At 44.8% G+C, this 144,179-nt stretch overlaps 1 protein-coding gene across 4 annotated transcripts; it reads left to right on the top strand.

Moving 5' to 3' along the window:
- The first annotated feature begins 57,550 nt into the window (after positions 1–57,550).
- On the top strand, positions 57,551–143,913 carry RABGEF1 (RAB guanine nucleotide exchange factor 1). 4 transcript variants are annotated; one of them, XM_068270173.1, is made up of 10 exons: positions 57,551–57,636; positions 85,348–85,530; positions 88,716–88,885; positions 103,599–103,721; positions 114,344–114,510; positions 116,660–116,741; positions 125,834–125,966; positions 126,487–126,578; positions 137,394–137,650; positions 143,190–143,913. In XM_068270173.1, the coding sequence occupies exons 2-10, from the start codon at positions 85,349–85,351 to the stop codon at positions 143,586–143,588; spliced, it is 1,605 nt and encodes a 534-aa protein (XP_068126274.1). In that variant the 5' UTR covers positions 57,551–57,636; position 85,348; the 3' UTR covers positions 143,589–143,913. The 4 variants fall into 4 exon arrangements, with proteins under 4 accessions (XP_068126274.1, XP_068126273.1, XP_068126275.1 ...); XM_068270172.1 differs by having other exon boundaries at positions 57,560–57,636; positions 85,345–85,530; XM_068270174.1 differs by lacking the exon at positions 103,599–103,721 and having other exon boundaries at positions 57,560–57,636; positions 85,345–85,530.
- Positions 143,914–144,179: the final 266 nt, after the last annotated feature.

Below are 144,179 nucleotides of genomic sequence, written 5' to 3'. Positions count from 1 at the left end.
TTCTCAAAAAAAGGAGACAGGAAGGTATAATGATGTTCCTAAATTAATAAACAACAACCGCAAGTAGTTTATTTCTCGTTCTTCGGTCTACTGTAGTGTTTCTCATCCTCATGTCCCTGAATAAGAACTATTTCTGCCAGCCCTCTAGATGACTAGATAAGATCACAGACATTCACAGTGCATAACTCTTAAGGTAGCCATACACTGGTCGATTTGCCATCAGATTCGACCAACAGACAGATCTCTATCTGATCGAATCGGATCAGAGAGGGATCGTATAGGTACCTTTACTGCAAACAGATTGTGAACCGATTTCAGCCTGAAACCGATCACAATCTGTTGTGGTGGTGCTGCCGCTGCTCCCCCCGCCCGCATACATTACCTGCTCCGCTGGTGCGACTGCCCCCGGTCACCGCTCTTCTTCTCCGTCTCCACTCTGGTCTGCTCTGGTCTCCGGCATGCTTCCCTTCTTCCTGTCTGGGGGAAGTTTAAACAGTAGAGCGCCCTCTACTGTTTAAACTTCCTGCCGGGACAGGAAGAAGGGAAGCATGCCTGAGACCAGACCAGAGCGGAGACGGAGAAGAGCGGAGACCCGGGAGTCGTGCCGGCGGAGCTAGTAATGTATGCGGCTCTATTGCGTCGGTCGTCGGGCACTCGAACGCCGCTAGCGATGCGCTCTTTACCCGCGGGCGATCGACGGTTATTTTCCGCATGGCGCGATCGACGGGATCGGACGGAATATATCGAAATTCGGCGTGTAGCGTGAACGATTGGCAGCAGATTCGATCCCAGTGATCGAATCTGCTGTCGAAACGGGCGCAAATCGGGCCAGTGTATGGCCACCTTTAACTGTCCCTCTTTTGCAAAGACAGTCGCTCTTTAGGAACCAAATCCTCCTGTCCCTCATTTGTCTCCCTCTCAGGACTGATGTACAGATTTCTGTGAATACATGTATTTTTCTACTGAAAAATGTGTTTATTGACTATAAACTTTATTCCCATCATTTAAATTGATATATTTATCATTTTAAAATCAAGGAAAACTACTGATGATAGAAAGGACCGGTGAGGTCTGAATGATAAAACTGCATCATATGCTTCTGAATACTTTGTGATATGCACAATGTGGGTTGTGGTGGGGGCGTGGTTAGAGTGTGGTAGGGGCATGTCTTAAAATGTCCCTCTTTCTTATCTCTAAATGTTAGTAGGTATGACAACATAATAGGGATTATTATGATTAAAAGGATTAATAATTTATCCACTTTACCTAAGTGCTATTTTCCTTAAAAAAACAGGGCAATTTTCACATTTTAGAGCTGCGGACATTTTAATTCGGCAATAACTTATCACTACATATCACACCATTGTTTTCTTCGGCACAAATTAGGCTTTCTTTGGGTGATACTTTTTGCTAAGAATTATTTTATTTTATGTGCATTTTAAAGGGAATCAGAAGGCAAATAATTTTACAAAATTAATTTTTTCTCAATTTTCAGCTGATATATTTTTAAAATAAAACATGCTACTGTAAACAGAACCCACACACTTTATTTGCCCATTTGTCCCAGTTATTACAATGTTTAACCACTTAAGTCTGAAGGGTTGTTTATTTTTTGCATCTGAGCAACTTTCACCTCCCATTCATTTTCCAATAACTTTATCACTTCTCATCACAATGAATTGGTCTGTATCTTGTTTTTTTTCCGCCACCAATTAAGCTTTCTTTGGGTGATACATTTTGCTAAGAATTATTTTATTCTAAATCCATTTTAACACCTAGCTACCGTAATGAAAACCCAGGTGTAACGATCGGTGTCAGCACTCAGAGAGAATCTGATTATTGGCGATCTGCAGTATCACCAAGAATACAGATATATACCCGATTATTGATGATCTGCAGAATCACCGATAATACAGATATATTACTAACCTCTGGACACCTATATAGTGTGAGTGTTTGGTGCAACAGTAATAACTTTGAGTAAGGACCACCCGAGGAGCAAGTGGTCCTTAGCAGAATGAGAAATACCTCCCTTTGGGAGTGCAGAGATCTTGCGGCAGCCTGAGACCTCCAAGGGGCGGAGTCCCAGGCTGAATAGCAAGAAGACCCGGTGGCTAGTGACCCCTGGTAGATGGGCATCACAAGCAGGTCTGAAGAATGACACAAATGATAATACAGTTCCCTAGTCTTGGGTGCGAGGTCCGTGGTCTCAGCACCCTGGAACTAGTCTGGAGTATAACACAAATGATAATACAGTTCCCTATTCTTGGATGCGAGGTCTGTGGTCTCAGCACCCTGGAACTAGTCTGGAGTATAACACAAATGATAATACAGTTCCCTAGTCTTGGGTGCGAGGTCCGTGGTCTCAGCACCCTGGAACTAGTCTGGAGTATAACACAAATGATAATACAGTTCCCTAGTCTTGGGTGCGAGGTCCGTGGTCTCAGCACCCTGGAACTAGTTTGGAGTATAACACAAATGATAATACAGTTCCCTAGTCTTGGGTGCGAGGTCCGTGGTCTCAGCACCCTGGAACTAGTCTGGAGTATAACACAAATGATAATACAGTAATAGCACAAGTAATCTGGCTCAGTGTGAATTCCCAGGTCCTCCTGGTTCAAACACACTGTTGGATCTGACTATGGTCTGAATGCTTTCACGTAAGTGTTCGCAATGGCAGACAACCAGCAACTGGCAAGCAAGCTGTATATATAGTTGCAGGACTCTGCCACCCCGCCCGAGCCACTCAGCCAATCAGGAGTCCAGCAGGAATCAGCTGATCGTCCTGATCAGCTGATCCATCTCCAGCTGGTATAAAGGTCCTGACTTCTGGCGGGCGGGCGGACTTCTGGCACGCGCGTAGTTCTCCATCCAGGTGCACCAACAGAGCCAGCCACACCAGACACATACTGCTGCGTGCAAATTGCCGCGTTGGATGCAGAAACAGCCGCCTTGCTGCCAGTACATGCGGCGGCTTTTCCACGATCCATCATAGTGCCAGACGCATGCTGCTGCATACAAACCGCCGCGCTAGACGCGGAGCCAGCCACCTTGTTGTCAGTACAGGTGGCGGCTTTTCCACGTTTTCTCACACCATGTATTTTACTTGCCCATTTGTCCTGCTTATTACACAATTTAAATGATGTCCCTATCACAATGTATGGCGCCGATATTTTATTTGGAAATAAAGGTGCATTTTTTCAATTTGCATCCATCACTATTTACAAGCCAATAATTTAAAAAATTATATTAATATACTCCTTTGACATGCATATTTAAAAAGTTCAGACCCTTAGGTAACTATTTATGTTTTTGTAACGATCGGTGTCAACACACAGAGAGAATCTGATTATTGGTGATCTGCAGTATCACCAAGAATACAGATGTATACCTGATTATTGATGATCTGCAGAATCACCAATAATACAAGTATGACTAACCTCTGGACACCTAGTAATGTGTTAGTGTTTTGGTGCAACAGTAGGCTATCTCCGGTGGAGCGGGAGAAGCAGAAACTATGAGCATGGATCACCTGAGGAGCAGGTGGCCCTTGGCTGTGTGGGAACTATCTCCTAGGAGAGGGGATATAGATAACCTGGGAGCCAATGATTCCCTGCTATACTGGGAATCAGACTATACTGCAGCCAGAGGACTCCTAAGGGGTAGAGCCCTTGGCTGTACTGCAGAGAGGACTCTCTGAGGAGCAGGAAGTCCCTGCAGCTAATTGACACTTGGTAGAATAGTGTCACAGGTAGTACAGAGAGACTGGACACTCCAGGAATGAGTGACAGTCAGAAGGGTCGGCCAGGCCAGGTCGGCAACACACAAGCAGATACGGTACAGAGACAGAAGGCTGATTCGGTAACCAGGTACAGGCAGGGTTTGGCAACAGGTAGACAGATATGCAGAGGTACTGAATCAGAAAGCGAGAGAGAGGTCGACAGAGCAAAGGGTCATAACAGATATAGAACAAGATTCTAATCTAGGGGGTGAAGTCCGTGGTCTCAACACCCAGAAACTGGTCTAAAGAATAACACAGCAATGACACAGTATTCCTAAGCTTGGGTGTGAGGTCCTTGGTCACAACACCCCGGAACTGGTCTAAAGTATAACACAGCAATGACACAGTATTCCTAAGCTTGGGTGTGAGGTCCTTGGTCACAACACCCCGGAACTGGTCTAAAGTATAACACAGCAATAACACAGTATTCCTAAGCTTGGGTGTGAGGTCCTTGGTCACAACACCCCGGAACTGGTCTAAAGCATAACACAGCAATGACACAGTATTCCTAAGCTTGGTTGTGAGGTCCTTGGTCACGACACCCCGGAACTGGTCTAAAGTATAACACAAGCGTAATCTGGCTAAGTGTGAATTCCCAGGTCCACCTGGTTCTAACACACTGTAGGATCTGACTATGGTCTGAGTGCTCACAAGTATGTATTCGCAACGGCAGACACCCCTAGACTGCCCAGCGAGATCTATATATAGTGCAGCGCTCCTCAGCGCCACCCAGCGCCACTCAGCCAATGACAGTCTGCGCTGGGATCAGCTGACCAACCTGATCAGCTGATCCCTCTCCTCCTGGCATAAAGGTCCTGTCTCCCAGCGCGCGCGCGCGTAGCTCTCCATCTGTGTGCACTAGAAGGCTCAGACAAACCAGACGCATGCTGCTGTGCGGAAACCGCCGGTCTGAACGCGGAGACAGCCGCCCCGCCGCCAGACCGCGCGGCAGCATCTCCGCAATCCCTTACAGTTTTGTTTTTTTTATTTGTATTAAAAATTGTATGTGGGTAATTTTTGGTGTGGGAGGTAAACAGCTAATTTTAAATGTAAAAAAATGTATTCATTTATTAAAAAAATGGATGTGTGTGTAGTTTTACTATTTGGTCACAGTGAAAAAGTCCTGGAAGCGTGATCGTACGCTTCCAGGAAGAAGAATGAAGACGGGGAACTTTTTGTAACTCAGAAAAACCCTTTCACTAATCGCTGGGCTAACGACAGGGGGCGGAGCGCGCACGGGAGCCCCCGCGGGAGCGCGCGCGGCCCAACTGGATGAGAATGTTCGTCCAGTTGGGCTTAAGTGGTTAAATTATGTCCCTAGTACAATGTATGGCAACAATATTTTATTTGGAAATAAAGGTGTATTTCTTTAAATTTAAATTTTATTTGTTGAGAAAATACAATAACATTTTTTAAAAAAGAGATTGCTGTTAATTGTTTGTTTAGTGTACCCAAACAATCGTTTTTTCTGGCATGCGACCCATACATTTGAAGACAAAGAACCCGAGTGGGGACGGGATTTCCTCACTTGTTTTTATACTGTGGTTCCTGGTCTTGAAGCCCACCTTTATGAGTACTTCATCACTTTGTATTTATCCAGAATTTCACATTAATATACTACACCATGTGTATCGTGTGGTCTCTCTCTGTGTTTTTCCTGTATCCGCAGGAAGTCTTGGGACTCCTCTGGACTATACACATCCTCACATGTGTACCAATGAATACAGGAGACAAATGTTTTTCTGGCTTACTTTGCTAAGAATGAATTGGGAGGGTTGTGTCACTCCAGCGTGAGGAAGGCAGGCTTAAATTGTGTGAAAAGAAAACACTGTCATAAACTGTGAATTGAAGTAATGTTTCACAACAGAGGTGCTACAACTGTTACTAACCACGTTGAACAGTAGTATTGCTGTATCTGTTCAGGGTAATGTCCAATGCAGATTTGTATTTTTAAAATATAGACCCAATCGTCTGTAATGTAACAACTGTTTTTGGGCCAAGTATGCGCCAATGTCATACCGTAACTATAGACAGTGCAGAGCAGAATGAGAAACATATCTCCTCATGAAGTCTGTTCACCATTTTTTTTTTTTTGTGGCATCCTAGTAGTCAATTAAGAGTTGACCAACCAAGGGCCTACAAATTTCAGCCATTATACAGACACCAGGCATAGTATAGACAGATACAGTATACTACATATAGTAAAAAAATAATGAGACACATTCAAGAAACAATGCTAAAAGGGCTGGCTCTGCCTGTTCAGTAAGCCAGTAATTCAGTAAGGAGTTCATTGGGCGAGACTCCCTAACACTGCTACTGCCTACTGAGTGCGCTCTTGTGGCTGCCTCGCAAGCGCTTTGAGTCCGACAGGAGAAAGGCGCTATACAAATACTGCCATTATTATTATTAAAATTGGAGAGTGCAGAAAGTGCACAGAATATAGACGTTACTTCCGTCAGTCCTGTAGCTCACATTGCACAAATAGGGAAACGCACATTGCTGGAGGGACTCGGACCGATGTCATGGGCACAAGAAGCCCCAGGTAAGTTAAACTAATTTTTTTTTATTATACTTAAAGGATACCTTAGCCCATAAAAGAAATTAAAAATGGGGGGAGCAGGCATGTTTGGTGCCTGCTCCCTCATGCCCACTGCTCCCCCTGTTACCTGACGTTTTAGTGCGCTGACCCTCTTAAGCTACTTCCTGGTCGGAAGGGGTTGGTGAAGACTGTGCAGGCGCTGCCCAGTGACACGCCTCCTCGATCGTGTGCTCGTGGCCCAAGAGCGCTCTGCGCATGCACACTATGCAGTTGTGACGTAGTGCACATGTGCAGAGCGCTTTTGGCTGCGGCCCGATCAAGGACAGGAGCGCCTGCACCAACCCTCCCAAAAACGAAGTAGCTTAGGAGGGTCGGTGCTCAAAAACGGAGGGTGATGGAGGAGAACAGGCAGAGCGGTGGGCCTGAGGAGAGCCCACCACACATGCCTGCTTCCCGTTTTTAATTTCTCTTATTGGCTAAGGTATTCTTTAAGATTTCCTGGCATAAGAAAAGTGCTATGCAAATGTCAGAATTATTATTATCTTTCATAAAAATGCCAAAATTTCTGCTTAGTGGACAGTTGCCGGTACATTTTTAATGGGGAATGTTGGACAAATTATAATACTTAGACACAGAAAACTAAAATGGTTTAGCAGAGGTTTTTAGCGGGCTCTTTGTGACATTTTTAATTTAACAGTTTAAAAAAACACTTCAGGTTCACAAATGTCATTCAAAAAGCCTCTCTAATGATGCTCTAATCGTTGGAACTTGACCTGATGCACTGAATTCTAATTTTAGGCATTTGAGGTAGTGATAAATATAAGTTAGTACTGACCTTTCTACATGCCAAATTATTAAAGTGGAACTATCGTCAAACTATTATAATTAATAAAATTGCTTTTTTTTTTTTTTTACAATATCCATTCATAAATTAATTAGCCAGTGTTGTAAAATTTGTCCTCTCCCCAATTACTTTCTGAAATGTTTCAAGTGGCCACATCTTTAGTATTGGCAGGTGATCTCTGTAGAATGGTTGTATACTGATAGTTCTAAAGCCAGTAGAAAACATCTCAGGTCTCCCAGAATGCCCGGGGGGAGGGGGGTAGAATTCTACATAATAAATAGCCTAGGCTAAGCCTAAGTGGGAGGGGCGGGAAAGACACCAATATACAGAAATATACAGCTAAAGGAAGTGTTCCTGATGCTGGAACCAGGATATTTAAACAACACAAAATGAAAAAAAGAGCCCCTGGGGGGTACTTAGCTTGGAAGGTGGAAACCTCTGGATCATAATGAGGCTCCCCCTGTCCTCTCCTACAGCCCTGATCCTCTCCTGCAGCCTCGATCTGGGGCTTCAGGATCATAACAATCTTACAAGACCATTGCGGCTCAGGTGGAAATAGCCAAGCCTGATTGGATCCGCTTTTCTGCACAGATCCGATCAGGCATGACTATTTCCACCTGAGCCAGAACAAAAGCCGCAAGTGTGCCTGCGCAAAGATCTTGCAGGACTGTTATGATCCTGAAGCCCACACTGCTGTTGGTCGGCTGCCCACACTGGATCAGGGCTGCAGGAGAGGATGGGGGAAGCTTAATTAGGATCCAGAGGCTTCCCACTTCCAAGGTAAGTACCCCCCAGGGGCAGTTTTTTTTTCATTACAGGTATTCTTTAACATAATGGTGGGTATCCTGAATAATGTACTGCATTCTGTTACAGTATATGCCGTTACAGGTCCTCTTTAATATTACATTACACGGTGGACTATAAAATGTAAATTGTGCATAATATGTGTTATATTATACAGCCTTTATCTATTAAAATTATTGAAATCAAATCCAATTATCCATATGCTCATTGCAAAAATCCAAACTCTTTTTGGGATGTTCTTCTTATTTTTCACATGACAATGTAACTCTGGGTAATTTTCCTCAATAAACAGACTAGCATGTGCTGCGTTTATTCAGTCACAGTCAGACGACCGTTGTATTTGCAGTGGTGGATTGTCTGAACCAGAAAGCTTTTTCAGTGAGATCATTAAATAATCTTTAATGGAATTTGATTTCTTCTCGAGTTTCTCATCAATAATACAGTAGATAAAATGACTGTGGCTCTAATGGTAAACATTAACATTATGCAAACAATGACATTTGCCATCAATAACAGAGAAGTGATCGGCCAGATGAGAAACTAGACAGAAATCACTCATTTGGTTTTCCAGGGAGATTATTGTTCAAAGCTTTTTAAACATCAGTCTGATTCAGTCGCAGCTGTGGCTAGCATTAAGGCTAGCAATATTCTGAAACATGGAAATGTTTATCCACAAGATTCAGCTGGAAAAATAGTGCCATGCAAACGTTACCCTGCTTGCTGAAACCAAATCACATGTACCAAATGCCCAATGTTTTGTTTTTTTTGTTTTTTTACTCAGTTAATACTTTTAGATGTAGGAGACAGAAATTAGGGAAAAGTCTTTTTCCTGCTCTGCCTACATAAAAATACATTTCTGTTCATCTCAGAATAGAGTTTTTTGTTAATTGAGTTGATCCTGTTTTTTTGTCTTTATGAACATCTTTTTTATGTATTTAGATTTTTAAAAATCAGTATTCCCCCCACCCCAGCCTTTATATCCCCTTACCCCTCATGTACGTACGAGAGAAATCGGCGCAGGAGACTTGGGCGCAGGATACAGCCTGTATGGCTTATCCTGCTCCTGCACAAATTCCCATTGATTTTAACCACTGCTGGACCACCAGTAGTATAAAAACTGCTTTTTATACTGTTTTTATACTGTTTTTCCCTGCTAATGAACCAATGGACGTTTTAAAATGTCCAGTATTTAAAATCGGTTTTCTCAAAAACTATAAAGTCTTTATAAAAAAATGTTTTTGCCCCTTGTTCTCACTATTCTACTTAATATATCCTGAAATGTTGGTGTTTATATTATGTAAGGGGCCTTTGCTATTAACCGCTAAAATCTGTGGGTTTTGGCGATTTTTAATCACGAATACTTTTATCATTTGAGAAGTTAAAATCAATTTTCTGAAAAACTATAAGGTCTTTTTGAAAAAAAAATCTGCCCTTTGTTCTCATTGTTCTACTTAACATATTCAGAAAATTTGGTGTTTATATCATGTAAGGGGGCTTTGCTATTAACTGCTAAAGTCGGCAGTTTTTGGCGATTTTTAATCACAAATACTTTTATCATTTGAGACTTTAAAATCGATTTTCTGAAAAACTATAAGGTCTTTTTGAAAAAAAAATTGACCCTTGTTCTCATTGTTGTACTTAACATATCCTGAAAATGTGATGTTTATATCATGTAAGGGGGCTTTGCTATTAACCGGTAAAATCTGCGGTTTTTAATCACACTTTTATCATTTGAGATTTTAAAATCAATTTTCTCAAAAACTATAAAGTCTTTTTGAAAAACTTTTTTTGCCCCTTGTTCTCACTGTTCTCCTTAATATATCGTGAAAATTTAGTGTTTATATCATATAAGGGGGCTTTGCTATTAACCGCTAAAATCAGCATTTTTTGGCAGTTTTTAATCAGGAATACTTTTATCATTTGAAATTTTAAAATTGATTTTCTCAAACAATATTAGGTCTTTTTGAAAACATTTTTTTGAACTTGTAGCCACTGATCACCTTTATAATCCATACACTTTTGGTGATTGTAGCATGTATGGGGGCTTTGCTATTAATGTTAAAGTCAAATCCGTAATCGCGGTTTCTACATGTAATCACAGCTAAAATCCAAGTTGAATCCAGTGCTCCGATTCAAAACCGGATAATGATCATGGCATATCCGTATTTCGATCCTGCTGTGACCGGATTTACTTGATTGGCGAGCGACACTGCCCGCGCAAACTAATATGCACTTTAAAAGTGACAACCTGAGGTTTCTTTCAGCCTATCTGTCCCTTGCCGCAGCTCTAGCGTCCCGGGTTTCCCTCAGTTGCAGATGCCGACCTTGCCAGGTCAGCATCTTCTGTGCCTGCACGAGCGATTGGCCACACTGCTTGCGATCGCGCTCACTCACATGGCCTGGAGCGTTCTCCACAGGCGCAGTACTCCTGTGCCTGGGGAATATGTTCTAGGCCACGTTACCATGATCACGAGCGTCACAGCCAAGCGTTCACAGCCAAACGTTTAAAGGAATCCCGACCTCAACGGTCGGCATCTGCAACGGAGGCAGAACTGCGGCGATGGACAGATATGTTGCCAGGGGTTAGAGGAAGCCCAAGGTAGATAGATCTTTTTTTCACCTCGCACCTGTTCTTTAACCACTTAACGACCGCCCACTGCACAGGGGCGGCCAGAAAGTGGATCCCGCAAGGACCAGCTCATGCCCAGAGGCGGCGGTCCTTGTAGGGGCATGGGCGGCGCGATCGCGTCATTCGTGACGCGATCGGCCGCCGAGGGCTGGCTTCGCCCACCTCGCGCTGTAACCCGCCAGCCGTTCGGAAGCGCCGGCGGGTTACTAGCACCCGGATCGCCGCATACAAAGTGTATAATACACTTTGTAATATATACAAAGTGTATTATACAGGCTGCCTCCTGCCCTGGTGGTCCCAGTGTCCGAGGGACCACCAGGGCAGGCTGCAGCCACCCTAGTCTGCACCCAAGCACACTGATTTCCCCCCCTGCCCCCTGATCGCCCACAGCACCCCTCAGACCCCCCCCCCCCCCCGCCCACCCCCCAGACCACTGTTTGCACCCAATCACCCCCCTAATCACCCATCAATCACTCCCTGTCACTATCTGTCAACGCTATTTTTTTTATTCCCTAAACTGCCCTCTGCTCCCTCCTGATCACCCCCAACCCCCCCCCCCTGTGTACTGTATGCATCTATCCCCCTGATCACCTGTCAATCACCTATCAATCACCTGTCAATCACCCATCAATCACCGCCTGTCACTGCCACCCATCAATCAGCCCCTAACCTGCCCCTTGCGGGCAATCTGATCACCCACCCACACCAATAGATCGCCCCTCAGATCCGACGTCAGATCACCTCCCAAGTGCAGTGTTTACATCTGTTCTCTACCCTAAACACCCACTAATTACCCATCAATCACCCATCAATCACCCCCTATCACCACCTGTCACTGTTACCCATCAGATCAGACCCTAATCTGCCCCTTGCGGGCACCCAATCACCCGCCTACACGCTCAGATTGCCCTCAGACCCCCCCTTATCAATTCGCCAGTGCAATATTTACATCTGTTCTTCCCTGTAATAACCCACTGATCACCTGTCAATCACCTGTCAATCACCCATCAATCACCCCCTGTCACTGCCACCCATCAATCACCCCCTGTCACTGCCACCCATCAATCAGCCCCTAACCTGCCCCTTGCGGGCAATCTGATCACCCACCCACACCAATAGATCGCCCGCAGATCCGACGTCAGATCACCTCCCAAGTGCAGTGTTTACATCTGTTCTCTACCCTAAACACCCACTAATTACCCATCAATCACCCCCTGTCACTGCTACCTATCAGATTAGACCCCGATCTGCCCCTAGGGCACTCAATCACCCGCCCACAATCTCAGAACGCCCTCAGACCCCAGCCCTGATCAGCTCGCCAGTGCATTGCTTGCATCTATTTCCCCCTCTAATCACACCTTGAGACACCCATCAATCACCTCCTGTCACCCCCTAGCACACCTACCTATCAGATCAGGCCCTAATTTGCCCGTGTGGGCTCCTGATCACTCGGCCAAACCCTCAGATCCCCCTCAGACCCCCTTCCGATCACCTCCCCAGTGCATTGATTGCATCTATTTTCCCCTCTAACCACCCCCTGAGACACCCATCAATCACCTCCTGCCACCCCCCTAGCACTCCTATCCATCAGATCAGGCCCAATACAACCTGTCATCTAAAAGGCCACCCTGCTTATGACCGGTTCCACAAAATTCGCCCCCTCATAGACCACCTGTCATCAAAATTTGCAGATGCTTATACCCCTGAACAGTCATTTTGAGACATTTGGTTTCCAGACTACTCACGGTTTTGGGCCCGTAAAATGCCAGGGCGGTATAGGAACCCCACAAGTGACCCCATTTTAGAAAAAAAGACACCCCAAGGTATTCTGTTAGGTGTATGACAAGTTCATAGAAGATTTTATTGATTTTTATTGTTTTTTTTTCACAAAGTGTCATTTTTCACTAACTTGTGACAAAAAATAAAATCTTCTATGAACTCGCCATACACCTAACGGAATACCTTGGGGTGTCTTCTTTCTAAAATGGGGTCACTTGTGGGGTTCCTATACTGCCCTGGCATTTTAGCGGCCCTAAGCCGTGAGGAGTAGTCTAGAAAACAAATGCCTCAAAATGACCCGTGAAAAGGACGTTGGGCCCCTTAGCGCACCTAGGCTGCAAAAAAGTGTCACACATGTGGTACCGCCGTACTCAGGAAAAGTAGTATAATGTGTTTTGGGGTGTATTTTTACACATACCCATGCTGGGTGGGAGAAATCTCTCTGTAAATGGACAATTGTGTTGAAAAAAAATCAAACAATTGTCATTTACAGAGATATTTCTCCCACCCAGCATGGGTATGTGTAAAAATACACCCCAAAACACATTATACTACTTCTCCTGAGTACGGCGGTACCACATGTGTGGCACTTTTTTACATCCTAAGTACGCTAAGGGGCCCAAAGTCCAATGAGTACCTTTAGGATTTCAAAGGTCATTTTGCGACATTTGGTTTCAAGACTACTCCTCACGGTTTAGGGCCCCTAAAATGCCAGGGCAGTATAGGAACCCCACAAATGACCCCATTCTAGAAAGAAGACACCCAAAGGTATTCCGTTAGGAGTATGGTGAGTTCATAGAAGATTTTATTTTTTGTCACAAATTAGCAGAAAATGACACTTTGTGAAAAAAAAACCAATTAAAATCAATTTCCGCTAACTTGCGACAAAAAATAAAATCTTCTATGAACTCGCCATACTCCTAACGGAATACCTTGGTGTGTCTTCTTTCTAAAATGGGGTCATTAGTGGGGTTCCTATACTGCCCTGGCATTTTAGGGGCCCTAAACCGTGAGGAGTAGTCTTGAAACAAAAATGACCTGTGAAATCCTAAAGGTACTCATTGGACTTTGGGCCCCTTAGCGCAGTTAGGGTGCAAAAAAGTGCCACACATGTGGTACCGCCGTACTCAGGAGAAGTAGTATAATGTGTTTTGGGGTGTATTTTTACACATACCCATGCTGAGTGGGAGAAATATCTCTGTAAATGGACAATTGTGTGTAAAAAAAAATCAAACAATTGTCATTTACAGAGATATTTCTCCCACCCAGCATGGGTATGTGTAAAAATACACCCCAAAACACATTATACTACTTCTCCTGAGTACGGCAATACCACATGTGTGGCACTTTTTTGCAGCCTAACTGCGCTAAGAAGCCCAAAGTCCAATGAGCACCTTTAGGCTTTACAGGGGTGCTTACAATTTAGCACTCCCCAAAATGTCAGGACAGTAAACACACCCCACAAATGACCCCATTTTGGAAAGTACACACTTCAAGGTATTCAGAGAGGGGCATGGTGAGTCCGTGGCAGATTTCATTTTTTTTGTCGCAAGTTAGAAGAAATGGAAACTTTTTTGTCACAAAGTGTCATTTTCCGCTTACTTGTGACAAAAATAATATCTTCCATTAACTCACTATGCCTCTCAGTGAATACTTTGGGATGTCTTCTTTCCAAAATGGGGTCATTTGGGGGATATTTATACTATCCTGGAATTCTAGCCCCTCATGAAACATGTCAGGTGCTCAGAAAAGTCAGAAATGCTGGAAAATGGGAAAATTCACTTTTTGCACCATAGTTTGTAAACGCTATAACTTTTACCCAAACCAATAAATATAGGCTGAATGGGGTTTTTTTTATCAAAAACATGTTTGTCCACATTTTTCGTGCTGCATGTATACAGAAATTTTACTTTATTTGAAAAATGCCAGCACAGAAAGTTAAAAAAAAATCATTTTTTTGACAAAATTCATGTCTTTTTTGATGAATATAATAAAAAGTAAAAATCGCAGCAGCAATCAAATAGCACCAAAAGAAAGCTTTATTAGTGACAAGAAAAGCAGCCAAAATTCATTTAGGTGGTAGGTTGTATGAGCGAGCAATAAACCGTGAAAGCTGCAGTGGTCTGAATGGAAAAAAAGTGCCTGGTCCTTAAGGGGGGTAAAGCCCACGGTCCTCACTGTTTTCCCCTGTGATTCTCGGGTCTCTGTCGGCTTTTGCATTCACGCCTTTGTGTTTGTGCTTAACGTGTATGTTTTTTCCGGGAACGTTTCCACATTTCTGAAGCATGTACATAGTGTGAATGTGCACGTCGTGCGGCAAAAAGCAGAAAGTTGTGCAATTTAACAATGCGTGGAAAAATGCAAAATGTGAACAAACAGTTGCGACACACGTTTCCCACACAAGGCTATTGACTTCCATAGCTTGTAGAATCGTGTGTGTTTTGCCGTCCGTGGGAAAATGCGCACAAATGCATCTAGTGTGTTCCCTACCTAAAGGGAAAGTTAACTTCTGCGCATTTTTAAATCACACAGCTTTCTGCTTTTTTCCACACTATACACATGTTCGCATACAGTACATGCCACAGCAAATGCAGAAATGTGGAAAACATTTATGGATAAACCTTTGCATTAAACACCACCGAAAAAGTCAGCAAAGACCCGGGAATCACAAGGGAAAACAGCCCTGCAAGTGTGTTCCCTCCCTTAAAGTGCATGTGTGGGTGCATGTGCACATGTGAATGCATGTGTGTGTGCATTGTAGAATTGTGCACGTTTTGCTGTCCGTGGCAAAGCATGCACAAATGCGTCTAGTGTGGTACCTGCCTAAAGGGAACCTTAACCTGCGCGTGTTTTTTAAATTGCACATCTTTCTGCTTTTTTCTGCATGATGCACACATTTGCAAAAAGTACATGACGCCGTAAATGCGTACGGGAAAACGTTTGTGTTAAACATTAATGAGTCGCAGGGGCAAACGGCCCTTCAAGTATATTACCTGCCTTAAAGAGCACATGCGGGAGTGTACATGTGCTGAAGCAGGTGCTGAGTGCACTGTAGAAACGTGCGCGTTTTGCCGTCCGTGGCAAAACGTGCACAGATGCATCTAGTGTGTTCCCTACCTAAAGGGAACCTTAACTAAACATTACAAAAAGAGTTTCAGTTACCTGGGGCTTCTACCAGCCCCCTGCAGCTGCCTTGTACCCGCAAAGTCCTGGAACAATCCTCTGGTCCATGTAGTGGCTTACTTTCAATTCTGGCGACAAAGCCACTCGCCGGCGACTGTGCCTGCATGGGATAGGAATAAGCTTTTCCCCCTCGGTTGTCAAACTCCTGAACTCCCCCCTCCCTTTCCCCAGTGTCCCCTTTCTCCCCCCTTAGGTTTGCTTTGCTGTTAGCCTATGTCCAGTCTCCATTGCAGTTCCCACTCATTATAAAGTGTGTGTTATGCAACTGACCACTGTGAACCTAGCCTGAAGGAGTATAAACACCCATTTTATCATATCATATGACAGCAACTTATCAGCCCCGACTGTACAATACCCTGAGTACCAGTACTGCTGCAGGCTTTGTTTCTAGGCAAGCGCTATGAAAAGAGTCAAATTTTATTGCTCAAAAACAGTGTCTGCCACTCCCTGCCTCTGCTAGCTTCCTCCAATCGGAAGCCAAGCCACGACCCAGGAGTACCTCCGAATAGAGGAAGCTAACACAGGCCGGGAGCGGCGGGGGGAGCCTGTCATGGAGGCGGCAATACGGAGGAGGCTGATTGACAAGCCTCAGGTAAACAGAAGGCTAGCGACAAGCAGATTGTTGCTAGCCTAGCAATATTTTCAGGGGGGCACAGCTGACATGGGGGGGGGGAGACTAGCGGCAGCAATAGAGAGACACAGAGGCATGTCATTATGCACATGACATGCCTCTGGGTTCTATTAAGATTTCAATATTCCGCCTCGTGTTCTCTTTAATGGGGAATTTTTCTTACAAAAGTATGGGTCATCAATGGTGAGCCTGGTTCTCACCCTCCCTAGAGTACTTGTATCTTGGGTTTTGGGAGGAAACTAAACTTTTTCAGATGCAAATGTTTTTGGTTATTTGGTTATGATTTTGGTGAATTGTTTGGTGATTTGATGCATTGTTTGGTGATCTGGAAGGGTCCTTCACATCACTTCAAAGAAATTGTCTGTTACCTAAACACTAACAATATTCATCTTCATTTTACTTCTTCCCTTCACCCCACATCAATAGTCTTTTTAGATTTACAGCTGGAGGGCTCCTCGAGCACAGGTCTAGTAGTTACCACCACAACTTACCGCAAATCCTGCAGTGGCAATTCCACCCTGTTAGCCAGTAGCTGCCATCCATATCACACAATTCGTAGTACCTCCATTGGGGAAATCACCGGGATAGTTAGAATTTGCTCAGATCATGACCATTTGTTAGATAAAATCAGCAAAATGGAGGAGAGTCTATGTCAATGAGGATATTCCCATCATTGTATTGATAAATCCAAAGTGCCGTTTTGTTAGTAAACGAGCACCCACATTGGGAGACGTCTTGTCCCTAGCCTCTATGAAGATTATCATGGATCAACATGGCTAAGATATTATCAGGGATCAAGTTCATCAGGGTTCAGCATTGCTGAGATATCAGGGCTCGTATAAGTATGGTTTGAGGACATGCAGGTACTGCAAGGTACACTCCACTGGTAACACTGTTGTTTCATTTAGTAATGGTAGCGTGTATAATCAGATTCTATAGCAAGTATAATGTTAAACAATACATCAATTGTGGGACCAAAGGAGTGGTGTATCTCATCAATTGTGGTCTGTGTAAAAAAAAAAACAGTACATTGGCTGCAGCACTAGGTGCCCTAGGGCCAGAATATCTGAACATTATTGTGGTGCTGCCAACGTCAATTGCCTCAGCACATCTAGTTTCAGGTACCCTTTCCATGAGTTGTCTCCTGGCCTCAAAAATATCTGAATAGTGTGATGTTCAGTTTGTACTGCAGCTCAGGCTCGCCTTTCCTTCTGTTTTCCCTTTATGTATAGCTAGCATAGTGACAGACTACAGGGACTTCTAGAGTATAATGTCTTTTACACTTTCTTTGTATATTTGTCTGTTTTATATGTTATAATGTTATAAATGCTTTGATCCACTCTCCCCTTATAATAGGTGATTCTTTAAGTCTTCATCTGCACCTATACAGGTGGGGCAGGAGAGGGAGGGGTTTCCCGGTATATAAAAACCTACTGAGAGTTGCCATTCAAGCTATGACTAAGGACCCAGTAGGGTCTTAAACACGTCAGCATGCACGCTGCCATGCTTTGTGCTGCCATGCTTTGTGCTATGTTTCCATTTTATCTTATGGGAGGAATGTGGAAGTTTTGTGCTTACTGGAATCAGCAGTGGATTGGCTACCCATATTCCAGCACCCTTCAATGCAACACACAGCACTTTATTACCCTATATTCCGGCGTATAAGACAACTGGGCGTATAAGACGACCCCCCCCCCCCCAACTTTTCCAATTAAAATATAGAGTTTGGGATATACTCGTCGTATAAGACTACCCCTCTTCCAACGCACACCAAATTAAAATAAAAAAATCATGTACTGGTGCTGTGTATGAACAGATACTGGTGCTGTACTGTATGTATTACCCAGTATATAACAGTATATAGCCAATTGACTTGTTGCATTGGTCAACTCTGCTCAAAGTGAACCTCCGGACTAAAAATCTACTCAGCAGAACTGAAAAGGCTTGGTGTTTCTTTAACAGTTTCACAGCATCAGAACTTTGCTTTTCTTACCAAAGCATCATTTTTAGCTGCATTTTTAGCTAAGCTCCACCCATCAAAGAAAAATACCTGGGGCTTTTTTCCCTGATGCTGTGCAGAGCATGATGGGATTTCCTACGTTATTCACGTTGCCTAGCAACTGGAAGAGGTGCTCAGGACACAGGACAGTTGGAACTGTGTCTCATGCTCTCTGTCACCTTCTTTCAACCAAAAAGATGGCTGCCATCATGAAATGTGCCTGTTCTTTTAAAACAGTGTGGGTAAGAGATTATATTACCTATCTATTATAATTTACATAACTAATGTAACTTAATGACAGTATGTTTGTTTAGGTTGGAGTTCCTCTTTAAGGAGACTGGTCAGCTCTCCTTGTCTACCTGTTTATCAGAGCAGTATGGAAGAATAGATTGCGCTCCCTCAGCAGGGAGATCTGAGAGGCGGTAACAGGATAGGGCGTATCACCTAGCATCATTGACACCCGGCGTATAAGACGATTCCCAACTTTCCAGAATATTTTCAAGGGTTAAAAAGTAGTCTTATACGCGTGAATATACAGTATATAGTGAGGTTTAGCTGTCATGCTTCTTTTTTGATTCATCTGCTTTATAGGAGAGCCAGGACTGCATTCAACGGGTGCTCATCTACTAATTTGCATAGATAAGTACTGGTTTATTAACCCTTCCAATGAAAAACAGAAAAGAGGCGCATCAGGCAAGTTCTTAGTACGACCAGTACATGTACCGATTTTTATCTCATCATGTCACATGTCAGTTTAGGGAAGATAAATGGGTTTAGAAGGGTCTATCATTCCCTTGCATACAGTATAAGTATAGTCAAAACTGTACACAAGGAACACAACAATTTATACTGTATTGTATGGGGATTCATTGTTTTAATTATATGAATTATGAATTACATGCATGCTCCTGGGATACAACCCTTTAAAGCTTAACCCTTGAGAATTTAGACCTTCTTATCGAGGTCAAGGTCAAAATCTCTGCCAGAACATTTATTTCAGCAGAGCAGGAGCCTCATCTCTGTATCTCATGAGCTGAAAAATAGCGTGGTATGCATGCCGGATCTGCAGTTATCTGGGTCACGTGTAAACATACTTTGTGGTACATTTGGCTGAGCTGTATCTTTCCTTCCTACTTGAATAACATTATACTTGTAGTTCAGGAATCTTTACATCCAAGAGAGGAAGCCAGCAATCAAATGGATTTCCCTATTATTGTGTAAATGTCTTATCTGCTGCGAAGGGAAGGTACTTTCATCACATCTAATGTATTCCATTATCTGCCTTTTTTAGTTTCTCTAGGAAAATCAGCGCCTGCTCTCCATGGCTCTGGCTGCCTGTCCTGATATATTTCTCTTTCGGGCAGACCTTTCTTCTGCTTTTGACTTTTACATCTGGGTCATTTCGGCACACCAACCAAATGCCCTGTTTTGGACGAATGGTGAGGGAAATTGCTGTGGCTAGCTGTTTTCACAGAAAAGTGATTTGCAAAAGCAAATTTTTTTTAATAGAGCGCAGTTTGGGCTTTTAACCCTTTATCACAGCAGCTGCTTTAAAGAGGAACCAACAATTTAACTTCATCCCAATCAGTAGCCTATAGTATACCCTTTCCCACGAGAAATCTTTACCTTTTCTGTAATAGATCAGGGGGGGCCTATATGGCTGATATTGTGGTGAAACCCCTCCCAGAGTGTGATGTCACGAGCAAGGTCCTGACAGTTTGCTGTCTGTGAACCTCATTGTATTGTGGGAAATAATGGCGTTTTCCAACTGCTAAGCAAGCAATATCTCGCTCGGTGCATTGAATTCTCAGTAACGAACATTCCGTACAGATCACCTGGCAGAACTAAAGATGTCACCACCAGTGATAAATTTTAGAATGTAAATCAGGGAGAGGAAAGATTTTACAAACGGGATACACTGACTAAATAATCTATAGATGAATATTGTAAAAAATAAGCAATTTTATTCTTTATGTTATTTTCACTACAGTTACTCTTTAAATCTAAGTGACAGGAAAGTTTGTTTCACAAAACAAGATATTCAATTGATCACTGAAATTAGCCAATTAGGGAGATGGGTGGAGCCTGGAGGGGGAGAAGTTCACATGACTGACAACCACACTGATTGGTCTTGCATCTTTCTCCTGATGCTGATGCTGGCAGCTGCAGTATGCCTCAAAGATAAGTGCTGGTGTAAACACATGCAAGTATAAGATGCAGGGTTAGTAAGTTAACATTCCCGTAGCCAGTGGTGGTGCTGCACTGTGGCCAAGGTGCGATTTCTGTGCCCCCTGTGAGTGCAGAGTCGCCAGCAGAACGTGCCTAAGAAGCAGTGAAGTACCTTGAGAATTTTTCACCCCGTCCTGATTATTTACAGACAACCCTCCCCCTCCCCCCCCAAAAACCAAAAAAACCCAACCATATTTTTGATGGGAGGGTTGACGGATTGGGGCGCCAAGTGTGTTGCTGCAAATTTTAGGATTTTTGGGAAAAGGAGTCTCAAGGGTGTGGACGGAGCTAACTGTTATGAAACTCTGTACTCTATATAGTGGTGCAGAAGATGTCAGTGCTATTTAAATACACAATCATACTATGGTAGGACATTACACTTTGACTAAGGTACAATTAGATTGGAAGCTACTCTGAGGACAGTCAGAAAGTGGGGACATACGAAAGAGTGGGGTGCATAGGAGGAGGGGGGATAAAGAGGTAGAGGCACAAGACAGAGAGACTCGTGGGAGAGGAGAAATGGCAGAAAGACCTCTCACCAGGACTGCAGACATCACCAGTGCTGTTTGGCAGGGACATGCTATTAAAAGAAGCCACTAAAATCTAAAGCAGGGGAAAGGGTCATGAGAAACACAACAGGGTGGGAGGGGGAGCTGGGAAAAGAGATAAGATTACTTGCAATCAAGCTACTCTAAATTGCCTGGAGCCTGCTTCTCTGCTCTCTACAGAAGTCAGTTGTCAACACTTGTATCACTGGTTTCTGCAACAGCAGACTGTGCTGCATTATTGATTTATTACTCTGATCAGGATAAATAATCAATTGTTCAGGGTACGCTGGTATTGCAGCAGCCAGTGCACATGGCTACTAATGACAGGCAACTTCTGAAGCACTAAACACATCCTGCCACCTCTCCCTGCTAATGTCCAAGCTGCAGCACAGCAATCATTCTCTCTACTCACCCTGCTGCTCTGCACATTCACTCACTGCAAGCTGTGTGTAGCGAGCAAGGAGAAACATTGCCCACGGGACAGGAAGGGGTAGGGGGTGCTACATCTAGTGCAGGAAGTAGTACAGTCCCCTGCAATGCCTGCTGCTATTTTTACGAATGTTGCTCAAAATATGAGAAAAGGTCCCAGGTGGAAGAACACAGTGGCTGAGCACCACAATGGCAACCCTAGCCATGGCTACACCTGGTGCTGTGAGCACCTGCAGCCCTATGGTAGGTACACCACTGCTGAGAAGTTATTTACTCAGCTCTGGGCCCCTGAATCTACACGTCCAACATCCCCTGTCTATAACTCCAGCGTATCTATTTGGCCGAGCAATGACCGATAGCTTTGTTCTCCCCACCTGCCACGTGACATCACATCTGCACCATGCCTTCGCCCCTCAGCTCCCCCGCATTGCAAGCTGGGTCTCCTCTACTCCTCCTGGTCTCCAGTCCACTCATTGTGATGGCTGAAGTTATGCTCCCTGTCTCCAAAAAGCTGATATCAGTGCCTTCAAAGACTCACAGTCAGTCAGTCATCAGTTTTTTACACAATACAATAGCTGACTTTAGTCTTGTGAAAGTCAGCAAGACGCTATGACAGCAGCATTCCAGCCAAACATCTTCTGATCCTCATCAAGAGACTGGCATAAATGATGATATAAGGTAGATGTTTCATTCTTGTACTAAGATTACAGCCTCAGCTTACATCATAACAATACAAAAGAGCCACCTTAACTTTGCATGTATGCTGTTACTTCAAAGTAAATCTTTAAATTACACACATAGGGGGATACAGAGTACCCAGATAGCCCATGGTGACCTAGAACCACTAGGACAGTATAAAGGGATAAAAGAGACAGAAAAGCCCCTTTACGAAAAAGCAAGCTGGATATAATTTTGCCTTCTTAAAACAGAAGGTATTTGCGATAATTCAGCGAAAAGAATGTGGAGGCTGCCATATTTATTTCCTTTTAATCAATGCCTGTTACACGCCAGCCGTGCTTATCTATATAGCAGCAGTAGTGCCTGAATCACACCAGAAACAAGTATGTGGCTAATCAGATCTGACAATAATGTTGGAAACACCTGATCTTCTGCATGCTTGTTCAAGGTCTATGGCTGAAAGCATTAGAGGCATATTAATCCATGCCAAGTACTGACGAGGACTAATAAGTCCAAAACAGGCTGTAATGCTTGTTGGACCGATGTGGCTCTGTAAAATTTCTTAGCTATAGGTGGTTCTGGATGTGCAGCCTTGCATTCAGGGGCTTATAGAGAAGATTTGCATATTCGGGAGTGATGCATCCTGGGAAGCCACAGTTGCTCACATGAAAGGTAACTAAAGTGAAAAAAGAGCAGTTTAACTTACCTGGGGCTTTTTCCAGCCCCCTGTAGTCCTTCTGTGCCCTCACCGTCATTCCCTCCAGTCAACCGCAGTGACCCTCTGATAGCTGGCCAGTAGTGACTAGTTGCGGGCAGGGGAGGCGGCCCAGGGCCGCGCATACACATGACAGAAGGGCACTGCAGCTGACCAGAGAATCGCAGAATGACTGCGACGGCACAGAAGGACTGCAGGGGCTGGGAGAAGCCCCAAGTAAGGTTCTTTAAAGAGACTCAGAGATCAATAAATGTAAAGCTCTCATACTTACCCGGGGCTTCCTCCCGACCCATAAACACTTCTCAGTCCCACGCCGTCCTCCTGCGGTCTGCCGTTGAGCCTCTGTGAGCTCCGTTATCAGGCTCAGTGACTCAGTGACGTCAGTCCAGGACTACTGTGTATGCGTGGGAGCTCCTGACTGGCATCGACTGAGTATAACGGAGCTCACTGCGGCTGAACGGCAGACCGCGGGAGGACGGCATGGGACTTAGACGTGTTTATCGGGCGGGAGGAAGCCCAGGGTGAGTATCAGAGCTTTGCATTTATTGATTTATGAGTCTCTTTAAAGCGGAATTATTGCAAATACCTTTTGTTTTAAGCAGGCATTTAGAACACATACAGTGTAGTTCTGACCACCTTGTGTGCGTTTCCTCCAGTGGCAGATCACAGTAACAGAAAGAAAACACACACAACTGCATTCAAAACTGCTTGGAAGTGCCTGAAAAAAGGCACAGGAAGACGCATGGCAACGTGACACGTTTTTCTGACCGCAATCTTGTTTTCTATTAGAGGCCTACCCTCAAGGCAATATGATGCAGCTATATTTACTGCTTCTATTATTCCACTATTCTCATCTGCTCCGCTAATGATCTGCTTTTCTGAATTAACTGTGTAATTCAGCACATCATGAAGATTACTACAACACTGGAAATCTAATTATGGTTCTGTTTGAAACAATAATTGACTCTACTGTGTGTTAATAATCTTCATTGCTATATTTCGGTTATTTTATTATCATCATCATTATCATGTTATCATTTGTTTAACTTTAATTTTGCTCTACAACCTCTGCAACAACCTCCAGACACAACTTGACTTTTAAATATGATACTGTACTGTGCCATTTTAATGGGATTTACAACAGAAAGGTATAGAGAAGTTGTGTCGTATACTGTATATGAACCGCTTTTATTAGTTAATTTAAATGAACTGCATGTGGGAAGTGTACGGGTCTATTTCCACTGCTGAGGGATCTGCAGAATTCCCCCACAAGTGATTAAAGCGGGGAAATGCTTCCTATTCCGTCAATAAACTTTGTGGAGTCATCCTTCTTATCAGAGTTGGATCATCCACAAGGCAACTAAGGCACGTGCATATGGCCTGGTAGGTGTCCTGGGGCCTGGCTGCTTTATTTTCTAATCCCCATCTCTCATCTTACCTTACCAAAGTAGCTAGGTGGCCAGCAGGGAGAGACAACTGTTATCTTGCCTTGGGCCCCATTTCTTGTTAATCCTTTTCTGCTTCTAATGCTGGATACACACCATGAGTTTCCGCGTCGAATGCGTCCGTCGATACGCATCGATTCGATTATTATGGGAAGACAGAAGCAGCTTCATAAAGACTGGGTACAATGGCACAAAGTGCCAACTTCAAGCACACTTTTATTTCTAATAATTTCAGCCAGCTCCATTGAGCCCTTCCCTTTTGCAATCTGAACAGCAGCAGCTCTGCCAACACAATTTGCTCTTAATACTTTCAACTCACCTCCCAAATTTTGGAGCCAGGAATAAAGGACAATTAGACATGCCCAGCCACATCTTTAGCTATGTCTAAATTTTGTCTACAGTTCCCTAGGATTCTCCCTCCCCTATACAGTTCACTGCCATCAGGGGCGTAACTAGAAATCACTAGGCCCCCCTGCAAATCTTTGGATGGGCCCCCCGCACACATGGTGTACAGAAAATGCATACAGAAAACCGACAGACGAGTGTGCTTCCTTCCTCAGCTTATTACACTTCTTCTGTCCATCTCTGATGGAGCAAAACTAGCTCTGCAGACTTCTCCACCATCACTACAGTACAGAGCACTTGGAGAGGGCTAGAGAGGTTGGGGGCTGGGCACTGTACAGAAGACCCTGCTGCACACTGAATAGGGAGTGTCTACAAATATTTGTCTGCAAAACTTTGGATGATCCCTTATCAGTGGTTGAGCAGAGGCAGCCATTAGAAGAATTGTGCAGACAACAGAAAGCTTTTTCTCTCCGTGCCCTTAGTTTTCAGTGTCTCCAGACAGTGAAAAGAAACTTTTTCCCCCATGGGGCCCCCCTGTAGCTTCTGGACCCCCCTGCGGCTGCTTCCCTTGCAGGGTCTATTATTACGGCCCTGACTGGCATCTAGCAGCCCCCCTCCCCCCTTTACTTATACAGTTCCCTGGTATCTAGTGGTCCCCTTTCCATTCCTGAAACACAGTTCCCTGGTGTCTAATGGCCCCCTCTTTCCCCTATACAGTTCCCTGGTGTCTAGTGTCTCTTCTCTCCCCCATACAGTGAGTGCTGGTGTCTAGTGTCTCTTCTCTCCCCCATACAGTGATCCCTGGTGTCTACTGGCCTGTTCCTCCCCCATTTAGTGTACTGAGGAGTCTTTCCTCCCCCATCATCTCAATGCAGAGGTTGGCACAGGAAGCGAGGCTTGGTAAGGCCTTGTTCACATTATGAATCGCCCAGCGCTTTTTCAATCGCTGAGAACTTTTTGCGATATTTAAAATCACTTTTCCCTTAGAAAAGCACGTAGAAAGCGGGGGGTGGGGGGGTGTTCACTTCCTGACATTGACGTCAGCCTGGCTTAATGATCGGTATTGCACTCTACGTACACCATACATAGCAGACCGCGCTGCTATGTAAGGAGTGTGCCTTGCTTAGTTACACGCATTGCAATGCGCGAAGTAATGCGTGTAACGTTAACTGTGGGTGGCCCTGCTTCTGCGAAGTATTGCTACCGCGATACTTCACTCGCGCCCACTACTGTATTAATTTACATTGCTATATAAATGAACACAGTAGCGGCCGTGAGTGAAGTATCGCGGTAGCAATACTTTGCAGAAGCAGGGCCACCCACAGTTAATGTTACGCGCATTGCTTTACACATTGCAATGCGCGTAACTAATGAAGGCACACTCCTTACATGGCAGCGCGCACTGCTATGTATGGTGTGCATAGAGTGCACTATGGATCATTAAAGCAGTGCGGCTTGATGAATCAAGCCCAATATATTTATTCATCAAAGCGCTTGGAGAAATCGCTATACAAAGCGCTTTTTCAAGCGCTTTGCGATTTCCCTATACCTTTCATTACAGGCAAATCACCCTGAAAATGGTACAGGCAGCACTTTGGTGAGTGGATCTGAATCAAACCGCTCATATGTGAACACTCTCATAGAGAATTGTTGCACAAGCGCTTTTAGGGCGATTTCTGAAATCGCCTGCGATCAAAAAACACTTGCAAACGTCCATAGTGTGAACAAGCCCTAAGTTACTTACCTCTCAGCACACTTTCTGTGTCGCTCTTAGCACACACACATATCCAGCTGCCTCTAATGATAGCCTGGATGGTGGGCCATGATCCGAACTTTAGCCACACCACCCGGGCTGTCATTACAGCAAGCTCTGTGTGTGGTTGTGATCCTTATGATGTCGCTCGTTCTGCATCGGGACATTGTGGGGGTTCCCGCAGGACAGTCCCAACGAAACCAGGATGGTGTGGGAGGCATGCTGTACACTAGACACTTCATGGATACATTTTTAAATACACACGATTGGTTCGCACGATGGCCAGGGGCCCCGGACCTCTCTCACTTTTTTTTCAGCTCTAGGACATGGCAGACAGGTGAGCGGTTAGGGAGGGACCCCTGTGGGAGGAATGCCTGCACGGGGCGGTCCTGCTAGCGACGCAATCTTGCGATTTGCGTCCAACTGAAGCCTCCCACCTGAATGCTAATGGCTGCTAGATGTGGTATGGCAGGTAAAGGGTGTATGACAGTGCATCCTGATTGGCTGACGAGCACCTGCTGACGACTTAAATGTAGCTGCATGCATGTATTGCTGTGTTCTATTGCTTGTGTGTGTCGAATACATTTTTAAATGTAATTTTTAAAACAGAGTTGTTCATCATAAGGTAGTTCTTCCCGAAAGAGGGCTTAACTCTTCCCACTATTTTCTAATCTTAAACAAACAGGTATGGCATATACTTGGAATATACGGTGAGTAAATCTAGAGAGGTCTGGAAGAACTAGTAAAGCAGAAACAGCAGTATAGAAAAATGCAAGCATTTCTGGGACAATACGAATGCAGAATAAATGTATGTGTAATGTGCTATTAAACCTACAAAAAAATGTTGGTTTGTGGAGACAGATTATCATCAATACCTTGCAGAATATCATCAATTTTGACATTCCATGTTCATTGCAGACATCAAGCTACATTAAAAATGGCTAAGCAGTGCCATCTAGTGGTTGTTTAATACAAATGTTGAAACATGCCTAAAGTTATACTGTAATAATAAACAATAATAATAATATTTTTATAACGCTTTTCTCCATGGGGACTCAAAGCGCTGTGACCCTGCATTATGCAGTCTCAAAGGCCCTGGAGAAAAGGTGGGTTTTTAACCTTTTCTGAAAGCTGTCCAGAGAAGCTGTCACACTGATTGTGGAAGTAAGTTCCATAGAGTGGAGTCTGCATAGGAAAAGGCCCGAGCACCAAATGTTTTTAAGTGGATCCTAGGAATAACCACATTCATCTGATTGGCAGAGCAGAGGGTGCATGGAGGGGCATATAGTCCCAATAGATCTGCTATGTACTTGGGTACCATGTGGTTTAGAGCCTTGGATGGGAGGATGCAAATGCATGAACTAGCACAGGTAGGTCTCCAGCTGGGATAAGGTGTTTATTTCTTGCTAAATTTCTCAGAAGGAAAAATGAGGACTTGACAACAGCAGATACCTGCTGTCTAAGTGTTAGCTTTCCATCTAGGATCACCCCAAGGTTTTGCACAAAGTCTTTATAGTGTACGGTATCTCCCGCAATTGCTAGTTTGAAGTGGGAACAGTTTTGGACTTTATCCATCATGTGTTGAATGCCTACCACCCACACCTCTGTTTTGTGAGTTCAGCTCCAACCATCCAGCTTTATAATTCCACTAGACAGGCATTAATGGATTGTGAGCCAGGCTTGAAGGGCAGATATAGTTGTGTGTCGCCTGTGTAACAATGGTATCCTAGGCCATAGATCTGGACTGTTTTGCCCACTGGGAGCATGTAGACTGTAAATAAGGTTAGAGAAACCGAGAGCCCAATATAGTGTAGTATGTTCAGCATAAAATTAGTAAAGATAATTAGTGAGAAGAGTATACTCACAAACGTGGGTTACCACAAAGGCAACCACTGTATAGGCAGGTGAGGAGATTAGACCAGTCCTCACTCAGGATTAAGAAGTCACTCTCTGTAGATCAGAAAAGGGGTAGACCACCCCTCCACCAGGGGTGGACAGACACGGTACAGCAAACGGGGAACAAAGGCGCCAGCAGGGTAAAAGTGGATAAAACCTTTAAAATGTGCAATGCGTTTCGCAGGCCACGCCCGCTTCATCAGGCAATAAACGTGGGGACAAACAGAAAACTCCTGCTACTGCTGAAATTCTGTAGGTCCCCACATTTATTGCCTGATGAAGCTGGCGTGGCCTGCGAAACGCATTGCACTTTTGGGGTACTATATAATAAATGTGATTACTATTATACAGACAGTCTTTCGTGTCTGCTTTATGGAGGTAAGTCCACCGCTTCCTCCAAGCAAATTTTAAAGGTTTTATCCACTTTTACCCTGCTGGCTCCTCTGTTCCCCGTTTGATGTAGACTGCAAAGAGTAATGGTGATAGCACAGAACACTGTAGTGGGTGCCCACACACACTTGCTGTGTCCTGCCAGATAGTAAGGACTGAAACCAGCTGAGAACAGCACCCCTTATGCTGGGTACACACTATGAGATTTTATGGTCGATTTACTGTCAGATCGATTATTTCCAACATTTCCGATTTGCTTTCCGATCGATTTCCATTAACTTTAATAGGAAATTGATCTGAAAATGCTCGGAAATCGATCGGAAAGCAAATCAGACATGTTGGAAATAATCGATCTGATAGTAAATCGACCATAAAATCTCATGGTGTGTACCCAGCATTAGGCCGCTTGAGGTATATCTACGTGATGGGTGGTTTTACCATCATCTCATCAGTGCTATCCAAGGCTCTACTCTTTATCAACCAGAAGTTCTGAGCAGTTAAAGAGACTCTGAAGCGAGTATAAATCTCGCTTCAGAGCTCATAGTTAGCAGGGGCATGTGTGCCCCTGCTAAAACGCCGCTATCCCGCGGCTAAATGGGGGTCCCTTAACCCCCAAACCAACCCCCGCAAAACTTGGTCGTAAACTTGGTCGTGAATTTTTTCTTGCTGGAGGCAGGGCTAACGGCTGCAGCCCTGCCTCTAGTCGCGTCTATCAGACGCGCATCGTCGCCTCTCCCCCGCCCCTCTCAGTGAAGGAAGACTGAGAGGGGCGGGGGAGAGGCGGAGATACGCGCTGACAGATGCGTGTGGGGCAGGGCTGCGGCGGTTAGCCTTGCCCCAATGCGGAAGCGCTCCCCGGCTGCACGGAGGGGATTTGGGGGTGAAGGGACCCCCGTTAAGCCGCGGGATAGTGGCGTTTTAGCAGGGGCACACATGCCCCTGCTATCTATGAGGTCTGAAGCGAGATTTATTCTCGCTTCAGACTCTCTTTAAGCACTCATAGTGCAACATTATAAAAAGTCTCCCAAATGTCTTTATTTAGATGTGCTCAACCATGGTCATGTGACTGTTACTGAGCTCCATTTATTATTATTGATTTATATAGCGACAGCGTCTTCTGTGGAGCTGTACAACAAAATCCAGGGTGTAACATTACAAAATAAATGGTACACACCTAACAATACAAGACAATGGTGGATTACAGCTGCTGCAGTAAATTAATCAACTACAGATTTTTACACATGGGTGGAAGGGGACACATAGAAGGGAAAAGAGTGCCCTGGCAAAAACACCCTACAGTAAGAGTTTAATGGATAGGACAGTAGGTGAAGGGAACCTGTGTATGGGATGGTAAAAATGGTGGTCAGTGGTCATAGTGCACTAGGTAGAAGAGTATGATTGCCTGGAGAGGTGAGTTTTCAGGTTGCGCCTAAAAAGGGTAAGTGTGGGTGAGTGGCGGATGTGTTGAGGAAGGGAGTTCCACAGGACGGAAGAGGATCAAGCAAAGTCTTGTAAGGTGGAATGAGAAGCGGTGACCAGAGAAGAAGACAGGACAATATTGTTATTATAGCAGAGTTTGCGTTTAGGATGGTGTAACGATCGGTGTCAGCAAGAACAGATTTTCTGATTATTGGTGATTTGAAGTATCACCAATAATACAGATGTCATACCTGATTATGTGGTGATCTGCAGAATCACCAATAATGCAAGTATAGCAAGACACAGGACACCCAGGTGTAAGATAAGTGTTTGGTGCAGCAGTAAATATAGATAGAGATACCCACTATCCCAGAGGAGCTGGTAGAGGGAGGTATCTCTATAGAACACAGTCTATGTACAACTGAGGGATCAGGCAAAACTCCAACATGTAACTGCGCGGCGGAGGCCGCCGGCTGAGACGCGGATACGGCTGCCATGCCGCTCACCGCCGCGGCGGCCTCTCCGTTGTCTATTACAGATGGTATCTGGAAATAAGTTTATTTAAATAAGAAGGAGCTAGGTTGTAAAGTGCTTTGTAGGCGAGAGTCACAATTTTGAATTGTATACTTTGTGTAACTGACAGCCAGTGAAGAGACTGATAGAGGGGGACAGGGCTGGAGAAGTGGGAGGAGAGGTGAATGAGTCATGCAGCAAAGTTGTGATGGACTGTAGTGGAGTCAAATGGTTAGTGGGTAGACCACAGAGCAGAGAGTTTCAGTAGTCTAGACATGAGATAATTGTTATGGAGCAAAACAAGTGTTGTACGGAAGACCATAGTTTGCGGAAACACTGACACTGAAACAGGAATTGAAGTGTGCAAAATGGTGTTTATTCTGAACCAAATGATGCAAATAAAATGCAACCATATGCAAACAATATATACAGTGAATCTACTGCAAACCAAAACCCTCACTAATTATCTATCTATTTATAAACAGCGTGCAAGATATATGTACAAATATGTACAAGCAAATATTTATACATTAGCACGGTACCGATGAATCAGGCATATAAATGGGGTCAGCAGAGAACGAGGTCACCAACATGCATCAGAAAGGGACAGTACAAGAAATAAGGCAGAAAGCAAGGTCAAGACAGGATACAGGTTCAGCAACAGGAGATCAGAACAGGGAACAAGGTAACAGGTAACTAGAAGCAAGAATCAGGTATCAAGGAGTGACCAGGAACTCAGACCACAAAGAAGGAAGTTCTGGCCATGACTTGAAGGAAGGGGCAGACTTATATAGTACATGAAACAGCTGGAGGTCCTTATCAACAGTCCCATTAGTGGCATCTGCAGGCCAGCCCCAGAACTGCAAGTGTTTAAAACAAGCAGCATACAGCCACCTGCTGGAAGAAGGCAGAACTACAGGGCTGCTACATGTCCAATAAGCCCTCTGCTGGTGGCACAGTGAAAGTTCAAGGTATTCCAGTGAATACTGCCACCAGCAGGCAGGAGAAGGCAATGCAATATTCCTAACAATAAACAGGGCATGCACAATAAGTATGGTAGTGTCCTGTGTGAGAAAAGGGCAGACGTGAGATGTCTTTGGTTGTTGCCCGAAGGGCTGAGTTCTGTACAGATGGAGCAACACATATTGTTACCATGGGAAGGGGAGGGTGGACATTGGCACAACACACACGTGGAAAGCTTTGGGTGGAAGGGAACAATGTGCTTGGGGGGTCACTGTTGTTTGAAGACCCAGTGTTCTAAATCTTTTAACAAACTTGGAGGACACCTGTACACACATTAGATTCTAGGCTAAGGCAGCTATTAGTGTCAGAAAGCACACCAAGCTACATTGATTCTGTCTGGCTGTGAAGCAGGTAACATCTCTCTGCTCTCTCTCCCTTCTGGAGATCAACATCATCTGCAGCACAAACCATCATCTGCAGCACAAGAACCATCATCTGCAGCCCAGACCAAGTACGATGGCGGCGCGCACAGACGCAGCGGCTTCATGCTACCCACATTGGTGCTCTCTTCTGTTAATTTTCTTCCTACTGACCTTCACCGCCTCACAAGCAAAGGCAAGCATCCACTACAATCGCCAGGAGCTTCTACAGATCGGATCAAGCAGCACAGGAGATTACTTTAACACGGAATCAATACCGCAGGAGATTCTTAGATCACCGGGTCTTTCGTTAACCACTGCTATCCTCGGAAATAGACGGGGCAGAAAGCGAAGCAAGAGGAAACAAAAGAGAGGTAAGCGATCAGGACTGCTAACTAGACTGAGAGCTACTCCACATAAAACCCCTCTTCCTAGCGCACTGCTTGCAAATGTGAGATCCCTCGCAAATAAAATGGATGAGCTCCGACTGGATATCTCCACGTATAAAACTATGAGAGACTGTTGCCTTTTGATTTTTTCTGAGACATGGCTGGACCCCTCCATACCAGACGCTGCAGTTGAGCTTGCAGGTCACACGCTTCACCGTGCTGATCGAACGCATGATTCTGGCAAGAAAACAGGTGGAGGACTATGTGTTTATATCAATAATGCTTGGTGCACTAACGTAACCATAATCAACAAGTCTTGTTCACCTGATGTGGAATATCTAATGCTGATATGTCGACCGTTTTACCTACCCAGGGAACATACAGTTATTATAATTATGGCAGTATACATTCCACCTCATGCCAATACTAAGTCAGCAAATGAACAACTGTTTGATGTCATTAGTAAGCAACAAAATTTACACCCTGATGCAATTTTCATCATTGCTGGAGATTTTAACCAAGCAAATCTTAAGAAGGTATTTCCCAGATTTTATCAGCATGTGGACTGTAAAACCAGAGGAGAAAACACCTTGGATCATGTCTATACAAACATAAAAAGTGCCTATAAGATCACCCAACGCCCCCCACTGGGACAGTCTGACCATCTATCTTTGTTTCTTATTCCCGCATACTATTACGATCGCTTCTGCAGCGTTTACTGCTGGCTGCAGTGGTATTGCAACCCAAGCAGTTCTGATGTCATTACATGCATTTGCTTGCATAGTTTGGTTTGCACTTAAACTGGTTGCTGATTCCATCTGCAGCCGCTCTGAAGTTAATGACAGTTTAATATGCTTTTGTGAAAACAAACATTGTCTGCTGCAATGGAGTGGCAATCCCTTTCCTGCAGGCTGCATATCATTGTCTGCCTTTTCCTGCTGTCAGCCTGTGATTAATTACCATTCACTTGTGTGGGAATCTGCATGTCTGCTCCCATTGGATGACCTCAGTATAAAGAACTGCTTCCTGCAATGCTCCATGGGCTACCATAGTCTCAGATTCTGTCTGTTACTCTGCTCGTGCCCCACCTCGTTCCTAGTCCGTGTGGACTGCGCTGACTCCTGCGAAAGGGTTAGCGAGTCCTAGTTCTGCTCTTGTTCTAGAAGTTGTTACTCTGCTTGTCTTGTGTCATATGTTGGTTCATCGCCAAGATATACGCATACTTGCATGTTTTGTTATTTTCCTTGTATTCGTGTTACGTTGATACATCAGTGTCGCTGATATATACGTACACGAACTGTTTATATCCTGTGTTCAGTTAGTCAGCCTTCCAGCACGTTTTGGTAGTTTGCGCGTATCGTGATCACCCGTGCTGAGTTAGTATCCTGCTCCTGGTTCTGTTTGTGGATTGCGTTCATCTCTGCGAAGAGATAGCGAATCCTTTTGAGTCCTGTTCCCTGTATTGCTCCAGTCCTAGTCAGTGTTCCTGCTTATGTCATATATCGGTTCATTGCCGATATATACATATGTTAGTCAGACGTTACAAATAGTTTCATTGATAGCTGTAATTGTAATACGCTAGGAAAACATACTTGTTGTATATTTGTCTGTGTTACGTTCATCTATCTTGATCCTCCTATTTCCTGACTATCCTGTCCTGTCTTTGTGAGGCACGCCATCGCTGCAACGCATTGGCTGCCTCATTCCAGTCTGTCTTGTTGTGGACGCTTGCTGTCACTAAGTAGTGGCTAGTTAAGCAAGCGTTCATTCTGTCAACCTGTCCTGATCTCCTCAGTCCTGGTTTATGCGCTCAGCGCTACTTTGCGCTGAGACGTTATCACGAAAGTATTGTTTGTGGCTGTTCGGATCTGCACCGGCTCTGTGCACCACAATCTCCTATTGGAGTCAGTCCTCTCCTCCACTAAACTGGGGATATCCTGATTCCTTGTGCTGGTGTGTGTACCTCCTTCACGTCAGCTTATGTGTTGCATGCTGACTGTGGAGAATACACCTCCCAGCCTAACATTATGGTAGCCCCATTACCAATCCCCATTGTGGGGGGGGGTTCCAGCAAAAATGACACTGTTTGTTATGGTTCCTGTTCCTTTAAGAAATTTGAGAAACTTAATTCTGAAACAGAAAATGAGTTTTTTTCTGAATGTACCAGGTTCCTGGCCAATCCTGAGCTCCAGGCTACTCCTGTTTCAACGTGGGCCCCCCAGCTAATTTATGTTTTGTTTAAGGGAAATTTGTTCCAGTGGGCGTACGATGTCTTGGATCATACCAATTTGAAAGAGAGACCGCTGGAATTTCTAGCGTTTGTGATCCATAACTGGCTGCGCAAAACTAACTTGCCTTACCCTTTTAATGAGCTCCTGGCAGCTTGTCAATCAGCTGCTCCTTCAATTGCTTGCAAAAATAATCAGCAAGCAGATAATTGTTCTGATAACTTTTCTTCTGCTTTGAATAAATCACCTAAGGCAGCAGGGTCTAAAGCCAAACGTAAACGCTCCAAAAGAAAAGCGTTACAATCAGCGGAGTCGTTGCCCTTAGCGACTGCGCATCAGATCTGTAATGAGACTCCGCCATTAGCAGATAATGAAATTCAGTCACCATTCAGGGGAGTCAAATGGACCTATGAAACTACTAATAAACTTTCATTGCTAGCCAGGGAAAATAAAAGTTCTTGTTTAAATGAATTATCTGAATATGATTATGAAGATATATTACAGAGTATTGAACAGATCAATTTATTCGTGCAGCAAGGGAAATTTGCATACACTACAGTTCAACACTTGCTACAGGTATTGGAGATCCTTAGGAATAAGAAATCGGCCAATCGCCTGCTAAATAACCCAATATATGTTTCTGCCACAAACACATTTGCAAACTGTGATCAGCCTAAATGCTGAGCTGTTAAATATGCATGGGATCCTCCATTTGAGAAAGGAGAGATGGAAGCCCTGGTCTATGAATGGAAGAAAGATTTAAGTTCATTTTGTCAATTTTACAGTGCAAAAAGTGAATTAGTATTGAATGCATGCATTAAGTCGGCTCATAACCTAATAAAGACTGGTGTGTGTGAGTATGACTTTGTGGCTCCATTGATCGATGTGTGGAGAATGATTTCGGACGATTTTTATGCGATTCAATCAGTTGATACCAGGGAAGACACACTGTCAATTGGAGATTGTTCCACTTCCTCAGTTCCTGAGGACTCGCCTGCTACAGCACCTTTGGCTGATTCAGCGAGTGATTCAGAGCTCCTTTTGTGTGAAATGGAAGTTCCTGTAATTCCACCCTGTACCATGGATAACTCAGTGTTACTTCCCAGTAAGACAGAAATTACTAATACTTCCTTAACCTTGCCCTGCACAAATTTCTCAGCAGAGGACCCAGAGGTCCTGCTGACTTCTGAGTCCAGCCTAGCCAGTACTCATGAGTCTTTGTTCAGTAAAACAGACATTAGAAAATCTTTGCCTGCCTCTGCAAACACTTCTGTAGAATTTACCTGTGTTAATAAAGTTCAACTCCTGTCTGATCCAGCAGATGCCAATAGATGCACTACATTAGTTTCTGAGTCCCAGCAATCCTGTCTAGAAACCTCAGAACCCCAGCATCTGAATTTCCCAATTTTACAATTGAATAGTGATTCAGATGCGCAAACATTGTGTCTTGATCTTCCTGTTTCTACACCTCGCTCTAGTTTCGTGAATAGCTCAGAGCATCTGCTATGTGAATCTAAAATCATAGAATTATTACCTTGTTCAGAAAGTGTTCCAGTAAATTTGCCCTGTACCATGAATTGTGCAGTAGATCTTTCCAATGAAGCTCAGGTCACAGAACCATTACGCTGTCCAGCAGGTGCTTCCATGGTTTTGCCCTGCGATATGGCCTGTTCAGTGATCCTGTCCAGTGAAGCTGTGGTCGCAGAGTCTTATGCTTCACCCAGTACTTTGGATACTTCAGATCCTCTAGTAGAGGAGTCTGAGGCACTGCTTACTTCAGTGGGTGTTGCAGTAGTATTCACTTGTTTAGCAGCTGTTTTGGAACTACAGTCTGCTCTAGTAAAACTTGATGAATCTCTGCCCAGTGAAGCAGAAGCTATTGAAACATTGTCTTTGTCAGCAAGCGTTTTTGATACCTTGCCCTGTACACAGTCTGATTTAGCTAAAGATGTTGCATCCCTCTCTGATATCACAGTAGTCAGGGAACTTCAGCCCTGTCCTCTGAATGTTTCAGAAGTATTGCCCTGTAACATGGATAATTCTGACTCGCTGGAAAAAATAATAGAAATCTCAGAATTTCAGTCTGGGTTAATGAGTGTTTCTGAAACCCAGCCCTGTATCCTGGAAAATTCTGGTTTTCTGGCCGGTGTGGCAGTAGTTCCAGAGTCCCCTTCCTGTCCAGTGAGTTCCTCAGTTTTGCTTAGTTCAGTGGGGATTGCTGCAATGCTGACTTAAGTTTTGCAGCCCTTCATGAGCTCTAATCCAGTGTATTTGATGAGTCTCTGTCTAGTCCAGAAGAAGTTATGGGAACCCTGTCTAGTTCGGTGCATACATCAGAAGATTTGTCCTGTCTTGTAAATGCCCCTGAACATGATTTGTTAATAACCTTGCTGGAATCAGAGACATCTAAGTCTGATCCTGCATTTTTTAGTGAGAATCCAGTAACTGTGAAGTCTAGTCATGATGGGTTTTTTTTGCCCAGTCCTGGTTTCGGTCCTATCTTGACTGACTTTGAGGTTCGCAGTTCCTTGACGTGCCCAGAAGTCTCTCTTGTGCCAGTGTGCCCAGATGTGCTTCGTGTGCCAGAATGCCCAAGTGTGTCTGTGTTAGCGTGCTCACATGCTTCCCTAGTGGAGACATGTTCTGATATTGCCGGTTGGCCTGCATGCCCAGAGATGGTTCTGGTCCCTAAAAGCCCTGATCTTGATGTTTGTCCTTGTAACCCTGACTCTGGAGTTGCCCTGGGTTCCATGGGGGTTCTTGATAGTTCTCCATGTGAGCCTAAGGGGCGTTCTAACCTCTGGGGATCTCTTTGGAGCTTCCAAGTGTTCTGGGAGATCTCTGAGGAAACTTGTCCTGGTACCTTGGACTGGTTCAACAGTGGGTTTTGTGTTGGTAAGGACAGTTCCGGTGGGCATTGCAAAGGCTTTGGCGTTTTTGGACAGTCCCTGGAAGGCGGTGGGTATCGCTCAGAGAGTTTCTGGGGTTTTTTTTCTGGAAGTCGTGGTTCTGATGGGTATCACACTGAGGCTTGTAGTACTGATGGGCATGGTTCGGTAGGTTCTGGTTCCAATTGGTCTAGTTTTGGTGAGACTGATTCGGGAATTTGGTTTTGTCGGGCTGTTCCGACCTTCATGAATTATCAGTCAGATCAGTTTGCTGGATTTTCCACTTCTGATTTTTTGGTTTGGGTGGTTCAGGAGAAATATGTCAGTTTTTATAGGCGTCCGGAGGCCGCGTTTAAGGGGGGGGGGGTACTATTACGATCGCTTCTGCAGCGTTTACTGCTGGCTGCAGTGGTATTGCAACCCAAGCAGTTCTGATGTCATTACATGCATTTGCTTGCATAGTTTGGTTTGCACTTAAACTGGTTGCTGATTCCATCTGCAGCCGCTCTGAAGTTAATGACAGTTTAATATGCTTTTGTGAAAACAAACATTGTCTGCTGCAATGGAGTGGCAATCCCTTTCCTGCAGGCTGCATATCATTGTCTGCCTTTTCCTGCTGTCAGCCTGTGATTAATTACCATTCACTTGTGTGGGAATCTGCATGTCTGCTCCCATTGGATGACCTCAGTATAAAGAACTGCTTCCTGCAATGCTCCATGGGCTACCATAGTCTCAGATTCTGTCTGTTACTCTGCTCGTGCCCCACCTCGTTCCTAGTCCGTGTGGACTGCGCTGACTCCTGCGAAGGGGTCAGCGAGTCCTCCTAGTTCTGCTCTTGTTCTAGAAGTTGTTACTCTGCTTGTCTTGTGTCATATGTTGGTTCATCGCCAATATATACGCATACTTGCATGTTTTGTTATTTTCCTTGTATTCGTGTTACGTTGATACATCAGTGTTCCTGCTTATGTCATATATCGGTTCATTGCCGATATATACATATGTTAGTCAGACGTTACAAATAATTTCATTGATAGCTGTAATTGTAATACGCTAGGAAAACATACTTATTGTATATTTGTCTGTGTTACGTTCATCTATCTTGATCCTCCTATTTCCTGACTATCCTGTCCTGTCTTTGTGAGGCACGCCATCGCTGCAACGCATTGGCTGCCTCATTCCAGTCTGTCTTGTTGTGGACGCTTGCTGTCACTAAGTAGTGGCTAGTTAAGCAAGCGTTCATTCTGTCAACCTGTTCTGATCTCCTCAGTCCTGGTTTATGCGCTCAGCGCTACTTTGCGCTGAGACGTTATCACGAAAGTATTGTTTGTGGCTGTTCAGATCTGCACCGGCTCTGTGCACCACAATCTCCTATTGGAGTCAGTCCTCTCCTCCACTAAACTGGGGATATCCTGATTCCTTGTGCTGGTGTGTGTACCTCCTTCACGTCAGTTTATGTGTTGCATGCTGACTGTGGAGAATACACCTCCCAGCCTAACACATACAAAGCCATTATCAACACTGCTAAACCAATTAGCAAGTCTGTTAAAGTCTGGCCTGAGAATGCCGTCTCTCAGCTCCAAGATTGCTTTGAAAATACGGATTGGGATATTTTCTTTCATGAAACAGACCTGGAGACGAGTACTTCCTCTGTATTGTCATATGTTAATTTCTGTGTGGACACCATCACTGTAAACAAAAGAATTACGGTTTACCCAAATCATAAACCATGGATAACAAAAGAACTCAAGGGACTTCTAAAGAATAGAAACAAAGCTTTTAAAATACAGGACAAAGACGCATATTCTTCAGCCAGAGCAAGTCTGAAAAAAGGCATACGAAATGCAAAACTTAAATACAAAGGATTGAGGAAAACTTTGAAAATGACTCAAACCCAAGGAGGATGTGGCAAAGCATTCAACTATTCACAGATTACAAAAAGAAGAATAGCACTCAATATACACTGGACAATAACATCCCCAGCCTAGCAGAGGAACTTAACAACTTCTTTGCTAGATTTGAAAAAGACAACAATCGGCCTCCAGTCAACTTTGGGCCCACTACAGACTCACAACCATTAATCCTTCACTTACATGGAGTGCAGCAAGCACTCACAAATATCAACACCAGGAAAGCTGCAGGTCCTGATGGTGTGCAAGGACGTGTGCTCCAGGCCTGTGCTGGTCAACTAGCGAAAGTTTTTACACAAATATTCAACCTCTCTCTGTTCTTGGGTGTAGTCACATCATGCCTTAAATCTACAACCATTGTGCCAGTCCCAAAAAAATCCTAGGATAACCTGTCTTAATGATTATCGACCAGTTGCTCTAACCCCTGTCATCGCCAAGTGCTTTGAACGACTGGTAGCCACACACATCAAGGCCTCCATTCCAGCAAATCTAGATCAACACCAGTTTGCTTACCGAACAAATAGATCGACTGAGGATGCCATCTGTGTAGCTCTCCATGCTGCCCTCTCACACCTGGAAAAGCCCAACTCCTATGTTAGGATGCTCTTTGTTGACTACAGCTCAGCATTTAAAGGGGAACTGAAGAGAGAGGTATATGGAGGCTGTCATGTTTATTTCCTTTTAGACAATACCAGTTGCCTGGCAGCCCTGCTGATCCTCTGCCTCTAATACTATTAGCCATAGCCCTGAACAAGCATGCAGCAGATCAGGTGTTTCAGTGGTTCAGACTTATAAGTCTGATCTGACAAGACTAGCTGCATGCTTGTTTCTGGTTTTAATCAGATACTACTGCAGAGAAATAGACCAGCAGGGCTGCCAGGCAACTGGTATTGATTAAAAGGAAATAAACATGACAGCCTCCATATACCTCTCTCTTCAGTTCCCCTTTAACACCATTGTACCTAGCCAGCTGACCAACAAACTCCATGCACTAGGTCTTGCTCCCTCCATATGTACTTGGTTATTGGACTTCCTTACTAATCGCCCTCAAACTGTCAGACTAGGCAAACAGACATCCTCCACCCTTACCCTGAGCACTGGCGTGCCACAGGGCTGTGTATTAAGCCCTCTCCTCTATGCACTTTTCACCCATGACTGCCAGCCTATCCATACCTCAAACGTAATTGTTAAGTTTGCAGATGATATGACTGTCATTGGGCTTATATCAGACAATGAGGAAGCTGCATACAGAGAAGAAGTTAGGAACCTGACTGCATGGTGCGACATTAACAACCTGTTATTAAATACAAAGAAGACCAAAGAAATTATTCTGGACTTTAGGACCACCAAAAAGACTACTCACCTACCGCTAATGATCAATGCAGAGGCTGTGGAGAGAGTTTCCAGCTTCAAATTTTTGGGAGTCACCATCGCAGAGAACCTGTCCTGGGCTGACAATGCTTTAGCTCTAACTGGCAAAGCACAACAACACCTCTACTTTCTGAGAAAACTAAGGAGCGCTAACCTCCCACAGAAGCTGCTGGTTAATTTCTACAGATGCACTATAGAAAGCGTTCTGACCAATTGCATGACGGCCTGGTACAACAGCTGCACGAAGGCTACTAGGGAAGCCCTGCAGCGAGTTGTTAAAACAGCAGAAGCCATTATTGGCACTGAACTACCATCACTAGAACTTTTGTATAATACTCGCAGCTTGAGAAGGGCCAAAAACATTATCAAAGACAACACTCACCGTGGAAATGCCTTGTTTGAGCTCCTTCCATCAGGTAAACGTTTTAGATCAACCCGCACACACACAAACAGACTGAAAGACAGCTTTTTCCCATCCGCCAAAAACTTGATAAACTCTGAATCCTCTCTGAAATAATTAATACTGTGTACAAATTGTTTAAACATCTGTAATAACTGGCATACTTGTATAATTTCTTCTCTTCCTTGTTACTATCACAATGTTCCCTATATGCACCGTGGGGTTGTCATGAAAAGTAATTTCGTTGTGTTACACAATGACAATAAAGTGAATTGAATTGAATTGATTTTAAAACTCATGTCAGATCTATAAATAATCTAAAAACATCACAATCTACTTGATGGAGCAGAGTGGTCTGTACATGCAGATAGGCACCCAGTATAACAAGTTATAACTCTTTACTGAAAAAAAAACCATGCAGAGAAATATCATAAACCACCATCAGGTAATGCAGCTTACTTAGAGCAGAGAGGAACACAGAATGTATACAGGGAATAACAATGCCATAGAGATCTTCATCACATTTTACAGACAGTGACATCTTATGGTTGTTTTACTATACTGCAGTTTAGGTATCAATCCTGTTGATACTTCCAACTCTACTAGCTTAGTTATCAGAGTGTTCAGATTCTACTTTTTTGTATGTACTGAGACCTCTGCAGCTAAGGCCCATATTCTACTGCACATCTTACGATGCAATTTCCAGTGCCCATGCAATTTGCAATCGCAGGGACATGTACAATAAACAGTGGTGGCTTCACCTTCAGATTTTTTGGGGGACGTGGCACAATGGTGAGCTAGAGGAGGGGAGTAACATGCAACAGTTAAATGCATGTTACTCATAGTGGGGGGGCACAGTGATTAGCAGAAGGGGCCTGGGACTCCCTAGCCCCAATGTAGTGCGCTGCTGCCACTGGCAATAAAATAGAATGCATAGCAACTGGGTGTTTTTCTTGTGCAATTGCTTTTGTGTAAAGAATATAGGAACACCAAAAAAAATCACAGACAAAAGGCTATGTTCCCACCGTAGCTGATTTGCAGCGATTCCCTGCATGCGAATTTGGATGCAAAATCGCAGCCTATTTAAATCAATAGGCTGCTTCCGATTCACATACAGGGGGAAAAAATATTGCCTGCTGCACTTTTTTGGTTATTGCATCCAGATCCTCATCACTGTGCATTGGGTGCCGCATCCTAGCCCATGGCTTACAAGGGGCTGGAGGAAGTCCCAGGTAAGTATAATTTTTTGTGTTTTTAATCTCAGGTTTCCTTTAAAGAAAACCTGAACTGAAAATTAGAAGTCAAAATAAGCATACACAAGTCATACTTACCTCCCGTGTAGTCTACTCCTCAATCTCTTTCACCCCTCCTGTGTCCCATTTGTCCACTGTGATCAAAGGAATTCTCCGTCCTCCATTTTGAAAATGACCATTACCCCATAACAGCTTTCTGGTCAGCACACTGTTAAACTGTAACATCGTCCACTTGAGCCATAGGAAAACATGGACATTACCGGGCACATCAGTTGTCCATTCAGCTATAACCGACAGCAACTAATATATAACTGACAGCAACTGATATATTTCAGTTCTGACAAAATGTTGTCAGAACTGGAAGGGATCATTGTCCGAAGAAAATGGTGAGCTTCTGTGAGGAACTGATGGCAAGGTAACTATGTAATGTTCATTTGAAGTTACCTCATGTGTTTATTTTAAATAATTTTACTCAGTACAGGTTCCCTTTAAGGCTGCATTTTGCTACTGTTTAAATGGCAATCTATGGCAAACAGGAGAACAGGGCACGGCATAAGGTTTTCACCGCTATCAAAGTGGTGAACTGTAAAATGGCGTTTATCGTAAAAAGTAAAACACACAGGCTCTACGTATGATTATTGTATACTACCCCTACTCTTGTTTCCCCCTATTCCTTCAGATTGTAAATTTGCAAGGGCATGGCTCTTTCCCCCTTTTGTGTCTTGGAAATCATTATACATTTTATTCATCATGTTACTTTTGTCAGTGTCATTACCAATTCTGTATTTTGTATCGATTCAGGATTTTGTCAGCAATTATGTATTTTGTATATTGGTGTACACAATTGTCTGTATTATTATGTACCCCATGCTTGTTTCTTACTTCGTACAGAGCCACGGAATATGTTGGCGCCTTTTAAATCAATAATAATAATAATAAACTAATAAAAAGTGCTAAACTGCCAGTTAAAAAAAAAAAAATTCTAGTGACACTATATAAGTTGCAATCAGGATGAAGAGTGCTAATCTCATTTTTATACAAATGATGAGCTGTAAAACTCCTGTTAGTTTTGCAGTAATAATGGCACTTTACTGGCAATCAGCACTTTGTAAACAGACCCCTAAGACTTACCATATTGTATGATCAGTTTTAACATTTTGCTACTTAAAGGGAACCTTAACTGAGAGGGATATGGATGTTTCCTTTTAAACATTACCAGTTGCCTGGCAGTCCTGCTGATCTCTTTGGCTGCAGTAGTGGCTGAATCACACACTTGAAACAAGCATGTAGCTAATTCAGTCTGACTTCAGTCAGAGCACCTGATCTGCATGCTTGCTCAGGGGCTGTGGCTAAAAGTATTGGAGACACAGGATCAGCAGGACAGTCAGGCAACTGGTATTATTTTAAATGAAAAATCCGTATCCTTCTCAGTTTAGGTTCCCTTTAACCACTTGCCGACCGCCCACTACCTATTGGTGTCGGCAAATTGGCACCCCCAGGACCGCGTAACGGCGATCGGCGGTGGTACCTGGGGGACTGAATAGCCGGGAATTGCGTGCATAGATGTGCGCACATCCGCTGGCATTAGGCTCCGCCCACCAGTGACGTCAACCCACCAATTAGCAGCGCCGGCGGGTTGTTAACCCCCGATCTGCCGCTTACAAAGTGTATAATACAATTTGTTAAAGGGGAGCTTCAGCCTAAACAGACATAATGTCATTAAGTTGCATTAGTTAAGTTAATTAAAATAGATAGGTAATATAATCTCTTACCCACCCTGCTTTAAAAGAACAGGCAAATGTTTGTGATTTCATGGGGGCAGCCATCTTTTTCATGGGGGCAGCCATTTTTTTGGTTGAAAGGAGGTGACAGGGAGCATGAGACACAGTTCCAACTGTCCTGTGTCCTGATCACCCCTCACAGCTGTGCGCTAGTCATTAAATCTCAAATTAAAAAAAAAAAAAAAAGAGCCAAAACAGCAAAAGGAGAACAACATCAGAAATCCCATCATGCTTTGCACAGCATCAGAGGAAAAATGCCCGGGCAGTTTTCTTCTGTGCAGCTAAAAATGAGCCTTGGGTCAGAAAATAAAGTTCTGATGATGTGAAACTATTATAGAAACATCAAGCCTTTTCAGTGCTGCTGTGTAGATTTTTAGTCTGGAGGTTCACTTTAAGCTAACAAATTGTATTATAAAGGCTGCCTCCTGCCCTGGTGGTCCCAGTGATCGAGGGACCACCAGGGCAGGAGGCAGCCCTTCTAGTAAAAGCACACACACACTGATCCTGCCCCCCCTGCCCCCTGATTGCCTACAGCACCCCTCAGACCCCCCCTCGATCACCCCCTCAGACCACTGTTTTCACCCATCAATCACTCCCTGTCACTATCTGTCAACGCTATATTTTAGATTAGGTCCTAATCTAAAATAATCCTGATCACCTCCCCTCCACCCTCAGATCCTCCCCAGCCCCCCCCCCCCCCCCAGCCCCGTGTACTGTATACATCTATTCTCCCCTGTAATCACCCACTGATCACCTGCCAATCACCCATCAATCACTCCCTGTCACTGCCACCCATCAGATCAGACCCTAACCTGCCCCTTGCGGGCACCTGATCACCTGCCCGCACCCTCAGATCGTCCGCAGACACCCCCCCCCCCCTGATCACCTCGCCAGTGCATTGCTTGCATCTATTCTCCCCTCTAATAACACCCTGATTGCCTATGGACAATTGTGTGTAAAAAAAAAAAAATCAAAAAATTGTCATTTACAGAGATATTTCTCCCACCCAGCATGGGTATGTGTAAAAATACACCCCAAAACACATTATACTACTTCTCCTGAGTATGGCGATACCACATCTGAGACACTTTTTTGCAGCCTAGGTGCGCTAAGGGGCCCAACGTCCTATGAGTACCTTTAGGATTTTACAGGTCATTTTGAGGCGTTTCTAGACTACTCCTCACGGTTTAGGGCCCCTAAAATGCCAGGGCAGTATAGGAACCCCACAAGTGACCCCATTTTAGAAAGAAGACACCCCAAGGTATTCCGTTAGGTGTATGGTGAGTTCATAGAAGATTTGAAGTGGGCTCTCCAAGGACATCTTAGTGAGCAAGGCTCTTCACCAGAACACCCCACAAGGAATGATGGTCCATCAGCCCTAATAGGTAGCGGACTACTTTGCTGCCTGGTGGCCACCAGGTCACAACTCTTGAGATTACCCCACTGGTTATAAAAAGAAAAGGAGGCGTGAACCCTGCAACATAGGCAAAAAATACACAGGACTAACTAACAGAACTGGCCTGCATGGCAGGCCGGGTACAGAATGAATGGAACTAGACTGAACCATCAGACTAAGATAGATCAGACAGGACTTGCCGGCCAGGATTGACAGAAGGGACTAGTAGGACAGACACGAGGGACTTTCAGACAAATAAGGTAGCTGCCTGGAAACAATGTTGGCCAGGCATAAACTGTAGTTCTCCTATACTTATGCTACTAGAGTCCATTATTGCAATGCTGTAAGAGTTTGTAGCTCCTTGAATAGCTGGTTGGATGCATATATTGTGTTCCCTTTAATTGAAGGTTAAAGAGATCCTAAAGTCACCCAAAAATAAAAAAATGAGATGAACTCACCTGGAGGCCGCAATAGCAGCATAGGGGGCGATATACAGGCTGGGAACGCGAACAATCACTCGCGTTCCCATGCCTGACGGCCAAACCGGAAGTGTTCGCCGGCGGGTCCTGGGCCATCGAGGCGGGGCTGAGAGGGCACCGATCGTCTGCAGGGGGCTGAGGTAAGCCCCAGGTGAGTTCATCTCATTTTTTTTTGGTGACTTTAGGTTCACTTTAAGAACCCTTGCTGCTCCCATCTTAATTTCAAGTTATATGCATGCATTGTCTGTTTGCATGCTTGTTTCCCTATTACTTTAGAGTGTAAGCTCGCAAGGGCAGGGCTCTCCCTTTTGTGTCTTGGAATTTGTTATACATTTTATTCATATTACTTTTGTCACTGTTTTTACCAATTCTGTACATTCTACTGATTCTGTATTTTGTACCAACTCTGTATTTTATACTGGTATATACCATTGTCTGAATGATTTTTTTCCCCCATGTTTGTTTCTTACTTTGTACAGCGCCACAGAATATATTGGCGCTTTATAAATCAATAATAATAATTGTATGATGGTATGAGTGTACCAATCCTAGGGAGGGAACCTTGATGAGAACCTTACATTTTATTTGGCAGTTTTTATTGCTGTGTGTTTTGCATTGCTGCAAGTGTAAGCTTTGAGTACAGGGGTTACTATTTTAAACTGGTGGAATGGACAGAAGAAACTTTAAGGGTGGACTGGACAGGAGGGACTGGCAGGAAGGGCTGGACAGGAGGGACTGTCAGAGTGGACTGGCAGAAAGGACTGGATAGGAGGGACTGGCAGGGAGGACTGGACAGGAGGGAATTTGCAGGAAGGACTAGACAGAAGGAACTGGCATCGTGGACTACACGGGAGGGACTGGCAGGAAAGACTGGACAGAAGGAACTGGTGGGAAAGACTGGACAGAAGGAACTGTCAGGGCAAACTGGACAGAAGGTACTGGCAGCAAGGACTGGACAGAAGGTACTGGCAGCAAGGACTGGACAGGAGGGATTGGCAGGGGGAACTGGATAGGACAAGCAGATTAGGCTGACATTACTGGGGAGTTTGGGCTGACAGGACTGTTGGGGGCTGACACTACTGGTGCCATGGACTAACAGGATTGGAGGGCAGACTGATAGGACTGGTAGATGGGGCTGAAAGGACTGAGTGGATAGGTGGATAGGTTGACAAGACTGGCAAACAGACTTATAGCCTATGCTGTCTGGAAGGATAGAGCAGGCCTGACAAGATGGGGGGATAAAAGGGGCACGGTAGCCACCCACACTCCACGCCATCAAGGAGAAGTACCAGGTATAGAGCTGGATCTTGCTGTGAGATGAGAGCAGCTTGTTTGTGGATCTCTGCAGGGTGAGTGTGACATTGCCCCTCCCTTAAGAGCAACCTTCAGGTACCCTAGAGGATGAGTAATTCCTGGAAAGTTCAGAAAAAAATTGTATGTAAACAGCAAATCTGACAGAGCACTGAACCCTTTTCCACCCAGTGTGTGCATGAAAATCAAGGACTGCAGATACTAAGGACAACCATGGCACAATCCACTGGAGAAACCAGGAGGGCCAGGTGCTGAATAAGTAGGTTCTTGAAAACACATCCTCTGGGACAGGCTGACAGGACTGGTGGGACGGGCTAACAGGACTGGTGGGAAGGGCTAACAGGACTAGCGCAGAGACTGATGGCCTGGGCTACCTGAAAGGACAGGACAGGCCTGACAAGATAGACTACAGCTGTGGAAGTGAGCAAACAGCACTGAGTGCTGCCTAGCTAGGGTTTAAATAGCCCCAGCATTTGCACCAGTGCAGAAGCTCCCCGTCCACCCCCTGCTGCAAACGCCAAAATGCACGTCATGTATTAGGGCAAAAAAGGAGAGCCAATATCATATACATCGTTCCTGAGAAGCTCCAAGAACAGTGCTGGAGGATGCTATATAACCAAAGAAGCTCATCAGCAGTCAGTTGTGTTGAAATATCATCTACAGAGGGAATGGTCTCTTCCTATGTTTTACTCTCCTCAGACCCTCTGTCTATTCATCTACTCCTGAATATTGGTGCTATTCTCAGAACGTAACTCTTGGCTACAGAAACAATAAGGCATTCTGATCATCTCTTTATCTTACCTTTAAGGACACGGTACATGCACTCTCTTATCCTACATATCTCCAACAGTTATTCATGCTCATGCTTACAGGGTTGTGGACAGTGTCGGACTGGGAGCTGGAAAAGCTGAGGAGATCCACTTGTTAGCCAAGCAGCAGTAATCAGGTGTTGCTGCTCACAATATAGACTTGCTGCAGGTTTCTTTTGGGAGTGATAACACAGGGTTACTGCTGCTTGGCCAGCAGGTGGATTTCCTCAGTTTTTCCACCTTCCAGTCCGACACTGGTTGTGGAGCTATCTCCACAACATGTTACGGCACAATTATCCAGAAGAAGTCTTGTGTCCTCCTGGGCTGGAGTGTCCTCAACCACTATATACAAAGCAGTGAGATGGTATCAGCTGATACATTTAATGATCCCTCAGTTCTGACTTATATTTGAAAAGTCTGTAATTGACTCTTCTTCATGTCTAATACATTTTGTTTTCATTTTTCTGGCATCAAACTCCATGTCTGAGATTGTTACTTCTTATTATTTTTTATGACAATAAAGAACCCTGAAAACAGTAAAATTAATACCCATCAAAAAATGTATTTTCCTAGTAATTTAATGGCAGCATGCATCCCACTTCATTACAGGAGTACTATAGTTGCAAGAATGCCATCAGTATAGCAGCCAGGAAAATGTATAGCTTAAAGGGAACCTGCAGTGAGAAGAATATGGAGGCTGCCATATGCATTTCCTTTTAAACAATACCAGTTACCTGGCAGCCCGGCTGATCTATTTGGCAGAAGTAGTGTCTGAATCACACCAGAAAAAAGCATGCAGCTAATCTTGTCAGATCTGACAATAATGTCAGAGTCACCTGATCTACTGCTTTCTTGTTCAGGGTCTATGGCTAAAAGTATTAGAGGCAGCGGATCAGCAGGATATCCAAGTAACTGGTATTGCTTAAAAGGAAAATAAACATGGCAGCCTCCATATACCTCTCACCACGGGTATACTTTGACCACATGACCACTACAGGTTGTGTTCCCCTTCTGGACCAGAGCAATTTTAACATTTCAGCGCTCCTCCCATTCATTTGCCAGTGACTTTATCACTACTTATCATACCTAAATGATCTATATCTTGTTTTTTTGCCAAAAATGAGACTTTTTATAGGCACATTTTTTTTAAAGTAATTACAATATTTTCTATGCATTTTAAAGGAAAAATAAGGTAAAAAAAAAACCAAAAAAAAACCCCCACACAATTAAAACTATAGTTTGTCCTATTTGTCCTCGTTATCACAACACTGAAATTATGTTCCTAGTATAATGTATGATGAAAATATTTTATTTAGAAATAAAGGTGTAGTTTTTAAATTTTTTGTTTTTGGTTTTCTCATTGTATTATTATTATTTAGTATTTATATAGCGCCGACATATTACGCATATTGTACTCTATAAATAATTACAAGCCCTAATTTGCAATAATAATAATAATATACCCTTATGGTATCTGAAAAAAAGTGAAGTCCCTAGCATAACAATTTATTTATTCTCTTTTAAATACCATCACTTTGGCTCTCTTTTTTCTCTCTTTATTTTGGTAACTATGGGGGGACCAAAGGGATGAATGGGTTATTTATAGGTACTACACTATTTGGCCACTAGATGTCTTTTTCCTGCTTAGAACACTGAATAATAGCATCTGAAGCTAAAAGGAAAGGAACGTTTGTTTATTTTTACAGACTTTCAATGAATGATCACTACTGTTGGTTACAGCTGTGATCAATCATGAATTGGGCACTTTAATTGGCTTTGGGAACTCATGTTCCCATTCACTAATCTGAGCATTAACAGCCAATAGGCAGCATGCATAGCAAGCATAAGACAAGTATCTACGTACCTGGGACGTTAGATGAAGTCTCAGGGGACAAAGATATACAGTACTTCTGCTCGTGCTGATAGTGGTTAAGGGCTCATTCACATCGAGAGCTTTTTTTTAGCATTTTTTCAAGCACAGGCGATTTTCAAAATTGCCCTAAAAATTCTTGTGCAATGATTCCCTATGAGAGAGTTCACATCTGAGCAGTTTGTTTCCGATCCGCTCAGTAAAGCGGCGCCTGTACCCAGGCATGGGCTCACAAGTACTTACGAGTCCCTAAGGACTCAAATTAGATTTAAATGAGGCTTAATTGCCTCAGGTGTACGGCTGGATCTGAAGGGGTTAGTTACCCATAAGTCCGTCATCCTCCCTGTGCGCCAAACTGCTTGCACTCGTCCTATTGGACGTGTTGCAAGCCTCACTATGTGCACTTTCTAAGTGCGCGGTGGTGAGGCTTGCAACGCGTCCAATAGGACACGTTCAAGCTGTTTGGAGAGCAGGGAGGACAATGGACTTATGGGTAACTAACCCCTTCAGATCCAGCCGTACACCTGAGGCAATTAAGCCTCATCTAAATCACAAATTCGAGTCCTTACGGCAGGCCCGGATTTACATCACAAAAGCCTATAGGCATAGATGTCCTGGCTCCTTAGACACTGCCCTCCATGGACCTATGTACCCTCAGTATTAGGTAGCCAGAGGTGCCACTGACTGGAGGGAGATCTCATCAGTGAAATTCCAATAGCCGTGTGAGTATCCTCTCATTTACACTTTGCTCAGGATTCTGTATAGGGAAGGAGGGAAGGAGGCACTTTCCATCATCAGGCGCCTGTAGGCATGTGCCTACAATGCCTTACGGTAAATCCGGCCCTGCCTTAGGGACTCGTAAGTACTCGTGAGCCCATGCCTACCTGTACCATTTTTGAGCAGATTTTGCCTCAATGGAAGGTATAGGAAAAACGCAAAACACTCAAAAAATCGCTTTGTGCAGCGATTATGTTCACGTGTTTAAGAATAAATACATTGTATTTATTATTTTCTGGTTCAAAGAGTTCACCACCTGACTTGCGTCAGGGAGTGAATTAAAAAATCGCTCTGTAAAAGCCCTTAGAAAAGCAGTTTAAAAAAAACCGCAGCGGTCAGGCAAGCCCTGAGAGGCGGTAAAAAAAATTGCGCACAAAATCACAAAAGAATTGCCTTTGCGATTTTAGATGTGAACAGAGCCTCAGAGTACAATGACATTTTGGGGGCAGAGCTGCCATACATACACCAAGATGGTGCCATAGATACAATAAGATGTTGCCATGGAAGCAACAGTAGGGGCCCATTCACACTTGCAAATGCAAAACGCTAGCGATTAGTGATAGTGTTTTGTAGGAACGATTTTTACAAGATTAACGCATAAATGATTTTTGAGCGACTGTAATTATCGCTTTTTTTAGCATTGCAATCACGATCTCTCTAAAACACACGTGTCGAACTCCAGGCCTGGAGGGCCAGATCCATGCCAGTGTTTAGGATGGACTGCGAAAGAGAGGAATGTGTTCTACCTGATGGACCACACCTTTCCTGATTCAGACCCATCAATTCATTTGAGCTATATCAAAAATGTGTGAGGACCTCGGCCCTCGTAGGAGCGGTTTGACATACCTGCTCTAAAATTATGAAAAACTACTAATCATAAATCACTGCCATTTAGTTAACATTGTGCTAGCGCTTTAAAAAGGTAAACGCCCGCTAATCGCCTGAGTGAGAACGGGCACTTGATGTCTGAGAGTTTTAAACATGTCTGGGTCTTCCTCCAGCCACTCTGCACGGACCATTACACTATCCAACACAGCGTTGGAAAGATCTGGAGTATTCGAGGCTCAGGTTCTCTCTAAAAATGGGATAACTCAGGAGCAAATGGAGACTTGGTTCGCAGACGCTTAAGTGGGATTTAAGATGCACAAAGTCCAAATTATAAAAAAAAAAAAAAAAAAAAAAAGACAACAGATACCTCAGTATAGGGAGGCCTCTGGAAAATCCTGAGACTTCCACTATCCCCCTTGAGCTCACCGTTCAAGTGCTGGGGCCCTCTGAACCTATTAGACAAGGGTTTGTCGAACAGGTACGCGCAGCTGCGCACCTGTCCATATACCTGCGAGGCTGTGCAATGCTGGCCGTGCCTGCGCAGTAGCACAGAGCTGCTCTTGCAGGGTTTTTTTGTCCATGAACGAGCAGCTCTGTGCTACTCTGTTTGGGCGGGTCCTCAGTGCATCTGTGTAGTTCAGCCGCAGGAATAAGAGGGTCCAAGTGACCAGTAGTGGGCTCGAGAAGGATCACACAAGCCTCTGGATACCCGCAGCTGTGCATAAATGTGACTCATGGGGGTGGGGGGTTGGGCCCCTCTCCTTCCCTTGTACCAAGCACTAGCAAGCGCCTGGCAGGTGGTGAATACAAAGCTTTGTTTGATAGTGAATGTAGGCTGATTCGACGTGTAGATTATTTCGTCGGAACACCTCCTGTGTGTGCGGAGCAGTGCTTTTCAGCGCTGCTAGATTTGGGCGCAGCCGGCGCCTCCATAGACTTCTAATACATTTTGTTTTCATTTTTCTGGCATCAAACTCCATGTCTGAGATTGTTACTTCTTATTATTTTTTATGACAATAAAGAACCCTGAAAACAGTAAAATTAATACCCATCAAAAATGTATTTTCCTAGTAATTTAATGGCAGCATGCATCCCACTTCATTACAGGAGTACTATAGTTGCAAGAATGCCATCAGTATAGCAGCCAGGAAAATGTATAGCTTAAAGGGAACCTGCAGTGAGAAGAATATGGAGGCTGCCATATGCATTTCCTTTTAAACAATACCAGTTACCTGGCAGCCCGGCTGATCTATTTGGCAGAAGTAGTGTCTGAATCACACCAGAAAAAAGCATGCAGCTAATCTTGTCAGATCTGACAATAATGTCAGAGTCACCTGATCTACTGCTTTCTTGTTCAGGGTCTATGGCTAAAAGTATTAGAGGCAGCGGATCAGCAGGATATCCAAGTAACTGGTATTGCTTAAAAGGAAAATAAACATGGCAGCCTCCATATACCTCTCACCACGGGTATACTTTGACCACATGACCACTACAGGTTGTGTTCCCCTTCTGGACCAGAGCAATTTTAACATTTCAGCGCTCCTCCCATTCATTTGCCAGTGACTTTATCACTACTTATCATACCTAAATGATCTATATCTTGTTTTTTTGCCAAAAATGAGACTTTTTATAGGCACATTTTTTTTAAAGTAATTACAATATTTTCTATGCATTTTAAAGGAAAAATAAGGTAAAAAAAAAAACAAAAAAAAAACCCCCACACAATTAAAACTATAGTTTGTCCTATTTGTCCTGGTTATCACAACACTGAAATGATGTTCCTAGTATAATGTATGATGAAAATATTTTATTTAGAAATAAAGGTGTAGTTTTTAAATTTTTTGTTTTTGGTTTTCTCATTGTATTATTATTATTTAGTATTTATATAGCGCCGACATATTACGCATATTGTACTCTATAAATAATTACAAGCCCTAATTTGCAATAATAATAATAATATACCCTTATGGTATCTGAAAAAAAGTGAAGTCCCTAGCATAACAATTTATTTATTCTCTTTTAAATACCATCACTTTGGCTCTCTTTTTTCTCTCTTTATTTTGGTAACTATGGGGGGACCAAAGGGATGAATGGGTTATTTATAGGTACTACACTATTTGGCCACTAGATGTCTTTTTCCTGCTTAGAACACTGAATAATAGCATCTGAAGCTAAAAGGAAAGGAACGTTTGTTTATTTTTACAGACTTTCAATGAATGATCACTACTGTTGGTTACAGCTGTGATCAATCATGAATTGGGCACTTTAATTGGCTTTGGGAACTCATATTCCCATTCACTAATCTGAGCATTAACAGCCAATAGGCAGCATGCATAGCAAGCATAAGACAAGTATCTACGTACCTGGGACGTTAGATGAAGTCTCAGGGGACAAAGATATACAGTACTTCTGCTCGTGCTGATAGTGGTTAAGGGCTCATTCACATCGAGAGCTTTTTTTTAGCATTTTTTCAAGCACAGGCGATTTTCAAAATTGCCCTAAAAATTCTTGTGCAATGATTCCCTATGAGAGAGTTCACATCTGAGCAGTTTGTTTCCGATCCGCTCAGTAAAGCGGCGCCTGTACCCAGGCATGGGCTCACAAGTACTTACGAGTCCCTAAGGACTCAAATTAGATTTAAATGAGGCTTAATTGCCTCAGGTGTACGGCTGGATCTGAAGGGGTTAGTTACCCATAAGTCCGTCATCCTCCCTGTGCGCCAAACTGCTTGCACTCGTCCTATTGGACGTGTTGCAAGCCTCACTATGTGCACTTTCTAAGTGCGCGGTGGTGAGGCTTGCAACGCGTCCAATAGGACACGTTCAAGCTGTTTGGAGAGCAGGGAGGACAATGGACTTATGGGTAACTAACCCCTTCAGATCCAGCCGTACACCTGAGGCAATTAAGCCTCATCTAAATCACAAATTCGAGTCCTTACGGCAGGCCCGGATTTACATCACAAAAGCCTATAGGCATAGATGTCCTGGCTCCTTAGACACTGCCCTCCATGGACCTATGTACCCTCAGTATTAAGTAGCCAGAGGTGCCACTGACTGGAGGGAGATCTCATCAGTGAAATTCCAATAGCCGTGTGAGTATCCTCTCATTTACACTTTGCTCAGGATTCTGTATAGGGAAGGAGGGAAGGAGGCACTTTCCATCATCAGGCGCCTGTAGGCATGTGCCTACAATGCCTTACGGTAAATCCGGCCCTGCCTTAGGGACTCGTAAGTACTCGTGAGCCCATGCCTACCTGTACCATTTTTGAGCAGATTTTGCCTCAATGGAAGGTATAGGAAAAACGCAAAACACTCAAAAAATCGCTTTGTGCAGCGATTATGTTCACGTGTTTAAGAATAAATACATTGTATTTATTATTTTCTGGTTCAAAGAGTTCACCACCTGACTTGCGTCAGGGAGTGAATTAAAAAATCGCTCTGTAAAAGCCCTTAGAAAAGCAGTTTAAAAAAAACCGCAGCGGTCAGGCAAGCCCTGAGAGGCGGTAAAAAAAATTGCGCACAAAATCACAAAAGAATTGCCTTTGCGATTTTAGATGTGAACAGAGCCTCAGAGTACAATGACATTTTGGGGGCAGAGCTGCCATACATACACCAAGATGGTGCCATAGATACAATAAGATGTTGCCATGGAAGCAACAGTAGGGGCCCATTCACACTTGCAAATGCAAAACGCTAGCGATTAGTGATAGTGTTTTGTAGGAACGATTTTTACAAGATTAACGCATAAATGATTTTTGAGTGACTGTAATTATCGCTTTTTTTAGCATTGCAATCACGATCTCTCTAAAACACACGTGTCGAACTCCAGGCCTGGAGGGCCAGATCCATGCCAGTGTTTAGGATGGACTGCGAAAGAGAGGAATGTGTTCTACCTGATGGACCACACCTTTCCTGATTCAGACCCATCAATTCATTTGAGCTATATCAAAAATGTGTGAGGACCTCGGCCCTCGTAGGAGCGGTTTGACATACCTGCTCTAAAATTATGAAAAACTACTAATCATAAATCACTGCCATTTAGTTAACATTGTGCTAGCGCTTTAAAAAGGTAAACGCCCGCTAATCGCCTGAGTGAGAACGGGCACTTGATGTCTGAGAGTTTTAAACATGTCTGGGTCTTCCTCCAGCCACTCTGCACGGACCATTACACTATCCAACACAGCGTTGGAAAGATCTGGAGTATTCGAGGCTCAGGTTCTCTCTAAAAATGGGATAACTCAGGAGCAAATGGAGACTTGGTTCGCAGACGCTTAAGTGGGATTTAAGATGCACAAAGTCCAAATTATAAAAAAAAAAAAAAAAAAAAAAGACAACAGATACCTCAGTATAGGGAGGCCTCTGGAAAATCCTGAGACTTCCACTATCCCCCTTGAGCTCACCGTTGAAGTGCTGGGGCCCTCTGAACCTATTAGACAAGGGTTTGTCGAACAGGTACGCGCAGCTGCGCACCTGTCCATATACCTGCGAGGCTGTGCAATGCTGGCCGTGCCTGCGCAGTAGCACAGAGCTGCTCTTGCAGGGTTTTTTTGTCCATGAACGAGCAGCTCTGTGCTACTCTGCAGGGGCGGGTCCTCAGTGCATCTGTGTAGTTCAGCCGCAGGAATAAGAGGGTCCAAGTGACCAGTAGTGGGCTCGAGAAGGATCACACAAGCCTCTGGATACCCGCAGCTGTGCATAAATGTGACTCATGGGGGTGGGGGGGGGGGGGTTGGGCCCCTCTCCTTCCCTTGTACCAAGCACTAGCAAGCGCCTGGCAGGTGGTGAATACAAAGCTTTGTTTGATAGTGAATGTAGGCTGATTCGACGTGTAGATTATTTCGTCGGAACACCTCCTGTGTGTGCGGAGCAGTGCTTTTCAGCGCTGCTAGATTTGGGCGCAGCCGGCGCCTCCATAGACTTCAATGGGAATCATTCCTATTGAAGCACTCAGTGAGTAACGTCGGCTCCGTCAGAAGACGGAGCCGAAGTTGCTTAAAAACATAATAATTCGGCCTCCAGCAATCGCTGGAAGACGAATTATTTCATTCCCTCACTATCCATGTCGGCCTGGAGGGGGAATAGTAATTAAATCGGCCCGGACTTGTGCAGAAGCAGGAACAGCTATATACCGCTGTATCCTGCTAGCATACATTGACAGAATAGCATACATTTAAAGTGATATACCCCTTGTTAGTAGAATCAGTGTCCCCTTGCCCGCTCGCTTCGCTCGCTGGGCTGCGGGCTCGGTCCTCACTTCGCTCGGACAACTTTTTATTTTAAGTCTATGTCCACTTGGATAGTGGAGATTGCACATCAGCACACAGGCAGCTAACTGGGGTTGAAAAGGTTAATGCTGCTGATGGGTATTATGGGGTTAATGTATGCCCTGCATGACTTTGCACATGCTCAGTAGCATTTGTATGCTATTCTGTCGGGTATGCAAAAATGTTGGAACACCTGCCCCCGATTTCAAATGTACTCTGTGTGAGGCCTCTGGACTATGCAAAGGCTTACCTCTACCTTGGTTTTTTTTTCTTTTAAAACCACTCCAGGTTCACTTTAACTGATGCATTGTAGAGACATTACTATTATATAAAGCGCTGCAGAAGATGTCTGTACTATATCAATACATAATGATAGATTTTACTGCAAACTGATTAACTGTAGCTGCCTTCTGGCTAACCAGTGGCTGTGGTACAGAGCTGTGGAACTAGGAGAAGCAATTCCGTATACAACGAAAAGGAGCATAATCCGTTTAACTTATGACCTACTTGGTACCGTATGAGTTTATTTATGGAGTGCCGGTTTTAGAAACCAAATGAGCTGAAGGTGACCAATACCTGCACGACAAAAACAAAACAACGCTCATGCGCAAACCAGGAATCTAGGCGACGGCAGAGTGAGGCTTGGAACGCATCAGCGTGCATCGTCATCACGCCGGGCCTTTGCTGAGTACGGCTCCCGAGTGACAGTGAGTGAGAATACTCACAGGAACTGGAACTGCCTGTGCCAGAGGGAGGTGAGCAGAGCAGCCGTCCAGGGGGAAGGGGGGTTCTAATTGTAACTGGGGGCAATGTTTACTGAAAGGAGATCCCCGTGTGTGACAACCCCTCCCCCTGTACACATACTTCCTAATAGACCAACCTAATATACTGTCCCCTGTACACATACTTCCTTACACCACACTAAAACACTGCCTCCTTTACACATACATCCCCCAGCCACACTGATATACTGCCACCTGTACACATACTTCCTTACTCCACAATAATATTCTGCCTCCTGTACACATACATCCCCCAGCTACACTGATATACTGCCACCTATACACATACATCCCCCAGCCACACTGATATACTGCCACCTGTACACATACTTCCTTACTCCACAATAATGTCCTGCCTCCTGTACACATACATCCCCCAGTCACAATAATGTCCTGCCTCCTGTACACATACATCCCCCAGTCACACTGATATACTGCCTCCTGTACACATACATCCCCCAGTCACACTGATATACTGCCCCCTGAACACATACATCACCCAGCCACACTGATATACTGCCACCTGTACACATACTTCCCCCAGCCACACTGATATACTGCCACCTGTACACATACATTCCCCAGCCACACTGATATACAGCCTCCTGTACACATACATCCCCCAGCCACACTGATAAACTGCCACCTGTACACATACATCCCCCAGCCACACTGATATACTGCCTCCTGTACACATACATCCCCCAGCCACACTTATCTACTGCCACCTGTACACATACATCCCCCAGCCACACTGATATACTGCCTCCTGTACACATACATCTCCCAGCCACTGATATACAGCCTCCTGTACACATACATCCCCCAGCCACACTGATATACAGCCTCCTTTACACATACATCCCCCAGCCACACTGATATACAGCCTCCTGTACACATACATCCCCCAGCCACACTGATATACAGCCTTCTGTACACATACATCCGCCAGCCACACTGATATACAGCCTCCTGTACACATACATCCCCCAGCCACACTGAAATACAGCCTCCTGTACACATACATCCCTCAGCCACACTGATATACAGCCTCCTGTACACATACTTCCCAATAGACCAACCTAATATACTGTCTTCTGTACACACACATCCCCCAGTCACACTGATATGCTGCCTTTTGTACACATACATTCCCCAGCCACACTTATATACTGCCACCTGTACACATTTCCTTACTCCACAATAATATTCTGCCTCCTGTACACATACATCACCCAGCCACACTGATGTACAGCCTCCTGTACACATACATCCCCCAGTCACACTGATATACTGCCTTCTGTACACATACATTCTCCAGCCACACTTATATACTGCCACCTGTACACATACATCCCCCAGCCACACTGACATACTGCCTCCTGTACACATACACCCCCCAGCCACTCTGATATACTGCCACCTGTACACATACATTCCCCAGCCACACTGATATACAGCCTCCTGTACACATACATCCCCCAGTCACACTGATATACTGCCCCCTGTACACATACATCCCCCAGCTACACTGATATACTGCCTCCTGTACACATACATCCCCCAGCCACACTGATATACTGCCACCTGTACTGCCACCTGTACAGATACATCCCCCAGCCACACTGATATACTGCCACCTGTACACATACATCCCCCAGCCACACTGATATACAGCCTCCTGTACACATACATCCCCCAGCCACACTTATGTACTGCCACTTGTACACATACATCCCCCCAGCCACACTGATATACTGCCTCCTGTACACATACATCCCCCAGTCACACTGATATACTGCCCCCTGTACACATACATCACCCAGCCACACTATTATACTGCCACCTGTACACATACTTCCCCCAGCCACACTGATATACAGCCTCCTGTACACATACATCCCCCAGCCACACTGATATACTGCCTCCTGTACACATACATCCCCCAGCCACACTGATATACTGCCTCCTGTACACATACATCCCCCAGCCACACTGATATACTGCCTCCTGTACACATACATCCGCCAGCCACACTGATATACAGCCTCCTGTACACATACATCCCCCAGCCACACTGAAATACAGCCTCCTGTACACATTCATCCTTCAGCCACACTGATATACAGCCTCCTGTACACATACTTCCCAATAGACCAACCTAATATATTGTCTTCTGTACACACACATCCCCCAGTCACACTGATATGCTGCCTTTTGTACACATACATTCCCCAGCCACACTTATATACTGCCACCTGTACACATATTTCCTTACTCCACAATAATATTCTGCCTCCTGTACACATACATCCCCCAGCTACACTGATATACTGCCACCTGTACACATACATCCCCCAGCCACACTGACATACTGCCTCCTGTACACATACACCCCCCAGCCACTCTGATATACTGCCACCTGTACACATACATTCCCCAGCCACACTGATATACAGCCTCCTGTACACATACATCCCCCAGCCACACTGATATACTGCCCCCTGTACACATACATCCCCCAGCTACACTGATATACTGCCTCCTGTACACATACATCCCCCAGCCACACTGATATACTGCCACCTGTACAGATACATCCCCCAGCCACACTGATATACTGCCACCTGTACACATACATCCCCCAGCCACACTGATATACTGCCACCTGTACACATACATCCCCCAGCCACACTGATATACTGCCACCTGTACACATACATCCCCCAGCCACACTGATATACAGCCTCCTGTATACATACATCCCCCAGCCACACTTATGTACTGCCACTTGTACACATACATCCCCCCCAGCCACACTGATATACTGCCTCCTGTACACATACATCCCCCAGTCACACTGATATACTGCCTCCTGTACACATACATCCCCCAGCCACACTGTTATACTGCCACCTGTACACATACTTCCCCCAGCCACACTGATATACAGCCTCCTGTACACATACATCCCCCAGCCACACTGATATACTGCCTCCTGTACACATACATCCCCCAGCCACACTGATATACTGCCTCCTGTACACATACATTCCCCAGCCACACTGATATACTGCCTCCTGTACACATACATCCCCCAGCCACTGATATACAGCCTCCTGTACACATACATCCCCCAGCCACACTGATATACAGCCTCCTGTACACATACATCCCCCAGCCACACTGATATACAGCCTCCTGTACACATACATCCCCCAGCCACACTGATGTACAGCCTCCTGTACACATACATCCCCCAGCCACACTGATGTACAGCCTCCTGTACACATACATCCCCCAGCCACACTGATGTACAGCCTCCTGTACACATACATCCCCCAGCCACACTGATATACAGCCTCCTGTACACATACATCCCCCAGCCACACTGATGTACAGCCTCCTGTACACATGCATCCCCCAGCCACACTGATATACAGCCTCCTGTACACATGCATCCCCCAGCCACACTGATATACAGCCTCCTGTACACATAGATCCCCCAGCCACACTGATATACAGCCTCCTGTACACATACATCCCCCAACCACACTGATATACAGCCTCCTGTACACATACATCCTCCAGCCACACTGATATACAGCCTCCTGTACACATACATCCCCCAGCCACACTGATATACAGCCTCCTGTACACATACATCCCCCAGCCACACTGATATACAGCCTCCTGTACACATACACTCCCCAGCCACACTGATATACAGCCTCCTGTACACATACATCCCCCAGCCACACTGATATACAGCCTCCTGTACACGTACACAGCCCAGCCACACTGATATACTGCCTCCTGTACACATACATCCCCCAGTCATACTGATATACTGCCTCCTGTACACATACATCCCCCAGCCACACTGATATACAGCCTCCTGTACACATACACTCCCCAGCCACACTGATATACAGCCTCCTGTACACATACATCCCCCAGCCACACTGATATACAGCCTCCTGTACACGTACACAGCCCAGCCACACTGATATACTGCCTCCTGTACACATACATCCCCCAGTCATACTGATATACTGCCTCCTGTACACATACATCCCCCAGTCATACTGATATACTGCCTCCTGTACACATACATCCCCCAGTCATACTGATATACTGCCTCCTGTACACATACAGTGGAGGAAATAATTATTTGACCCCTCACTGATTTTGTAAGTTTGTCCAATGACAAAGAAATGAAAAGTCTCCAGTGTTCTCCCCAGAATTTGTTTCCAGCCGGGTGGCATGAAAAAGTAGCCGGGTGGCATGAAAAAGTAGCCGGGTGGGGCGAGTTGAAAATGCAGGGCAACTCTGCTTACAGCATAGGAGGATGTGAGGAGCTGAACCGATGACAGCCGGGTGGTCACAAAATCTAGCCGGGTGGAGCACCCGGCTAAAAGAGCCTGGGGAGAACACTGGTCTCAGAACAGTATCATTTCAATGGTAGGTTTATTTTAACAGTGGCAGATAGCACATCAAAAGGAAAATCGAAAAAATAACCTTAAATAAAAGATAGCAACTGATTTGCATTTCATTGAGTGAAATAAGTTTTTGAACCCTCTAACAATAAAAGACTTAATACTTAGTGGAAAAACCCTTGTTTGCAAGCACAGAGGTCAAACGTTTCTTGTAATTGATGACCAAGTTTGCACACATTTTAGGAGGAATGTTGGTCCACTCCTCTTTGCAGATCATCTCTAAATCCCTAAGGTTTCGAGGTTGTCTATGTGCAACTCTGAGCTTGAGCTCCCTCCATAGGTTTTCTATTGGATTAAGGTCCGGAGACTGACTAGGCCAGTCCATGACCTTAATGTGCTTCTTCTTAAGCCACTCCTTTGTTGCCTTTGCTGTATGTTTTGGGTCATTGTCGTGCTGGAACACCCATCCACGACCCATTTTCAGTTTCCTGGCAGAGGGAAGGAGGTTGTCCTTCAGGATTTCACGATACATGGCTCCGTCCATTTTCCCGTTAATGCGATTAAGTTGTCCTGTGCCCTTAGCAGAAAAACACCCCCAAAGCAAAATGTTTCCACCCCCATGCTTGACGGTGGGGACGGTGTTTTGGGGGTCATAGGCAGCATTTTTCTTCCTCCAAACACAGCGAGTTGAGTTAATGCCAAAGAGCTCTATTTTGGTCTCATCAGACCACAGCACCTTCTCCCAGTCACTCACAGAATCATTCAGGTGTTCATTGGCAAACTTCAGACGGGCCTGCACATGTGCCTTCTTGAGCAGGGGGACCTTGCGAGCCCTGCGGGATTTTAATCCATTGCGGTGTAGGTGAGATCTTGCGTGGAGCCCCAGAGCGAGGTCGATTGATGGTCATTTTGTGCTCCTTCCATTTTCGAACAGTCGCACCAACAGTTGTCACCTTCTCTCCCAGCTTCTTGCTAATGGTTTTGTAGCCCATTCCAGCCTTGTGCAGGTCTACAATTTTGTCTCTGACATCCTTGGACAGCTCTTTGGTCTTTACCATGTTGGAGAGTTTGGAGTCTGCTTGATTGATTGATTCTGTGGACAGGTGTCTTTTATACAGGTGACTAGTTAAGACAGGTGTCCTTAATGAGGGTGACTAATTGAGTAGAAGTGTCTAACCACTCTGTGGGAGCCAGAACTCTTAATGGTTGGTAGGGGTTCAAAAACTTATTTCACTCAATGAAATGCAAATCAGTTGCTATCTTTTATTTAAGGTTATTTTTTTTATTTTCCTTTTGATGTGCTATCTGCCACTGTTAAAATAAACCTACCATTGAAATGATACTGTTCTGAGACTTTTCACTTCTTTGTCATTGGACAAACTTACAAAATCAGTGAGGGGTCAAATAATTATTTCCTCCACTGTACATCCCCGAGTCATACTGATATACTGCCTCCTGTACACCTACATCCATCAGCCACACTGAGATACTGCCCCTGTACACATACATCCCCCAGCCACACTGAGATACTGCCCCTGTACACATACATCCTTCAACCACACTTAATATACAGCCTCCTGTACACATACATCCCCCAGCCTCACTGATATACTGCCTCCTGTACACATACATCCCCCAGTTATACTGATATACTGCCTCCTGTACACATACATCCCCCAGTCATACTGATATACTGCCTCCTGTACACCTACATCCCCCAGCCACACTGAGATACTGCCCCTGTACACATACATCCCCCAGCCACACTGAGATACTGCCCCTGTACACATACATCCTTCAACCACACTTAATATACAGCCTCCTGTACACATACATACCCCAGTCCTACTGATATACTGCCTCCTGTACACATACATCCCCCAGTTATACTGATATACTGCCTCCTGTACACTTACATCCCCCAGTCATACTGATATACTGCCTCCTGTACACATACATCCCCCAGCCACACTGAGATACTGCCCCTGTACACATACATCCCCCAGCCACACTGAGATACTGCCCCTGTACACATACATCCCCCAGCCTCACTGATATACTGCCTCCTGTACACATACATCCCCCAGTCATACTGATATACTGCCTCCTGTACACATACATCCCCCAGTCATACTGATATACTGCCTCCTGTACACATACATCCCCCAGTCATACTGATATACTGCCTCCTGTACACATACATCCCCCAGTCATACTGATATACTGCCTCCTGTACACATACATCCCCCAGTCATACTGATATACTGCCTCCTGTACACATACATCCCCCAGTCATACTGATATACTGCCTCCTGTACACATACATCCCCCAGCCACACTGAGATACTGCCCCTGTACACATACATTCCCCAGCCACACTGAGATACTGCCCCTGGACACATACATCCCCCAGCCTCACTGATATACTGCCTCCTGTACACATACATCCCCCAGTCATACTGATATACTGCCTCCTGTACACATACATCCCCCAGTCATACTGATATACTGCCTCCTGTACACATACATCCCCCAGTCATACTGATATACTGCCACCTGTACACATACTTCCCCCAGTCATACTGATATACTGCCTCCTGTACACATACATCCCCCAGTCATACTGATATACTGCCACCTGTACACATACATCCCCCAGTCATACTGATATACTGCCTCCTGTACACATACATCCCCCAGTCATACTGATATACTGCCTCCTGTACACATACATCCCCCAGTCATACTGATATACTGCCACCTGTACACATACTTCCCCCAGTCATACTGATATACTGCCTCCTGTACACATACATCCCCCAGTCATACTGATATACTGCCTCCTGTACACATACATCCCCCAGTCATACTGATATACTGCCTCCTGTACACATACATCCCCCAGTCATACTGATATACTGCCACCTGTACACATACTTCCCCCAGTCATACTGATATACTGCCTCCTGTACACATACATCCCCCAGCCACACTGAAATACTGCCTCCTGTACATAATAATGGCAGTATTTGTATAGCGCCTTTCTCCTGTCGGACTCAAAGCGCTTGTGAGGCAGCCACTAGAGCGCACTCAGTAGGCAGTAGCAGTGTTAAGGAGACTTGCCCAAGGAACTCCTTACTGAAATAGGTGCTGGCTTACTGAACAGGCAGAGCCGAGATTTGAACCCAGGTCTCCTGTGTCAGAGGCAGAGCCCTTAACCATTACACTTTCCAGCCACATAAATATCACCAGACTGCATTGATAAACTGCCTCCTGTACATTTACATCCTCAGACTGCATTGTACTATATTTTTGAACATTTATTATACTTTTTATACATATACCTTATCAAACCACACTGACCCCTCCCTCCTGCACCCGTTATAGCCTGAGGCTACACTGACCCCTTTCTATTTGTATGTGTGCGAACGCTAAAACCAAATGTGACACACTTGCTCCTCATTCACACCTGAGACCTTGTAAAACTTACTTACTAACTAAGTTACATGAAACCGAGGAAGGAAAATGTTTAATTAGGTAGAATTTTGACATTATTCACTGAGGACCCATTCTCATTAAGGCGATTCCCACTAATCGTTGAAGCGATAGTGTTTTTTTAAAGCGCTCATGCTGTTCTAACCCTATTTCAGTTATCTCACTGGCACGACTGGCGCCGATAGTGGGCGATTAGCGGCAGTCGCAAAACGTTACCTGCAGAATTTTGCTGCGATTCTGGAGCGATTGCGGTACAGTGCTTAATAAAGCCAAGTGCTTAACCACCCTGGCGTTCTATTGAGATCGCCAGGGCGGCTGCGGGAGGTTTTTTTTTTTTTTTAATTAAAAAAAAATATTTCATGCAGCCAACTGAAAGTTGGCTGCATGAAAGCCCACTAGAGGGCGCTCCGGAGGCGTTCTTCCGATCGCCTCCGGCAAGCAGAACTAACAAGGAAGGCTGCAATGAGCAGCCTTCCTTGTTTGGCTTTCCTCGTCGCCATGGTGACCAGCGGAGTGACGTCATGGACGTCCTGACGTCAGCTGCCTCCGATCCAGCCCTTAGCGCTGGCCGGAACTATTTGTTCCGGCTGTGCAGGGCTCGGGCGGCTGGGGGGACCCTCTTTCGCCGCTGCTCGCGGCGGATCGCCGCAGAGCGGCGGCGATCAGGCAGCACACGCGGCTGGCAAAGTGCCGGCTGTGTGTGCTGCTTTTTATTTCATCAAAATCGGCCCAGCAGGGCCTGAGCGGCACCCTCTGGCGGTAATGGACGAGCTGAGCTCGTCCATACCGCTAAGGTGGTTAATAATCGCTAAGTGCTACCGCTTTGCACTTTTAAGTGTGAATGGGCCCTTAGGCCTGGGACCCACTAGCAGATTTTCTAAGCGCTTGTGATTTGAAAAGCTCTTACTAATGTAATGCTTGGGGGATTTTTGCAAAAAAAAATCTCATCCCTCAAGTGGGATCGCACCCATAGCATTATGTTAGCAAGATCTTTTTAAATCCAATCACTTACAAGAGGCTTGGAAAAGCTCTGCTTGTAGACTTGGAACTTACTAGGGCGATCTTGGCAGCATTTTGGGATCACTGGCGATTACCAAAAATGCTTTGCCAATAATAGTGAGTGGGAGGTAACTCATTCGTGCAATTAGGGGTAATTGCAATCGCAGGACATGTAGCATTTTAAGCATGTTTGCACTCACTGCATCGCTTCTCAAAGTGATTTTGCAACACTTTGAGGGGCCGAGTGATTACGCTTTAATACATTTTATTGTACTTACTGGGTTTCTGTATTTCCTGCTTCCATCCATAGCCCCACCCCCCATAAAGGAAGAGGTTACAGGCGCTTCTCTGATTATTCATAGGGACGCATCTATCACCTCTTACTTTAGGGGGTGGGACTACGGACGGAAGTTGGATGCATGATAAAGTTTTTTTACAAAATAAAAACCACACATCACTAACCCGAAGTACTGTACAGAACTTCACAGCGTCGGGTAATTGCGAGCACGAGGAATCGCTGTACAAAGCACGGCGGCAGTTTGAGTCCTGCAGCGATTCCTTGTGTGTTCCAGGCCCAAGGGCTGTGCTCACTTTTTTTTTTTTTATTCACTCTGCATCCTTGTTCTATATCAGGGGATTCACTATAATGTATCGTATTATTGTGGCATGAGGACAACAGCCTCAGAATGAATCTCTCCTAAAAAGAAAAATGACCAATGCCACATGTTGTAATTCTGTCTGGAGTTGCAACAGCTTCTTGAAGGATACTGGTTATCCTCTCCATCTTTTCTTTAGAACAGACTGTTCTATTTATATCTCTCTCAGCAACTTTCTGTACTCGCCTGCATACTGCTGCTGTATATTGTGCTAATCAAAATATTAGTTCTTAGGATCAGTGCTGATCAGAAGTCTTTGTCATGCATAAAGTTATGGAAATGCAATCTATACAAGATGTATAATCTAGGACAAATTATAGAATGTCCTATGCACTACTATGTACCTATATATTACTACAGTAGTACGGTAATTTCTTCACATACCACAAATAAATGCACTGTTATTTGCACAAGCGCATGTTCCCTTTATCAAGGAAGGAGTCCTCATGTCTGGCTGAGCTACACTGCTGAGCACATTGCGATCCGTCCGCACTGCTTTTTGGAAGAAGCACTCCCTTTGACTGCCATTAGAATTGCAGTGAAATCGCCGCAATCGGTTTAGCCGTAAATATATGCACACTGGATATTTCTTCTCAGTAACTGAAGTTATTATGAGGAGTAAGGGGAGTGTTAATATTATACTTAGAGGTAAGCCTAATAGAACATTACAAAAGTTTTCCTTCTTAGGTCTGGAACACACTAGAGGAGTTTTTCTGAGAGTTCTGAGTTTTTAAATCTGCTGCTAATGTTATCCTATGTGTCTGTGCACACTGGAGCAATGAGGTTTTGTAAAAAACCCCATAGCATTACATTGGGAAAAGCTTTTGAAACCTCTAAAAGCTCTTCCCAATGTAATGCTATGGGTTTTTTTACAAAACCTCATTGCTCCAGTGTGCACAGACACATAGGATAACATTAGCAGCAGATTTAAAAACTCAAAACTCTCAGAAAAACTCCTCTGGTGTGCACCAGGCCTTAGAGAGACTCTGTAACATCAAATAGTTCCCCTGGGGGGTACTCACCTCGGGAGGGGGAAGCCTCAGGGTCCCGAAGAGGCTTCCCACGCTGTCTTCTGTCCCACGGGGGTCTCGCTGCAGCCCTCCGAACAGCTGCCCGACAAATCCGTCAGCTTGTTCAATATTTACCTTTCCAGGCTCGAGCGGGGGCGCTGTTGTTTCTTTCGGTTTCGAAGTAGATGGAAATACCCTATCTCAGTCAGGTCCGCTCTACTGTGCAGGCGCCGGAGACTTGTGCCTGCGCAGTAGAGCAGACCCGGCGGCGATCGGGTATTTCCGCCTATTTCGGAGCCGAGAGCCGCCACAGCGCCTGCGCAGGATCCGGGAAGGTAAATATTTACATCGCCGCTGTTCGGAGGGCTGCAGCGAGACCCCCGAGGGACGGAGGACAGCGTGGGAAGCCTCATTGGGACCCTGAGGCTTCCCCCTCCCGAGTTGAGTACCCTCAGGGGAACTTTTTGATGTTACAGGTTTTCTTTAACCTCCTTGGCAGTAACCCCGTGTGTGACACGGGGTAAGCCGCCGGAGGGTGCCGCTCAGGCCCTGCTGGGCCGATTTACATAATTTTTTTTTTGCTGGACGCAGCTAGCACTTTGCTAGCTGCGCCAGCACCCCGATCGCCGCCGCCGCGCGCCCGATCGCCGCTATCCGGTGCGGCGCGCGGCCCCCCCCCAGACCCCGAGCGCTGCCTGGCCAATCAGTGCCAGGCAGCGCCGAGGGGTGGATCGGGTCTCCCAATGACGTCCCGACGTCGCTGGCGTCGGTGACGTCATCCCGCCCCGTCGCCACGGCGACGGGGGAAGCCCTCCAGGAAATCCCGTTCTTTGAACGGGATTTCCTGATCGGTGATCGCCGAAGGCGATCGAAGCGGGCGGGGGGATGCCGCTGAGCAGCGGCTATCATGTAGCGAGCCCTCGGCTCGCTACATGATTAAAAAAAAAATTTTTTTTTTTAAAAACTGCTGCGCTTCCCCCTGGCGGTATTTTTCATACCGCCAAGGGGGTTAAAACAGAAGGTATTTGTGATAATTCAGATTGGAGTGAGCATATGATGTCTCCCATGATGCTTCACTGCTGAATATGCAAATCATCCTTTGTTGTCCCTGATAGCTAACCACACCTCCAGAACTGCTGGAATGCAATGATGTGTCAGCTTGTTAATTGTACAGAGCCACAATAGTCCAACAAGCATACAGACTGTTTCAGATTGGTTGATCCTTATCAGTGCATGGCATGGATTGATGTGGCTCTATGGGGTAGGATTTGAAGCAGAGTTACAAATTACCCAGCATATGATGTCTTCCAAGATGCTTCACTGTTGATTATGCAAATCATCCTTTGTTGTCCCTGTAAGCTAATCACACCTCCAGAACCGCTGGAATGCAATAATATGTCATTTTGTCAATCAGGGCTGTGGAGTTGGAGTCGGAGCAATTTTTGGGTGCCTGGAGTCAGTTGGGGAAAAAATGCACCGATTCTGACGCCTAATGAATTTAAATTGTCATTAAAATAGAAAATATGATAAAATGTTCTATTTCTCAGGTAAAAGTCATCATAAATTATATATGCAGTAATAGCTGTGCTTGGCCCACAAATATGAAGTAAACCAATCAAAAATAGTTATTTGTGCTGCTTCAATAAAGCAGTCCCCGTATTTTTAAAGTCAGATATACACATCTGATTGTGACTGTATATATGATGTGTACACAGGAATCTCTTATGTATACTAAATAACATCTATGCTGTAAGTATAAAGCCTGATGTCTAACTGTGTCACTAATAGAGATGGTCAATGAAATGCAAATAATTCTGCATTGATGCTGGTTTATGCAAATTTATGCACTCCTTTTGCTCATGAAATCAAATCATTTGATATGTTGTTAAAATTTGGTTTGGTGACTATGAATTAAAGGGTACCTGAGACTGTTGAAAAGAAATGTTTTACACATACCTGGGGCTTCCTCCAGCCCCGTTCAGGCTAATCAGTCCCTCGCTGTCCTCCACCACCTGGATCTTTTGCTTTGACTCCTGGTAATTCAGCCAGTCAGCGCAGTCCGGCCACGTGCGTTTCCACAGCCAGGAGCGTTCTGCATCTGCACAATAGTGATGCGCAGGTGTAGTATGCTCCCAGCGGCGGAGTGTGTGCATGCGCACTACACCCGACTGGCTCAAGTACTTGGACCCATAGCAGAAGATCCAGGTGCTGAAGGTGGACAGCGAGGGACTGATTAGCCTTAAGGGGGCTGGAGAAAGCCACAGGTATGTATAAAATGTTCACCTGTCTCAAGTTACACAGTAGCACTATACTACTGTATATATGCACTTTCCACCGAGCTGTAGGGAATCCACTGAGAATGTTGTGCACATTGAAGACAGAGGTGTTGTCTGTCACCCATAAACCTGGTTCAGATTGTACATGAAGAATGTGTAATAGAGGAAGAATTGCCTCATTCTCCTGCAGAGTACCTGCACATCACTCATCACATACATGTACCCACAGTTACATTGCCTAGGACCTGATTGATGTTATTTGTTCCTGTCTGTACCTACTACAAGTACTCTTACTAAAGACTAGTTTTAGGCCTCGTTCACATCTATGCAGTGCAGATGGCCGTGCTATCGGAACACAACGCGTACAATCGCACACCATCTGCGCTGCTACCCGCTGCACTGCTGATCCCATCCATGACAGTGCATGGGTCAGCTCTGCGCTTGCGGGCAGAACGCATGCAGCAGTACGCAAGCACATCATAGCACATCATACTGCTGCGCAGTGCATTTAATGTGAACCGCAGAAGATCTATACCCTTCGGCCATTCTTGCATGTTACCACGTCATGCGTTCTTCCAAATGCGCACGGAAGCGCGTATAATGTGAGCAAGGCTTAAGTCTATGACTAAAAGTATTAGAGGCAGAAGATCAGATGGATAGCCAGGTAACTGGTATTGTTTAAAAGGGAATAAATATGGCAGCCTCCATATCCCTCTCTGTTCAGTTGTTTTTTAAAATGTGTTTAAAAGCGTTGGCAGTTAAGAGCTGCATTTTATATTACATGCTTTCAATCAACAAGATTGTAATATGCAAATTAGAGGAGTCGGTGGAATCCTAACCTGTGGTGTCGGTGTCAAATGATTTTTGTACCGACTCCACAGCCCTGTTGTTAATTGTACAGAGGTACAATAATCCAACATGTATACAGACTGTTTCAGATTGGTTGATCCTCATCAGTGCATGGCATGGATAAATGTGGCTCTATGTGGTAAGACTTGAAACAGTCTGTATGCATGTTAAACTATTGTGGCTCTGTACAATTAACAAGCATTCCAGAGGTTTTGGAGGTGTGTTTAGCTTACTGGAACAACAAAGGAGGATTTGCATATTCAGCAGTGAAGCATCATGGGAGACATATGCTCACTCCAATATGAATATTCGCAAATACCTTCTGTTTTAAGAAGGGTAACTTTTTTTTTTTGCCTGACATTTTAGTAAGAGGGTTTTTTGGTCCTTTGTAGCCCCTTACATACTCCTAAGAGTTTTGGTTTGCCATGACCTTGCTGGGTAATCTGTAACCCTAATAGAACATATGATTATGTTTCTAGCATTCATAATCTACACCTCTTACTAATTTGTTGTGCAATAGGCCATATATGTTGGCACTTTTATATAAAAATGGTAAAGTTAGTAGTATAATAACCATACTTCCGGTTTTGCATATGCAGTAAAGTAAAAGCTTCGATTGCAAGTACCTTTGTTTAAAGAGGAACTCCAGTGAAAATAATGTAGTAAAAAAGTGCTTCATTTTTACAATAATTATGCATACATGATTTAGTCAGTGTTTGCCCATTGTAAAATCTTTCCTCTCCCTGATTTACATTCTGACATTTATCACATGGTGACAATTTTACTGCTGGCAGGTGATGTCAGTGGAAGGAGATACTGCTTCCTTTTTGACAGTTGGAAACAGCTGTAAACAGCTGTTATTACCCACAATGCAACAAGGCTCTCACAGTGTGATGTCAGAACCATGGTCCTGACATCACACTGTGGGAGGGATTTCCCCACAATATCAGCCATACAGAGCCCCCCTGATGATCCGTTCGTGAAAAGGAATAGATATCTCATGGGAAAGGGGGTATCGACTACTGATTGGGATGAAGTTCAATTCTTGGTTACAGTTTCTCTTTAAGAGCTCTGTGCAAGTCAAGCAAATATTTTTATGACTTTTTGACTTGATTAACAAGCAACGTCTTGATATACAAGCAAAGAACGTATACCCGCGTCGTTATCACAACTGAGCTGATGGTTCTTCTCTCTTTGACGCAGCAGGATTATATATAGTGTAGTTACTATACAATGTCACATTTCCTTGAAATTCTCAAATGTCATTGCATAAATTCCTTGTTAAAGCCCACACAAAAGTTGGAGTGAGCCAACAGATAGCAAAGATTCTGTATGTTATAATGAAAATCTTTTTTACATTTTACTTTGTATTCATTTTTCTGTAAATGTTTTTGGATTGTGGAACGAATCATCTGAGTTTCCATTATCCTTATGGGAAAGTTTGTTTTGATAAGAATGCTTTGGATTACAAGCATGTTTCCGGGAACGAATTATGCTTGCAAACCAAGATTCCACTGTAGTCTGTTTTTTTTGCTGGAACAGGACATGTTACACTTTCTTCACACTAGGGGAAGCATGTGGTACTGTGTTGTGTAGCAATCCACAGCCAGCTGCGATATCTTCAATTGACGCACTGACCCCATTTATTAAGCTGAATGGGGCAACACATTTGTGGGAGTGTTGCACTTTGTTTTCTATGCAGTGTCTGATATTCCTGTGCAAAACAGAAATTTGCCTTCTTAAAGAGAACCCGAGGTGGGTTTGAAGAATGTTATCTGCATACAGAGGCTGGATCTGCCTATACAGCCCAGCCTCTGTTGCTATCCCAAACCCCCCTAAGGTCCCCCTGCACTTTGCAATCCCTCATAAATCACAGCCACGCTGCTGACAAACAGCTTGTCAGAGCTGGCTGTGTTTATCTCTATAGTGTCAGTCTGCTGCTCTCCCCGCCTCCTGCAGAACTCCAGTCCCCGCCTGCATCCCTTCCCTCCCTGCTGATTGGAGGGAAGGGACGGGGGCAGGGACCGGAGCTATGCAGGAGGCGGAGGAGCAGCGGAGACTGACACTACAGATGTAAACACAGCCTCACAGCACGGCTGTGATTTATGGGGGATTGCAGAGTGCAGGGGGACCTTAGGGGGGTTTGGGATAGCAACAGAGGCTGGGCTGTATAGGCAGATCCAGCCTCTGTATGCAGATAACATTCTTTAAATACACCTCAGGTTCTCTTTAAAACAGAAGGTATTTGTGATTATGCAGGTTGGAGTAAGCTCTGAGAGGTGACCCATAATGCATCACTGCTGAATATGCAAATCACCCCTTTGTTCTCCTGATGGCTAATTAGTTGGCGGGTGGGGGGGGGGGGGTTATTAGTTATATTTCACTACATCAATCAGGTTGTAGAATATCTGTAAGTCTACCGATATTCTTCTACCGCAATAAGATTGCTTACCGGGTTTTCTTTTTTCCTTTAACGCCACACCTAAGTTAGTGCAAAGATTTTTCAAATGTATGCTTCCCGACTGCAATCATACTCCACTGTCAGGGTTTAACCATCATTTAGTTGCTGTGTAAAAAAATAAATAATACTGATCGGACAATTTTAAATATGTAGTCAAGGCACTCAGGCAGTGATTAAAGGGGCACTACAGCGAACAACTGTAAAATTTTAAAATGTGTGCAAACATATACAAATAAGTACATTTTTTCCAGAGTAAAATGAGCCATACATTACTTTTCCCCTATGTTGCTGTCACTTACAGTAGGCAGTAGAAATCTGACAGAAGTGACAGTTTTTGGACTAGTCCATCTCTTTATAGTGGATTCTCAGGAATATATATATTTTCAAAAGCACTTAGTGAATGGCAGTTGCTCTGTCCAACAGCCAAAAAAACTGTGTAGGGAGCAGGGAAGCTGGCCAGCATCATTGTTTAAATACTTTTAGGGAATATCTTTATAAAGAATAAGGCCTGGAACCCACTGCAAACCGCAAACGCTAAACGCAACCGCTAGCGTTTTGTCTGAGCGGTTTGCAAGCGGATTCATGCGCGTTTTTGGTCGTGTTTTGCAACATTGTATTTTTTTCCCCAGCGGGTGCCTAGCGTTTTGCGTTTTGCGTTTTTATCCTGATTGGTCCTGTGAATTATTTTTCATTTTGTTACAGTGTGCTGAACCGCAAAACGCTAGCAAAACCGCTCAGTTTAGGTTTTGCTGAGCGTTTCTGCTAGCGTTTCAATACTTTGCATTGAAGCGCTAACGCTCCCAAAATGCTGCATGTCCTGCGTTTGCGTTTCTGAGAAACGCAAACGCTCCTGTGGAAGTTGCCCCATCCATTAACATTAGCCCAGCGTTTTGGCAAACTGCTAGCGTATCGCAGTGCTGCCAAAACGCTGCCAAAAGCGCTCCTGTGGGTTCCAGCCCTGAAAGCCTTGCTGAGAATCCCCTAATAAGAGATGGACTAGTCCAAAACCTGTCACTTCTGTCTGATTTATATTGCCTACAGTAAGTGACAGCATTTTAGAAGAAAAGTAATTTATGGCTCATTTTACTCTGGAAAAAATGTACTTTTAAATTTTACAGTTTTTCGCTGAAGTGCTCCTTTAACAATATAGTGGAAACCGTTGCACGTTATATCTGGTGGGCAATTACCACCCACTCATTTACTAGTAATCTAGTGCACCTTGCCACCCCCAGCTGCTTCCAACCACCAGCAAACAAAAGCTGTCACACTAGAATTCTGACAGTGAACAGTGGTTGTTTTTTTCTCTTTGTTTGTTTTGTTTTCCTTGAATACAGTGCAATGTATATGTGTTAGTAACAATTTGAATGCAGTCAAGGGGCTTGATTCACAAAGCGGTGCAAAGTGTTTGCACGCCTGTGAAAAGCCCTTTATCACGCCTAAACTCAGTTTAGGCGTGATAAGAAGAAACTTGCGCGATCTCCCGCGCGCAAAGTTTTGCGCGCGTAGCGCACCGCGCTGCGCGCGCAGTGTACCATGCTTCGCGCGCAGCAGCCATTGAGCCCTATGGGACTTTGCGCGCGGGAGCTTCGCGCGAAGAGCAGCACAAATCGGTGATAACTCAGCTTTGCACGGCTTATCACGCCTAAAGTCTTTTAGGCGTGATAACTGAGTTATCACCGCTTTGTGAATCAGGGCCAAAGAAACAACATTTTGATCAATTTCACAAAATCCATGCAATGTTTAAATTCAGCAGTATAATTTTTAAAGTTAAACAGATGCTGCAGAGCTCTGATGAGGCTCCCAGCAGAAAAATGAAAGTAAACCTGTTAACCCTTCCAGATACTTTTTTTTTGCAGTTTGTTCTCAAAACTTATAGTACAGTAATAGGGTGACTAATCTGAGCAGAAAGATTCCTTATTGCCTTAAAGTGTACCAGAGACGGATAATGGTTAAAGTTTTATACATACCTGGGTCCTCCTCCAGCCCCTTCCGAAAGGATCGCTCCCATGCCGCCGTCCTCAGTCTTCTCCAGCTCCGGTACCAGGTCCCGTAACTTTGGTCAGACTGAGTATGCGCAAGGGCAATACTGTATTCTGCCGGAGAAAGCGAACTGCGCTTGCTCAGACTGGCTGTGACTGGCCAAAGATAAGGGGGCAGGTACCGGAGCTGAGGACGGCGGCATGGAAGCAATCCGTGTAGATGGGGCTGGAGGAAACCCCAGGTATGTATAAAACTTTAACTATCATTTGTCTCTGGTGTCCTTGAAACCTACTAGCACATTTTTTTTGTAGCAGACCAGCATTCAAACATTTAAAAACAGCACTTTGTTTTGCTCTGAAAAGCCCCTTCTGCTTATGATCCACGTGATAACATTATCTTTTGTTTACATTCCTCAGTTGTTACATTGTATGGAACAACTGAAAACAACCTCTCTCTGCTTCAAGCATGCACTTTGTTCAGGATAGCTCACTTGAAGATTTTAATGTATAATAAAAAGCAGCTTGAATAAAACGCAATGGCAGCTTTCAGAGCAGATAAACTGTACTTTGGTAACTTGTCATTTGTAAATTGACAATATTACTTGTTCACAAAAGCAACTATGATAGCCGTATGGGTGATAACATTCAATGAAAATGTGTTTTCCTACTTTTTATGTCAGAGTTTCAGACCACTTTGAGGGCTCTTTTTCCATGGGAAGTTGAACTGTGTGCTCAGCAAGCAGTTTTCCAGGCAGCAGTGAGCAGTTACCAGGCAGCAGTTGTGTGAGTTTGAAAGGCATTTCACTGCCTATCAACTGCCCATGGAAAACACGCCTAAGTGAAGTCTCACTTTAAATTCTGTAAGTCCTCTACTTTCAAAAAATATGCATTGGTGGGTATGTTTCAGTACTTTAATCTGTAATGTACCTTTTATTGATATAAGAAAGAAAGAAAATACACCTGGGCCCTCCCTGTACCCAGTCCTTGTTTTCAATTAGCACTGTGCTCCAATGTCTATTGATCACTCAGCAATTATCTTTGAAAAACAAGGCTATTTTCGGAGATCTGCTGTGGTTAAAATATTTTTAGGCATGGGCAGTTGTGATGTCTTGTGACTTCCAGTTCTGTTGCTGTAAGCGGTGACTTATCATTAGTACAAGAATGAATAAACCGCTTACCAGTCTTTTCCTGTCTCTCTTCTTTCCTTTTTTGCATTGCTATTTATGTTCTTGCCTTAGCTCTGCAGCACTGTGTAAACACACTTTGTAAAATCTCAGGTCACGTGCTGTGTGATATGAACCGTGAAGTTGTTTTTGGTGTCTGCAGATGAATTACACCTAAACTGCCTCATAAAACCGGTTTTGCACTCCTTTCACTGGCTACCCATAAAACGGTGGATCCTATTCAAGATCAGCCTACTGACATTTAAATCACTACATAATCTGGGCCCTGGATACATTAAAGAAATGTTGCAGCTGCGTAGCAATCCCTGCAATCTCAGATCCACATGTTCTAATAATCTAGTCATACCCAGAGTCCACCTGAAAACGTCTGGTCCCAGAGCCTTCTGTCATGCTGCTCCTACAGTCCTGGCCAAATGTTTTGAGACTGTCAAAAATATTGAAAATCAGAAAAGTTGGTGCTTAAGTTTTTATAATAGCAATTTGCATATACTCCAGAATGTTATAAAGAGTGTTCAGATGAATTACATAGTCCCTCTTTGCCATGAAAATTAACTGAATCCCCAAAAAACCTTTCCACTGCATTTCATTGCTGTCATTAACCTCCTTAGCGGTATGCCTGACACTGTGTTGGGCATACCGCTTGCTGGCCCCAGGAGCCCCCAAAGCATAATTAATGCGATCAAATGGGTGTAAAATGTTTAACTAGCACTAGGCTGGATAGTACAAGTGCCCAGCTCCCCCCGATTGCTGCGGACCCCCCCCCCCATCCCCCCGTTAATACATTACCCAGCCTGGTTCCAGCGATTGCGCAGCTTCCCCGCACAGCTTCGGTCTCTCTATGGGGAGGATCGGGTTTCCGCATGACGTCCTGTGCGATCCTCCCCATAGAGAAGACCGGAGCTGTGCGGGGAGGCTGTGCCGATCTCTGGATCCAGGCTGGGTAAAGTATAAACGGGGAGCACGGGGATCGGGGGGGGGGGGGGGTGCCGGACATTTGTACGTGCTAGCCTAGTGCTAGCTAAACATTTTACACCCATTTGATCGCATTCATTAACTTGGGGACACAAACTAGCACAAACGCTGACACAAACGCTTAGGAGGTTAAAGGACCTCCTGAGATCATTTCAATAATCGTCTTGTTAACTCAGGTGAGAATATTGACGAGCACAAGGCTGGAGATCATTATGTCAGGCGGATTGGGTTAGAATGGCAGACTTGGCATGGTAAAAAGGAGGATGATGCTTGAAATCATTGATCTTCCATTGTTAACCATGGTGACCAGCAAAGAAATGCATGCAGCCATCATTGCGTTGCATAAAAATGGCTTCACAGACAAGGATATTGTGGCTACTAAGATTGCACCTAAATTAAGTTTATGGGATCATCAAGAACTTCAAGGAAAGAGGTTAAATTCTCGTTAAGAAGGCTTCAGGGTGTCCAAGAAAGTCCAGCAAGCGCCAGGATCGTCTCCTAAAGAGGATTCAGCTGCGGGATCGGAGTGCAACCAATGCAGAGGTTGCTCAGGAATGGCAGCAGGCAGGTGTGAGCGCATCTGCACGCACAGTGAGGCGAAAGACTATTGGAAGATGGCCTGGTATCAAGGAGGGCAGCAAAGAAGCCACTTCTCTTCCAAAAAAACATCAGTGACAGATGGATCTTCTGCTACTGGATCTTCTGTAGACAGTATGGTGAATGGACTGCTGAGGACTGGGGCAAAGTCATATTCTCCGATGAAGCCCCTTTCTGATTGTTTGGGGCATCTGGAAAAAGGCTTGTCAGGAGAAGAAAAGGTGAGTGCTACCATCAGTCCTGTGTCATGCCAACAGTAAAGCATCCCGAGACCATTCATGTGTGGAGTTGCTTCTCATCCAAGGGAGTGGGCTCACTCACAATTTTGCCAAAAACACAGCCATGAATAAAGAATGGTACCGAAACACCCTCCAACAGCAACTTCTTCCAACAATCCAACAACAGTTTGGTGAAGAACAATTCATTTTCCAGCACCATGGAGCACCGTGTCATAAGGCAAAAGTGATAACTAAGTGGCTCGGGGACCAAAACGTTGAAATTCTGGGTCCATGGCCTGGAAACTCCCCAGATCTTAATCCCATTGAGAACTTGTGGTCATTCCTCAAGAGGCGGGTAGACAAACAAAAACCAACTAATTCTGAGAAACGCAAAGAATTGAATATGAAAGAATGGGTTGCTATCAGTCAGGATTGGCCCAGAAAAAAGGGCCAACACTGCAAATACTGACTCTTTGCATAAATCTCATGTAATTGTCAATAAAAGCCTTTACAATGTATGAAGTGCTTATAATTATATTTCAGTACATCACATAAACAACTGAAACAAAGATCTAAAAGCAGTTTAGCAACAAACTTTGTGAAAACTAATATTTTTGAGTTTCAAAACTTTTGGCCAGGACTGTACATTATGGAACTCCTCATCTCAGCAGATAAGGACAGCTCAATCTCTGGATGTGTTTAAAGCCAGACTGAAAACAAACTTGTTCAGTTTGGCATTTTCAGAAACATAATTTTATCCTCTGTTAATACTTCATCCTGCTACCAATTACTAAATCTGAGAGAGCCTAAGCGCTTTGAGTCCTATGGGAGCAAAGCGCTGTAGAAATGTTATTGATATTGTTGTTTGTTGTTAACAGGGCTTTGCTCTGGATTAAAGCTTATCTGTGACATCATTAATTTCCTTTTCTTTTTAAAGCAAATCTGTGAGGTTGATGGAGGGAAAAATAGATCCTTACCTCTGGAGGGGGATGCCTCTGGATCCACAAGAGGCTTCACCGTCTTCCTCCTCCAAGCTGGAACCCCCAAAGTGTGGCGTGTTAGCACGGACCTGCCTGAGCTTCAGCGGAAAAAGCTGAGCCGGATTGGGTCCGTGCTGCTGTGCAGGCGGCTCATGCATTTATAGTAGCACAGACCCGATTGGCTTGGCTTTTTCCACTGAAGCTTAGCAGGTCTGTGCTACAGCGCATGCACATGCCATCAACAAGTGAATTTTTGGAGAAGACAGTGAAGGAACATCGAGGAGCAGAGGGACGGGAGAAGACTCTGGATCATCCAGATACTGAGGGCAGCATTTATTTTCACTGCATGTTTTCTTTTATAGGGTATCTGAAGCGGAAAAAGTAGTAATACCTACCTCAGTAGTGGGGAGTCCGTGGCTAGTCCAGAGGCTTCGCCGTCCTCCTCGACTTCGCCATTCCAGTGCTGGGACAAGCCTTGTTGAATATTTTCTTGCTGCCGTGCTGCGCAGTAGCGTGGAACTGCTGTTATTATTCCGTGCACAAGCAGCTTTGTGCTACTGCACAGACGGGGGCTGTACTGTACAATGCGGCCACATTCATACACAGATGAAAGTGCGGCCATGAAGAAAAATAGGGTCCCAGGGAGCAGCGGTGGGTTGAAGGAGGATCAAGGAAGTCTTTGGACAGATGCGTAACTAGAGGGGTGCAGGCATGATTCGTGCCATGGGCGCCAATGCACCCATGGGCTCTATGCCTGCCCCCATGGCACCGCTGCACTGTTTGCCGCCACTGCCTGCGCCCCCTCTTGCAGTCTTCCGATTATTCCGAGTGCTGCCCCCGCCATCTGAGCAATTGGCATCCTCTTCTTTGCAGTATCAGACCTCCGATCAGTGCGTAAGCAGACAGAGAAGGACGTCACTTCTGCATTTGGAGTACAACAGACGCAAATAGCATAATCCTTCTCTGTCTGCTTACGCACTAATCAGAGGTCTGATACTGCAAAGAAGGGGATGCTCAGGTGGCGGGGCAACACTGATTGGACTCATCGGAGGACTGGTCGCTGCAGATCTGAGGTATGTAATAACTCCAGCCAGCGCCAGCACCCAGCCCAAGCCAGCCAGCATCCAGCCCCCAGCCCAAGCCAGCCAGCATCCAGCCCCCAGCCCAAGCCAGCCAGCATCCAGCCCCAGCAAGCCAGCACCCTTCCCTTGCCAGCCAGCACCCTGCCCCAGCAAGCCAGCACCTTGCGCTAGGTTGCAGTCTCCCCCCCAGGCAGCACCCTGCTCCAGTCAGCACTCTTCCACAGCCTGCACCATGCCCCAGACAGCCAGCATCCTACCCCAGGCAGCACCCTGCCCCAACCAGCTCCCTCCACGGTGCACACAGCCCCCAGCAAGCACACTGCTACCTAATATCTAGGGATACATCTTGCTACCCAATACTGATATATATATGGTCACATAGCTACTTTATTATTTTATTTGGGGAACATGGCTTCTTAATTTATTAATGCTTGGCGTGCTTGGCTACTTAATAGTTTTATCTTGTTGCTCCTGCCTATTTAATTTGTTTTGTTGTGAAGCACCTGGCTACTTAATTATTTTATCTGGTGGTGTGTCACTACCTCATTATTTTATCTGGATGATAGTGACGTTATTTTTATTGTGCGGCACATGACTACTTGATGAATTATCCGATGGAATGTGACTACTTGATTCTTTTATCTGGAATGGAAGCGTGTGACTACTTTACTATTTTATCTGGAAGCAAGTAACTGTTTCATTTTGAGGCACACGGCTGATTAATTCTAATATCTAGGAGACAACGGCTTCTGAATTTATGTTCTGGAGGCGTGGGAGGGAGGCATTTTAAACTCTGTTATTTGGGTAACCCAGTTGCTTTATTCTAGTATATAGGGACACCACATCAGGCTTCACCTTAGTAAATGCACAGTCTGGTGCACTTAGGTCTACAGAGCTATGATCCTCTTTACACTTCCAGGCTAAATCCCTGCCTGATGGAAGCTTTTGTGTTTGTCTCATAAGCTGTGGATTACTTCCTGTTCAGAGGCATTGTGGAAAATTGGCTTTGAAGCTCTCTAGAATTTAAAGCCTGAAAATGAAATGAACTATAGGTTGTGTACTTGTGTCTTCAGGTCCCTAATTATGCTCAGCTTGTGCAAATTGAGGTTTTCAGTGACCTCTTTCAGTCAGGAGGCTGAACTGCTCTCTTGTTGGGCAGTTCAGCGCTCCATCAGTGGCCACGCTAAAGTGTGACTGGTGGGGACGCACCTGTCCAGCGCCAGTACCAAATGCTAACAGGCACCCGGCTGGTGCAGGAGAGAAGTCAGTGAATTCACAGAGGCCTTAAATTTCAGCATGAAATCTATTATTATTATTATTGATTTATAAAGGGCCAACATATTCTGTGGCGCTGTACAAAGTAAGAAACAAACATGGGGTACATAATAATACAGACAATGGTGTACACTAATACACTAAATACATAACTGGGGACAAAATACAAGAATGATACAAAATACAGAATACAAGATACAGAATTGGAGATAAAAGTAACATGATGAATAAAATGTATAATGATTTCCAAGACACAAAAGGGGGAGAGAGCCCTGCCCTTGCGAGCTTACAATTTAAAGGGGCTGGGGGGAAACAAGAGGTGGGTTAGTATACAATAAACATTTAGAGGCAGTGCGTTTTAGGAGATCTAGTAGGAGTGCAATTTGGCCTTGGTACAAAGGGGAAGTGGCCAAGTGGATTGACCATCCGATTGGATAATTATTATTGAATCGGAGTAAAATCTATACCCCATGTAGTGTAGGTTTGATCGGCAATGTGACCAAGTTCAGCCCAAAATTAGTCACGTGTATCGATCGGACATGCTGCAACATGTTGGGCCATCGTGGTAGATTATGTGCGCAGCGGTAATGGCAAGAAGTCATATCGGGACGAGCGATAAAACCCCCAGCGCTGTCCCCCAGTGTATACATACCCCCGTGTGTGCATTTATACATTACCTGTACTGCCGTGGTGCCCATCCATCTTCTGAATCCGCAGCTATTCCATTAGCAGTATACATGCCACCAGCGCATAGCATGCAGCAGCAATGTGTATACCGTTAATGGAACATCTGTGTATTCGGAAGACAGATGGGCACAGCGACACAGTACAGTTAATGCATAAATGCACACACGGGGGTGTTTATACACAAGGGGGGGCAGATGCGATGCAGTGGACTCGTTTGGTTCCCTAGAGATTTCTTGCTTAAATCCATCGGGAATCGGCCTGCATTGTATGGGCAGCCAACAGATCTCTCTCTAATCAGATTCGATCACAGAGAGATTTGTCTCTTGGTCGAATCTGCCCATCATCTATAGATGTATGGCTACCTTAAAGAGAACCTGTAACAAAAAAAAGTTCCCCTGGGGGTACTCGTCTTGGGAGGGGGAAGCCTCAGGGTCCAAATGAGGCTTCCCCCACTCCTGTAGCTGCAGGCAGTCCAGTGCTGGCTCTCCCGAAGTGTCCCAGAATCCTCCCTCGACAAGCCTGAGAAGCGCTGATTTATTTACCTTTCCTGGCTCCAACGGGGGCGCTGTTGTGGCTCTCCACACGGAGATAGGCGAAAATAGCCGATCTCCGTCGGGTCCGCTCTGCTGTGCAGGCGACTTGTGCCTGCGCAGTAGAGCAGGCCGTCAGCGGTCGTCTATTTCCGCCTATCTCCGCGTGGAGAGCCGATACTGCGCCTTTGCTGGAGCCACGAAAGGTAAATATTTACATCCCTGCTGTTCGGGGAACTTTATCACCACCACCGTGGGACCGAGGAGGACGGGGGAAGCCTCAATAGGATCTGGAGGCTTCCCCCCACCCGAGGTGAGTACCCCCAAGGAGAGGATTTTTTTCGTTACAGGTTTTGTTTAAGTTGAAAATGCAGATGATCTTACCGGTCTTTTTGCTATTTTTCCTATATTTGACTTTAAACCAGTACCAGGGTTGAAAGCAGGAAAAGGAGTGGCTCCTATAGTTTCTCTGTCTCCTATAGTGGCTCCTATGGTTCACTATCTATGCATGGATTAAGATGCCGCCCTCAGCTTGAGCACCAGCGGTAGTGGTGGAAGCTTCGTCACTTGAGTGAAGGGAGGCAGGCAAGCACATGGGGATTTGGTCTAGGGACTGTAGCAGCTCATTTGACTTGGCCGGTCTCCAATACTTCTGTGCCATGACATATAAACACAATCAGATCAAAGAGTGGAGCTAAAGAGGTAAATCACTTTCATCCGTTGAGGCCGGTTTCACACTTCTAACCGGCGTTATAGGTGTGCTGCGGTGTGATGGTCCCATCGTACCGCAACGCTAAAAATAGCCTTCCGAGATCACAGCGGCTATGCGCTGTAATCTCCCTTCTGGCTACAAGACAAGCAAACAATGAGGCTCTCTAGCGCTCACTTCCTGTGGACAAAATTAGAATTGCGCAGTTGGGTATTTGAAAAATTAACTTCCACGCATTTGCACCGCAACGCGGACTCCAAACATTTTAAAATCTCTGCGTCATCATAGACTTGCATGACTTCCAGTCAGTGCACGTCGCCATGGGTGTTCGCCGATAACACGTTGTTGTAGTTCCTTAACAGCTGGAGAGCCAAGTTTGCAGATCTCTGCCCTATGCAAAGTTATGTAAGGTAAGCACAGAAGTATGTTCATGCTAGATTTACATTCCACTATGCGTTGTCTCTTCCTCTCCTCTGATCAATGAAAGCTCATCGCTCATGTGAGAACACTCACATTGCATATCAATACACAAGCACCTTTTACAGATCTTTTAAAAAAGCTCAAAACGCTCAGTGTGAACCTGCCTTTATCGCAGCAAAAAATTGAGGGAATACCGAGACAAAATGAAAAGGAAGAAAGGTCCATTCAAAATTAATTTTTTTAACCTACACCAAAAAATGTCTAAATTTCAAAACAACCCGAATATGCTGCAGGAATCAGTTTGAATTATAATGTTTAGCTTTGATATAACAATATACTAGCTGTTTTGAAAGCTAAACCCCTCTCGCCCCCCCCCCCCAAAAAAAAAAAACCAAAAAAAACCCACCACCACCACCTAATCTATTTGTAGAATCAGAATAACCTTTATTCACCAAGTGCGACGAGTGTCATACCCAGAATTATTTGTGGCTCACATGGCAATGGCGGTAGAGCAAAGATAGACATAACAATGACAATTGCGCCGCGTGACGTCATGCATACCCGCCGGCAGGGAGAAGCGTTGCTTGATGGCCATCGTCAAGGGGATGTCGCAGGACTTGTCAGGTGGTGAGTACCGGACTTTTGGTCTTCGTTGTGCAGAGATCATGTCTTATTAGAGGCTCGCGGGTAATTTGTTCTAAAATGAGTTGATCTAGATCAGTATTTAAAATATGCAGTCCTTCGCTTTACATTGTTTCAGTGAGTCCGAAAATATTACTTTGGCATCTCCATTTTCTTTTGGGTGAGTGATTGTTTTTACTGTAGTATATTTGTGGTGTCTACTAAACACAGCTCTCCATCAGCAGGATGATGAGCCTCAAATCGGAGAGAAGAGCCATCCACGTGGACCAATCAGATCTCCTGTGCAAGAAAGGATGTGGTTATTATGGAAACCCTGCATGGCAAGGATATTGCTCAAAGTGCTGGAGGGAGGAATATCAGAAAGCCCGGCAGAAGCAAATTCAAGAGGACTGGGAGCTTGCTGAACGGTATTATTCTCTTTGTCAAAACTATCTGAATTATTTAAACATTAATTTATAGGATTGGGAGATGCAAGATCCCACTTTTTTTGTTAATTTATGGGGTAACTTATAAAACCTTTGTTTGGAAAACTGAACAACATTTTTCAAAAGAGGGACAGTTAAAGGACAATTGTAAGGAGAGGGATATGGAGGCTGTCATAGTTATTTAAACCATACCAGTTGCCTGGCTCTCCTGCTGATCTATTTGGCAGAAGTAGTGTCTGATTAACTTAACAACTTGCCGACCGCGTCACTACGATGGGCGTGATCGCGGCGGCAGCCCCAGGACCGCCTAACGCTGATTATGTGCAGTCTTGGGGGCGTGTTTTGCAGGAGATCATGCGCCGATGTGCGCGCATCTCCGCTTGGATGACGGAGCTCCGCTCCCCCATCAGTCTCCCAGCGGCAGTCGCCGCTAGGAGACTGTTAGACGGTGAAACCGCCATCTATTTAGCCGGTATATCGCTGCGATCTACGACAGCGCTGTACTGGGGACAGCCATGTGACCTGGCTGTCCCCTGCGCGGCAAGACATCGATCCGCTGTCATAGGCTGAAGCCTATGACAGTCGATCACACTGATTGGCTGGTGGGGGGAGGAAGGGCTAAAAGGACTTAAAGGACCACTATCAGGAGGGATTGTGAAATTTAAAATACATGTGTGCTAGAAGTACATTTCTCCAAGATTAGAATGCATTATATATTACTTTCCTTCTATGTGCTTGTCACTTAACAGCAATCCGTTAAACTAACAGGATTTGGACTAGCCTGTCTCCTCATGGGGGGGGGGGCGAGGGGGGAGTCTCAGAGTTTTATTTATTTTCAAAAGCACTTACTGAATGACAACGCATGGTGGTGCTAAAGGTGGACGCTACATAGAGCCGCGTTATGCGGCTCTTGGTGCGCCGTTTTCGTTCGATAGAACCAGCAATGATTCACATGAATCATTGCTAGCAGGCAGAGAACGGAGAATGATTCATATGAATCATTGCTAGCAGGCAGAGAACTGAGAATAATTCATATGAATCATTGCTAGCAGGCAGAGAACTGAGAATGATTCATATGAATCATTGCTAGCAGGCAGAGAATGATTCATATGAATCATTGCTAGCAGGAAGAGAACCAGCATTGCATTGCAGTGAATACTAATTAGCCATGTGGCTAGGCAATATTTTCGTTAATTAGCCATGTGGCTAGGCAATATTTTCGCTAATTAGCCATGTGGCTAGGCAAAATAACGGGCTCTCCCCTCCTCCTCCTCTCCTGCACACAAACAACAATAAAACAACATTACTGAGCATGTGCAAACAGTCTTAACGCGGCTAAAACCGCGTATAACGCACAGCATGCTGCACTTTCATAGAACGTGCAGCGTTACAATGTAACGCAACGTGGGCACTGAACAGCCCATTGATTTTTCATTACTGTGAGTTGGGCTGCGTTACAGGCTGCTCTAACGTGCGCCCTGTGAAAGCAGCCTTAAGGGCCCTTTTCCACTAGCAGTCGCTAGCGTTCGCGCTGAACGCTAGCGATTGCTGAATCGCAATTCCACCGTTTTCCCGACGTTTGCGTACGCGATTTTGCTATGCTATGCACTGCATAGCAAAATCGCGGCAAAAGTCGCTCCGCGGCGCGATCGCGATCAAGTAAAAAACAAATCGCGGTAGTGGAAATGACCTACCGCGATTCCTATGTTAAAAAGCAAACCGTAGCGATTGTAAAATCGCTAGCGGTTTGCGATTCAGCTAGCGCAAACGCGCTAGTGGAAAAGGGCCCTTAGGGCCTGTACACACTGCTGCGCTTGCGTTGCGTTTTTAAAAACGCAAGGTCTTTTGAAAAAGAATGAAAATCGTGATGACTTGTACACACTGGTGCGATGCGTTTTTAGAAAAACGCAATCGCAGTGCCTGCTGCGCTTTTTTAAGCGCAGCGCATGAAAAACGCATTAAAAACGCATGCGCTTGCGTTTTTGCCTGCGTTTTTCAGAAGTCAGTATCCCAGAAGACTCTGTAATCTCCTGATTCCTGTTGAAATGTAAACTAGAAAAAAAACAAAGGATTCTTTAGCCAATCAGCAATTACAAGAAAAACGCAAACGCACAAAAAACGCAGGCAAAAGCGCATGCGTTTTAAAAACTACAGGCACTTTAAAAACGCATGCGCTTGCGATTTTGCTTGCGTTTTTCAATGTGTACAGGCCCGGAAATCACTTTCCTAGCTAGGAATAATGTTTCCTCTGAAGCGGACCTGCACTCAGAAACTCTCTGCTCTAAAATATAAGCAACAACATAATAACCTTTGAAGAAAAACATTTCTTTGTTACAGTCCACAGAACTCCTGCAATAAATCTGCAGTGTGTCTACTTCCTGCATTCATGGAAGCAAACAAAGGGTTTACACCATGCGTTTACAAATTAGCTGAGGCTGCAAGATTCCTGTGGTGACACAGCTGAAAGCTCAAATTACAATTGTGATTACTTGCAGCTGAGGGATAAATAGACAGGCTCTTCACTCTAAACACAAGCAGGGTGGATTTATCTGTGTTTTCCTTGTGGCCCGTGCATGAGTTTAGGTTCACTTTAAAGATATTCTGTGGTGGTGCCTACTGTTAAATAGTTCAGAAAGTACAGTTTTGACCACTCTTCAACTTATTTGTGCATAATGTGCTTGAATTATTAGCATGAGATAAAGAGCATGCAAATGTAATGCAGATGGTATGCAGCCTAGAATTGGCCCAATCAAATTCAGCAGGAAGTGCATTTGATTGGCCCAGTTTTAAACTGCATTCAATTAGCGTGCATGTATTACAGTATTATTTGTATATCAATGACTATCTAATGCTAAGTGCAATTATAATAAAAAGTAATAAACTGTACCTTTATTTTACCATGTACTACATAGTGTTTGAACTGATAAGTGTTGGATTTCCGTGGTTTTCTGACCTCTTGAGAGGCAATGATATGTGGAGTTTTTCATTTTATCTAAAATAAACTGTAGAAGTCATCTTGACCTTCACTAGCTGAGGCTGTTGGTTAGACTGATATTCTGCTGTAATCCCTGTATCACAGGCCTTATGTCAATGTTATATCAGCAAACACTGTACAATATTGCATCCAAAGCCCTAGATGTGACCTTTTGTGACATTTTCTCCTCTAGTTTGCAACGGGAAGAAGAGGAGGCCTATGCCAGCAGTCAGGGTGCGCAGGGAGGGCAGCCGTCTCTTGGCTTTGCCAAGTTTGAAGAAAAGAAATCAAATGAAAAGACAAGGAAAGTGACCACAGTAAAGAAATTCTTCACTGCTTCATCTAAAAGTGTCCAGAAGAAAGGTAACCTTCCATAGTCCAACTTTTCCTGCTTAGATAATACTTAAAACGTTGAGGTTTAAAGCACGTTGGGCCAAAATTGAGCTCTGGGATCAAGTCGCGGGCCAACCTCAAAGTCTAGTGGCCACCTCTCTCCTTTATAAAGTTCCCTGGTGTCTGATAGCCCCTCTACATCCCCTATACAGTACAGTTCCCTGATGTTTAGTGCCCCCCCCCCATCTATACAATTCCCTGATGTTTAGTGGTCCTCCCTCTCCTATACAGTTCCCTGGTATCTACAGCTGTTCCCCTCCCCATATGACTTCCCTGGTGATCTAGTGCTTACTCTCCAATGTAGCTTCTCTGGTGGGCTAGAGTGGGCCAAACATAATGCAAAATCTTATGGCCTCGAGGGCCAGATTTGTCCCACAGAGCAGAGTTGACATGTATGGTTTAACCTCCTGCCGCCCGCGTCACGGCAGTAGGCGTGGCCGCGGCGGCAGCCCCAGGACCGCCTAACGCTAATTGGCGTAAAGTCCTGGGGCTCTGTTTAGCATTAGATCGCGCGCATGGTGCGCGCGCATCTCATGCTCGGAGGGCGGAGCTCCGCCCCGCCTTCAGTCTCCGAGCGGCTATTGCCGCTCGGGAGACTGTTAGACGGCGATCACGCCGTCTATTTACTTGGTGCAGCGCTGCGATGAGCAGCAGCGCTGCACTGGGGACAGCCGTGTGACACGGCTGTCCCCATGGGGGACAAGAGAGCGATCGGCTCTCATAGGCAGAAGCCTATGACAGCCGATCGCCGTAATTGGCCGGCTGTGGGGAGGGAGGGAGCGAGGGAGGGAAAGGAATTAAAGGAAGAGGTTTTTTTTTTTAAAAAGTGACAACATATTTATTTAAAAAAAAATAAACATGGGGGGAGCGATCAGACCCCACCAACAGAGAGCTCTGTTGGTGGGGAGAAAAGGGGGGGGGGGCGGGAATCACTTGTGTGCTGAGTTGTGCGGCCCTGCAGCTTGGCCTTAAAGCTGCAGTGGCCAATTTTGCTAAAAATGGCCTGGTCACTAGGGGGTTTAGCTCTGCAGTCCTCAAGTGGTTAAAGGAAGCCTGTAGTGAAAAAAGTGCCCCTAGGGGGTACTTACCTCGGGAGGGGGAAACCTCTGGATCCTAAAGAGGCTTCCCTTGTTTTCTTCCGCAAGCCATTTTCAGCGCTGAAACTACCCAAAATAGCTGGTTGGCGCTTTTTTGATAGGAAGTGCCTAAGCACCATCCCACTCTTTTTTCGGAAAAAGCTGGGCTGGATTTGGTCCGCACTACTACCCAGGTGTGATTTCTTAACCATTTTTCATAGAATATGAATAATAATAACACACAAACTTTTCTTTCACTTATGGTTAGTGGTTGGCTGAAACCATTTATTGTCAAACAACTGTGTTTAGTCTTTTTTAAATCATAATCACTACACAAACTACCCAAATCAAAAGTTTGCATACTCCAATTCTTAATACCATGTATTGCCCTTTAACACCAATGATGGCTTGAAGTCTCTTGTGGTAGTTGTGCATGAGGCTCTTTATCTACTCAGACGGTAAAGCTGTCTATTCTTCCTGGCAAAAAGCCTCCAGTACCTGTAAATTATTGGGCAGTTTTGTATGAATTGCACGTTTGCAGTCTCCCCAGAGTGGCTAAATGCTATTGAGGCTAAGAAATTGAGATGGCCACTCCAGAACCTTCACTTTATGTTGCTGTAGCCAATGACTGGTCTTGTGTTTTAGATCCTTGTTATGTTGGAATGTCCAAGTACGACCCATAATCAGCTTCCTGGCTGATGAATGCAAATTTTCCTCCAGTATTTTTTGATAACTTACTGCATTCATATTACCATCAATTCTAACCAAATTTCCTGTGCCTCTGTAGCTCACACATCCGCAAAACATCAGCGATCCACCACCATGTTTCACAGTAGGAATGGTATACCTTGCATTATAGGCCTTGTTTACTCCTCTCCAAATGTAGCATTTATGGTTGTGGCCAAAAAGTTATATTTTAGTCTCATCACTCAATGACTTTATGCCAAAAGGTTTGAGGCTTGTATCTGTGCTGTTTGACATATTTTAAGTGGGGTTCTTTGTAGCATTTGCATAGTAATGGTTTTCTTCTGGTAACTCAACCATGCAGCCCATCTTTCTTCAAGTGCCTTCTTATTGTGCATTTGGAAACTTTCACAGCACATTTTTTCAGTGTCCTGTTTTTCACCTGAAGTCATTTGAGGGGATTTCCTTGCATCCCAAATAATTTTTCTGTCAGTTGTGGCTGAAATTCCAGTTGGTCTACCTGACCGTGGTTTGGGATCAACAGAACCCATAATTTTCCACTTAATTAGAATTTGAACACTGCTGATTGGCATTCTCCATTCCTTGGATATTTTCTTATATCCCTTTCCAGTTTTATAGAGTTTAACTACCTTTTCCTGCAGATCCTTTGATATTTCTTTTGGTTTCCCCCATGTTTTAGAATCTAAAAAACATTAGTGCAGCTTTGGATGAAAGATGCAAGGCTCTGTCAAGAGTCCAGAAACTCATTGACCTTTTATATACACCCACTAATTACAATCAAACAGATCACATGTGAAGATGGTTACCTTTTATACACACTTACTGATTACAAGCAAATAGATCACAGGTGAAGATGACAATGAATAAGAAAATTGTTAAGAAATCATAAATTCTGCCAGGGTGTGTAAACTTATGAGCACAACTATACTTTGTATCAGAAAATGCTAAAGCCTCTTTTAGACAGCCCGATTGTCATTTGGGTGCAGTTGAAATGCAGGACGAATGGCAACATTTATAGCACCGGGGTAAGCATGTCTTTTTTGACACACTGTCGTTACTCAGCAGCAAAAAAAAAAGCAACATGTGTCTTAGCACGGGTGTACTCAGATTTAACTCCATGGGGGAGCCACCGCTTCACTGCTAGTACCAAGTGCTAAGAAGTTCCTGGCTGGTGTACGGGAGCAGTTGACAAGATTTCAATTTACCACCTAGGTGGCCATACATCTAGCGATGATGGGCAGATTCGACCAAGAGACAAATCTCATTCTGATCGAATCTGATTAGTGAGAGATCTGTCGCTTGCCCATACACTGCATGCCTACTCCCGATCGATTTCAGCATGAAATCTCTCAGTAATCGGCCACATCTGCTGCCTCGCCACTGCCCCCCTAGTGTATAAATGTGCCCCCGGTGTGTGCATTTATACATTACCTGTCCTGTGTCGCCCACCACGCATCACCCATCAGTCTTTTGAATTCCCTGCTATTCTGTTAACGCTATACAAGCCACTGCGGTATAGCACGTGGTGCGTGTGAAGTCACGTTCGTCGCTTGCACTGATATCGCTCAGTATTACGGCCACGCACCTGATTGACCACGACAGCCTGACATCTTGCAGCATGTCCGATTGATGTATGCGAAATTGGTTGCATCGTCGATTGGGAATACTCTTTGTGGCACCGATTTTTTTTTTTTTTTTTTTTTTTTTTTTTTTTTTTTTATCCGATTTAATAATAATTATGGAATCGGATGGTCAATCGGCCACCAAGTCGAGAGATGTATGGCCTACTTAAGTGCTGTGTGTCAGTATCTGCTGACTGCTGATAGGAACATGGATTGCCTTGGTCCCTTGGTCTCTTCCTTTTTTTTTTGAAATTTATAGAATTTTCAAAAAAGAAAAAATACAACAGTGGAAGTCTCAACATAACCCCAAACCACCACCCTCCAGCACCCCTCCTCCCCCCCCCCCCCATACCCAATCCCAACCCTTCCCCACCCATCCCAAGTTTGTATCGTACAACCTTGAGGTCAAGGATCAAAATCAGGATCCCCATGGGGCCCACCTCAGCCGTTAGAAGATACAACATATGCATTCAACATCAGCAGATAGATCATGAGAGGTTGAGTAGTCAGACCATTGAAGCAAGATCTTCTCAAACTTCCGTGGACAGTTTCTATTCATATATGTCAGCTTGTACCACACCATAGCCTTATTGATCCGTTTAATCCATAGTGCCCTAGAGGGGGGCTGGTCAGAGGTTCACTTTTGAAACAGTTCCTTCCTAGCGTAATACACAACATTTTCACAAGAGTAATCTGGTGAGTAGACAAAGTAGCATCAGTAAAATGCTTATAGGGTCGGCCACCACTCTTTCGCCCATGGCTGCAGTTAACAGTGTATTAAACATGCCTTAGTAACTTTGAATTACATCACAGGACCAAACCATGTGATAGAACGTACCATCCTCCCTCTTACACTTAGGACACAATGCAGATCGATCTGGATAGATCACTTGTAGTTGGGTAGGTGTGGTATTTTTCTAATGACAAAATCTTTTGCCATTTCTGCTCTGCACACAGCTGGTGACCTGGCAGTTACTGATGAAATGCCTTTTCAGGTGGAAGAAACTAAAGGACTGTACGTCCCTGCAGCTTAGGTCACCCCAAACAGTAGTTTTATAATGATTTTCTGTGTACAGGTGCCCCCTGACATCTACCTGTAACTGCTGCGTGATGCACTCATAACGTGACCGTGGTACTCCAGTAGCGTGGCCGCTACTACAGTAATTACCATAGTAGTGGCCTCACTACTGGAGTACCACGGTCGCGCTAGGATCTCATCACGTGACCGTTACAAATGTGCGATATTAACCCGGGCTGTGTGTGCAGGTATATATATATCGCTATTTCATGCATCAAGGCCTTTGTTGGTAAACTATTTATGAATCAGAATCAACTTTATTCACCAAGGACGACCGATATCGTGGCCAAAATTGTTAGTAATACATCGTGGTGAATTAGGCTCAGTTCACACAGAAGCTTGCCAGGACGGGCGCCCATCATCCAAGCGCTCCCATTTAAATGAGTGGGCATCAACTGGACCGCCATTTATCTATTTATTTTCCCGTTGTTCGTGGCGACCCTGGAAGCAACAGGTTGCTTCCAGGGTAATTTATCGCTGCACCCCCGTGTCCCTTTGTGGTGGAGTTTGGTGGTGGTAAAATGCTGGTCGCTGCCGAAAGCTGTCAAATGCCTTTTTGCATGCGTGCAGAAAAACATTGGACCGAGACACCCATATGAACTGTGCCTAATAAGTTCCATCTATGTTGAGTATTTATTGTGCTACATGAGTGACTAGATGGGTATCAGAATATTAAGATTTTTGGCTACAGTAGTCCTTCAAAGAGAGCCTGTCATTTATAACCCTAGTCATGATAAAGAAGACCTATAGTCAGATTTCTGTTTGCATGAATCAGTTTATCGGTATTTCCAAATGCCATATAAAACAGCTTTTCCTTACCATAAATAGAAAGCATTCCTTCTTTATTTCTGCTTCCTCTGGTTTTGCGATTGCTATGGAAGAGGAGTGATTAAGAGCTTCATCTCCTTGTTTTCAGATAGATTACAGTAGGATAAAAGGATCATTCTTCAAGATATGAGTGGAATTCATACAGTCAGCGAGCATGGCTGCCTCCGACACGGATTCTTATGTATTAGGGCTTTCAGTAAAGGTCCGTTTGAAGTCAGGAGAAATGTACTGTACTTGGTTCGTTAATTGCTGAAGGTTTTGTATCCTAGTAAAACTAGTCATAATGAGACTATAGGAGCACTTGCTATTGCTGACATGAGTCATGCAAGTACTCCTATTTCTTTCATAACAGTGATACAGTTGTTTTGGAACATACCCCCACCCTAAAATTACATGTACCCATCCCTAATAATAAAAGTCAATACATCCAATGTATTAAAAATGTTAAAGGACCACTATCGCGAAAAAAAAGTAGGCAGTTAAAATCTGACCGAGACACCAGATTTTGGGCCAGTCCATCTCCTCATGGGGGATTCTCAGGGTTTTCTTTGTTTTCAACAGCATTTCCTGTCAGATTATAACTGCCTACTTTTTTGCGATAGTGGTCCTTTAAAGTGACTCTGTAACAAAAATTACAACGTTTTTTCTACCATCCTACAAGTTCCTAAACCTATTCTAATGTGATCTGGCTTGCTGCAGCTCTTTCTACTATAACCATCTCTGTAATAAATCAATGTATCTTTCCCCTGTCAGACTTGTCGGCCTGTGTCTGGAAGGCTGCCAAGTTCTTCAGTGTTGAACTGTTCCTCTATGCACACTCCAGTGTGTGTTTTATTTACATAAGCTAGCAGCTTCTCTGCTATCTTATCAGTGATAGAAGAGAGCTGGATAAAAATCCTCCTCTGGAGGCTGTGAAAGGAGCTGGTCTGTCACATACTAAGGAATTAACGACATAGGCAGAGCTGTCTGCAGGAAGCCTGTAATGTTCAGTGCATGAGAGAAGCTGGGGACAGAAGGTAAACACACACAAGTGATCTCTTGAGATTCAGAAGTAAGGCTGTATACAGCCTGCTTGTGTATGGATGTATTTTCTATGTGTGGACATGCTGTACATCAACCTACTTCCTGTTTTGGTTGCCATTTTGTTTGTTTATAAACAAACTTTTTAAAACAGTTTGACTACTTTTAATGCGGCGGGGAGCGGTGAAATTGTGACAGAAGGTAATAGGAGATGTCCCCTAACGCACTGGTATGTTTACTTTTGTGCGATTTTAACAATACAGATTCTCTTTAAGGTAGAAGCCTACCAGTAAGCAGTAAGAAACAGTAATACAGGTCACTTGACCATGCTGCATGGCAGGCTCTGCAAGGCTGCACAGAACATTATGAGGGTATTATTACTTAACTTGTTATATAGGGGAAAACCAGGATGACCTGTGCTGATGCAGGAAAATGGGGGAGGCATATTATGGCTGCACTAGACCAAGAAATGTATACCGTATTTTTCGGAATATAAGATGCTCTGGAATATAAGACGCACCTAGGTTTAGAGGTCAAAAATCAGGATAAAAATGTATACAGTATATACTAAACCTGGTGCGTCCATGTTCCAGGAGCGTCTTGTACATGTTCTCCCCATTGTCCTCCTGTGTCCACTATGTGTCCCTTCCTGTCCTCCTGTGTGTGTCATCCCTTCCTGCCACCCTGTGTGGTCCTCCTGCCCCATGTGTCCCCTCCTGTCCTGTGTATGTGTGTGTCCTCCAGTCCCCTTGTGTCCACTCCTGTCCCCCTGTGTGTGTCTGTCTGTCTATGTCCCCTCTTGCCCCCCCTTGTGTGGTTCCATGTCCCCTTCACCCCCCCCCCCCCATGTGGTCCTCCATACCCTATGTCCCCTCCTGTCCTCTTGTGTGTGTCCGTGCCCCCTCCTGTGCGTGTCCATGTACCTCTCCTGCCCCCCCCCCCCCTGTGGTCCTCCACTCTCCAGTCCCCATTCTGTCCTCTGTCCATGCCCCCCCCCCCCCCGCATGTCTCCGCTCCCCCTTTGTAACAATTGGGGCAGAGCAACTCACCTCCCTATGGATTCCAGCGCTGTGTGGTCCACTGCCTCCAACATGTCAGCGCTACATCTGTAAAACGAAAGTTTTTTACTCACCTACCCAGCGGCGACGATCTGCAGACTTGCACGGCCGCGCAGGTGAGCCCCTCTGCCGCTTACTTTTCTTTTACAGGGGTAGCGCTGACTTTTATTGATGAATACAAATGTCATGGATGCTGTAAACAAACAGCCGTTTCGAGAACACCTCGGTCGTCTTCATCGGTGATATATATTATATTAAATAGCTATTCCACTTTTGTGAGAAAAAAATTGCCATAAAAATAGATTGGTCTTGCAAGAGTATTTTTGTGATTAATGTTACACAAACTCAAAAAATATACATGAGCAGTAACTGTTAGATATTCCAAAGGGATTAACACACTTACAGATAAAGGAAATAAGGGATTGTTTTCCTGTCAGGTAGTGTCAGAACTATTGAGATTTATTGCCCCGCACTTATTAGTAACCGTCATGTAATAATCAGTTTGAGCTGGGGTGCAGCAATAACCCACACGCTACCCCCTGTAGTCCTAGCTTTTAATTGGTTTTGAGGAAAATAAAATGTTTTAAGAGTAATACACTATTGAGTGACGGGTTCCATCCTGTTGAGGAGGTCCAGCTTGCCAGCAGCCATTAGAGTGACTCTATAGCAAAAAAAAAAAAAAATGTATGATGAATTGTATGTGTAGTATGGATAATTAATAGAACATTAGTAGCAAATAAAAGTCTCACATTTTTATTTTCAGTTACCTTATATAGCTTTTTATTTCTATAACACTGCATCATTCTCTAACATTTGCAGTTTACAAACTACACTATGCATTTTAACCTTTGAAACAGAGTAGAGCTAATGACCCTTTGGACTCCTCTGCAGTAAAATGTTATCTGAAGTTATCTTTCACTGTTTTTTTGATGTAGAAGTGCTTCAGAAAATAGCATTGCTCTGTCACTAAATTAGTCTGAGAGCTCAGAGAAGCTCTTTTTATAGATAACAAGTGAAGTCTTCCTGTAGTGGAATCAATCTGAGACTCCTATCTATTCTGTGCTACAGAGTAACCAAGCAGCTCAGGGGGTCCAGAACCTCTAGGAAAGTATATGGGACTAGAAGGGACCGAAAAGCCCTCCTTAAGCAATGCTTAGTGTGTTTTGCCTTCTTAAAACACAAGATATTTGCGATAATTAAGATTTGAGTGAACCTTTTGTTACCCACAATGCACCACTACAGAATATGCAAATTATCTCTTTATACCCCTGAAGCCAGGCCTATATCCAGAACCGCTGGTGTATAGCAAGCCTATAGCTTATTATTTTATAGTGCTCTGTAAAATGTAAAGCTATAGGTTTGCTATACTCCAGCGTTGTATGACGTTGTGTATTGTCATTGTTTCTGGTGAGTGAGCACCTGTATGGGGTGTGGTGGCAGCGTTCACTGATTCTGGAACAGAGATAAACAGTGAGAGAAGAACTTTCTATTCAAGCACCAGACTGTTTACTAATTTTGCTTACGCTGGACTGAACACCAGTGTTCTTTGGCAGCTATTGCAGTGATCTTTTTGAGAACACTTGAGGTTGTATTTTAAAATTGGCAACATTGCTAGGTTGCTTCCATTGGAAGGGCTGCTCAGCACAGCTATGTGGCTAGCAACAAAGAAACCTTCATGTTTATCGTTTGTTTGCTTTTTTTTTTTTTTTTTTTTTTTTTTTTTACTCTTCCTGGTGCTCTTTAACCTACTATTTAGCCTGTCTACCTACTTGTGTTTTTTTTTTCTCCAGTGCATTGCTTTGCATTTTGTGCCAGCAAACCATGGACATTAAGCAAGTAGCTTTGATCCAGTCTTCATTCCATTCCTATATTTGGTCTTCATTGACTCTGCTCTGCATTCCAGTTACGGACCACTTCTTGTAAATCAATGCTGGCGTGTGCGTGTGAAAGTCAGGGTCAGAGAATTTTGAATTATAAAGATTGGCTAATGAGCATAGTTGGCAGAATTCTGCAGAATCGGGTGGGGGAGTAGGAAGTCCCCTGAGATAATTTCCTGGAGGCTTTCTTCCTGCATTTCTATAACTCCATTGGAATTTGAACACATTTCTTGTTTGCCGCTAATGTGCAAGAATCAATTGGTAGCTCATGGATTTTAGGATCAGCTATTTTATCATTATAAAGTAACAAGAATGCTGATGGTTTTTGTACTAACAGAGTGAGCAGTTCAGAAATGGGTACATACGGTAATCTAATATTCAGTGGTGCAATGTGGTAAGTTGGTAAGCTATAAACTATTGGTTGGATAGTGATAGTTTTCCACACTTCCTCTGCAACAATACAGAGATGTAAGCAAACATATCTTTACTTGTATGTGTAAATGCCGAGGATTAAGGTTGATCTGTCATGCTGTATCGCTAACAATATACCCATTTTTTATTCTACTTTAACCCTGTACTGTAAGTTTGTGCAAAGATTGTCCCCAGGACGAGCCTAGCCTCTACTACTCCTACACTTCCTGTACCATGGGACAGTTTTCTCAAAACCAGTGCAAGGAATATTGGAGCAAAACTGTTATAGAAATTGCATAGAGCAGGGCTGGGCAAACTGGGCCCGCTAGCACTATGAATCTGCCCCATCAATAGAGGGTTGGATTCCTGTACTCGCAACTCCTCCCTTCCTGCAAAGTTGCTAAATAATAGGTTTAACTCATTCAATTGCCCTTTCCAGCGCCGATCTTCATGGCGATGGCGGCGTAATATGATCCGTCGCCAGTACATGCCAGTGTGTCACATGACTGCTCCACAGAGATCGCCGCTGGAAAGTGCAATTGGTTGAGTTAAATCAATCTTTAAGCATGCTGGCAGCTCTGCAGGGAGGGATGTGAGGAGAGGAATGAGGGAGGTATACACGGCGCTAGCGGAATGTGGCCCACCCCTTCCCTAGAGGAAGGATGCTGATTGGTTGCCCTTATCACCACCTGTCACTGCCACTTATCAGATCAGACGCTAACCTGCCTCTTACGGGCATCTGATCACCCACCCACACCATCAGATCACCCGTAGGCCCACGCTCAGATCACCTCCAAAGTGCATTGTTTACATCTGTTCTGCCATCTAATCACCCACTGATCACCCATCAATCACCCCTTGTCACTGCTACCCATCAGATTAGACCCCTATCTGCCCCTAGAGCACCCACTCACCCGCCCACACCCTTAGAACGCCCTCAGACCCCCCAGCCCTGATCACCTCGTCAGTGCATTGCTTGCATCTATTCCCCCCCCCCTCTAATCACACCTTGAGACACCCATCAATCACCTCCTGTCACCACCTGTCACCCCCTAGCACACCTACCCATCAGATCAGGCCCTAATTTGCCCCGTGTGGGCTCCTGATCACTTGGCCAAACCCTCAGACCCCCTTCCGATCACCTCCCCAGTGCATTGATTGCATCTATTTTCCGCTCTAACCACCCCCTGAGACACCCATCAATCACCTCCTGTCACCCCCTTAGCACTCCTATGCATCAGATCAGGCCCAATACAACCTGTCATCTAAGAGGTCACCCTGCTTATGACTGGTTCCACAAAATTTGCCCCCTCATAGACCACCTGTCATCAAAATTTGCAGATGCTTATACCCCTGAACAGTCATTTTGAGACATTTGGTTTCCAGACTACTCACGGTTTTGGGCCCGTAAAATTCCAGGGCAGTATAGGAACCCCACAAGTGACCCCATTTTAGAAAGAAGACACCCCAAGGTATTCCGCTAGGTGTATGACGAGTTCATAGAATTTATTTTTTTGTCACAAGTTAGCGGAAATTGATTTTTATGTTTTTTTTTTCACAAAGTGTCAATTTCCGCTAACTTGTGCCAAAAAAAAAAAATCTTCTATGAACTCACCATACTCCTAACAGAATACCTTGGGGTGTCTTCTTTCTAAAATGGGGTCACTTGTGGGGTTCCTATACTGCCCTGGCATTTTAGGGGCCCTAAACCGTGAGGAGTAGTCTAGTAAACAAATGCTTCAAAATGACCTGTGAATAGGACGTTGGGCCCCTTAGCGCACCTAGGCTGCAAAAAAGTGTCACATGTGGTATCGGCGTACTCAAGAGAAGTAGTATAATGTGTTTTGGGGTGTATTTTTGCACGTATCCATGCTGGGTGGGAGAAATCTCTCTGTAAATGGTCAATTGTGTGTAAACAAAAATAAAAAAATTGTCATTTACAGAGATATTTCTCCCACCCAGCATGGGTATATGTAAAAATACACCCCAAAACACATTATACTACTTCTCCTGAGTACGGCGGTACCACGTGTGGCACTTTTTTGCACCCTAAGTGCGCTAAGGGGCCCAAAGTCCAATGAGGATTTCACAGGTCATTTTGCGACATTTGGTTTCAAGACTACTCCTCACGGTTCAGGGCCCCTAAAATGCCAGAGCAGTATAGGAACCCCACAAATGACCCTATTTTAGAAAGAAGACACCCAAAGGTATTCCGTTAGGAGTATAGTGAGTTCATAGAATTTATTGTTTGTCACAAGTTAGCGGAAAATGATACTTTGTGAAAAAAAACAATAAAAATCAATTTCCGCTAACTTGTGACAAAAATAAAATCTTCTATGAACTCACCATACTCCTAATGGAATACCTTGGGGTGTCTTCTTTCTTAAATGGGGTCATTTGTGGGGTTCCTATACTGCCCTGGCATTTTAGGGGCCCTGAACCGTGAGGAGTAGTCTTGAAACCAAATGTCTCAAAATGACCTGTGAAAACCTAAAGGTTCTCATTGGACTTTGGGCCCCTTAGCGCAGTTAGGGTGCAAAAAAGTGCCACACATGTGGTATCGCTGTACTCAGGAGAAGTAGTATAATGTGTTTTGCGGCGTATTTTTACACATACCCATGCTGAGTGGGAGAAATATCTCTGTAAATGGACAATTGTGTGTAAAAAAAGATCAAAAAATTGTCATTTACAGAGATTTCTCCCACCCAGCATGGGTATGTGTAAAAATACACCCCAAAACACATTATACTACTTCTTCTGAGTACGGCGGTACGACGTGTGGCACTTTTTTGCACCCTAAGTGCGCTAAGGGGCCCAAAGTCCAATGAGGATTTCACAGGTCATTTTGCGACATTTGGTTTCAAGACTACTCCTCACGGTTTAGGGCCCCTAAAATGCCAGAGCAGTATAGGAACCCCACAAATGACCCCATTTTAGAAAGAAGACACCCAAAGGTATTCCGTTAGGAGTATGGTGAGTTCATAGAATTTATTGTTTGTCACAAGTTAGCGGAAAATGATACTTTGTGAAAAAAAACAATAAAAATCAATTTCCGCTAACTTGTGACAAAAATAAAATCTTCTATGAACTCACCATACTCCTAATGGAATACCTTGGGGTGTCTTCTTTCTTAAATGGGGTCATTTGTGGGGTTCCTATACTGCCCTGGCATTTTAGGGGCCCTGAACCGTGAGGAGTAGTCTTGAAACCAAATGTCTCAAAATGACCTGTGAAAACCTAAAGGTTCTCATTGGACTTTGGGCCCCTTAGCGCAGTTAGGGTGCAAAAAAGTGCCACACATGTGGTATCGCTGTACTCAGGAGAAGTAGTATAATGTGTTTTGCGGCGTATTTTTACACATACCCATGCTGAGTGGGAGAAATATCTCTGTAAATGGACAATTGTGTGTAAAAAAAAAAATCAAAAAATTGTCATTTACAGAGATTTCTCCCACCCAGCATGGGTATGTGTAAAAATACACCCCAAAACACATTATACTACTTCTCCTGAGTACGGCAATACCACGTGTGGCAATTTTTTGCAGCCTAACTGCCCTAAGGGGCCCAAAGTCCAATGAGCACCTTTAGGCTTTACAGTGGTGCTTACAATTAGGCACCCCCCAAAATGCCAGGACAGTAAACACACCCCACAAATCACCCCATTTTGGAAAGTAGACACCCCAAAATATTCAGAGAGGGGCACAGTGAGTCCGTGGCAGATTTCATTTTTTTTTTTTTTTGTCACAAGTTAGCAGAAATGGAAAGTTTTTTTTGTTTTTTGTTTTTTTTGTCACAAAGTGTCATTTTCCACTAACTTGTGACAAAAAATAAAATCTTCTATGAACTCACCATGCCTCTCAGTGAATACTTTGGGATGTCTTCTTTCCAAATGGGGTCATTTGGGGGGTATTTATACTATCCTGGAATTTTAGCACCTCATGAAATATGACCGGTGCTCAGAAAAGTCAGAGATGCTTCAAAATGGGAAAATTCACTTTTGGCACCATAGTTTGTAAACGCTATAACTTTTACCCAAACCAATGAATATACACTGAATGTTTTTTTTTTTTAATCAAAGACATGTAGCACAATACATTTGGACAAAAATGTATACAGAAATGTTACTTTATTTGAAAAATGTCAGCACAGAAAGTAAAAAAAAAATCATTTTTTTTTGACAAAATTAATATCTTTTTTTATGAATATAATGAAAACTAAAACTCGCAGCAGCAATCAAATAGCACCAAAAGAAAGTTGTATTAGTGGCAAGAAAAGGAGGTAAAATTCATTTAGGTGGTAGGTTGTATGAGCGAGCAATAAACCGTGAAAGCTGCAGTGGTCTGAATGGAAAAAAAGGCTCTTGTCCTTAAGGGGCGAAAAGACTGTTGTCCTCAAGTGGTTAAAATACCCTTTCCCGGACCATATAAAGTGTTTTGTACTGGTGACGAGCAAAATATATGTATGTATACTGGGGTATTGCTTCCAAAATGCAATTCTACCTTTTGTAAATTGCAGATTTTCATTTTAAAACCTAAATGGCAGATTTTGTTTTTTTATTGAACATTGTAGAAAGGCAGGCACAAGGATAAACCCTTTGAATTAATGCTGAGGACCGGATTTACTAAGGCATTGTTAGTTCACCTTGGTCTGCTGGGGGCATGTGCACATCTACTATAATTGCCCAACCACAGATTCATAGATCTTTCCACATCCCTGTGCTGTGATCTGGCATGTAGCAGGCTAGCAAGGGAAGCCTTATACTGTTTATAAGTAATCCAGACCTATTTTTCAGGATCTCTTATGATGACCTATGTTCTTGGCCCCCCCCATGATCCTTAGTAAATCAGTCCCTTGGTATTTTACTGTATATGTTTCCTTTTCATGTTTACATTCATTCAGTTTAAAATTTTGTTTTGATTTTGTTTTGAAGTGTTTTTTTATTTACCTTAATTTCTCCCCTTTTTAATTTAACCGATTTGGCTGGCTGATTTGCTGCTGAATTTCACCAGATGCTGAGGAGAAGTCTCTTAAGGCGGTGCAGGCAGGCGGGAGGGAGCGCAGCGCTGATATTTTCAGGGACCTGAGGGGTCTTTTTGTCCCTCCCTGGGAGCTGGCCTCCCCTGCTGCTGAAGGTAACACAGCTTGGCCAGTGCTGTCTGCTTGCTTGAGTATATCCTTGCCTTCTCTCCTCTAGACTGGAGTGTGTCTGCGTTATGTGGCACCTTTTTTTCCTCCATATTAAAGCAGCAATGCTCCTATTTACGCTAGATTTGATTATAGCTTCTTTGTGGTCAAAAATTTCTTTTCACTTTTGATAAGAGAAAAACTGTACCACTTAATTGCTAAGAACAAAAGGATAATTACAGGTAGTCCCCAGTTAAAGTAAACCTGTATGAAAAAGTGCTCCTGGGAGGTACTTGCCTTGGGAGGGGGAAGCCTCTGGATCCTAATGAGCCTTTTCCTGCCGTCCCATGAGCAGTCTCGCACCATAATATTGTCAGGAGCTGCTCCGCACGTGCAGTAGCGGCTCTTCGCTCGTGCAAAAAAAGTCAAGCCTGATTGAGTCCACTCTACTACACCTGCACAGTAGAGCAGACCTGATACCTGATCGGGCTTGCCTATTTACATCTGAGGAAGAGCGGAGAGCTGCTTCTGCACTGACAAGGAGATATGGGGGGGGGGGGTTCTAGCTTTGGATCCCCTCTTCTGAGGAGGAAAGGGGAGATCTGTTTGGGATCCAGAATCTTCTCTCCCTCAAAACCTACAAGGTCTTTTAAAAAAAAATACTTTAGTGGGTCAAGTCGGGGACTGCCTGTATCATGCATGCTTTCAAAGGTCTGTTCTCCTTCTCCTGGCTATGTGTAAATATGCCAGAAGAAAGGACCTACATCCTTGAAACTTTGCATTATGAAGTTTTTCTTAGCATTTAAAGGTATCATTATTTTTAAAGAGGGAAAACTTTTTTTTTTGTTTGTTAGCATTTAAAGACTCTGTAGAAATTGGAGTTATCTCAACTATAGTAGCCTCCACAGAACTGATATGAGTTCTGTATGAAGCACCTCTGGGACACCCGTGATTGGCATTAGGTGCAGAACATGTTCTCATGCATTATGAAGAGCTGAGAGGTGCTCAGAGTTTGTGTTTTTTGCACCAGCTGCTTTAATGTGAATCTGGAAAGTCCTGTTTCACTGAAAACTAGGTAGTAGTAGGCAACAGCTCTGCGTGTTTTGTAGCTTTAATTCAACTTTCCTCCATATTTCCCAAATGTTTTATTCCTTAGCATACTTAGGACATGCTGGGGTTTATAGAAACAGAATCATGTCACCCGATAGTTTAAAATTCTTAAAGCTGCATTCTCCCAGGGTCCTATATTATGTTTCCTTTTCAGTGTGCCTCTTGTGTGTGTGTTCTAGAATGTGCACTGCTATTCCCTGCCTCACTGCATCTTGTAAAATCAAATATGTAGTTCTTGAATACTTGTCAGTGTTTTTGTCAGCCTGGAGATGGTTATTTCTTTCAGTTAAGGACCTCTATCAAATCTCTGCTGCTAAACAAAAAATAGTCTCTAGAGACACATGTTGGAACAATGAATCCAGAATCAGTGTATGGTTACTGGTCTGTCAAATACAAAAGTATGTATGGATACATGCCCTCCTCTTCAGGCAACACCTAGCCATCCACCAGCCCCCTTCCTCCGTACACCTGAAGTGGAGGGAAGATAAGTGGCAGCCTAGCCATGTCCCCTTCCAGAAGGTGCTTTAGGTAGAAATGATTAGCAAGATCTTTATTTTCTAGGTTTGTTGAACTTTTGGAAATGTCCAAAAAAGGGGTAGTTGCTACTGATTTGGATCGATTTTGACATCATGCAATACGTATTTTTTGGTGACTATTTTGCACTTGATCCTCCTCCACCCGTTTTAGTACACTTTTTTTTTAAAAGAAATTGTGGCTACAGAGATGTCCTGAAAGTTTTTTTAGATGTTCGCCTGCCCATTAAAGAGTCTGAAGCTGAATTTTTTACCTTTTTTTTTTTTAATGTGCGGCCATCTTCAGCAGTCAAATCCAAGTTGTTTTGCCGCATCCCCGTGCCAGAATGAGTATCTTTTCCCCCTGAAATGCCATAAATACTGTCCAAGATTGCAACAATTTGCTTCCTAGAATAGGCAGAGCTGTGCGCAGTAACTCAGCCTCTTCTCCAGTCAATCTCCGCCGCTCCCCGCCCTTCTCAGTCTTCTTTTACTAAGAGGGGCAGGGAGGGACGGAGATTGATTGGAAAAGAGGCAGCGCTACTGCGCACAGCTCTGCCTCTTCATGGCAGCAAAATCTGTGACCTGGAACTTTGCTGGGCTATTTCAGGGGCATAAATAATTCATTCTGCCACGGGAATGCAGCAAATCAGCTTGGAATTTAATTTAATGCTGAAGATGGCTGCACAATAAAAAGAGAAAAAAATATTTGCTTCAGACTCTTAAAAGTCTTTGGAGTTTGCCATGAATGATTGGTTTGCAAATTTTTGTAGTAAAATTTGCGAACACGAAATGTTGATGTTAGGCCATCACTATCAGCTGATAGGTCACTAGTAAGGACTTGAATCCACACTTGCCTGTAATAAGATTGTATGAGAGTGTGTTTGTTTGCACAGCATCAGCTTGTGGAAAAGTTTTTGTCCAGATCATTGTTTCCTATACTGTACATACAATAAAGATGGCAGGAAATCTGCTTTCAAAAAGAGTTTGTCGCTTGCCCAGCTGATTCACAGACATGCTTCTCTGATGTTTAGTGTTTGTATCTGAGGACCAGCAGGTCCCTTCCACTGATCTCTGCTATCAGGGAGAGAAGCGTGGTTGTACACAATTTTTAAACCTCTCTGATCAATTGTCCATCAGTCCATGAGAGCATCCTGGGATACCTATACCATTACCTATTATATACTTAAGGCTCGTACACACGCCGTACTAAAGGCAACGACTGGTCCGTCGTCACCTCCCGCTGGGCGGGTTTTCAGCAGACACTACAGCGTGTGTACAGTCTGTCGGCGGACTGATAAGGCTGTTTCTGAACGATCCGCCCAGCCCTGTACTGTACGGTCTGCTGAAAACCCGCCCAACGGGAGGTGACGACGGACCCGTCGTTGCCTTTAGTACGGCGTGTGTACGAGCCTTTAGTGTTCTCCCTAGATTTTTTTTTCCAGCCAGATGGCATGAAAAGGTAGCCGGGCAGGCCACGACGGGAGGATGCAGGGGAAGTGCCTTTGTATGCAACTCTGCTTACAGCTTAGGAAGAGGATGAGGAGGTGAACTGATGACAGCCGGGTGCTCCCCAAAATTAGCTGGGTGGAGCACCCGGCTAAAAGAGCCTCGGGAGAACACTTGCCAGATAGATGATGTTCTATCGTTTTTCTGATCGATTTCTCATAGAAGTGAATGGAAATCGATCGGAAATACGATCCAAAAATGGATCGGAAAATGAATCAGACAGTAAATCTGCTGAAAACTCCCATTGTGTATTCCCAGCATTACAATTGTTAGGAGTATTTTTGTCTCTTTACTGTGTACCGTATCTGTTGCATGTGCCTTTCCATACGTCTTATTGTTCCCATCGTCTGCTTTAATTTGTTCTTTTCTCTCTTTAACCATTTATTTGTTCTAACCATTGTGTATGTTTTCAAATGCGCACATTGTCAAATGTAACATCATTCTGCCTCTGCTGGTTTGCCAGCGCTTTATGACAAGCTAAGAGGTGGGTGCTTAATGCTTTCTGTGTATGTTCAGCTTCACTGTTCACTTTTTACATTTATGCCATTTTGTTCCTTTCTGTAGTAATGTTAGTTTCTCACAAATGTTAAGGATGTTAAAGGAATACTGTAGGGGGGTTGGAGGAAAATGAGTTGAACTTACCTGGGGCTTCTAATGGTCCCCCGCAGACATCCTGTGCCCGCGCAGCCACTCACCGATGCTCTGGCCCCGCCTCCGGTTCACTTCTGGAATTTCAGACTTTAAAGTCTGAAAACCACTGCGCCTGCATTGCCGTGTCCTCGCTCCCGCTAACGTCACCAGTAGTGTACTGCGCAGGTACAGACAATACTGGGCCTGCGCAGTACGCTCCTGGTGACATCAGCGGGAGCAAGGACACGGCAACGCAGGCGCAGTGGTTTTCAGACTTTAAAGTCTGAAATTCCAGAAGTGAACCGGAGGCGGGGCCGGAGCATCGGTGAGTGGCTGTGCGGGCACAGGATGTCTGTGGGGGACCATTAGAAGCCCCGGGTAAATTCAACTCATTTTCCCCCGACCCCCTACAGTATCCCTTTAAATGCACAGGAAAACACGACGCATTTGTTCCAATAGTGCTGTTTCCATACATTGCTTGTGTGTGTATATTGGACCATTCTTCCCTATATGTATAGAATGTTCTTTTACATTTATCCCCAAATTTTGTTTAAAAAGTTGCACTTTTTACAAAACCTAAAATAAAGAAATAGTTGCACACATTCTTAGATCATCAGCTTCCCTCTGGATTTGGGTTCACACTTTCTAGATGTTCCCATGTTTGCTCCAGGTAAACTCTGGCCTGCCCGTCGCTGCCTCCCACATTGTGACAGTGGACTTTACAGAGATGCAATGTTGCTATATGAGATGCTTACTTAGGCCTCTTTTCCACTGACGGATTAACTACTTGTTTGTCGAGCAGTTCATGCTGCCGGCTACAAACGTCAATACGTCAACTCTGCAATTTACATGCAGCCGAACCCACTCAGGTTCCGTCGTTTTCACGTGAGAAATGTTCACCTCCCATTCATTAGCCTATAACTTTATCACTACTTATCACAATGAACTGATCTATATCTTGTTTTTTCTGCCACCAATTAGGCTTTCTTTGGGGGATACATTTTGCTAAGAGCCACTTTACTGTAAATGCATTTTAACAGGAAGAATAAGAAAAAAATGGAAAAATTCATTATTTCTCAGTTTTCAGCCATTATAGTTTTAAAATAATACATGCCTCCATAATTAAAACTCACGTATTGTATTTGCCCATATGTCCCAGGTATTACACCGTTAAAATTATGTCCCTATCACAATGTATGGCGACAATATTTTATTTGGAAATAAAGGTGCATTTTTTCCGTTTTGCATCTATCACTATTTACAAGTTTAAAATAAAAAAAATATAGAAATATTTCATCTTTACATTGATATTTAAAAAGTTTAGACCCTTAGGTAAATATTTACATGTTTTTTTTTTTTTTTATTGTAATGTTTTTTGTTTTTTTTATAGTAAACATTTTATTTAGGTAGCTTTGGGAGGGTGGGAGGTAAACAATAGGTTTGTAATGTAAATGTGCGTTGATTTTCATTTTTTTTCATTTTCCGTCGTAGTATTACTTTTTGGCCACAAGATGGCGGCCATGAGTTTGTTTACATGACGTCACTCACACGCTTAGAGTGAAACATCGGGGAGGGAACAGCCAGAAAAGGCGCAGCTTCCGAGAGAAGCTGTCGCTTTTTCAGCGGGGGAGAGGAATCAGTGATCGGGCACCGTAGCCCGATTCACTGATTGCCTGGCTACCGAATCCGCGGCCGGGAGCGCGCGGTAGCGCGCATGGTTCCTGGACGTAGTTTCTACGTCCAGGAACCAAAATAGGTTAATGCCGGGAATGTCACATTTTATGCTCGACAGTGTTACCAGGCTGCAATTATCCATCTCATGTCTGAGCACTGTGCAATTTCTTGGGGGTGGCCACGTGTCCACCGCCTGCGCCGAGCGCCAGCAGGTGCCCAGCCGGTGGAATGGGAGCGACTGACAGGCGATGAATTCACCGCCTTCAGCTGCTGATGGAAAAGAGGCCTGAGGGCTTCTTCACACCTAAAATCGGTAGCCATTAGTGATTAGTACAAGTACTGTACAAATTCCCGTTTTTGGAGCGATTGCGATTAGCGTTTCTATATATGCTAATTACGATCGCTCCAAAATTGCCGGAAAAATGCTGCATGTAACACGTTTGCGATTAGTGATAATTGCGGAATGCCCGCAATTATCGCTAATCGCTCAAGTGTGAACACTGCCATAGACTAAAATAGCACTAGCGTTTTTAAAAATCGTAAGGCAGGGCCAGCGTTATAACAAAGTCGAGCCCCCTGGAAACTTTTTTGCTTGGGTGCACATAAGGATTGTTGCACCTGTATAAAGGTAGGTACCTGTCCACTTTGAGGCACTACAATTAGCTTGGTTTTATCAAAGGACTTGTTCACACTATTCTATGTGATCTGCATGGATATTAGATTTTAGTAAATATGCATGTAAATAAATGCACATCTTCTGCAACTCCATTGAAATAATTATGGACTTGATTCATAAAACATTACTGCATGCAGTAATGCAGAAAACTGCTGATTTTACTGAGCATTTAAAGGGATACTGTAGGGGGTCGGGGGAAAATGAGTTGAACTTACCCAGGGCTTCTAATGGTTCCCCGCAGACATCCTGTGCCTGCGCAGCCAGTCACCGATGCTCCGGGCCCGCCTCCGGTTCACTTCTGGAATTTCAGACTTTAAAGTCTGAAAACCACTGCGCCTGCGTTGCCATGTCCTCGTTCCCGCTGATGTCACCAGGAGTGTACTGCGCTGGCACAGGCCATACTGGGCCTGCGCAGCACGCTCCTGGTGACATCAGCGGGATGGAGGACACCGCAACACAGGCGCAGTGGTTTTCAGACCTTAAAGAGGAGCTGTTAGGTATAAGGTCTCGGAGAAAATAAACACATATATCAGTAGCTAAAGATTGGCTGTACTTACATTACATATGCATTTCACTGTCCACGTTTGTACTTCACAGAATTTGTATATAGTATATGCATAGATTGATGCTCCTGACAGCTCATGGCAGGTTCCATGTTTGTCTGTCTCCTATGAAGCCAAATGTGTCGTCATGTCCTGCCTGCTTCCTGATCACAGAAAAGCTCGTACTGAATAACACTAGTGTGCAGTGAATATTAATTAGCCATGTGGCTAGGAACAATAGCGGACTCCTGCAGTGTACTCTGCCCGGAGATTTTTCAGTGCTGTGCGCTGGACTGAGTTACAAGCTGCTGAAACTTGATCCCGTAACTTCTCCTTAGCAGCCGAGGGGAGGGCCCCAGAATGCTTTGCAGTATGGTATGCGGCTTGCGTCCTCTTGGGTCTAACAGCTTTGCTGATAAGCACACATCAAATGTAAGAGAGATTTTTATCTTCACTATTGCCTTTTTGGCTTCCGTCTAAACTGTTTAACACAGGAGAATAGAGGTTTAAATTAACTTCTGCAGCCTGACAGTTACTCTTTAAAGTCTGAAATTCCAAAAGTGAACCGGAGGCGGGGCCGGAGCATCGGTGACTGGCTGCGCGGGCACAGGATGTCTGCGGGGGGACCATTAGAAGCCCTGGGTAAGTTCAACTCATTTTCCCCCAACCCCCCTACAGTATCCCTTTAAGAAGATGTAAATTCATAAAGGCCGTTACCACATGGCAAGCTGAAATTACTGAGCAGTGTGAGGTAAATAACTGACTTGTGCGGTAAATACCTCCAACGCATGTCCAATTCATAAAGATTACAGCATGTGGTAAAGTCAAATAACGTGTTCCGTAATTACTGGCAGCATTGATGTGGTGAAAAACAGCTTCCACATGCCTTCATGGTGTGACAGCCCATGACTGACAGGAGCAGAGATCCAATAGGAACAGCCTCTGTCTCCTGCAAGTCCCTGTCATAGGCTGCAACATGTTCTTGGGAGGGTCAAGCTTCTCTACCCCCCATGCAGTGGAGGAGAGAGACGGCACAAAAAAGATTTCTACTGCTGCCGTTCAGACATTTAACCCTTTAGATTCCTGTTTGAAGATGAGGAGGAGCAAGTGGCGAAATCCTCTAAGCATGGCCTGTCTTATGTTTCTTGAGAGTTCATCCAAACACAGGATATTAACTATTTATACCGCCTGGACGTGATTGTCACGTCCAGGTGGCTCCTGGAGAGCTGGTGCACGCTCCTACGCGTGCCTGTGCTGCCCGGAGATCAATGAATGGGAACATAGTTCCCTTTCATTGATCTAGGTACCCGGCAGGAAAACCGACGGCTTCTTATCAGAGGCCGCGGTCTTTCTGACAAAAAAAAAAGGTTCCAGTCCTCTATATGCTTCCTGGAAGTGAGCACTTCGTTTCCAGGGCTAAAAAGAATCTCACTGTAGCCATCTTGTGGCCAAATAGTAAAACTACATCTATATACATTTTTAATAAAATAAACCCATTTTTTTAATATACATGTGAAGAGGGTATATTGCAAACAATTTTAAATTGTAAGCCGAAAACTGAGAAATAATGCATTTTTTCAATTTTTTTTTTCTTAAAGGGATTCTGAGGAGTAAAAATGAAATTGGTACTCACCTGGGGCTTTATCCAGCCCACCGTAGGTCAGGAGGTCCCTTGGCATCCTCCTGGCTCTTTTCCCGGTCCCTCTGCCGCATACGGCACCGGGGACACCCGCGCTGGGTGTCCGGATCCCACTTTCTGAACGGGGACGCTCTTCGTCATTACGCCGCGAGCTGCGCGTCATCATGGTGGCTGCCGTGACAGTACTGCGCATGCACGGTGGTTTCGCGCATGCGCAGTACTGTCACGCCGGCCACTGTGATGACACGCAGCCTCACCGATCAGGAAGAAGAAGCCTGACACCCGCCCCGGGTGTCGTGGGTGCGGTATGCGGCAGAGGGACCGGGAGAAGAGCCAAGAGGATGCCGAGGGACCTCCCGACCTACAGTGGGCTGGAGAAAGCCCCAGGTGAGTACCAATTTCATTTATTTTTACTTCCTGTTAAAATGCATTTAGAAAAAAAATAATTCTTAGCAAAATGTACCACCCAAAGAAAGCCTAATTGGTAGCGGAAAAAACAAGATATAGATCAATTCATTGTGATAATTAGTGATAAAGTTATTGGCGAATTAATGGGAAGTGAAAATTGCTCTGATGCATAAAGTGAAAAATACCCGCGGGCTGAAATGGTTAAATAAAATGTTAAAAAAAGACTAAAAATAGGGCCCTTTTCCACCAGCGCAAATCGCAAAACCGCAAACCGCTAGCGATTTTACAATCGCTACGGTTTGCTTTTTAACATAGGAATCGCGGTAGGTCATTTCCACTACCGCGATTCGCTTTTGTCGGGAACGCGAACGCGCGGCGGAGCGATAATTGCCGCGATTTTGCTATGCAGTGCATAGCATAGCAAAATCGCGGCCGCAAACGTCGGTGGAATCGCCGGTTTTGCGATTCAGCAATCGCTAGCGTTCAGCATGAACGCTAGCGATTGCAGGTGGAAAAGGGCCCTTAGACTGTTCTACTCCCTCTGAATTTAACATGAACATCTAAAGGGATGCCGGAATGCCGTTTACTGTTGTAATGCCTTCAGTGGGAGAACAGGTCTTCTTTGGTAAATTGCCTAACTTCTATCGCACCTGTGAAAATCTTTATGAATTGCCAAAAAAATGTCTAAAATACCAAATGCTGTATTTTACCATCATGATTTTTTTTTAATCGCACAGCCCTTTATGAAACGAGACCTATGTGTGCTTTAGATGCATTTCACAGACATATGCAGCAAGCATTTTGAAATACGCACATTGAAAAACAGAACTATACATTTTGGGGGGTTTTATGCGGCCCATAGACTTTAAAAAAAAATTAGTTTATTGCAATGATCAAAAATTCATTCTTGTTGGTAATCTGGTGAATGCTCATTTAAAATGCTGGAGAGATGTTTCCAGGCTGACCACCATAGGTTGCTCACTGATTTTTAAAACGCTAATGCCAGATTCTCAGAAACAGGGTGGAGATCAGAGATACACACATGGCTGTATTTGTGACACTCAAAGCTCTGTGCCACCAAGACCTGACATTCCCTATTCGGTATTGCCTTCATGAGCTAAGGTAAAGTATGCTACTGAAACTTTCCCTGGCAAACACTCTGTTGGAGGTTCAGTGCTGCTCTGACTTGGATAAGTGGCCTCTGTTCTCCAAAGGTTGCTATTATGTATTTATTACTACATTGTTTTTTACCTATTGTTGAAGTAAGAAGAACTTGCCATATGATTACTCAGTGGATAGCCAATAGGACATTTTTTACATTACATACATTATTTTTTATAATAGCTTTATATGTTTTACCTACACAGGCCTACACAATGATTTGCTTTGGTCAGCCCACTGTCCTGGAGAGATGCATTATTGCATTATGGTCTTGCTTTTTTGGACACGTGCTAGAGTTGTTAACTAGCAAAGATCTCTTCCATATTTGCTTTGCTTTCAGTAGCGGGTTATCCAGCGAGAAAGTCCATGGGGAACAGATCTCCAACCACAGCAATGTGTAAAACTAGAAGCATTCTAATTGGCTGAATAATGTGGGCATATTATTACTGCAACCTATCTGAAACCTAAAAGTTTACGACGGTGCTGTCCACCCAATCACGTTAATGGAACTCCTTATGGACATTCTCGCTGGGTCACACAAACCTTACTAGCTCAGAGGGCTTTTGGGTTCATTAGATGAAATAGTGTAAGTTCCAGTTCTTAGAAACATAACTTGTTACCTCTTAGTACTGGCCTTCATAACCAACATACATCTTAGTTTCTAAACATCTAAAGTATCTACCCATCTACATACTGCTATTTTAAGTTTGCTGATGGCAACGTAATGGCTACAGTTTCTTTAAACCTGTATCCCTTGTATTGGCTACAGATATGAAAGAGCCGAAAGCCCCCAGCCCTTCTCTGACTCGTCAGTACAGCGTTGAGACTGATCGTGTATCTAAGGATTTTATTGAGTTTTTAAAGCCCTTCCATAAAGCAGGACATGATGTATACAAGCTGTGCAAAGTCTTTGTGGAGGCTGTGCTGAAAAGGAAGGTGAGTGAAGCAGTTTCCGAAATGTAGTACCTCTGCTTTAAAGAGAATCTGTACTCTAAAATTCTTACAATAAAAAGCATACCATTCTATTCATGATTTTCTCCTGGGCCCCTCTTTGCTGTTTCTGCCACTTCCTGCTGCAATCCTGGCTTGTAATTGCCAGTTTTAGGCAGTGTTTACAAACAAAAGACCTGGCTGCTAACCAGCATGTGATAGGCTGAGAGAAGCTCAGTCTGTGACTCATACAGAGCCTGCAGGGGGCTTGGAGAGGGTGTGTATAGCTTATGCCTGTCACAGTAGAGCAGCACATTCCTGCCTCAGCCGACAGAGCCATCAAAGGAAAAAAGATTAGATTATTTAACAGAGATAATAGAGCCACTCTGCAACTAGGAAAGGCTGCAGTAAGACAGCCCACATTAGAACAGGTATAGGAACTTATAGGATAGAAGAAATAAGGCTGAACATTTTGTTACAGAGTCTTTTAAGAGATACTGTATGAAGCTACAATAGGATAGTACAGGACCTTGCGCACCCGGTTTAAAGTGGACCTGAACTCAGAACTCCTCTCTGCTCTAAAAGATGCACAACTGCATAAAAACCTTGAAAAAAAAACAAAAAAGCATTTATTTGTTAGGCCCAGTGCACACCGGGCGGATCTGCCGGCAGAATCCGCCTGAAAATCCGCGTGGCTAATGTATCTCTATGGGCTGGTGCACACCGGCGGTTTGAGGTTTTTACCAAGCCGCAAACGTGCCTCTTGCTGCACGTTTGCGGTTTGCTTAAAACCTCAAACCGCCGGTGTGCATCAGCCCATAGAGATACATTAGCCACGAGGATGCTGATGCAGATGCGGCCGGTGAACACCCGGCGGATTGCATCAAGATCCGCCCGGTGTGCACTGGGACTAAACTCACTCATCCGCACCCAAAACCGCTAGCGTTTTGTGGATCTGCTAGCGGTTTTGGTGTGCATTAGGCCTTACAGCTGATACAAATCCTAAAATAAATCTGCACAGTTTCTATTTCCTGATTCATGGAAGCAGACGTATTGTTTACTGTTTATTGTTTACAGCCTGTACTTTCAAATTAGCTTATCTGCCATAGGCAGTCTTGTGACACAGGGGGAGATCAAATTACAACTAGTGATTAGACACACATGAGGGGGAATTACACAGGCTAAACTCTTTTAATACATACAGGGTGCATTTCTGTTATGTTTTCCTTGTGTCCTGTGCAAGAGTTCAGGTACACTTTAACTGGTCAGTGGAGAGTCGGAAAGTGGTTAAAGGGCTACATCATGAAAAATTGTCAAATGAAAAATACACACTTCTTATGGTGCCCATACATGGTACAATTTTTTTCATCCAATCTTACCATTTCTATGTAATATAAAGGAACTGCCTAAATTATCCTTTCAGTATATTCACTTAATTTACCCTTATACTACATAGAAACGGCAAGATTGGATGAAGAAAATTGTACCTTGTATGGGCACCGTAAGAAGTTCAATACATTTCTCCCAAAGTAAAATGCACTATAAATTACTGTTCTCCTATGTTGTAGTCACTTACAGTAGGCACTAAGTTCCAACAGATTTTGGACTAGTCCATCTTCTCTTGGGGGATTCTCGGTATTTCCTTAATTGTTTTCAAAGGCACTCCCTGGAAAATATTTATACAAAGATGCCAGCCTGCCTAATCACTTGCACACTATTTAGGTAGTCGGACTGAGCAACATCTGTTCATGGAAATACTTTTGAAAGTAAAGAAAATTCTGAGAATCCCCCTTGAGGAGTTGGACTAGTCAAGAACCTATTTTAAGTTACAGCGACATTGGAAAAAATAAATTTATAGTGCATTTACACTAGGGAAATTGTACTTTAAATACATATGCATACACATGCATTTTTACTTTTACAATTTTTTGCAAAAATGGTCCTTTACATTTTGTAAAGTTGACAGAGTTATATGGAATATCTACAACAACAACATTGAGTTTACAGTATCAGGCTTAAACCAATAAATGCTCCAAACAACATTTAGTGTTGGGGAAGAAGAACAGTATGTTTCTGTGCAAGTAGTTTCCCTATAAGGTTGGAAATGGCAGCTAAAACATGCTGATAATTGCTGCTGTTTTTATTCTTTCTACAGGAGTCAAATATCGAAGAGATGTCTGAATTCACTCAGGATTTCTACCAAAACACAGCAGACAAGCTGCAGATGTATTGGAAAGGTAACCTGTCTTTGTATGTGCTAAATTAGAATCATGGTGCCCATACACTGGCAGATGAAGCAGCAGATTCGATCATCAGATAGACCAAATGTTATCAGGGAGATCTATTTTTGCCACACGTCTGTACACAGCTATCCAATAGATTTCAGCATTTATTGGAAATCTGTGCATCCGCCTGCTTGGGCTCCTCATGTCTCCCCCATGTAACTTGTCCACAACTTCCACACACCCCTCCCTCCCCCGCCCTGAACCTTTGGTTAGTATGCAGGGTAGTTTTGGATCACCTGTTGGCCGTTGCATCTTTTCCCATTGCCACCTCAGGTGCTTGTACCTCATGACCCCACTTCATGTATGTGATGTCAGTACATGCGGCGGGGTCACGGGAATGCTGCCCCCCTGGCGGCTGTGAAGAGAAAACACAGGACAGGAGCACGCCATTAGACAGGTGAGCCAAAACTACACTGTAATGCCTGCTACACACAAGAGATTTTCCGGTAGATTTCTTGCCAGATCGATTAATTCCGACATCTCTGATCTGATTTCTGAACAATTTTCCATTAACTTCTATGGAAATCAGATCGGACATGTTGGAAATAATCGATCTGGCTGTAGAGCTCATAGTTTGTACCAGTCATAAAACTCATCATGGGTCTTCGGAGGGGGGGGGGGGGGGTGTATGGGGGAGGTCCTTTTACACACTAGCCGGGTAAACTTGCGTTGCGTTATCCTATTTTGCCGCAGGGGGCCACAATAGCAATGAAAGCCTATGAAGACTTTAACACTTATTGTGGTCCTTTGCGGTCCGCTGCAAGTATCAGATCCGATGCAAGGGCAACAGTGAGTTACCGCAAGCACCGCACTTAATTCATGGTGCTTGTGGTAATGGCAGTCTGTGGACGACGCAGTGTGTGTGTGTGTGTGTGTGTGTGTGTGTGTGTGTGTGTGTGTGTGTGTGTGTGTGTGTGTGTGTGTGTGTGTGTGTACGTGTACGTCGGCACGTGGTGCATAGTGCGCATGCGCGGACTGATGGGAATCCCAGTGACGTACTTCCTGCCCACGTCACTGAACGGAGGAGGCGCTATGCATATGACCGTGACTGCGCACTCTGCCTCAGGGTTATATGTTTGTAAACTTTTGCGTTGCTGGGGAATGCAGCAGGAGCATCGCATACCACCGCAATGCAAAAAATAGGTGTAAAACCGGCCTTAGGTCTGGAACCCACTAGGAGCGCATTTCTGAGCGCTTTGTGATTTGAAAAACTCTTGATAATGTAATGCTATGGGTGTGATCCCACTGGAGCAATGTGATTTTATAAAAATCCCCCATAGCATCGCATTGACAAGAGCTTTTTCAAATCACAAGTGCTTAGAAAAGGCTTTTAGTGGGTTTCAGCCTCTAGTCAGCCCACATGAATGCTATTAAGATATGTATAAAAACGAAAAAAGAAAAAAAAACATGAATACATTTTATGGTCATTTCTGCTTTGTACAATTCTCTCCTATTTATTTGTGCCACTAAAAGACTTTATTGGTTTGCATCATGGTTACTAATTCTCTGATTACTGCTTTCCATCGCTACCTGTTTTTCAGTAATTGCATGTTTCATTACACTTTATCTCTGTTATATGTTTGTATAGTTGGATATAAAACCCTCCATGTGTTTATTAATAACCTTCTTTTGTTCCTGAATGTGTTTGAGTTCCTGTAAACATGCTTCGGTACTTTTCCATTAGCCGGACGCATCCAGTAGGTGGCGCAAATTACATTAATACTTCACGTAAATGCCGGCGGCAATGTAACAGATGAAGCCGCCGGCTTCGGCTCTCGCGCTCCTTCCCCTTGCACTCTCTCTCTCCTGTACAATACTGGCAGCCGGCGAGGACATGCGTGTCCCCCCAGAGTCGTTCGTCTACGTAGACGAACGACTCTGGGGGGACACGCATGTCCTCGCCGGCTGCCAGTATTGTATAGGAGAGAGAGAGTGCAATGGGGAGGAGAGCAAGAGCCGAAGCCGGCGGCTTCATCTGTTACATTGCCGCCGGCTTCATTTTAATTCCATTAACTCGGTTACATTAACACTTTTGTTACGTGAAGTATTCATGTAATTTGCGCCACCTGCCGGATGCGCACGGCTAATGGAAAAGTACCTATGCTTCTTTAAAATAATGAAAGTAAAACATGTCATTTATTTCCATATAAACAAATGTGATAAACTTTTAGCAAGTTTTCCTAAAGCAAGACTGATGTGAATAAAATTCATGAGATAAACATTTGTATGTACAGTCCTAATCCTAAATGGCAATTTCCTGAAATCCCATAGTTGTATTTCCAGTCTAGGTTTAGGGAGGGAACACACCAGCATGGCCGTCTTTCCCTGGGATTCCCAATTCTCCGTCGGCGGTGCGTTCACTTTTACGATCGTGTTTTTTGCTAACGTTTTGTCACATTCATTCCGCGTTTTTTTTGTCTGCAGCATCATATACTGTCATTGCGAACACGCGATTTTTTTTTGGGAAAGTGGAAAGCGGTGTGATTTAAAAATGCACTGACCGTCGCAAAATGAACGGTCATGAGTGAGGCTATTGACTTTAATAGCCTGTGCAGCTGTGCACATTTTGCCATCTACAGCAAAACGCACACAATCGCAGCAGGTGTGTTACCTGGGCTGGGACCCACTAGAGCGGGTTTTTTTTTAGCGTTTAGGTAGCGCTTTAAATCGCTAGCGATTTCCCTAAACGCTTTGCCAATGTAAAATGTAACAAATTCTACAGTAGCGATTGCGATGAGCAAAATCACAGTCGCAGCATTTTGGGAGCATTTGTGCTTCAATGTAAAGTATAGAAGCACTGGCAATTCACCTATGAATCACTTCACATAGTGATTTGTGTGTGATTTTAAATTACTGCAAACTATAAAAAAAAAATTACAAATCATTTAAAACGACCAATCCGAATTAAAATCGCTATCACAATCGCTGGCAATAAGCTTACACTTTTTAAAATAGCTTCCAAAATCGCTGGAAATCACTTATGAAATCGCTTATAAAATGCGAACTAAAAATGCTAGCGATAGCGATTTGTGACTTGTTGTGAGTTCCAGGCCTAAGGGCCCATTTCCACTGGCCACCGCGTGGCTGCGAGACGTGCGGTGGCACTGCCTAGTCAGCGGGAACGCTGACTAATCCCAGAAGCCGTGCCATGCACGGCTATGGGATTCACAGCCTCCCGCACGGAAACTGACGGCAATATCGGCCGAATTGCTAAGCGATTTGGCTAGCAGTGCCATAGTTTCCTATGGCAGCGTTTCCCCGCGCGGTTCGCCTGCGGGGAAACTCTTCGAATTTGGCCCGGTTTCCGCAGTAGTGGAAACGGGCCCTTAATGGTTTGTCTGCATCGGTAAATAACAGCTTTGTTGTCGTCTCATTAATTGTGAGTAGGGAAGGTCAATGAGATGCAAATAATTAAATTGATACAAGATTATGCAAATTTATGCAGATTGAAAATTAACCAAATTGGTGTGATTCCATTGGCCCCTTCACAAGCTGTGTAAACTTGCATACAAAATATGCATAATCCTGTAACACTTGGGAATTATTTGCATCTCATTGACCATCTACTGTATGTTCACAGCTGTGGGTAACATAATAATTAAGTGAAAGATTCTCTAGTGATGAGGAGCTGACTGCAGTCTACACACTAATCTGTGTGTGTCTGTTCCCGAAAGTCTGCATAGTATCTGAACGTTCCCTGATGCAGCCTGACGAGCTTTTGTTAAATAATGGATGACTGCTTAAAGAGGAGCTGTTAGGTATAAGGTCTCAGAGAAAAAAAAAACACATATATCTGTAGGTAATATTGGCTGTACTTACATTACATATCCATTTCACTGTCCACGTTTGGATTTCACAGAATTTTTATATAGTATTTGCAGAGATTGATGCTCCTGACAGCTCATGGCAGGTTCCATGTTTGACCGTCTTGTATGAAGCCAATTGTGATGTAATATCCTCCCTTACCCTGCTTCCTGATTGATGATTATTTAGCCCTCCCAAGTTCCAGCCCTCAGACACTCCCACCAGTCTCTGGTCTAACAGGCATATTGTCTGTCACTCAGCGCGGCGGGCGATCATGCTGTCAGTGGGGGTGGGTGCGAGAGATCGTCCTGGGGAGGCTGTCAGATTAACAGAGGTGAGCCGCTTTAGTTCTATACTGGGCAGTCCGGATCTTTTCAATGATTCGAATCGGATCATTGAAAAGATCCGGATCTTTGAACCAAATCTTTGAATCATTTGCAGCAGAGTGAGAGAAGCTGCAGTTCCTGTTTCTTCCAGACATCCACTGTGACCCGAATCTCAGGTGATTCGACTCACAAAAAAGATCCGAATCCTTCATGATACAGACAACACTACTGTGCAGTGAATATTAATTAGCCATGTGGCTAAGAACAATAGCGGACTTGTGCAGTATACTCAGTCTAACGCAACATGTGCACTGTGAACAGCACATTGATTTTTCAGTGCTGTGAGGTGGGTTGCAAGTTACAGGCTGCTATAACATGAGCCTGTAACTTCCCACTGTGAAAGCAGCCTTAGGGCGGGATAGGGAAATGAAGGGGAGGACCAAAGGAGTGCAGCAGGGAGAAGAAGCAGCCCCAGCATGCTCTGCAGTATCTGTTTGCAGCCTGCGGACTCCTTAGGAGCTTGGGAATAAAGAGGATTGCTATTCAGCCAACAACAAAGTAAGAGAGATTTTTAACTTCAGTATTGCCTTTTTGGCTTCCTTCTAAACTGTTTAACACAGGAGAATAGAGGTTTAAATTAGCTTTTGTAGCCTAACAGTTACTCTTTAATCAGGTTTTCACATTGTAAGTATAGCCTTTATTCACCTGTTTCCAGTCTATCATGCCTTTGATTCAGGTTTACAAATTATTCTAATGGATGTATACTACAGAAGAATTCTGGGTAAACGTGCTCAGTGGGTCATAAATTGACTCAAAAAGCCCTATCCGTTTTGAGTCAATTTATGACCCACGTGTTGCATATCTACTGTATATTCCCTGTACACCACTATCGGCTTTGTTGCTAAACTTGCTTAGTTCCAGGTCTACATACTTTGTTGAAGTACAGTTACAGTTTGGTGCTAGACGTATAGCAGGGTGTAGTGCAGTGTTTATCAAACCTGTCCTTGTGACTCCCCAATGCTGCATTTTTCGCATGCAACCTCATCTATGCTCAGATGGGGTAATTGGTGTGTCAGGTGGATTCCATGTAGCTGAGACATTACTCTACTTGTACATAGGTGAGGCTGCCTGCATAACATGGAGTCCCAGGAACAGGTTTGAGAAACACAGTAGTAGTGACATATTCCTGTATTTCTAGTCTCATGCTGTCTTGATGGGCATCATACAGCATCTGACTCAAATGCTTTTCTGCAAGTGTCCAGAAAAGCATTTGGCAGCTTACGGTGGGTTTCCTGGGATGTGTTGTTTTTGACCCCACAGGGGTACATGGAGGTGCAACGCTAAGCGATCCTGGAAGCTGCATGTATCAGGATCACCTCAGACTGGAAAGATCAGGATCGGAACACTGCATTTGCGTAAACGACTGTACTGTCACTGTCCATTTATTTGCACGAACAGTGATTAAATTGAGTGCTGCGGCCGACATTTAGCATCTCAGGGTGTCCCTGTGACGCAGCCCTTAGGCATTGGCTTTGTATTCCTCACTTTAGTTTTCTTTTGCAGGGAATATTGAAAGAGTTAACAGACAACCTTTAGGGGAACAAACAAATGGTTTCCCTTTCATTTAAAGAGAAACTCCGACCAAAAATTGAACTTTATCCCAATCAGTAGCTGTTACCCCGTTTTACATGAGGAATCTATTCCTTTTCACAAACGGACCATCAGGGGGGCTGTATGGCTGATATTGGGGTGAAACCCCTCCCACAAGAAACTGAGGACCATGGAACTCCTGGCAGTTTCCTGTCTGTGAACCTTGTTGCATTGTGGGAAATAGCTGTTTACAGCTGTTTCCAACTGCCAAAAAAGCATGCAGCAGCTACATCACCTGCCAGCAGTAAAAATGTCACCATGTAATAAATGTCAGAATGTAAATCAGGGATTTAAAATATTTTACAATGGGAAAACACTGACTAAATCATTTATACATAATTATTGTAAAAAGTAAGCACTTTTTTATTACATGATTTTCACTGGAGTTCCTCTTTAAAGGATACCTGAGGTGACATGTGACATGATGAAATAGACATGGGTATGTACAGTGCCTAGCACACAAATAACTATACTATGACTCAGTCCTGACTCAGACAGGAAGTGACTACAGTGTGACCCTCACTGATAAGAAATTCCCCTTTTTAGCTCTTTCTTGCTCTCAGAAGCCATTTTCTGCTAGGAAAGTGTTTTATTGTTGGAATTTCTTATCAGTTTGAGTCACATTGTAGTCACTTCCTGTCTGAGTCAGGACTGAGTCACAGCATAGTTATTTGTGTGCTAGACACTGTACATACCCATGTCTATCTCATCGTGTCACTTCGGGTATCCTTTAAGTCCACTCTGAAGTGTCACTGGGCAACAGTAGTTTTGATTTGCCTTGCAGCCATCGGGCATATTGATTCTGGTTAGGGTCATGCATTATAAGATGGATTTTCTGTTGCAACAAGATGTCATTCAGTTGCAACATTTTCCAGTCTGTGGCTTCCTACCCATAGTAGGCTTGTGGTTAGTCACCTGTCTCTCATGTTCAGCTGTCCTGTAAGATGAATGGAGAAAATCCAAGTTACTTTCTGGTGAGGCAGAATCCCATGCGTTTTCCAATGACACATCATGTTAGTCTATGGGCTGCACAAAAATCACATTGGTATGCTATTTCCGATATGATTTTATGTACATTTTAAAATCGCACAACTTCTTCCTTCTTCCCTCATACTGCATGCAATTTGTCTTCAGCGTTTTCACCTATCCTTTATCGAGAACAGTTCTGGTTTTCCCTATTCAGTTTTGATTAGTATTTTGCTAAAAAATTGATGGAGAGCCCTGTTTTTTGGTTGTTTTCGGGTTTTTTTAGAGACCTTTACTCAATTCTATGTTTGTATCAAGACATTTCTGACGTATTACAGGTAGTCCCCGGTTAACGAACGACATAGGGGACTGTAGGTTCATTCTTAACCTGAATCTGTTCTTAAGTTGGAACACTGTGCCATCTCTGTGCTCTGTACCTCCTCTGTGCCCCGTACCTCCTCTGTGCCTCCAGTGTCCCTCTCTGTGTCACCTCTGCCCCCTGTACCTGCATATATAAGTTTAAAAGCCATTTTTTTCTTTGACTTTTTTAACCACATAACGACCGCCTAACGCTGATAGTCGGCAGCAGGTCGTTTGTGGTTTTCCATGGAAACGGCCACTCGTTCGAGGGTTTCTCCGTGAACAGCCTGCGAGCCTCCGATCGCGGCTCGCAGGCGAAATGTAAATACGCGGGGAAGAAATCCCCTGTGTTTACATCACACGGCGCTGCTGTCGCAGCAGCGTCGTTAAGGAGATCGGTGATCCCCGGCCTCTGATTGGCCGGGGATCACCGCAGTCTGATAGGTTGAAGCCTATTAGAGGCGGCGCAGGACGGATCGCTGTCCTGTGCCGCCCACAGCAAGGAGGAGAGGGAAGGGGGAATAGCGCTGCGGAGGGGGGCTTTGAGGAGCCCCCTCCCCCCCGCTAAACCAAAACAGCCAGTGGTGATCAGACCCCCCCCAGCAGGACATCCCCTAGTGGGGAAAAAAGGGGGGCAGTCTGATCGCCCTGCCTTCCTGCTGATCTGTGCTGTGGGCTGGAGAGCCCACGCAGCACTGATCAGCGAAATATCCCCTGGTCCTTAAGTGGTTAAAGTCTATTTTCTCAAAAATGGGAAATTTTTTTTTTACTTGTTCCCATGGAATCACAGAATCCATGCTGTTTCTATCGGCGGGTTGTTCGTAAGTCGGGCGTTCGAAAGTCAGGGACTACCTGTATAAACATCTTATAGCGTATACCACAATTAGGTGTCCCAGTCTCAAGAATGACGCATTTTTTTGAGTGCAGTTACACTAGGATAAAGTCTGGATAACAATTGACTTTAGTCCACCATGTGTGTAAAAGTGACAGGGTCCCTTTAGGGTCATTTTTTATGTTACTGCACTGTGGTAGCAAAGTCATATGGAACAATCGCACCACAGCTGAAAATTTGCACTGCTCCTTACAGCTGCGGTGCAACTAGAACCCCCCCAAAGTTGCGGTGCACTTCCGGGAGTCACAGGATGACACACTGCAGTGTGTGTGTTACTTCTGGGGCTTCCAGGGGGCTTCCGTCACACCACAAGCTGTGTCATGTCTCATAGACTTTAATGGTCACTGTGTCAAGCTGTGGCGGGGGCTATTGGAGGAATACCGCGACGCAATGTGTAAAAAGTAAGGCTAAATTCACAAAGGGTTGTTGCGTTGTGATGACAACGCAACAGAAAGTCAAAATGCACATTAACGTCACATACAGTATATGCAGTGAAGCATACAGTCAAAACAGTCATGAAAAATATGCTTCCCTGTATCTGTCAACGTGTGCGGTTTAGAGGTAACATACTGCAGCAGTGCATTACCATAATGCAACGGTAAAGTCACACTGTGAACGTCGCCTAGCCTTAAAGAGGAACTCCAGTGAAAATCATTTAATAAAAAATGTGCTTGACTTTTACAATAATTATGTATAAATGATTTAGTCAGTGTTTGCCCATTGTAAAATTTGCGTTCTGATATTTATTACATGGTGACATTTTTACTGTTGCCAGGTGATGTAGTTGCTGCATGCTTTTTTTGGCAGTTGGAAACAATTGTAAACAGCTACCTGAAACTGAGCAGTTCAAGAGCGTGTTGTCCATCCACTTAGGTTAGCGGAATTTCCCTATGAGGTTTCCTGCTGGGTCCCCTAAACTAGACTAGTGCCAAGTTTCATTTTATTAGGAATTAAAGCTTTTGTAATTACTGATAAACTGAGTAGTGTAAATGGTACAAAACTATAATTTCTGGCAAACCAATTATTTTTATTCTTTTTAAAAATAGTCCCACCTAATAAAGTGGAGGAAGCCATGGACCAAATTGAGAAGTTTCTCATGACGCGCTTGTATAAGCATGTGTTCTGTCCAGAAACCACAGACGATGAGAAGAAAGACTTGGCTGTGCAGAAGAGAATCAGGTAATTGCAGACAACTTCGACTAGGTTATTTCATTGTATAGATATTGGCCTCAATTCACTAAGATCATGCTAGAGATAATAAAGCAAGAGAAAACTTACCTCCACACGTGAGAGAGTTATCTTACCTCTTCATTCCTTAAGTTACCTCTCCTGTAGTTAATTTACCTCCTCTGTAGTTAATTTACCTCCTCTGTAGTTAATTTACCTCCTCTGTAGTTATTTTCACATGCAGCTAATTAACAGCCTGTCTTTAACTCTGGAGTTATTTTAAGGATTGGAGAGTTAATTTAAAGACAGAAGAGGTAACTTTAGGTTTGCCTGAGGTAAAATGTTTCCTGAATACTACATGCCTCATCACCATGGTGATAACTCTAGAAGAGTTATTAAAGACAGGAGATAAGTTTAGTGAATTGAGGCCAATGTGATATTATATCCATAATTGTTTTATGCTACCATAGAAAATGGTATGACTGAGAGCTATATTTATTTTACAGTTTTGCTTGTATGTTGGTTTCCTCAGGGCCTTACATTGGGTCACTCTTCAGATGCTCTGTGTCCCAGTGAACGAGGAAATTCCTGAAGTGTCCGACATGGTTGTAAAAGCCATAACAGGTCAGTGTTCAGCCAGATGATGTAATAGGCAAGTATTCAGTGGTAGATCAAAATCCTTTAGTTCACAGCAAGGCATTGCTATGCGACATTCACTGCTATGCACTCCAGCGGACTACAGTATCTCAACTCACTGCATGCAGTGTGGTACTGCCTAAAGCATGCATTAACAGCGGCAGTGAAGCATACTTTGCACTGACTGTATGCTTCACTGTATGGGACTCAATGGTCGCATTACGTGTGGTCCAACTTTTTTATTTCGTTGCATTCCTGTTTTTACAGGGAATGAAATGCGACTTACACTGTGAACCTAGCCTTAAAGGGAACCTGAACCGAGTAAAATTATTTAAAATAAACACGACGTAGCTGCAAATTAACATTACATAGTAACCTTGCCATCAGTTCCTCTCAGAAGCTCACCATTTTCTTCTTACAGTGATCCCTTCCCATTCTGACAACATTTTGTCAGAACTGAAATATACCAGTTGCTGTCAGTTATAACTGAAAGGACAACTGATGAGCAAGGTAATGTCCATGTTTCCCTATGGCTCAAGTGGGCGATGTTACAGTTTAACAGTGTGTTGACCAAAAAGCTGTTATGGAGTAATGGCCATTTTCAAAATGGAGGACGGAGAATTCCCTTGATCATAGTGGACAAACAGGATGCAGGAGAGGAGAAAGAGATTGAGTAGTAGACTACACAGGAGGTAAGTATAACATGTGTATGTTTATTTTGACTTTTAATTTTAAGTTCAAGTTTTCTTTAAGAAGTCTGAGAGGTTTTGATTGCCACAGCTTGATGTTGCAAAGTGTGTAAGGGTTCAAACCCACTAGCAGCCTTTTATAAGCGCTACTGATCTAAAAATCTTTTGCTAATGCAATGCTATAGGTGATTTTTACCAAATTGCATCTCTCAAGTGGGATCACAACCATGGCATTACTTTAGCAAGAGCTTTTCAAATCATAAGTGCTTAGAAATGGCTTAGTAATGTACTGCTAGTGGGTTCCAAGCCTAATAACTAATGAGATCTGCAGATCCTCATACACTTGTTTAACAGACATGCAGACATTCATCTGCAGATCAGATCCACCAGGATGGATTTTCAGATCTGCAGATGAATGTCTGTTAAACAAGGTGTGTATGAGTATCTGCAGATATCATAGACTATGAATGCATTTTGCAGGAACGGATCTTTTGCAGGAACAGATCTTTTGCAGATACTGATCTTTTGAATGTGTACAGCATCTTGCAAAGATTTTTATCTGATGGGGAGTTCAGCTCAATAGAATAGACTGTGTAGAGCAGGGGTCAGGAACCTTTTTGGCTGAGAGAGCCATAAACGCCACAAATTTTAAAATGTAATTGCATGGGAGTCATACAATATGTTTCAAACCGGGACCGTGCGCATGTGCAGCAGAGGGCTCACGCCCCTGTTGCCATGGTGATGTGTATACAGTTTATCCTCTGGGCAGCGGAAGTGTCAGACGCGTCTTCAGCTTCTCTTGGGTTTCAGCAACATCAGCAATTTCCCCGAGAGCCAGACAGGAGAAATACTGACTAACAGAATCAGAATCAGAATCATCTTTATTATCGCCAAGCACACCAGAGGTGTACCCGGAATTGCTTGTGGTTCACATGGCAAGAGTAAATCCGGAACATATAACAGCACATGTTTGCAAACATAGCGGAGGCAAGCAGGACATACATACATTTAAAGCATCTTAGTTTCAATTAGAGTCCTGGGGGGGGGGGGGGGGGACAGGGATTGCTGCTGTGGGGGTCCATGTTTCAGTCCGAGTTCACAGCTGGGAGGAGGGGATGCCTGGGGCTAAAGTGTCCCCGTAATGTAGGCCGGGGGGAGGTGATTTGAGTTCAGTGAGTTCAACAAGAGAACTGCTTGGGGGAAGAAGGTGTTCATGCGCCTAGTGGTCTTGGCGGGGATGGATCTGAGACGACGTCCCAGTGGAAGGGTCTCAAAGTAACGTCTGCCCGGGTGGGAGGGGTCGAGTAAGATTTTGGAGGCTCTTGTCTTCATTCTCATGGAGTAGAGGAGATCTAGTGAGGGCAGTTGGGCGCCAATTATCTTTTCTGCTGACTTTATACTTGTCTTTGGCGGTTGCTCCTGCGTACCAGACGATGATGGAGCAGCAGAGGATGGATTCGATGGTCGCGGAGTAAAAGCTGGTGAGAAGATCCCGTGACATTCCGAATTTTTTCAGTTGGCGTAGGAAGAAAAGCCGCTGTTGAGCTTTCTTCTGGGTTCTGGAGGTGTTCTGCTCCCATTTGAGGTCACTTGTTAGGGTTGAGCCTAGGAACCGAACGCTTTGGACTCTGGAGACCTCGGACCCATCGATGTACACAGGTAGGGGGGCCGGAGGGAGTTTCCGGAAGTCCACGATAAGTTCCACAGTCTTTGCCGCATTGAGAACAAGATTGTTGGCCTTGCACCAGTTACAGATCCTCGCAACTTCGTTTCGGTAATTGTCCTCTCCGTTTCTGTCGATGAGGCCGATAAGCGTGGTATCATCTGCGAATTTGATAACTTTGACGGAGTCTGAGGCCGAGGTGCAGTTGTTCGTGTACAGAGAGAACAGGAGAGGGGACAGCACTCAGCCCTGCGGAGCACCGACGTTGGTGGTTCTTTCGCTGGAGATGCGACTGCCAAGCTTGACCCGTTGAGTTCTGTTGGAGAGGAAGTCCTTCACCCACCTGCAGAGGAGGGAATCTGCCCCAAGATGCGCAAAGTTGTTGATCAGAATGTCCGGACAGATGGTGTTGAAAGCCGAGCTGAAGTCCAGGAAAAGGACCCTTGCATAGGCCCCTGGGCTGTCGAGGTGTTCCGAGATGTATGCCAGGCTGACATTGATGGCATCGTCAACTGATCGGTTTTCCCTGTAGGCAAACTGGAGTGGTTCGAGGAGGGAGCTGGTGGAGTGCTTCAGGTGGGCCAGCACCAGCCTCTCGAATACTTTCATGGTGATGGGGGTCAGGGCTACGGGTCTGAAGTTGTTGAGTTCCGTGTTCCCTGGTTTTTTGGGGACTGGGATGATTGTGGACCTTTTGAAGCAGGGGGGGACCTTTCCTTCTGATAAGGATCTGTTGTAGAGGGAGGTGAGGATGGGAGCTAGTTGGATTGCGCAGGTTCTCAAGCAGAGTGAGGACACCCCATCCGGGCCCGAGGCTTTCCTGGGATTGAGTCTGCGGAGGAGTCGTAGCACATCCTCTTCCTGTACTGCGGTCAGAGCGGGGATTCCACTGGCCCCTGGGGGGCCCTGGGCGTCCTCTGTCGCGGATGCCATGAAGTCTGGAGCTGGCTGGGATGCTGGGGCCACAGGCTGCTTGGATTGGAGGTCAAACCTACAATAAAACTCGTTGAGTTCCTCCGCCAGTTGTGAGCTGGAAGCTGCTTGGTGGAGGGGAGGTTTGAAGTTTGTTGCCGCCTTGAGACCCTTCCAGACTTCCCGCGAGTTGTTGGACTGTAGGCTGAGGCCTACCTTATTAGAGTAGGTCCTTTTTGCTGCTTTCAGTTCTCTGTTCAGGGTATTCCTGGCTTCCCTGTACTCTTCTGGGGTGCCCGACTTGTGAGCCTCCTCCTTGATCTTCCGGAGACGTCGTAGGTTGCTGTTGAACCAGGGCTTATCGTTTGGGAAGACTTTAAAGGTTTTGGTTGGAATGCATGCATCCTCGCAGAAGCGGACGTAGGAGAGGATGTTTTCAGACCATTCCTCCAAGGTGGGTGCCTCCAGGGTCGGCCAGTCGGTGCAATCCAGGCATGCCTGCAGCCTCAATTTTGCATCCTCGGACCACTTTTTGACAGTTCTAGTGATGGGCTTTGTCGTCTCCAGCTGCCTTCTGTAAGTGGGGATCAGGTGGATCACGCAGTGGTCTGAGTTCCCTAGGGGAGCGCCTCGAGAGGCCTTGTAGGCATTTCTGAGGGCCGTGTAGCATTTGTCCAGGGTGTTGTGGTTCCTGGTGGGGCAGGTGATGTGCTGCTGGAAGTGGGGCAGTTCCTGTCGCAGGTTTGCACTGTTGAAGTCCCCTAGGGTGATGATGAGGGCCTCAGGGGAAGCAGTTTCCCACCCCGAGATATAGTCGCTCAGTGCTCTCAGGGCATTCCTGGTGTCGGAGTCCGGTGGGATGTAGACTCCTATTAGGATGAAGGAGGAGAACTCCCTAGGTGAGTACCTGGGCCTGCAGTTGATGGCTAGGAGTTCAACGTCAGGGGAGCAGAACTTGCTGAGGAGTGAGATGTTGGTGCACCAGTCAGAGTTAATGTAGAAGCATATGCCGCCTCCTCTCGTTTTCCCGGAGAGGTCACGGTCCCAGGCTGCTCGGAAGAGGAGGTAGCCTGGCATCTGTACAGTGTTGTCCGGGAAGTTTCCGTTGAGCCAGGTCTCCGTGAAGCAGAGCACAGGGGTGTTCTTGCTTAGCGAGGGTTTGCGGCCGAGCAGTAGGAGCAGTTCATCCACCTTGTTTGGGAGTGAGCAGACGTTCGCTAGGAGTATGGCCGGTATGGAAGAGAGTAGTCCTCTTCTCTTCAGCCTCACCCGAGCCCCTGCCCTTCTCCCCCTGTGGCGACGGTTCTTTGGGTCCCTGGCGCTACTAGTTAGGAGCGCAATGTGGGAGCTGACCGTCTCCCGCAGGATGTCTACAAATGGCCTTTCGCAGCAAACACGGGGCTCCCATTCCAGGAGTTCGGTGCGGGATAGGAAGCGTACGGTTTTTGTCCCCCGTGAGGGAGGTTCCCCCGGGCTCCTGCCTAGGGCAGCGACTGGGGCAGTGAAGCCTGGGAGGACAGTGCGGGCAGCAGGCATTGTTTCCGGGTACGGTTAAGTGCATGGGGAGCAGCAGGCAGGGTAGGCTGGTGGTGGCGCAAGTGTACGCAAGCACAGGTGGGAACAGGCGCAGATGGGGTGGCCCAGAGAGGAATCATGCGCTGAATGCATCACAGTGGCACAGTTAGTAATAGATAAATACGGTAAGTTGATAAATTTGGCAGGCTCACCATGTCCTCGTCACTGGAGTGGCAGGCAAGGCTGCGGAGTGCAGCCCCTTGGTGGTGGTAGGCAGCAGCTTGCAGGCAGCCACGTGCAGGTTCGGCTGGATACCGGCAGTGGAAGGCCCGGCGTGCCTGCAGGGACACGGGGATCTTCCTCCTCGGGCAGTGACCCAGGGCCCCCTCTTGTGTGTGAGCTGGGAGAGCGAAGCTGGCCGCGGCTGGTGTGGGTGGCAGGCCTGGAGGTGGTAGTTGTGTGGAGTGTGGAGACCGGGAGGCGGGCCTGGGACCGAAGCGGAGCGCTGCTGTCCCCTGCCGAGGAGATCGAGGTGCGCTGTTGGGGGAGCAGGCCTGGTGATGGTGCCGCTGCTGGGAGCTTGGGGTCCGGGAGGCAGGCCTGGGGCCGGAGCGGTGCGCCGCTGTCCGTGGCTGGTGGGGCGAGCAGGCCTGAAGATGGAGCCACTTCTGGAATGAGGCGGGCCTGGGCCGGAGCGGAGCGCCACTGTCCGCGGCTGGAGGAGGGAGCAGTCCTGGAGATGGTGCCGCTGCTGGAGCTTGGAGACCGGGAGGCGTGACTGGGGCCGGAGCGGTGCGCTGCTGTCCGCGGCTGGTGGGGGGACAGCAGACCTGAGGATGGAGCCAGCTGGAGCGTGGAGGCCGGGAGGCGCGCCGGAGCGGTACGCTGCTGTCCGCGGCTGATGGGGGGGGGCCAGGACGAGCAGGCCTGGTGCTGGTGCCGCTGCTGTGGAGATCCAGGAGGCAGGTAGGCAGGTAAGAGATGCTGCCGTGCAGGGTTCCGGATGGTCTGCGGGCGGTGATGTGGAGTCCTGGGCTGGGAGGCGGGTGCCGCAGATGGGTGGCTGTACTACTCTAGGTCGGGCTGAACTGAGCGAAACTAGGCTAGGCAAAACAAGCTAAAGCTAAACGTGCTAAAGGAGCTAGAAAGAGCTAAAAAGAAGCTAAAAAGCCAGAAAAGCTGAGGAGCCATGTGACCGAGGCACCTCTTACGGCGCCATCTTGGTAGAATTAGCTAGCTTACGTGGGGGTTGATTCACTAGTAGCACGAGATCCCTGCACTTTGGCCCAATAGGCTGTCTGTTAACCTGCTGAGCGGTCTGGACGAGCTCAGCTCGTCCAACACCGCCAGAGGCTGCCGCTCAGGCCTTGCTGGGCCGATTTTGATGAAATAAAAAGCAGCACACGCAGCCGGCACTTTGCCAGCCGCGTGTGCTGCCTGATCGCCGCCGCTCTGCGGCGATTTGCCGCGAGCAGCGGCGAAAGAGGGTCCCCCCAGCCGCCTGAGCCCAGCGTAGCCGGAACAAAAAGTTCCGGCCAGCGCTAAGGGCTGGATCGGAGGCGGCTGACGTCAGGACGTCGGCTGACGTCGATGACGTCACTCCGCTCGTCGCTATGGCGACGATGTAAGCAAAACAAGGAAGGCCGCTCATTGCGGCCTTCCTTGTTTATTCTGGGCGCCGGAGGCGATCGGAAGATCGCCTCCGGAGCGCCCTCTAGTGGGCTTTCATGCAGCCAACTTTCAGTTGGCTGCATGAAATAGTTTTTTTTTTATTTAAAAAAACCCCTCCCGCAGCCACCCTGGCGATTTAATCAGAACGCCAGGGTGGTTAAGACTGAAAATTTTACTTGCTCTGCCACACTAAGCTGCGCTGCTTGAGCAGTGTAGGTTAATGAATCAACCTCTACTGATTTGTATGTGAGCCAGATGTAGCCATCAAAAGAGCCACACCTGGCTCCCGAGCCATAGGATCCCTACCCTATGGTTCTCATACTACATGGAAGGTGGTAAAATTGGTCTAAGATCTTTAATTTATCTTTCAAGTGTGTATGTAGCATTATGGTGATGGTGTGTACACACTTGAAAGATTAATGAAATATATCAGACCAATTTTACCCCCTTCCATGTAGTATGAGAGCCATACTCTACACAGTCTATTCTATTGAGCTGAACTCCCCATTAGATAAAAATCTTTGCAAGATCCTGCACACAAAGATGCTGTACACATTCAAAAGATCAGTATCTGCAAAAGATCTGTTCCTGCAAAATGCACTCAAAGACTAAGATATCTAAAGATCTCATTCATCTGCAGATCAGATCCACCAGGATGGATCTTCAGATCTGCAGATGGTTGTCAGATATGCAGATGAATGTCTGTTAAACAAGGTGTGTATGAGGATCTGTAGATATCATAGACTATGAATGCATTTTGCAGGAACAGATCTTTTGCAGGAACAGATATTTTGCAGATACTGATCTTTTGATTGTGTACAGCATCTTTGTGTGCAGGATCTTGCAAAGATTTTTATCTGATGAGGAGTTCAGCTCAATAGAGTAGACTGTGTAGAGTATGCTCTCATACTACATGAAGGGTGGTAAGATTGGTCTGTGATCGTTAATTAAAGAGAATTGTAGTGAGAGGTATATGGAGGCTGCCATATTTATTTCCTTTTAAGCAATACCAGTTGCCTAGCAGCCCTGCTGATCTATTTGACGGAAGTAGTGGCTGAATCACACCAGAAACAAGCATGCAGCTAATCTTGTCATATCTGTCAAAATTGTCAGAAAAACCTGATCTGCTGCATGCTTGTTCAGGGTCTATGGCTGAAAGTATTAGAGGCAGAGGATCAGCAGGATAGCCAGGTAACTGATATAGCTTAAATGGAAATAAATATGACCACTTCCATACACCTCTCTCTACAGTTCTCCTTTAATCTTTCAAGTGTGTACAATACAATACAATAACATTTGTAAAGCGCTTTTCTCCCATAGGACTCAAAGCGCATAGCTGTGTCTCAGATTAATACAGGGTTTCAGGCTGGGTTGTGTTACAGAGGAGATAGTCAGATGTTCATGAATGCCAGACTGAAAAGGTAGGTTTTCAGTTTAGACTTAAATGCTTCCAGGGATGGGGCTGTCCTGATTGGGTGTGGCAGGGAGTTCCAAAGTGTAGGGGCAGCATGACAAAAGGCTCTGTCTCCAAAGGTTTTGAGGTGGACTCTGGGGGTGACCAAGGTGTTACGTCCTTTTGATCTAAGATTGTGGGGGGTGTGATGTAGTTGCAACAAGTCCTTCAGGTATCCAGGGCCCAGATTGTACAAGGATTTGAATGTCAGTAAGCCAATCTTAAACAGAATTCTCCATTTTATCGGTAGCCAGTGGAGTGAGCTCAGGGTTGGTGTTATGTGGCAATGGTGGGGTTGGCTCGTTAACAGCCTTGCGGCGGCATTCTGTACTAATTGCAGGCGGCGTAAGTCTTTCTTATGCAGGCCTGTGTAGAGGACGTTGCAGTAGTCTAACCTTGATGTGACGAAGGCATGAACTAGGGTTGGAAGATCCTCTGAAGGAATTAGGTGTTTAATCCTTGCAATACTCCTTAGGTGAAAGAAGGAATGTTTCACAACAGCTGAGATTTGATTCCTGAAGCTTAATTTCCCATCAATCAGTACTCCCAGGCTGCGCACACAGTCTGAGTTGTTCAGGTCTGAGCTCCCTATCCTTAGCGGTGTTGGTTGAGACTGGAGCTGCTTTGCTGTTGAGCCCTGGCCCTCGATAACAAGAACCTCAGTTTTGTCAGCATTAAGTTTTAGCCAATTATTATTCATCCACTCCTGAAGCTCAGCTAAGCATGCGTTTATTTGTGGAGTAGGGTCTGTGACATCAGGTTTGAATGACAAATATAGCTGGGTGTCATCAGCATAGCAATGATATGTCAGGCCATGTTTTTGTATGATTTCTCCAAGTGGCAGCATGTATATGGTGAACAGTAAAGGGGATAATATTGCGCCCTGAGGTACACCGTATTTTAGTGGTACAGGGTTGGAGAGGAAGGGCCCTAAGGCTACCCTTTGTGTTCTGCCAGCCAGGAAGGAGTTGAACCACCGGAGAACAATGCCATCTATGCCACAGTACTCTTGTAGCCTGTTGAGTAAGATTTCATGATCGACTGTGTCAAAAGCCGCTGAGAGGTCGAGCAAAATCAGGATGGAACATTGACCCTTGTCTCTTGCAATGAGCAGATCATTGCAAATCTGGGTGAGGGCTGTTTCACAACTGTGATATTTCCTGAAACCAGATTGAAGAGGGTCAAGGATGTTGTTTCTGGAGAGCCTGGCTTCAAGTTGGAGGTAGACAGCCTTTTCAATAACTTTTCCCACAAAGGGGAGGTTTGAGACAGGTCTGTAGCTGTTTAGAGCATCTGGGTCTAAGGATGGTTTCTTGAGTAGAGGCCTGACGATTGCTTCTTTCAGAGTAGAGGGAAACCACCCTTCTTGTAAGGAGCCGTTGACTATTTTGTGGAATGCCGGTGTAAATAGTTCAGGGCATTTCAACATGAACTTAGTGGGGCCAGGGTCCAGATCGCAGGTAGTCTGGCGAAGGTTTGAGAGGATATCCAAGATGTCTTTTTCAGTGATTACCTTAAAATCAGACCATGGTGGTAGGCTATTTTTGCACCTGTTATATGGCTCTGCATGGGTTTCTGGGGCTGTGAATTGAATGGCAGATCGTATGGAGGAGACTTTGTCTGAGAAGAAGTGGGCAAATTTCTCGCACAGTTCCTGTGAAGGTCTGATGCTGGATTTCCTGCAAGATGGATTGCAGAGACTGTCAACCGTGCGGAAGAGTTGGGCAGGTCTGTTGGCTGCATTTGCAATTTCGTGAGACAGGAATAAGGACTTCTTTTTGTTAATCATCGTTTGATATTTTTTCAGGTGAGCAATTAGGGAAAGTTTGTCATCAGGAGACTGATGTTTGCGCCACCTTCGTTCCAGTCTGCGTCCCTGTTTCTTTAGTTCCTTTGTACACACCATTAGGAAGCTTGCAAAGAACCAATCAAATTCTGCTGAGGTAAAATTTGGCCCATTGCCAAGCTGCATACATTTGCTTACAACATTTGCATAATCCTGTTTCAGCTCGAAATTATTTGCATCTCATTGACCATACCTAGTTATCATACATGAATTGATCAAAATTAATGATAATAAAACAGATCAAATTATCATACAATGGTGGCTCGAAGTCCACTCCATCTGTAACAACATATTCAGTCTAAACATTATGCCACGGCTGATCAAAAGATTATTACAGGCAGTACCGACTTACAGATTCCGTTCCAGAAGGTTGTTTGTAAGTCGAGTTCTGAGTTATACATGGACAAGTCTGGATTTGGGCATATAAACAATGTTTTTGTTTTCAATTTGGTTTTAATTTGTTTACGACTGCTTACAACAATGCATAGAATACTGTCACATGTAACAACAGCACAGTACATTTATGTACACAAAGAAAGCTTTATTTGTATGTATAAAACATTGTAACTTGAGTTATTTGTAAGTAGGGGAAGGTCTGTATCATACTTTGAACTAGTTGCTTTAAGTTGAAATAATTGTATTTTAAGACTATACAGGTCATTTGTTTGCTATTTGTTCATGTTCCCAATACTGGAACGTCCACAAAGGCCTGGGCCTACGGCAGCTGCTGCCCAATGGGGGTGGCTGGACATGAAAACAGGGTTGTTGCATATGGAAGAGGCAGGGAATTGGAGTTGATGGGAGCACATGGATTGGGATGGATTCTGGTGCACATGAAACGGGGGACCTAAGGGTGATGAAATTATAAATCCAACCTTGCTTCCTCTGTATGGCCATCATAAGACTCTTGTAAATAGGCAGTATGTTTTTTGCACTATAGAATATATTACAGAAATATTTGTTATGTATTCCTTATGACTAAATAGTCCTGCTGAGATTTTATTGTAGTAGTGGTGTTTTACAGTGAATAATAAATGTCTTCTAAATCTTGCAGATATTATAGAAATGGACTCCAAGCGGATTCCGCGGGACAAGCTCGCCTGTATAACTGGGTGCAGTAAACAAATTTTTAATGCAATCAGGACCACAAAGAACGAACCCGCTTCTGCTGATGACTTCCTCCCCACTCTGATTTACATAGTTCTTAAGGCAAACCCTCCACGTCTTCAGTCCAACATCCAGTACATCACTAGATTCTGCAACCCCAGCCGGTTGATGACCGGGGAGGATGGGTACTACTTCACTAACCTGGTGAGTAATACTGCACTGTGTGTTCACTGATCACTTGCACTTCCATCACATTCTCCCAGGGGGCAGCAGAGTCCTCCTCAGAAGGATGGCTTTCATTTATATTCCCAAGATGTGCTACAACAGTGGTTCTGTTTTCAGCATTCCAGTGTAAGCAATACTCAAAATGCACAAATGTTGTCTTTCAAAGGAACCTGAAGTGAGAAGTATATGGAGGCTGCTATATTTATTTCCTTCAAAGGGACTCAGAGCTGAAACATTAATAAGATTTTATACACCCCTCCAGCCCAATCCACTCTGATCACTCCTACACTGCTGCCCGCAGCTTCGGGAACCAGATCCCGTCACTGACGTCAGTCAGAAGTGCGCCCTCTACGTATCTCTCCAGCGGCTGCTGGGAAGATACGCAAACAGCGCACTTCCTTACGTTAGACTAGCTCCGACTGACGTAAGTGACGGGATCCGGTTCCCGAAGCTGCGGGCAGCGGAGGACAGCGACGTGGGAGCGATCAAAACGGATGGGGCTGGAGGAAGCCACAGGTATGTATACATCTTTTTACCATTTTCAGCTCTGGTACACTTTAAACAATACCAGTTTCCTGGCAGTCCTGATGATCTCTTCAGCTTCAGTAGTGTCTGACTCCCACACCTGAAACAAGCATGCAGCTAATCTAGTCAGACATCTGATCTGCACGCTTGTTCAGGGTGTATGGCTGGCTATTAATATCGGAGGCAGAGGATCAGCAGGAGTGCCAGGTGACTGGTATTGCTTAACCTTCCTGGCGGTATTGACGAGCCTGGCTCTTCCAGCAGAAACATGCCAAAAGCGGTAATGACGAGCAGAGGTCGTCCATGCTGCCAGGGAGATTTCCTGCTTCTCTGCACCGCCTGCTGCACTTTTCCCTCATCAGAGGGATTCCCCAGGATGGCTGGATGCCTGTCAGCACGCTGTGGGTAGCGATCTGTGCTACCCACAGCGTGCAGAACTAGCATCCAGCCACCCTAGGGAATCCCTGGTCAGCGGATCAGCGGGGCAGAGTTCTGCAGGGCTGGCGGGGCCCCCCCTTCTATGCGGCGAGCGGGGGGTCCCTTCTATGAGGGCTGGTGGCCGGGCAGGGGCTCCCCCCTCTATGGGCTGAGTCTCCTTCTATGCGGGCTGGTGCCCCCCTCCCCCCCCTCTATGGGGGGAGTCCCCTTCTATGTGGGCTGGTGGCCGGGTCGGGGGCTCCCCCCTCTATGGGAGGAGTCCACTTCTATGTGGGCTGGTGCCCCCTTCCCCCCCTCTATGGGGGGAGTCCCCTTCTATACTCACCATTGGCGTGTTGATCCCTTGTTGCGTACCTCTGATAGCTTCCCCGGTGCCTTCTTCCATGTCCCTTGGCGGATTTTGCTTCTCCCTCGGCGATGACATGTCCCTCGGCGATGACATGTCCCCCACCGATCGGCGTTGATGACACCAGGGTCACACAGCGTCATCAACATCTTGCAGCGAACACTTTTTTTTTTTTTTTAATTGAATTCAATACAATGGCTTCAATTCATCAAAGGGTGTTCAATAACAAAATCCCAGTACTTAAAATACCGCATTCGGTATTTTACACTTCACTGTGCTAATTCATCAATATTTTCACATGTGTGGTAGAGGTTCGTTAAGTTACCGAAGTACTAAGGCTTCAGTTCATCAAAGGCTGTTAGATAACAGCAGAGTGGTGCAGAGCAGCTTGGAATGTCTCTGTGTTGTTACAAGCTGATAACAATAGAAGGCATCCAGACATCCCTTTACATGTAAACGTGTGTTATATTTACTGTTACTTATACTGCCTCTGCTGCTCTGAATCTGTCCATCAGTGTTTCTTAACATTTTACTTATTTGCCACAACGTAGATAAACTTCCTGGAGACATTACAAATGCCATGCTTGGTGATTTCACCACTTGCATCTTTGCATATTCAAACAGGGACTCAAAGGGTTAAACGACCGAAGGACATCTGGGGATATCTTTTGTCCATTCTCTCTGCTCACTGCCTGGGGGGTCTGGAAGCTTGTGTGAAGAAGCCTGTGACCTATCAGCACCTATCAGCGGCACTTGCAGGAGAACAGGGGCTGTTTCTATTGGCTGCCTGCTCCTGTTAATCATGAAAACATTCACACAGAAGGCTTTAGAAGCCTGTAAGGACAGGGGAGAGCTGGAGATAAACACCGAATGTGCTAGCGAATGTGGTAACCTTGATGAATTAACATTTACTGACATTTGCTGACATGTGTTGAGCACAAGTCGGTAATTTAGGTAACAGCTTTGATGAATTAACATTTTCTTAAGTGCTCCGTTAACTCAGCTGTTTTCAGCATTACCGAATGCGGTAATGCTTGATGAATTGAAGCCAATAACCTGTATTGAATTCAATATCCCAAAAAAATTGATTGCAAAAAAAAAATGGTTAAAAATTATTGGAAATTAATTGAAACACTTTTTGCATAAAAATCATGGGGAAATTGAACGCCAGGGTGGTTAAAATGAAAATAAACGCATCGCTCACTAGCAAGTGAGCTACTCATCTGGACAGCCTCTGCCTTGCAATGTCACTAGAGAGATCGGGGAGACCCCATTGGGTGACATCAATTGTGTATGGACCTTTAAACCTCTAGATAAGTAATGAGATGCTAATTATTCTGGCTTGCAATAATTCTTAGTTGTTGTTGAGAGAAGGTAGTCCCACAGAGACAGCAGTGAGCTGACTTTGGTTTGAAGGATGTGAAGAATAAGCAGGCGGGGTCTCCACCTGGATTCTGTGGTTATAGCTTATTTTATTAGTGGTAACATAGCCACAAACAGCACAACATTTCTGCACGTAGGCCTTGGCCAAAATCTCAAAAGCATTTGACAAGGGCCTGTGTGCTGAAATGTTGTGCTGTTTGTGGCTATGTTACCACTAATAAAATAAGCTATAACCACAAAATCCAGGTGGAGACCCAGCCTGCTTATTCTTCACGATTGACTTTACACCTTTCTGGGGTCCGGGTGTTTGCTTGTTGACTCACTGGTGTCTTAAAGGACACCCGAGGCGAAAATAAACTATTGAAATAAACGATTGTATCGATCTTCCTTTTCCTAAAAATGACTTAAGATATTCCACAGTTTTATGTTTAAATCTACTTTTTAAGTTGTAACTGTTTTATTGTTTTTGCTCAATGACACATTCATTGGAGTATGCCAGAGCTAAAATCGATGAACTATTGACCGTTTTAATCTCTTTCCAGCTCTCTGAAGTCATTTTCTGCTAGTAAAGTGTTTTTATAGTTGGAATTTCTTATCAGTGATGGCCCATACTCACGGGCAGCAAAAGTTGCCTGTCGCCAGCACACGTGAGCGTGTGGGCGACAGGCCGGCGACAGCTCCTCGCCAGGTCCCTCCGCGTACACACGCGGAAGAGGGACCAGCGGCGCGACGGAAGCTGTCGCCGACGTTCCTCCTCCCCCCGCCGGAAGCTCTGCATTCTGAATGGAGGTTGCTGTCGCTAGTCCGCGTACTCACGCGGACTTGCGGCCGAGGTGCGGCGGCGACTGTCGCCAGGCGATTGAAACTTTCAATCGCCTGGCGACATCAGCGGCGGGCGACAGTTCGGGGTGCGCGCTCGTGCGACGGCCCATACTCACGGGCGACCTGTCGCCGCAACACGCGGGACAGAGGATGGTAGTGAACATGCAAAAGAAATCCCCTTAGCACACTATTTAAAATTAAAACATTTTTTTTCTTATTGGGCTGTAATCCTTCTTTGTAACGTAACCTATTTAGGACTGCAGCCTCTGGTTACTTTAAAGTGGTATCGTCACCATAAAAATCAAATTTCAACAGCAACTGGTATGAGTGTATTAAGTGATAAAGATGCTAATCCTGCATTCAAAACTTTCAAACCTTCATAACTCTGCTGTTATGATTTGGAGTTATGGAGCACTGGCCCTTTAGTAGTCGGTGCCAAAGAATTGCATGCTGGGGGCTCTTTTTATCTATACTGTATTCCTCCTCTTTCCTTTATTTCCCTGCCAGCTGCTTATCTGAAACCTAATCCCCCTACTCACTTGTGTTTACAAGCAAGGCTGAGGCGACTCAGCGATTGGAGGAGACAAGAAAAAAAGTAAAGGGCAGAAATGACATCACAAGTTAGCCTTAACTGCGGGCAAAAGACATGGCCCCCACCACTAACAGAATTCTCGTCATTTACTATATAACATTCCCTGAAATCAAAACGTGGACAGTATAATACATGTGTTATGTAAGTAGATCAAGTATTTATCTACTTATATATGTGTTTCTTTTCCCTGGCATAGTATGGCTAATCCTACTGCTTTAAAGGGATACTGTAGGGGGGTCGGGGGAAAATGAGCTGAAGTTACCCGGGGCTTCTAATGGTCCCCCGCAGGCAACCTGTGCTCGTGCAGCCACTCACCAATGCTCCGGCCCCGCCTCCGGTTCACTTCTGGAATTTCAGACTTCAAAGTCTGAAAACCACTGCCGTGTCCTTGCTTCCCCTGATGTCACCAGGAGCGCACGGCGCGGGCACAGACCATACTGGGCCTGCACAGTACGCTCCTGGTGACTTCAGCGGGAGTGAGGACACTGCAGCGCAGGTGCAGTGGTTTTCAGACTTTAAAGTCTGGAATTCCAGAGGCGGGGCCGGAGCATTGGGGAGTGGCTGCGCGGGCACAGAATGTCTGTGGGGGGACCATTAGAAGCCCCGGGTAACTTCAACTCATTTTCCCCTGACCCTCCTACAGTGTCCCTTTAAGGACCAAAGGTGTTTTTTTTGTTTGTTTGTTTTTTTTATTTTATTTCTACATTTCCTGATCACTGTGATTGGCTCACAGTGATCAGGTCAGGAGCCAATGAAAACTCCTACTGACCAAGTTAGGGAAGACAGCAGAGAACTGTGCTGGCGGGTAAACGATATTGAATGTAGTGGTTGAGATCAGGTGGCGTTAATACTATGCTGCATCAGGCTTAGGCAACCACTAGTGCGGCGTAGTTTTAATAACATGCGGTCCCGACCCAGTTAACCTTATACCAAAATTTAGTTTAGAGGGTACTTTAAGCTAAAACCTTAGTACTGGGAAGTGTCTGGATAGTCCAGAAGTTTCCCCCATCCTCTTCAACCCCACTGATCCAGCTCTGGGACACTCTGAACATATTTGACAAGGGCTTGTCGATTATGTTCTTGTTTCCACTCTCTGGTCCATATACAAGCGCAGCTGCGCGGCGCAATCAAGGCCTGCACTTATGCAGTACCGCAGAGCCATTAGAGTATGGTGCTCCGTGTATGAGAGGCACTGTGCTACGGCACAGCTATGGGCAGTACTAGCACCTGCTTAGCACAGCCGCCCTCAAATACGGCTGGGAGAGTGACTGTGAAGAATAGGGTCCTAGCAACTAGCAATTGTTGAATTAATTATTTAGTAAAATGAGAGAAGGGTTAAGTATACAAACGACTTGTAAAGGCTGTGTAGGTCTGGAACACTAAGCATAACTATCTATTGTGTTTTTCTTCAGTGTTGTGCAATAGCATTCATCGAGAAGCTGGATGCCCAGTCGTTGAACCTGAGTGAAGAAGAATTCAGTAGATACATGTCTGGCCAAGCGTCTCCAAAAAAGCAAGACTCTGACATATGGGAGGCAGACACATGCCCGGGAGTGAAACAGATGCACAGGAACCTGGACTTGCTCTCCCAGTTGTCTGAGCGGCAGGAGCGCATTGTGTCGGAGGCAAAGAAGCTAGAAAAGGACCTGATTGACTGGAAAGAGGAAGTAACCCGTGAAGTACAGGACATTGTAGAGAAATACCCACTGAATATAAAATCCTCCAGCCAAGCTTTGGCATCCATCGACTCAGAAAATGTAGAGGACGACCGGCTGCCCCCTCCACTACAGCCACAGGTGTATGCTGGCTAGTCCGTGCATGCTGAACTCCTCTCTGTCCGTCCTGTACAACAGGTCATCCCTTTAGGGCAACACCGGGTCAGTTTGTGACCCTAGAAGGGTGAATGATCTTTAAATGCAGGGTTTTGTTTTGTTTTTTAGTTTTTGTTTTCTTTACTTCCTTTTTAAAGGCTGAAGCCATGTTCAGAGTACAACAATCACATAATGGGCTTATTTAGTAGCAAATGGCAAACACGACAACCTTGTTTGCTCTGAGCTCTCTTGAAGGATGGTCTGCCAGCCATTAATTTCTGAAGCTAAGTTATTAAACAAGCACTTGTCTATATTATAATAATAAGGTGTCATATTATGGTTTTTGCTAAAGGGTTCTATACTACTAAGCAAGCTATTTTATGTTCTGTTTCTCTGTTGCTATATGGTTTATCTGTTGCTATACGCAGGAGGCATCTCCTAGGTAGGAACGTACTGGTAGGAGCTACCGAGTAGCAACGTACTGGTAGCTACTCACAATCTAAATTTAAATTAGCCAGCACTGCCCACAGGAGGGGGTTAACTTACCCATACCACCGCTAATAGACATTGCGCTCCATTCGCAACCCATGT

This window comes from Hyperolius riggenbachi, chromosome 2, assembly GCF_040937935.1.
Source record: "Hyperolius riggenbachi isolate aHypRig1 chromosome 2, aHypRig1.pri, whole genome shotgun sequence".
Taxonomy (NCBI): domain Eukaryota; kingdom Metazoa; phylum Chordata; class Amphibia; order Anura; family Hyperoliidae; genus Hyperolius; species Hyperolius riggenbachi.
The sequence above is the reverse complement of the archived record's forward strand: the minus strand, read 5'-3'. Positions and strand labels throughout refer to the sequence as shown.

What these genes read in the sequence shown, in the direction of transcription:
- RABGEF1 (XM_068270173.1), top strand. Translation starts at nt 85,349, where the DNA reads ATGATGAGCCTCAAATCGGAGAGAAGAGCCATCCACGTGGACCAATCA. An exon ending in GACTGGGAGCTTGCTGAACG is followed by an intron (nt 85,531 to 88,715) that starts GTATTATTCTCT and finishes TTTCTCCTCTAG; the next exon opens with TTTGCAACGGGAAGAAGAGG. An exon ending in GGCCTCCCCTGCTGCTGAAG is followed by an intron (nt 103,722 to 114,343) that starts GTAACACAGCTT and finishes TATTGGCTACAG; the next exon opens with ATATGAAAGAGCCGAAAGCC.